The 144,179-nt window shown below is 30.6% G+C and overlaps 8 protein-coding genes and 2 long non-coding RNA genes across 11 annotated transcripts; 8 read left to right on the forward strand and 2 right to left on the reverse strand.

Annotated features, from left to right (window-relative positions):
* The first annotated feature begins 27,332 nt into the window (after positions 1–27,332).
* On the forward strand, positions 27,333–30,763 carry LOC112736907 (probable jasmonic acid carboxyl methyltransferase 2). The gene is made up of 5 exons (XM_025786581.3): positions 27,333–27,438; positions 28,185–28,306; positions 28,424–28,834; positions 29,426–29,683; positions 29,943–30,763. Exons 1-5 carry the CDS (start codon positions 27,405–27,407, stop codon positions 30,312–30,314), a joined length of 1,197 nt encoding a protein of 398 aa, XP_025642366.1. The 5' UTR covers positions 27,333–27,404; the 3' UTR covers positions 30,315–30,763.
* Positions 30,764–39,479: 8,716 nt separating this feature from the next.
* LOC112736908 (S-adenosyl-L-methionine:benzoic acid/salicylic acid carboxyl methyltransferase 1) lies at positions 39,480–42,537 on the forward strand. The gene is made up of 4 exons (XM_025786582.2): positions 39,480–39,595; positions 40,012–40,419; positions 41,457–41,696; positions 42,045–42,537. The coding sequence occupies exons 1-4, from the start codon at positions 39,521–39,523 to the stop codon at positions 42,417–42,419; spliced, it is 1,098 nt and encodes a 365-aa protein (XP_025642367.2). The 5' UTR covers positions 39,480–39,520; the 3' UTR covers positions 42,420–42,537.
* A 17,884-nt stretch (positions 42,538–60,421) lies between these two features.
* Positions 60,422–60,905, forward strand: LOC140178100 (uncharacterized). Its single transcript, XR_011870337.1, has 3 exons — positions 60,422–60,574; positions 60,671–60,725; positions 60,805–60,905. It is a non-coding gene; the product is annotated as an uncharacterized lncRNA (long non-coding RNA).
* A 7,702-nt stretch (positions 60,906–68,607) lies between these two features.
* On the forward strand, positions 68,608–70,906 carry LOC112732530 (probable caffeine synthase MTL2). The gene is made up of 4 exons (XM_029291166.2): positions 68,608–68,812; positions 68,896–69,300; positions 69,388–69,645; positions 70,439–70,906. Exons 1-4 carry the CDS (start codon positions 68,738–68,740, stop codon positions 70,793–70,795), a joined length of 1,095 nt encoding a protein of 364 aa, XP_029146999.2. The 5' UTR covers positions 68,608–68,737; the 3' UTR covers positions 70,796–70,906.
* A 2,500-nt stretch (positions 70,907–73,406) lies between these two features.
* LOC140177827 (probable jasmonic acid carboxyl methyltransferase 2) lies at positions 73,407–75,205 on the forward strand. Its single transcript, XM_072211128.1, has 4 exons — positions 73,407–73,592; positions 73,685–74,089; positions 74,264–74,524; positions 74,741–75,205. The coding sequence occupies exons 1-4, from the start codon at positions 73,518–73,520 to the stop codon at positions 75,113–75,115; spliced, it is 1,116 nt and encodes a 371-aa protein (XP_072067229.1). The 5' UTR covers positions 73,407–73,517; the 3' UTR covers positions 75,116–75,205.
* Positions 75,206–75,515: 310 nt separating this feature from the next.
* LOC112736912 (bifunctional dihydrofolate reductase-thymidylate synthase) lies at positions 75,516–80,382 on the reverse strand. Its single transcript, XM_025786588.3, has 11 exons — positions 80,087–80,382; positions 78,868–79,358; positions 78,388–78,787; positions 78,272–78,316; positions 78,045–78,110; positions 77,890–77,951; positions 77,734–77,808; positions 77,477–77,642; positions 77,267–77,390; positions 76,321–76,427; positions 75,516–76,164 (listed from the first exon to the last, which is right to left on the reverse strand). Exons 2-11 carry the CDS (start codon positions 79,305–79,307, stop codon positions 76,054–76,056), a joined length of 1,596 nt encoding a protein of 531 aa, XP_025642373.1. The 5' UTR covers positions 79,308–79,358; positions 80,087–80,382; the 3' UTR covers positions 75,516–76,053.
* Positions 80,383–83,679: 3,297 nt separating this feature from the next.
* Positions 83,680–86,022, forward strand: LOC140177826 (uncharacterized). Its single transcript, XR_011869313.1, has 3 exons — positions 83,680–83,989; positions 84,078–84,206; positions 85,709–86,022. It is a non-coding gene; the product is annotated as an uncharacterized lncRNA (long non-coding RNA).
* Positions 86,023–89,074: 3,052 nt separating this feature from the next.
* LOC112736911 (phosphatidylinositol/phosphatidylcholine transfer protein SFH3) lies at positions 89,075–94,017 on the forward strand. The gene is made up of 14 exons (XM_025786587.3): positions 89,075–89,262; positions 89,360–89,615; positions 90,510–90,609; positions 90,682–90,948; positions 91,029–91,106; positions 91,189–91,290; positions 92,135–92,184; positions 92,272–92,365; positions 92,467–92,559; positions 92,650–92,742; positions 92,873–92,987; positions 93,124–93,482; positions 93,579–93,650; positions 93,774–94,017. Exons 1-14 carry the CDS (start codon positions 89,211–89,213, stop codon positions 93,783–93,785), a joined length of 1,743 nt encoding a protein of 580 aa, XP_025642372.1. The 5' UTR covers positions 89,075–89,210; the 3' UTR covers positions 93,786–94,017.
* Positions 94,018–94,073: 56 nt separating this feature from the next.
* LOC112736910 (phosphatidylinositol/phosphatidylcholine transfer protein SFH8) lies at positions 94,074–99,440 on the reverse strand. Of its 2 annotated transcripts, none has more exons than XM_025786586.3 (14): positions 98,874–99,440; positions 98,191–98,494; positions 98,006–98,105; positions 97,616–97,882; positions 97,451–97,528; positions 97,206–97,307; positions 97,058–97,107; positions 96,800–96,899; positions 96,604–96,702; positions 96,339–96,452; positions 95,932–96,070; positions 95,028–95,428; positions 94,470–94,544; positions 94,074–94,354 (listed from the first exon to the last, which is right to left on the reverse strand). In XM_025786586.3, the coding sequence occupies exons 1-14, from the start codon at positions 98,905–98,907 to the stop codon at positions 94,334–94,336; spliced, it is 1,884 nt and encodes a 627-aa protein (XP_025642371.1). In that variant the 5' UTR covers positions 98,908–99,440; the 3' UTR covers positions 94,074–94,333. The 2 variants fall into 2 exon arrangements, with proteins under 2 accessions (XP_025642371.1, XP_025642370.1); XM_025786585.3 differs by having other exon boundaries at positions 94,074–94,357; positions 98,874–99,396.
* A 34,266-nt stretch (positions 99,441–133,706) lies between these two features.
* Positions 133,707–135,707, forward strand: LOC112736913 (bZIP transcription factor 44). Its single transcript, XM_025786589.3, has one exon. It carries the CDS (start codon positions 134,788–134,790, stop codon positions 135,280–135,282), a length of 495 nt encoding a protein of 164 aa, XP_025642374.1. The 5' UTR covers positions 133,707–134,787; the 3' UTR covers positions 135,283–135,707.
* Positions 135,708–144,179: the final 8,472 nt, after the last annotated feature.

Raw genomic sequence — 144,179 nt, forward strand, 5'->3', positions numbered from 1 at the left:
ATTCTAGAATAAAAATTTTGATTAGGAACCAAAAGAATGAAATTGAAATAAATCATACAGAATATGTTTGAAATGATTATTTTGTCCTCTTATTATTATCATTAATTTTTTACTGAGGATAATTTTAGTAATATTATAACTCATAAGAATAAAATTAAAAATCAGACCATAGATTTGATTTAAACTGAAATATGAGAATTAAATTCTAATTAGAATTGAATTTTGCATGATTTTTTACTAACAAATTATGGAAAAGAATTTTAACTCTTGATAAAATTGAAGACATAAAATTTTCAAACACACTCTAAATCTCTGAATCCTCTCTCCCTTTTGAGTGATTTTTGAGTGTGAACTTATAAACAAAAAGGGAGTCTCCATAAATCTATATTTTTTTAAAATCGGATTAGATGGACTTTTTCTCAATCATAATTAAAAAATAAGATTTTTTATTTTTAAAATTTATTAATTTTACACAAGATATTTTTGAAAATAACAAAAAATATTTTTAAAAAATCTAGAAATAAAATTTTAGTTTAAGCTATTTTTTAAAATATAAAAAAATATTTTTTTATATACTTGTTAAATAATTATTTAAATATTCTTATAAAATTTCGTATCAAATATACTAGTGATTTGTAAAAATATATAAATTATTTGTCACTTGTAAAAAATTATATTTTTTTATTACAGTTTAAAATATTCTAACTATTTTTTTGTTAGTAAGAAATTTAAAGAATGTTTTTGTCAATAATTAATAATTATTATTTAAAAAGATGTTCACGGGTGTCACTCTGGCTGTTTGTGTTAGTAGGTCTTCAACCTCAAGTTGGGCCACACAATTTTTAAAACAATAAATAAATAAATAAAATAAAAGAAAGTGGCTTTAAGCCACCGAGAGAGGGAGAGAGAGAATGTCAAGCCTCATTCATTTTTGAATGAGAGAAAAGGAAGCAGAACTTCGGCGTGAGGGAGAAGAAGAAATTGGAGAAAAATGACAAGGTCATTTTTTATCTGATTAAATTGGTAAATTTGCTTTATTTTTTATGAAATTTTAGTATGTTATTTCTGATATAAAGATGAATATTAGGATATAACTTGCTAGTTGTATTGCCTTCTCTTTTGTCTGATCTGAGATACCCACTTTGTGAAGGATTTATGTTGATTACATCAGTTTTGATGATGTATTTTGTTGATTGTTGAGATGCCCTAGTGCTACTAGAAAGACTGATTGTGTACCTATTATTCTGATAGTAGAAAATTTTTTTGGACTAGGTCTCGTGGGTTTTTTGTTCCTCTTTTTTGGAAATTTTCCTACGTTAAAATTCTGGTGTCTGGTTATTTAATTTCTGCCATTATATTTACTGCTTGGAGTATCTTTGGTATTGCCTATTTAATCGCACAAGTTGTGAAAAAAATATTTTTGGTGCTTCAGCTGTTAAACAGGTTCTTGTTTGAACCTTTGTTGAGTTTTTCCAACAAAGTGGTATCTAGAGCTCTGGTTGTTTATCTCTGTGTTGATTAAATAGAAGAAAATACTCATGAACCAAATATGGTCAAATTGAATTCCCAAAATTACTTGATTTAGAAGACCTTCATGGAAGATATGTTGTATAGCAAGGACTTGTATGATCATATGGAGGGGGGTAAATACAAAAATACCAAATACGATGCTGAATGGAAGAAGCTGAATCGGAAGGCAGTTGCTTTGATTGGGCAATGGCTTGATCGTAGCGTGTATCCACATGTTGACACTGAAACGAATGCCAAGAAGATGTGGAAGAAATTGAAGGAGTTATATGAGAGAAAGAATGTGCAAAACAAAGCATTCTTGATTAGAAAACTTGGCAATATGAAGTATATTGAAGGTAAATCGATGTCGGGGCACTTGAACATTTTTTAGGAGACGGTAAACTAACTGACAAATAATGAAATTACTTTAAATGATGAGTTGCAAGCCTTGTTGTTGTTGTTGAGCTCTTTGCCTGATAGTTGGGAAGTTCTGGTTGTAACACTGACTAACTCAGCTCCAAAAGGAAAGTTGACATTAGCAATGGTTAAAGAGAGCATGTTGAATGAAGAAGTCAGAAGAAGAGAGCAAGATTTGATTAATGCTTCCTCCCAATCAGAAGCACTTGTTTCAGAGTCACGGGAGAGAAGTCAAAGTAGAAAATCTCACAGTTCTGACAAGTCAGAGAGTCGAAGCAAGTCAAGAGGAAAGTACAAGCCAAGAAAGGAGTTTATTTGTCACCATTGTGGCAAGCGGGGGCATATCAAGAGGTATTGTAGGTTCTTGAAAAGAGAACAATCAAGGAGAAGAAACGAAGAGAAAGGTAAACATAGTGATAAAGAAACTGGTGCTATTGTTTATGAAGATGTTCTTATCACATATGATGAAAATTATGTGAATCTTGTCTGTGATGATTCCACTTGGATTATGGACTCTGGTGCCTCATGTCATGTCACTCTGAGGCGTGAATTTTTCACTTCTTATATTGCTGAAAATTTTGCTAAAATCAAATTGGGAGATAAAGGAGTGTGTGATATCATTGGTATGGGTGATATGTGGCTTGAAACCAACATGGGATGCAAGTTGCAGTTGAAGAATGTTAGACATGCGCCAGATATGCAGTTCAATCTTATTTCAGTGAAGGCATTGGATCAAGAGGGATATTGCACTTCCTTTGGTAGTAGAAAATGCAAGATTACCAAATGGGCTCTCATTATTGCTAGAGAAGACAATAGTCTCACTACTCTCTACCGGTTACAAGCAAAGTTGTGCAAAGAAGAGGTGAATGTAGCTGATGATTCCTCTTCTGATTTGTGGCATATACGTCTTGATCACTTGAGCGAGAAAGGACTAAGCGTCTTAGCCAAGAAGCACTCACTTCTCGTGAAAGGTACAATTTTAAATACTTGTACTCATTGTTTTGTTGGAAAGCATGCTAGAGTATCATTTCATAATTCTGGACCTCATAAGAGATCACATGTTCTAGATTTAGTTCACACTGATATTTACACTATGGATGCTAAGACACTAGGTGGTGCATCATATTTTGTTACTTTTATTGATGATTATTCTCGAAAAGTGTGAGCTTTTGTTTTGAAATCTAAAGACCAGGTGCTCGGTATTTTCAAACACTTTCATGCAAGTGTTGAAAGAGAAATAGGAAGAAAATTGAAATGTGTTCAAGCAGATAATGGTGGTGAATACAGGGGTCTGTTTGAAGAGTATTGTAAAGGACATGGGATCAAGCTTGAGAAGACGGTTCCTAAGACTCCTCAACATAATGGAGTTGCAGAGAGAATGAATCGCACTATCAATGATAGAGTCAGATGTATGCTCTCTCATGCAAAGTTGCCTAAATCTTTTTGGGGTGAAGCAATAAGGACTGTAGTAGATCTGATCAATCTTTCTCCTTTAGTTCCACTAAATGGTGATGTTCCAGAGAAAGTTTGGAGAGGGAAAGATGTCTCCTATAGTCACTTGTGAGTGTTCGGCTGCAGAGCTTTTGTTCACATTCCAAGAGATGAAAGGTCTAAACTTGATGGAAAGTCAAAGCAGTGTATCTTCATGGGTTATGGTTACGAAGACTTTGGTTGCAGATTATGGGATCCGGTGAATAAGAAGATAATTAGAAGCCGAGATGTGATTTTTCTTGAAGACCAAACTATTGAAGATCTTGAGAAGACAGATAAGCCAATAACTGTTAGACGTTCTGCTAATGATGAACCTGGTCCTTCCACTAGACCTCCTGTTGATGAGGGAGATGTACAAGTTGATAATGATGGTGATGATTTGCATGATGAACTTACACCTCAACCTGAGGTTCCAGATGCAGAAGTTCCACCAGATGTTGAAGTTCTACCTGAACCACCAGTTGAGCCTGAATTTAGAAGATCTACTAGAGAGCATCATCCTTTTTAGAAATACTCTCCTCATGAGTATGTGATGAACACTGAGATTGGGGAGCCAGAGAGCTACTAGGAAGCTATGTCTGATGAGCATAAAGAAGATTGGTTGAAGGCCATGCAAGAAGAAATGAAATCATTGCATGAGAATCATACGTTTGAATTGGTGAAGTTGCCGAAGGGTAAGAGAGCATTCAAGAATAAATGGGTGTTCAAATTGAAAGCGGATGAAAATGTCTCACGGCCAAGGTACAAAATTCGATTGGTTGTGAAAGGCTTTGAGCAAAAGAAAGGTATTGATTTTGAGGAGATTTTATCTCCAATTGTGAAGATGTTCTCTATTCAAGTTGTGCTTGGATTGGCGGCTAGCTTGAATTTAGAGGTTGAGCAGCTTGATGTGAAGACTGCATTCCTTCACGGTGACATAGATAAGGAATTGAAATTTATATGGAGTAACCAGAGGGTTTTGAGGTTAAAAGAAATGAGCACCTTGTATGCAAGTTGAAGAAGAGCTTATATGGGTTGAAGCAAGCGCCAAGGCAGTGGTACACGAAGTTTGATTCCTTTATGGAAGGTCATGGGTATAGTAAGACTTCTTCTGATCATTGTGTGTATGTTAAGAAATTCTCTGATGGTGATTTTATAATTCTCTTGCTTTATGTTGATGATATGTTGATTGTTGGTCATGACACTAAGAATATTGAAAGTCTCAATAAAGACTTGAATAGATCCTTTGCTATGAAGGATTTGGGTCCTGCAAAGAAAATCCTTGGCATGAGTATCACTCGTGACAGGAAGAATGGAAAGTTGTGGTTGTCGCAGCAGAAGTACATTGAGAAGGTTTTAGAGAGGTTTAGCATGAGTAATTCCAAACCTGTTAGTACTCCACTTGCTAGTCATTTCAAGATGAGTTCGCAGCAATGTCCTACAAGTGAGAAAGAGAAAACAGAAATGAAGAAGATTCCATATGCATCTGCAGTTGGCAGTTTGATGTATGCTATGGTTTGCACCAGGCCGGATATTGCTCATGTCGTTGGAGTTGTTAGTCGGTTTCTCTCTAATCCTGGTAAGGAACACTGGCAACCAGTGAGGTGGATTCTCAGATACCTTAATGGTACTTCCAAAGTTTGTTCATGCTTTGGGAGTGGCCAACTTGTGTTGGATGGTTACACAGATGCGGATATGGCTGGGGATCTTGATTTAAGGAAGTCTACTTCTGGTTATATAATGAATTTTGCAGGGGGAGCTGTGTCGTGACAATCTCGACTTCAGAAATGTGTTGCTTTGTCTACTACAGAGGCAGAATACATTACTGTTGTTGAAGCTTCTAAGGAACTCTTGTGGATGAAGAAATTTTTACAAGAGTTAGACATTAATCAAGAGAATTTTGTGTTATTTTGTGACAGTCAGAGTGCTATCCATCTCAGCAAGAATCCGATGTTTCATTCCAGATCGAAGCACATAGAGGTGAGGTATCATTGGATACGTCAAGCGCTTGAGATGAATTCATATGCACTTGAGAAGATCCATACTGATGATAATGGTTTAGATACGATGACTAAAAGTTTACCTATAGTGAAGTTTGATTCCTGCAAACAGAAAGCGGGTTTGATGGACCAGCCTATCCCCACTTGAGTTGGTAAAGGGGAGATTTGTTGGTGGATCCCCAACCTCAAGTGGGGCCTACACAACTTTTAAAACAAAAAGTAAATAAATAAAATAGAAGAAAGTGGCTTTAAGCCACCGAGAGAGGGAGAGAGAGAGAATGTCAAGCCTCATTCATTTTTGAATGAGAGAAAAGGAAGTAGAGCTTCGGATTGAGGGAGAAGAAGAAATTGGGGGAAAAGGGCAAGGTTATTTTTGATCCAATTGAACCAGTAAACTTACTCCATTTCTTATGAAATTTTAGTATGTTATTCTTAGTGTAGAGATGAACATTAGGATATAACTTGCTAGTTGTATTGCCCTCTCTTTTGTCTGATTTGAGATACCCACTTTGTGGAGGGTATATGTTGATTCCATCAGTTTTGATGATATATTTTGTTGATTGTTGAGATGTCCTAGTGTTACTAGGAAGACTGATTGTGTACCCATTATTCTGATAGTGGAAGATTTTTCTGGACTAGATCCTGTGGATTTTTTGTCCCTCTTTTTTTGAGGATTTTCTCACGTTAAAATTCTGGTGTCTGATTATTTAATTTTTGTCATTATATTTGCTGTTTGGAATATCTTTGATATTTCCTATTTAATCACACAAGTTGTGGAAAAATTATTTTTGGTACTTCAACTGTTAAAAGGTTCTTGTTTAAACCTTTGTTGAGTTTTTCCAACAGTTTAGAATATGATATTTTAATTTCTACAATCATTGGGATTTATATTAAATAATACATGTGCTTATGATTTGGTGAATAAAAATAGTGTACACATCAATTTTGGAAGGTGAATTATAAAATACGGAGATAAAACTTATACGTAACAAGCCAAATTACGATTGAATTTTTTAATATTGGTTGATATTTGGTATAATGCGTCATTGTGATATAACTGTGTATTTTACGGATATATTAGAGACATAAAAACAAATATTATCGGTAATTTGTAAAAAATTAGAAGAAGACCAAAAAAAAAGAAAAATGGAGATAGTGATTACTGCAAAAACGGAAAATATTTTTTTTAAAAAAGTATAAAATAGAGGGACAAGTTGACATATGATGGAGACGATTTTATACATGGTAGGGCGATTTATAAAAAGAATAAAAATTTAAATGTAAGCGAATATAAATAACAAGTTAGACGGCACTTTTTATGTTTTTATATTAGATTGACAATAATATTTTTTTTTTATTATAGACTGTTGGGGTATTAATTTTAAATGTGTCACCGTTTAATTTTGAATACATAAATTGAATCTTCTGATTTGTATATCTTCTATAATTAAAAAAAAAAACAAGTATAATATTTAAGTATATCACTCATCAATAGGTAGTGAAGTCGTAGTTTTTACCTCGACTCGTTAAGTTAACTCAAAATCGTAATTCGTTGAATTATAAGACGGAATGTAAATATGACTCGTAAAATATAAAAATTTAGAAAAATTTAATAGCAAAAACTGATTTTACAGATAATAAAATAAATCTCAAATAAGCTAAATTACCCATAGAATTATAACTAATATATATATATATATATATATATATATATATATATATACCATAACAAGTCAAAAGTCACAATTCAACACAAATTCACGAATCAAAACACAAATTCACAACTCATAAGTTCATACGACATTAAAATAAATTCAAGTGGCAAATAAACCAACCAAACTACTAGAATGAACAACTAATTAACTAAAATCTAAACAAGTTATTTAATAATCATTCTATTCTTCATCAGTCATAAAATCTTCACGAGTTTTACAAACTTCTGCATTACCATCTTCATCATTATCAGGAGCAGAAGGAAGAGGTCCTTGGAGAAGTTCTTCAAACTCATCATCATCAAGATAAGGAATTACCAAAGGATCCTTAGAGGCACCAACAACTCTATTACCACTTGCTCCATCATTTAAATCAGGATCTGGAATTAGAGCATCTAAATCTTCTTCTTCTCCATCTTCGTCAGCAACAATCCACTCATCATCAGAGTCCAACTCATCAAGACTATAGTCATAATCAAGACTTTTTCTAGTTTGTTTTTTCTTTGCTAATCTTGAGTTTGTCATCACAAACACAACATCATTCATGGTTTTAGCTTTCAAACGGTTTCTCCTTTTTGTGTGAACCTTTTAAAAGTAGATAAAAAATATTAGTCAAACAATAAGATAGAATTGAAGAATTAACAACCAAATTTATAAAAGTAAAATGCAACTTATATTTAATTACTAACCATCTCAAAAGCGCTCCAATTACGTTCACATCCAGATGAACTACATGTCAAATTCAAGACACGAATTACAAATTGCTGAAGCTCTGGATGTTGATCTCCATAAGAATCCCACCATTGAGCTGGAGTTTTAGTATAAATTGCATTTTGAGCTACTTTACTACCAAAAAACTCTTTTCAAGTCTTAAAATCTTCAAGTTGAACATCCATCTTAGTGATTAAATCTGGATTTTTTGTCATCCTTTCCATACAAGCATAAAACTGCTTCTTAAGCTCATAAGCAATTTTAAAACCAAAGCTATAATGAATTTGAGGATTCAAATAATAGCCTGCAGCATGCAATGGCCTATGAAATTGGTTGCCCCATCTTGCATCAATAATATCCCAAATAGGTATATAACTAAAATATAAAAAAAATTAATAAATTAGTTACAAAATAAACAATTTTTTCAGAATTGAAGTTAAAAATAAACAATAAATTAGTTACAAAGTAAACATTATGAACAACTCTTATGCATTAATTAAAAAAAATAATTAGACATTTTACCTTGTCTCAACTCCTTAAAATGTATCTCGTATTTTTTCCTTTGCACTTGTCATTTCTTCAAAAATAAATCCCGTTGCTGTCTTTTCTTCTGAATCCACCATACGAAGCACATGAAGAAGAGGGTAGGCAGCCCTCAAGCAAATTACCACTTCTTTCCAAAATACCTTATCTAACACCACACTTGCAATTATCTTTTCCTCTTTTGTCTTTGCAAATTTACTAGAAGTCCATTGATCAGAAAGAAACATTTTTATTAAGGAACCTTTGTTGTCATTGAGATATCCCAAATTAAGGTAAGAAGTTGTAAAATGGATCATACCTGGCCTCACCAAATCTTTCCCCTTAGTGTGGATGTGTAGTATTGCAATAAGAGCAGTTCTAGCATATATGTAAGTAGTAATCTTTCTACCTTTATAAATTGTGTCCATGTGAAGTGTTACTTTTTTTTTTCCAAATCTTCTAACATTAAATCAATGCAATGTGCTGCACAAGGCGTCCAAAACAACTTTTTCTTCTTTTTCATTAGCATTTCTCCTGCAGCTTTGTAGTTAGCCGCATTGTCGGTGACAACTTGGATGACATTTTCTTCACCAACCTCTTCAACCACATCATCTATCATTTTAAAGATTTTATCAGCTGTCTTAGTAATATGAGAGGCATCAACAGACTTTAAAAAAATAGTCCCTTTAGGACTATTAACCAAAAAATTTAGGATGGTCCGTCTTCTCTTATCTGTCCAACCATCAGTCATTATTGTGCAACCAACCTACTTCCAATATGCTCTATGTTCCTCTAGTGATTGTTGAATAAGCTCCACGTGTTTCTTCAAAAGAGGCACCCTTAATTCATGGTAGGATGGTGGCTTGAATCCTTGTCCATATCTTATAGTTTTCTCAAACATTCTACTGTATTCCTCGCTCTTTGAAACATTAAAGGGGATGCCATTGTTGTAAAAAAAGCACTAATCTCTAAACATACTTTCTCTCTCAAATTCTTCTTAAATATATTGTTGATTGTTGTTTGAGTACTAATGTGTGTTTTCTTGAATATGTTGCCATCTAGTTCTTTTCTCTTTCTTTTTTCACCGGTAATGTCAACTTCTTTAGTAGATTCACCTGAGCTTGCCCCACCCATGCTTGTTTTCTTCATCAAATTCACTTGCAACCCACTCACAATATCCTACATTTGCTTCTTAACTTCATCACTAACAGCTGTACAAGCCCCAACATCTTTTTGAGTTTCTGCTAAGTGGTGTTTCAATCTATAAAATCCTCCTGAAAAAATTTTATGACAGTATTTACATTGTATCTTCTTTCCATCTTCTCCAACAGATATCCCGTGCTCCCATCCTACATCAGTTCTACTTCCAAGAGCATTCTTAGAAACTTTTCTTTTACTAGCGATTCCAGCTGCACTTCCTGACTGAGAAGCTGGAATGTTAGTCGAATTTTCACTTGCATTAACTTGAGTCAATGTCATTCATGTTCAGAAAAAATGAAAACAGTAAATATTCAACAAATCAATTCAATATCATAGCAAAAATTCAACAATTTAACAAAAATTATAGAATTGTGTTCAATTTCAAGTACAACCATCTAAGTTCAATAACAAAAGTTTAACAATCCAATTTAAACAAAAAATACTAGCATAACAAAAATTAAGAATTATATTTAATGCCACAACAACAATTCAGAGATATAGATAGTTATAAAATTATTGGGATAATATAGGTGATAAATAACGAAGAATTGAAGTAGTGCTTATTGCTGCACAATTATTAGTACTGTCATAGTTGCTTATGATAAAGAATTGAAGATAGAACACATTACAATTACATTACAACATGCACATGTTTCAGGGTCTCGACTTCTGTAGTATGTTTAGCATTGATAATTGTAGTCTTCTGACACACATAATTTAATATCTTTTATTTATACAAACATATATACACTAAAATAAGAGAGATAAGAAATTCAAAAGTACAAGATAGTAAACAAGATTAATTAATGGTTATAAGGTTTGCTTATTCTATATATCATATTTGTTATAAGTCAGATACACAAAATGAAAATGTGTGCCTTAGCTTATGAGACTACTTTACCTGACCAATGACTATTGATAATAGATAATCAAGTGATTATGGCATCAGGATCTCATCCAGCATGCTATATATACATAGCCCTTGGAAAAGTATTTAACTGGATAAAGAAAGATGTGAAAACTTTGTAGAGTTTATTTAGATCAGAGTCTCAAGAGACTTAGGTACATCATTGGGATTTTGCTTGTGTTTGTGTGATTCTGTTAAGGGTTTGTGATATGATTGCGAATGGAAGGTTGCATGCGATAAATGATGTATGTAACTAAGAGTATGAATAAATATTGCTAATTTGATAACAAGAGAGAAATTGAGATAGAGGATAGCTTCTTTTCCTGTAAATAGAGAAGTTCATGTTGTTTACACATTCTACTAGGAGTGTACATGGGTCGGGCCATACCGGGTTTGGCTTAATCCAGATTCGGTCCGAAATATAGACCGAGTTTAATTTTTGGACCCTAACCCGATTCTAGACCCGATGAAACCTACGCACCTTCGGGCCGGGTGAAAATCGGATAAAAACCGGGTGAAAACCGGGTCTTTAGTATGTAAAAATCACCTAATCTCCAACCTTTATTTCACAATTCACATAGTAAAATTCACTTAAAAAAATATAACAAGAACCAACCCTTCTCTAAAATTATAACGTAACCATAATCAATACTAATATTGTCTAACACCAAATATTTAAATCAATACAAATAACACAATATTATGCATTTGTCTAAAGTCTTATGCATTTTAAACATAAAACATTAACTTATAATCTTATAAATGACTAATAACACAAAATATTAAGGTTTACAATATTTAAATTCTATATAAGAATAGCCATCATCCATTACTAATAACACAAAATATTAATTGTGTATGATGATCGGGCCACCGGGCCGAGTTCGGGTGACCCGAGCTATGACCCGGACCCGACCCGAAATAATGACCGGGTCTATCTTTAAGACCCTTACCCGGCCCTAGACCCGATGAAATCACACTAAATTAGCCCCTAAAGTGTTCGGGGCCGGATTGGATCTTCGGGCCGGGCCGAGCCATGTACACCCCTACATTCTACCACAGCTTTTTCTGAATTTATAATAAAGTTACTCATGTCTCAAGGTAGTTAAACTCATATATATAGCAGAGGAACACTTAGCTTAATTATAGTGTCAAGAATCAAGATAATTATTGTTCATAATTTGAGAACTACTATCTCAAATTCTCAATACATTTTGTGTTAAATATTATTGGGCATAATAAATTAACTCAGATTAAACTCAATCTTTTAGTTCATGATGGTTACCATGAATTAGTTAACGCTCTTGAACAAATGTTTGACACTACCATACCCTGTAATCAACTCTATCCCTATAACATCATTTACCTTTTCTTTCCTAATTAAAATATGATTGAAGAGGATAAAGATTAAAGAGGTCTTAACTCTTAACTTACCTGATGAACTAGCAGCAAAGGGGAGGGAAAGAGCAGCGACCAGCGATCCAAATTCCAAAGCCAGAGACAAAGAGGCAGAGCCAGAATTTGCGATGTTCATGGCCTCACGCAGTCCAACCACTACCATTCCGAGTCGATAACACTAGCGACAAACCTCACAGCGAGTCGGCGATGCTCCAAATTGGGGTTTTCGGTTGCGCAAAATTCAAATTTCAGATGGAAAGAGAAATAGAGTCCGAGATTGAGACTTGAGAGAGGTGAAAATTTAAAATTTTGGCCATAGAGAATTGGAGATAAACTGTAAAAGTGAGGGAGATTAAGAGATTGGAGACTGTTACTCTGCTAGGGCTCCTCTTCCATGGTCTTCTATTTAGATTGGGCCAATGGGTTAGATTGGGCTGCAATCAGGGGCTCAGGGCCAAGAATAATAACTTCTTCAACCTGAAACGCAACCACGCGGCAGAAGCGACGATTTCGACGACTCTGCGATTTTCAACGGCGATTTCACACGGAACAGCCTGGTTCTGGACGAGAAGCAAAAGCGCAACGGGAAGATGGAGTAGAAGCATATAATCGTGCGTTTCCACGAGTTTACACACGATTCTGACTACCTCACTTTCATAAAAAAAAAAATTAGTCTACAAATTTATGTTAATTTTGTAGATTCTCCCTCTGCTTTCTTTTTTATTCTCGTTTTTATGGTATTCTTTTTTTTTTTAAAGTTAATAAAAAAAATAATCTCTCTTTTTTATTTTCCTTTTTATGGTGTTTTTATATTTAAAAAAAATTAATAAAAAAAAGAATGAATGGTAAAATTATCTTAAACTAACTTAAAAAGAATAGGAGGAAGAATTGCAGAATAAACATAAATTTACATCTCCTAACTCGTTAATTATAATTCAGTCGCATTTAAAATTTTTATTTTCCCTTACAAATCATTCCCACCATGCATGAAATTGCTCCCATCATACGTCAACTCGCTTTAGGGGTAGTAATGGGTAGGATAAGATAGAGTTTAAACCCAATCCTAATCTTACGCGAGTTGAATTTGTTACTAAAATCCATCCTTACCCTACTCGCGTGTTAAGAACAATTCAACGCTAACCCTACCTGTGGTCAATCCGTAGTTCCGTACGTATCCAATCTTACTCGTGGATTTTCACAAATATGCAATATTATTATATAACTTAATAAATATGCAAATTTAAAATTTAATACAAACAACACAATCATTTCACAAACAACAAAATCATCGCATAAATTAAATAACATAACTATCACATAATTAAGTCTATATAAAAATCGAGACTTGCTACACATACAAGTCTTTTTGACTTACAAGTTTTACAAGTTGCTATTCATTAGGGTCTTTTAATGCGTTATTCAGTTTCCAAAGCACTACACTCACCGTGGATTATGAACGACTCCTCTTCCTCTTCCTCTTCCTCTTCCTCCTCTTCTTCTTCTTCTTCTTCTTCCTCTTCCTCTTCCTCCATGTATTTCTTCGTTATTCTCTTTGTCTTTTCATTAATTGCTTTACTTGCGTTTATTACTGGTATTCTTGCTTCCTTTTTTTTCGATTTTTATGGTTTCTGAAATCAAGCTTTGAAATCGTTTTGAAGATAATGGAACTTCAGAAATACACCCAAACGATTACAGAAATACACCCAAACGATTATAGAAATACACCCAAACGATATTTCTTCGTTATTCTCTTTGCCTTTTCATTAGTTGTTTTACTTGTGTTTATTACTGGTATTCTTGCTTCTTTTTTTTCGATTTTCATGTTTTCTGAAATCAAGCTTTGAAATCGTTTTGAAAATAATGGAACTTCAGAAATACACCCAAACGATTACAGAAATACACCCAAACGGTTACAGGAATTCACCCAAACGATATTTCTTTGTTATTCTCTTTGCCTTTTCATTAGTTGTTTTACTTGCGTTTATTACTGGTATTCTTGCTTCTTTTTTTTCGATTTTCATGGTTTCTAAAATTAAGTTTTGAAATCGTTTTGAAAATAATGGAACTTCAGAAATACACCCAAACGATTACAGAAATATACCCAAATGATTACAGAAATACACCCAAAGGACACCTTATGCATAATTCAGAACTCTTTCTCTTTCTCCTCCTCATCTTCTGCTGCTTCTTCTTCTTCAAAAACGATTTCAGAGCTTGATATCAAAAAATAATGGAAATCAAGAATAACAAAAAAAGAAAACAAAGAGAAAAGCACGTAAATGAAGAAGGAGAAAGAGAAGGCAAAAAACAAAAAAAAAGAAGAAGAAGAAGAGGAGGAGGAGGAAGAAGAATGTGCAGCAAGAAGAAGAAGAAGACGGTGCAGTGAAATTGTGCAGTAACGATTGAAGAAGGAGAAAGAGAAAGCAAGAAACGAAAGAAAAGAAGAAGAAGAGGAAGAGGAAGAAGAACGTACAGTAACGTTCAAGCGCGTTAATATAATAACTTGTAAAGACTTGTATAAAAAAATGCTTGTATGTGGAAAATTTCTCATAAAAATCTTTACTTAAATTAATAACACAAATATAAATAAAATGTAATGTAATATAATATTATATTTATATACCACTAAAATAAAATTAGTTTTTATATAAATAAAAATACTACATTATCAATTGATGATTACGACTCAATAATAAATTTCTTTTAAAATAGTTGAGTTCTGAAAATAGAATTTGAATTTTAAATTCGAAACCAAAAGAATATAATTATACATTTAATGTATTTAAAAAATTAGATAAAAATATTAAGATTAAATAGTTATCATAACGTGTGCGCGAGAGAGATAAGGTTTGATATAAAAATTTTGATGGTGGGAATTTGATAATATCTTATCTTATTATCAACAATAAAAGAAAGAAAGAGTGGGTCCTTTCTTGTTTGCAAATTGGGAGTTGCTATGGTGCTGAAGGACAAATTCTTCAGCAGGTGCTGATGCTGCGTGTCCCAAGATGGTGGGAATACGCGTCTACCTAAGAAAATACAGAAGCAATATGAAGTGACGCAGATGTGATGGGACGAGTAGGTACTATATCAGTAACGTACGTACGCTAAGTACACAACCTTTACTTCTTATAACTTATTTAACCATTTAGCACTCTAGTAATATAATTAAAGATATTGAGAAATTAACTCTACAAATAAATACATTTTATTCTCCAAATAAAATAAAAAAATATATCACACATCTAAAATAGGTTCTTTATAATTACCCGGTATTGATACAAAAAAAATGACCGTAAAACTAAAAAATATAGTGCTTAATTTTTTTATTGACACATATAAAATAAAATATTGACTAAAGGTATTTCACATATTATATGTTATTTGATATTTTTAACGGTTGTTTTATTCTTATGTATTACCAACATAAAGTACTTCAATATTAAACTTGGTTAGAAAATTTATTTGATTTAGTACTTGCACAGTAGCATGGCTCCATCGTTATTATTCATTATTAAGGTCAAACCTATATCATTTACTATTTAGCTATTGTTCAGTATCACTTTAGACAATTTCTAGTAGAAAATTCATCTCAATTTCTATTTATAACTCACTTGTATTAAAAAGTAATTTTAGATTAATTTTTGTATTATAAACAATAAATAAAAACATAACGTGTCTCTTTCTTTTTCATCAAGAGAAACTAATTTTAGCCCTTATTATGGTTCCACTTAATTAATTAAAATAATTAAAAGGAATATAATTGTATTAGTCCGGTTGTATTTATTTGATGTCTATTTTCAGCAGTTTTTACTACTGTATACAGTAATAATCCGACAGAATTAAGAAAAATTTAGCTCATATCGTGAATATATATTCTTTTTCACTAACATTTTAAACATAGTCAAATAGAAATTTTACTCAACAATTGATAATCTAGTTATTACTTAATAAGAATATAACATTTTAGTATTTTTTCATAAAAACACAGTTTTAATTTTATTTTTAAATTAAAATAAATATTTTTTTATTAACTAACTCATTAGTTTATATTCATTATATTATTATATACTACTTAATATGTATTTATCGAAAAATAATATTAATAAATATTATATAATCTTAAAAAAAATTATATTGTTATTTACTAAAATATTTAATTTTTTTATTGATACATATTTAATTATATTTATAATAATAATCATGACTAATAAAAAATATACTTAATTTAAATATAAGTGAGTCTAAAATTAAAATAATTAATAACAGAAATTATTATACATATTGATACAACATTTTTTTTATTTTCTTTATTTATTTATTTCACAACAATATATATAATTTAGTATAATTACATATATCAAGCAAATCTCAAATGATTAATTTAACGCACGAAAATGACAACTGCTATAATATCATTAAAAAAATTATTCATAATTTTATTCTCCACGTTTTTAAATTATTAAGATATTAAATAATTATTTTAATATTATTGTTTATTAAAGTCCAAAAATAATATATTATATTTTTTTTGTATAATATTAAAATCAACTATTTTAATCATTCATTTTTTAAATCCCATTTCATTATTTGAGTTTTAGGATAGCATTATCATCCCTTATTTTTTTTAATGTTTTTAATTAAAAAAAAGACAAACAAATTACAAATTGAAAGATTATCCTATCTTTTATTAAAAATCAAATTAAAAGACAAAAAATATCCCCTTAAACTTATCTAAACATTTCAAAACCTATAAAATTTAACACACAAGTTAACTTAAATTAATTCTACCATTGGACTCGGATAATAAAAGTAATGGGACATGCATCATGTATACCTATTATCAAATTTACTGTGTCCACCACATCTATACTACCACATCTACATGTCAACTACTAATCACTTTGGTTAGCCCAGCTTTACCAAACAAAAAAGGTTTTACAACCCCGTCCATTTCATATAAAATATTATTAATTACAATAATTATATTATCCTTAACTGCATTAATTATCATCTCTAAACCATTTGCTAAGTACCGACAATTTACAGTTTTACACAGATACTGTCAATTGAGGGGGCTACGATAATTTTTGTTGGCTTACACAGACACGCATCATCTTTGGACACGCGTTTGAGCGACATGCATCGTCAGCGGGTGGGGATGGATCTTCACTCAGCACAGGAGAATTTTCCTTGCAAATTTCATCTTTTGCTCTCGGATCTTTTTGCTTTTCTACGTGGCAACGTCAACCCTGAAAGAAAGTGTAAATCAAATCATTTTCATTCTATTTATACCTGATGATATAAAAGGACGTAAATTGAATTTATTTGTTTTGATTTATTAGAAAAGTTTTATTTTATTTAGTAAATTGAATTTATTTGTTTTGATTTAGTATAAAATATAAATTAAATTCAATTGATTTGATTTATATGTATTGATATAATTTGATTTACATAAATTATTTAAATAGACCTGTAATCGATTTGGATTTATAACATCTATATAATTTTAATTTCCAATCAATTTATTCAAATAAATTATTCTAAATTTTAATGGAACATAAATGATATAATAATAAGAACAAAATATATTAATCTATATATATTTATTAACGGGGACAAGTGTTTCGCTTTCTTCTCATTTAGATTTGTCTCTCGTTATATCTTTTATTTTAAATGTAAAACGATAATTAATTTAACACACGCATACATATAGATTAGGAAATTTTCTTTCATATGTCCAACTATTTTTTTAAATCTCCTTTTTATATTTAAAGGGGAAAAACTATATCTTTTATTTTAAATTGTAAAAAATAATTAATTTATCATATATATGTAGAATAGGAAATTTTCTTTTATATGTCCAACTATTTTTTTTTTAATCTCCTTTTTTATATTTAAAGAAAAAAGATATTCATTGCTAAAACTTGAACTCAACACTATTGGTATAACTTATCATCTTGATAATCTCATAGTATAATTTTTTTTAAAACAAAATTAAGGCATTAACAAAAACGCTATATACACAATAAAATTAAATCTGTTATTAATCAATAAATCATTATATACACGAAATTTGAATCTCCAATAATTATTTCAAATATAAATATCCATGTTCTTTATTTAAATTTGTTTGAACAATTAAAAAAAATAATTGACGAAAATAATATTAAATTGATATAAATTGAATTTATTTTATATTAACATTGAATTATTATATACTAATAATAAAAATAATTCAATATAAAATTATTATATTTTTATACTTTAATTAATATTTTTTATATTATATGATATTTATTTTTATATAAATATAAAATAATATTTATTAAATTTAATTTTAAAAAATATAATAATTTTATATTAAATTAATCGGTTTAATCTAATTTATTTCAAATATTTTTTGATCGGAACAAAACCGACCCATTAACTTTTCGGGCCTGCTACACATCCATGTAACCCCATGTAACCAAGTTGGCCCAAACCCAAAACAATTAACGCGCATCCCAATCTCATTAAATAAACGTGACTTCGACGCGCCCCATACAAACAAAACGACTACTTCATTCGCGCTTCATTATAAAAAAATGTTCCTTCTTCTTCAACACACACGAAAACGCTCTGTCTCTTCGAATCTCTCTCAAAATCACTCAAACTTCAATCACATTCTTTGCGGAAACCACTACTGAAAAGGAATCGGAAGAAGATTTCACAAGCAACAACCAAAAACAAACGAAAACAGTAACAAAGACTACCAAAGGTATGAGAAAACTACTGTTCATCTAAAATCTTGCAATGTAACGTTCCACTTAGTTGCATTTTAGTTTTACTGGTTTGATTTGGTTTCTTTAGTAGATTGAACTATTGTGAATGATTTTTACAGTATAACTAGGTCTTGGAATAAAATTTTTTGTTATTTGCATTCAATTCAGTGTAACTAGGGCTTTAAGATATACGAGCTTATTCTTATTGGTGTGGATATTTAACTAGAGCTTTGTTACTATCTTCAATACTTCTTTTGCATGGAAGAATACTATTCTTGTTGATTGAAAGTTGATCATCATTTATTAACCACTTGAACGTTTTTCAGTTCAGTGGCTTTTGTAATTTTGGTTCTATGCATGAATGAGTTTCGGTTCTGTAGGTTGTGGCATTTTAATTAACTTGATTAAGATATACATGCTTGTGATTGTTGGTATATTGAATAAGTTTTGTTTAGGACAATTAAAATTAGAAACAACTCTTTCACTTTGATAAGCCATTCTACTGTAAAATTGTCTCATTATATTGAATAGATTTCAGGACGAATGGTAGTTGACCTTGATACTTAAAGAAAGATATCAAGTTTCAGTAAGAGTTTTTAAAGAATCCAATCTGCAAATGTCATTTTCAAAGAACACCTAATTGATGAAATTTGAGAAACTTTTCTTTTGGAAGATGTTGATTTGATTAAGATATATATGCTTGTTCTTATTTGTGGGAATAGTTTAACTACAGCTTTGAAAATGATTGTTACTATCTTCAGTACTTCTTTTGCATGGAAGAATACTATTCTTGTTGATTGAAAGTTGATCATCATTTATTAACCACATGAACGTTTTTTGGTTCGGTACCCTTTGTGATTTTGGTTCTGTGCATGAACGATTTTCTATTCGGTGGGTTGTGGCATTTTAATTGACTTGATTAAGATATACATGCTTGTACTTGTTGATGTATTCAATGAAGTATTGACCAACATTTTTCATTACAGCAAAACACAACAAGAAAATGGCAACAATGAAGGAGAAAGCACATTATAATGTAAGGAGATTAAATATATTTATCCGCTTTCATTCAAATAATATCTATTTTATATTATAAATATATCCTCACATTTTGTTTCAAAACTTGCAGAAAACTCACTATTGCAGATGCCAAACAAAGGCAATATCAATAGTGTATAGGGAAATGAGTCAAAAAAAAGAAAGATATTGTGGAAGAAATGGGATTTGGTGCCCTGGCAAATGTTCCAGAAATAAATGTCTCTAATACACTGTTGAAAGAATTGCTTGATCGGTTTGATGAAGAGAAAGGATGCCTGAAAATTCTCTAGGAAAAAATATACATAACTTCTCGAAAAGTAGAAGTTGCCCTCGGCATAACCAATGGAGGTAATACATTTTTCACTTACTGCTTATTTTCAGTTCATTAGTGTCCAGAAAATTAAACTGACAATTTTTGACTGATTTTTGTAATTAAAATATTGTAGAAAATTATTTTTCTGAAAAGGTTGATTACAACAACGTGAATCCAGCAGACAAAGAATGTGCTAGACATGAGTGTAGAAGGGGAGAAGAACTGGAAAAAATTCAAGAGGACTTTTATTGTCTTCATACAAAAGTGCTTCTTGCTCCCCACAACGGTAAGTGTGGCCTCCCCTCCATAAGCCACCGATCTTTCATGTGGACAACATTCGGGAATGGGATTGGGCGAAGCATGTTCTCAACTTCTTGATGAAAGGAGCTAAAAACAAGAGAAAAGGGAAGAAACAGTCTGTTGATGGCTGTGTTTTTGTATTAATGTTGATATACTTCCACGAAACGAAGTTCCCCCGCCCGTTTGCACCTGATGCTCCCCCTGCACCATGGGTGGCCCATTGAACAAGGGAAATGATGATTGAACGGATTTTATCCGAAGCAACAGAACTATTGATAAATACTCTACTAAAATTCTCCAAAAAATTTGTTTTTAAATGCTTTTAAAATACTCTACTAACTAAATAAACATCTGTTTTAGGTTGTAATTAATTTAGTTGTCCTACTTACAATTGTTAGTTTTTTCATTTGAATGTTTCTGCATTAAGAAACATTTTTATTGATGATTAAATAGTTGTCATGTACTATTCACCATATGAACATTTTTCGGTTCGGTGGGATTGTTTCATTTAGTTCACCCGATTGTTAATGTGTTTTCTTGGTGATTAAATAATTGAGTCCTTATTTCTGTTTTAGGGACTTCTATATAGAAAGGAAAAAGGAAAGAAAAAACAAAAATAAGAAACTTGGACAAGAAAGAAAAAGGAAAGAAAATAAAAAAGAAAATTGTCCAGACGGATTCTTCTTCGGAAGAGAAAAGACATTCTGAATCTGAATCCGAAAGCCAGTAAGTTTAATTTTCATATTGATTTCATTTAACTTGTTTTTGCTTAAATGTTCTTATGCGCTTGTTGCAGAGAAGAAGAAATAAAAAACCGAAACAAAAAAAGAAAACAACCACCAAAGGTGGTTAAAAAACAAACCAAAAAAACAAAGCCTGTGCCGATAGATTCAGAGAGCACAAGCAAATCTGAAAGCGAGTAAGTATTACATAATTTCTGTGAGACATTTTGTTGATTGCATATATATCACTTTTTGTTCAGCAAATGATTTATTTTCGGTTCGATGGGCTTCTAATTTTTGTTTTAGCACTTTAATTTAGTTCGGTTCAGTGGTGTCTGTCAGTTTGGTTGACTTCATTGTTAGTGTCTTGTCTCTGGTATAAATTCGATGTGTTTATCTATTTTCCAGAGAAAAAACACCCGTAATAAAAAGAAAACAACCGGAAAGGGTGGCAAAAACACCAGCCCAACCTGACAAGGAGTAAGTTTCTCGAATCATAAATTATTTTATTAATACTTACGTTCTAGATTTCTTGATACTTATTTTGTGAACTTTCAGAACTGAACAAGCAAAAGACAATGCTGCGGAAAGAAGAAAACGAGCATTGGAAATAATAAGAGAAAAAAAAGATCAAAGAAAAGAAATGATGGAGCTCAGTCAGCAAACATTGCTCCAGATCAGTTTGACTCTCCAAAGGCACAAAATGAATTCTCTCAGATGTAAGATTCAGTTTATTATTCCCGAATTCTTTTTCTTTCTTTGCTTACTTTTGCTACAACCATTTCTAATTCCTCTAGATTCAATTACTAATATTTATTTATCTTCCTTAGAGTGCCAACTGTAAATCTGGATAGCGAGCAAATATTACAGACTCAAGAAAGCTCTACACCTTCTGTAAATGCCGCCAGCAATACCAGGTAACTTGGTTCACTGCATATTATACTTTCGATTTGGTGGTTGCCAAAAATAAATTTAATGTGTTTCTAGACCTCTGCTTTTAATTTTGGTTTCTAATTTTAATTTGTTATCTATTTTTTAGGAAAACAACCCCGGAAAGCACGGTAAAATATTTAAAAAAAAATAAAATCTTCCCAAAAAAGACTTTTAAAACTCCACCAGTGTAGGTTAAAAATATTTATGTTACTCTTATAGATTTAAGTAATAATTTTTGTTTAATTAATCACAAAGAAAATGTGTTTAAATGTCACTAGAGCTACACCTGATTCTAAGCTACAAATTGTTGAGTTTCAACAAGAAACTCCTTCTCAACCTTTGGAAGTGTGAGTTTTTCAATGTGTAAATTCCTATTTTTCAAAACAAATTCTAATTATTCAATATTAACTTTATCCTTGTTTACATTCTTTAGACCTCCTCTTGTATTGTCTCTTCCAAGTTCAGTTCAGGAAGAGTTGATCAAGGATGACTTCATCTATGTCCCTCCACAAAAAGAAACACAACAAACTTCTAATAATGAGTAAGTTAATAAATATTTATTCACCACATGAATCTTATTCAAATTTTACTGCTTATACATGGTTTAATTATGGTTCAGTTGAAACTATAAATGAATTCAATGTGTTCTTGTCTTTGGACCCTCTTCTGTTTATTACAGCTGTCCTCCAGAACCCGAAAAGCAGGGTGTTACAGTGTCTCTTACGAGTTCTGTAATTGAAGACTTATTCAAAGATGACTATGTGTATGGAGTTTCTAATGAAGATTAAGTTTTACATAAAAATTCTTTTTTTTAATTTTAATGGTATAGGATAATAATTATGGGTTGTTATTGAACTGTTTTCTATTTAATGCAGCAGACCTCTGGAACAGCAAGAACAGCCCTGTGAAGAACCAATAGCACAGCAATCCGAACAAGAAGCACCTGTTGATGTGTAAGTTTTACTGCTTATACATGGTTTAATTATGGTTCAGTTGAAACCAGAAATTAATTCAATGTGTTGTTGTCTTTGGACTCTCTTCTGTTTCTTATAGCTGCCCTCCAAGACCCAAAAAGCCGGATGTTACGGTGTCACTTACGAGTTCTATTATTGAAGAGTTCTTCAAAGATGATGATGTGTATGAAATTTCTGATGAAGAAGAACAGCAACAATCCCAAGAACCTCCGGTGGCATGAAAATCAGAACAACAAACTCTAATCTTGTCATCATTTGATAGGTATGTTACTTTCTTTTCTTTAATATCATTTCAGATCACTATAAATTTTGATTTAGGTTCATTATTTGTTTAAATTTTGGTTCACTACAATGATTAAATATCATTTTTGTTTAATATCTTTGTTAAATATCTATCATCTTGCAGTGCTATTCAACCTAGGAAAAGGGAAGATGAAAGGCCTTCCTTTAACCTTGGGATAAGTCCACCAGCATCTCAACCAAGTCAGCCCTCTCAACTGAGTATTTCACAACTTGAAATCCTGGAAGAGGCGGTGATAGATGCTGGAGTGACAGCAGCATTAAACTTTGCTGAAGCAACAACTTCAGAACCAACCTTACCAGCTTCTGAAGTTTACAAAACCCCAGAGAAAAAGAAAAAAAAAATCACAAATGAGTTGATTGAAAAGTGTTATCATTGGATGACACATGTGAAACATACAAAAGATAGTAGCAATGAATATGATCCAATATTTGTTTTGAAACACGAGGCACTTTACGAGGAATTAAGAGAATATTTCATGTCTCTAATGCCCAAAAAACAAGTGCATGCCACGGTAAATCTTTTGCCAATTGCATTAATGTTAATAATTTTTCTAAACAATCTTATATACTATATTTTCATAAATTTTCATCCTGTAGGTGGTTTGTATATACAGTATGATTCTCAACGAAATAAAAGTTCGGCGGTATCAAGAACTAATATACATTGTGCCGCTGGATATTGTGGTAAGCTAAATTTCTTATTCACTGCTAATTGCTGTTCGGTAGAGTGAAAATGTTAATATTGCGTCACCTGATTTTTATGCGTTTTGTTGAGTTCTTTTGCATAAAGAAAACTTTTCTCATGATAATTGAATGTTTTTCAAGTATTATTCAGCACATGAATTATTTTCGGTTCGGTGCATGAATTGTATTGGGTTCAGTACAAATGTGATTTAACTGATATTCTTTTTGCAGAATTTTATGTTGGGAACACATGGCGAGTCCTACATTGATAAAAGTACAAACAATGCCTACCGGTTCGATATTGAACAGTATGCCACCACCACCAGTTTCTTGACAAAAGAAAACTTGCATCCCATCCATTTGTAAGTTGTAATTTCTAAAAATTATTTGAGAATTCTCTTGTTTGCTATTGTTTTGACTGAAATATTTTATTATTTTTCCAAACTTCAGCTATTTGTGCCAATTTACAATGGAGCGCATTGGTGGTTGTGGATTGCCGATGTGAACAAAAAGAAATTCTATGTGCTTGACCCTATCAATAAGCTGCTAGAAAATATACCTGATTCAAGGAAGAAACTGAACAAATTTGTTGTAAGTTATTTTCTTGTAAATTATTCAAATTATTCAGTAAATGAAATGAATTCGGTTGAGTGTTGTTGATTTATTTTTTTCAACTTTTGCATACCTTTCAGGGATTAATAATTTCTCAGATGAGGGTTTATGCTGGGGGAACCATTAATGGATGATGGACTAGGAGTAGAAGCAGAGTATATTCTACTAAATCATCAACGTACAGAGTAAGAATCATTCTCTTCTATAGTGCTATTTTTAATATGTTTTATTTTGTACAATATTAATCGTATTATACTCAATTCTTGCTTAGCTATGATTGTGGGATATACGTCATGAAATGGCTTGAAAAAATTAATCCACAAAAGATCAGAAGCATAAAGAGATATAAATATAGAGTTTGGACACAAGTTAGTACTTTCTAAATTTATAAACTTTTTTCTTTTCTGATTTCAGTTGTGTTCATTTCTTATGTAACTAATTCCTTTCAATTGAAATGTAGGAAGAGATTGATAGCTTCAGGTACCAATATGGTCCGCACATTCTGTTGCATAAAATGAATAAAATTAGAGACCAAGTGATTTGGGAATCTGAAGCAATAAGACTCCCAAAGTCATCTGCTGCCCTCTCCAACCCTTATTGTAAATTCACATATGGGGATTTAGATAGAAAATAGCATATACTAGGATTGGCTGTTTGTAATTAACAATATTTTGTTTAAATTGTGTAAAAAGCAAAAAATTCTTACTTCAAATATATATATGTGAATATTAATCTAAATATTAATGTTAATATTTATATTTGGTTCAACATGGATTACTCATCTGAGATGTTAATTTATATATCTGTTGGAACTGTCTGGCTGCTGTTTTATTCCAGATTCTCAGTGATTGCAATCACTGTATTTACTAATATATTATAAACTCTAAAAGAATACAGTGACCAAAATTAATAAACTGGACGAACCGAAATATGGAAACACACTACATCCCTAAACCCTAAACACTAAAACCAGAACCATGAACACTAAACCCTGAACCGATAAACCCTAAACCCCTAAAATCCTAAACCCTGAACCCTAAACCCTAAAACCTAAACCCTAAACCCTGAACCCTAAACCCCTAAACCCCTAAAACCCTAACCCCTAAAACTCTAAACCCTGAACCCTGAACCCCTTAAACCTTAAACCCCTAACCCTAAACCCTAAACCCTAGACCCTAAATCCTCAACCCTGAACACGATGAACCGAAATTGATACACTTGGCGAATCGAAAGATTGAAACACACTGAACCCCTAAATCCTGAACCCTAAACCCTAAACTCTAAACCCTGAACCCTGAACCACTAAACCCTAAATACTAAACACTAAACCCAGAACCCTAAACCCTAAACCCTAAACACTAAACCCAGAACCCTGAAACCCCAAACCCCTAAAACCCTAAACCCTAAACCCTGAACCATAAACTCTAAACACTATATTCGTCTAATTATTTTTAGACTCATTTCTGCATACCGAACCAAACACATGCACATGGTGAATCAATTCTTTCGTAATTACCGAACCGAAAAGTTACTCACATTTGCTCACAGTTACTCACAGTTACTCACACTCACAGTTACTCACAGTTACATATTATCAATTCAATTCAATTAAATTCAGATATAGATCACCTCAGTCCATTCAATTCACTTCAAATAAAATTAGCAGTTTTATTCCATTATATTCGATTCAAAATTCAATAATCCAAACCTCATCAAATTGATGCGTTTCGAAAGAATTATCCAAATCGCACTCATCCAACTGATTTGAAGTTGATTCATTCATTGTTTCAATTTAGAAGTGCAGATAAAAAAAACGAAGAAAAAGATGAACGACGAAACTAATTACGTTGAAGTCGATCCAGATTCATAATGCAGAGAAGAAAAATGGGAATAGAGGAGAACAACGAATTTAATTAGGTTGAAGAAGAAGAAGGGAAACAGTAAGAAGAAGAAGAACAAGAACAAGAAGAAGAACGCGAAAAAGATTTACGTTATATGAAAAGGTTTACGTTGAGAAAGGTTGATCACGCAAAATAAGAATTAAGTTTATACGTTATATGAGACGCGTGTAAAATAAACAAGTGTGTGGATAGAAAAAAACGCGTAAATTAAAAGATACTTTGATACCATCCATGTAATATTTACATAAATGTAAAGTTTTTTCGTTAACTTTTTAGGTTGGTTTCGGATTTAATTAAACCGTATCCGTCCCCGCATATGAAAGAACAAAATTAAGAAGACAAATTGGCGGCATGGACAGTAACCTACTAACCTATTGCTACAGTTAAAAAAAACACGTGATTTTTGAATGTTGTTAGTTGTTACTGTACAAATGTTTTAGAAATAAAAGCTTAGCTATATATATTTTTATTAAAATTTGATTAATATTTAATTAATAAAAAAAGTAAATAATTTTATACTATTAAATATAATTTTATATTATTAAAAATATTAATAATAATTGATTAATTACAATCATAAAATCTACTAATTTTCTAGTACCCCTCTTTTAAAAACGCGTTAAAAGTTGCTGTACAAAACTACAAATATCAATTCAGACATCGCAACGCTGGTAGACCTTATTGGTTATTATATCATATCAATGAAAAAGTCTATGCATATTTTCAAAGAGTTTAATTTTAATTCAGCATATAATATTTTATATAATCTTTTATTTATATTTATATTTTTAAATGATTATTTATATATATAAAAAATAATTATTTTTATTTACATAAAATGACATAATTAAATATACATATAAAATTTTTTATGTGGATAGTGTGTTAAGTTCAATTAAAAACGGGCAACAATGTAAGTTTTAAGGACAAATAAAGGAGCCTCCATAAATAGATTGAGGAAGTTGCATTGCTTCATTCATCAGAGAATTCATAACACCAGCAAACACATAACAAATGAGCACCTTAATTATCTCGGGTTCAAGAGAACGTAAGTATAGTATATACATTGGATTGGATTATTTCTTCTTTTTTTTTTTTTTTTCTTTATTCAGTTGCTTTCCTCCTTCTTCCTTTTTTTTTTTATTTTATTTTCTTTTTTCTTCCTTTAATTTATCTTTCCCCCTATTTTTCATTATTCTTTTTCTTCTTCCCTCACAAATCTTTCATTTTTTCAGCCTTTAGATTTTTTATATGTATTTATTTATTTTTTTATATTTATATATTAAACAAGTATAGTGGATAACAGAGAAAAAAAAATTATGAGTAATTTTTAAAGAATTTCAAAATCATTAAGGGAAAAAACATACTTTATTAAATCTCGTTATACACCAAATAAGCATGGCTACTTGACTATTTTTGTTTTTGTTATTAGTTTATCTTAAAAATATATAATCCTCGTTATCTTTTCAGTGACCGTATTATTAAATTGTTTGTAACAATATTTTTGTTTCTCTTAATTTGTTATATTTCATACAAACTGCATCATAAATCATAAATTCGTAATGAGGAAGAATATATAAAATTAAAAGAATAAACAAATTATGCAAAATTCATATATTTTAACATTTTTAGATAAGAAATGGAAATTTAATAAGTAACCAGTTCTGAATTAGATTTACCATTTTTCTACCATAGATAATACCATGTGATGGTCTTCAAAATTTGACTGATTTATTTATTTATTATTATTATTATTATTATTATTATTATTATTATTATTATTATTATTATTAGGTACCAAGTGCGTTACTACAAAGGAAAGAGAAGAGATGGAAGTTGATATGTCAACCCAAAATATCCTCCACATGAATAGTGGTGTGGGAGACAAAAGCTATGCACATAACTCTTTCTTTCAAGTACTATACATACACTCTCCCCTACTCTTTATATATATAATTGTTTAATAATAATGATCTTATTATTTTTTTTTTCGAATCTTTTGTACTAATTAATTTGAGTGTTCTTCTAAGCAGAGAAAGGCAATCATCCAGGCAAAACCAATATTAGAAGAAAGTATCACAAGACTCTATTATAATGATATTTTTCCTAAGTGTTTGAAGGTAGCTGATTTAGGGTGTTCTTCAGGACCAAATGCTCTTGAAGTTGTATCAAATATCATCAACATTGTTGACACAACTAGCTCCAACTTGAATCTTAGTTCACCTAATTTCCAATTCTATTTGAATGATCTATTTGAAAATGATTTCAATACAATTTTCAAATCACTCCCTCAATACCAGAAGTCATTATTGGAAGAAAAGAAGGGACTCAAGATTGGTTCATGTTTCATTAATGCAACTCCAGGAACATTCTACAACAGACTCTTTCCGAGTTCTTCCATACACTTCTTTCATTCTTCCTATTGTCTACACTGGCTTTCTCAGGTGAACAATATAATGTTAAGGAAAAGTCTAGGGGGCCAGCAGTTTTGTTAAATTTTGGCCAGCATGTAGCCAGCAGAGAAAGGTGAGTCATTGGATGAAAACTCACATCAATCTCACACTATTAGATCATCATTGATGGCTATTTGATGGCTACCAATCACAAAAGTTGCTGGCTCCCTAGCATTGCTCTAATGTTAAACCCATTTTATCTAACAAATTTTATAGGATAAACTACGGTTTTTACTTTTAAGGTGTCACTAATATTAATTTCATTTAATTTTATTCGTAATATTTTTTATTGTGTAAAAATTATTATTGGGCATTAACTTCATCTAAAACATTTGACATGAAATTGAAATATCCAAATAACTGTCACAAATTGAAAATATTAAAGATAAAATTAAATAAATAAAAAATGATACATTTTTTAACTTATAAAAAAATAAATAATAGTACACTCTCTACTTTTTCCAAAAAATATTAACATTCGCTCATGTTAACAAATACAGAACAGTAATAGTGACAGTAGGAAGTAATGTTTTTCCTACAAATTAAATTAGATTAAAGACGATAAGAGTGCACAAATTTCAGGTTCCAGAGAAGTTGATTGAAGGAGAAGAAGCACTTAGATGGGACAACATATATTTAACAAGAACAAGTCCTGTGTCAATGCACAAAGCATATTTGGAACAATTCCAGAAGGACTTCAAACAGTTCCTGAAATCACGTTCAGAAGAATTGGTAACAGGTGGTGGCATGCTTTTGGCATTCATTGGAAGACAAGATACTTCAGAAATTAGAACTGCTTGGGAGCTAATTGACATGTCACTCAAGGACTTGCTCTTAGAGGTACACACCACACTACACACACAACTTTACATAACTTTAAATACAGTAATAAATCAGAAAATAAATAAAATTAAAGTATTTCTGATCATTTGAATCCGAATAATTTTCCAATTATATACGTACATAGATTAAGAAAATAATTTTAAAAAAATTTGTCTTAGATCATGGTTCTAAAAATCAGACCGAACCGACATACATCAATTCCATTAGATTAATTGGATAACATGTTAACATACCATATTTTGTGTGTTGTGTGAAGAAATTGATTGAAAAGGCAACTTTGGAATGCTTCAATATGCCAAATTATGACCCTTCAATGGAAGAAGTTAAACAAGTAATTGAGGAAGAAGGATCTTTCATTCTTCAGAAACTGGAAACGGTTCATCAGGATTGGGACCCCAACACGAATGGAGGAGCCAATGATAACAATAAGGTTGATGAAAATATGAGAGGGGAGATTGTAGCTAAATACATTAGAGCTATTACTGAACCCCTTTTAAAGGCACATTTTGGAGAATTGAGAATGGATGAGTTATTCCTTAGGTTGGAAAATAAGGCTGTCCAACTTATTAAGGAGAATAAAATATTCAAATTTCCTATCCTTGTAATATCCCTTATTAAAAATGCTTAATACAGGATCCCTTTATGTATGTACTATGATAATGTATGTTAGTGCTATTCATATTTTGTGAATAACATGTATGTTGTGGCAGAATTTGATTGAAAAGGCAACTATGAGTCTATGACTCGTCAATGGAAGGAAGTTAAATACATTAGAGCTGTTACTGAACCCCTTTTAAAGGCACATTTCGGAGAAAGGATCATGGATGCATGAGCTATTCCTTATGTTTAAAGATAAGGTTGCACAACTTGTTAGGGAGATTCAAATATTGGAATTTCCTAACTTTGTAGTATCTCTTGTTAAAAATGCTTAATATAAAATTATGTCGTTATCGGTCCACGTGTAACTTGAGATAATTGACTTAGAGAGTTGAACTTATTAGTTAGTTATTGCTGCAAAGATAAGTATGTAATGCAGAAATGAATGATGAATGGGTAACAACTTTTATCTTTGCCAAATTCCTTCTTTTTCATCTTTTCTGATTCTCTCTTTCTGCAAATCCCAATTCACTAACAGCTTCTTCATTTGTTCCTTCTTCTTCTATTTATCTCTCTCTTATTCCTTTTTTTAAGTTCTTCATCCTTCACCTTCGGACTCATTTGACAGAAATTTATGAGAGCCTAAATCTCTTTTATGGTGTAATTTCACAATCAAGTTACACACTTGTTAAGAAAAAGAGTTATGCTATGTATACACTAAAATTAGCCACCAAAGTCAGCCATCAGTATAAAATACACACTGAAATACAAATACACATTGAAATAAATAAATTAAACTACACATGTATTTATACACAAATACATTGGTGGCTGATTTTGGTGTAAAAATAGCATTATAGATTAAAGACTAATGTAGTACACTTTTATTAATTTTAGAGATGTAATTAGTGCAATTGAAATTTAAAAAAAAAATTAATATACAATATTAATGTCAAAGACCACTTTAAAACTTATAAAATAATATCACTTGTAATAAATTACCATCTATTATGTAAGTACATTTAACATCAAAAAATCTATTGTATATGTAGTTTGACTTTAAGTTAACATATAGATTGATCTAGGTAGGGTGTAGCTTTTAATTTTAATAAGTCTGACAAAAAAAAGTTAATATTTAATTTAATTTTAAAATTGTATATAAATTTTAATTTAGTTTATCACCTTTTAATTGTTTTTATTTAATTTCTAAACTTTATAAATATAACTTATATTAATTTCGATGATAATTTAGTTATTAATTACTAAACTAACTCAACTTAGTTGAGAATAAGACATTTTTTTTTGAAAACGAGAATAGGACATCTTAATAACATTATCTTTGGCATTTGCCACACTGAGAAAGACATTCTTTTCTTTGGGTAGTGGTGAGTGGTACTTGGTCTTACTCTAGCAGTTTTAAATTCAATTAAATAATAAAAATAAATAAATAAAAAATCGTACATGTAAATCATGAAAAATTAGAAAACATAAAAAAATATAAATTTTGACGCCAACAGAATAAACATAATTTTTGTAATTGTTTTTATATTTAAATTTTTTAAAATTTAATGATGCAATTATAACATTAGTTAATATTCCATTTAATTTAAATAATGATAAAATATATCGATTTTTATTTTTTAAATTAATCTAAATTAAATTATTAATATTTTTATTATTTTAAAAATTATATTTTTATATTTATAAACATATATGTCGTTTACCGTGTAAATAAATTAATTACGAATATATCTAGTTTACACAGTAAATTGAACAAAATACCTAATGACAACTTCTCACCCTTGAGATGAAGTTGTCATAATCAAAGTCATATTCAGAGCTTTCAAGATTGGATGCGTAATCAAGCCTGCGCGCATCTTGCGGAGAAAATGTCATTTCTACTTCGTTTAGATTAGTTGTAGCAGAAGTACTCATTGTTTCAATTTTCATTCTGTATAAAGGCAAATCATTATGATGTACCTCAATGATATTACTGCCACTAGTATTTGGACTCTCTTCATTTCCAGTTGTCTGATTTCTTTTGTTTTTGTTATCTTCAAAGCTGCAATTGAAATGGGCTTTGTCTCAGGCGAAGTGCTTTCTGTAAAAAATATAATTGACGTTTTGATATCTTCAGTTGACAGCTCATGATCATATGATCCATGATTAATGAAACAATTTTGATTATAATCAAATGCATTAATGTTAGAATTTTGATTATAAAGTGCTGAAGGAGTATTAACCTTATTTGTTGCATTTCTTCTGCTATATCTCATCATCTTAGCCGATGTGTTCTGAAATTGTGTGTCGATAGGTAATAATATGCAAAAATCTTTTACTCCTTGCTGTGTGGAAGTGTCATGACTATGGACAATGCTCATCATGTCACTTCTTTGGTTGATACATGCATTTGAATTCTGTCCACCTATAGAGTTTTCTTCTTTGGATTTCTTACTACTTCTTGATCTTGTGTTAGGTCCACGTATTAATGCTTCACTGAATCGTGGCCTCTGTTGGATAAGACTTAGTTGGGCGTTTTCTTCTTCCGGTCCCTCTTCTTGTTCGTCTTTTCTATTGGTTGTGCTTCAGGAGGATTGCTTTGCGATGGATCTTGTGCTTCTTTGTCGCAACTTGCTGTCCCTTCTGCTGTTGGAGTACATTCTTCGTATGATTTTTTTTCCTTATTACGATGGATCTTGTGCTTCTTTGTCACAACTTGCTGTCCCTTCTACTGTTGGAGTACATTCTTTGTATGATGTTTTTTTCCTTATATACTTCCTCTTGACAGGTTGATTATCTTCTGATTTCCCTTTCCTCTCGATGACTTTGATGCCTCTTTCATGGAAGTGACTATACCACAAGGAATACTTACATTTATACTGTCTCCAACTTCACTGTCTTTATCTGAGGTTGCATTTTCTGTGCCAGCAAATCCGTCAAATAAAGTCTTTTTACAAGATTTTTTTGTAGATTCTGGCGTTAAGTCTTTAATTGTTTGTTCTGCTGGAGTAGTAGGGGTCTTGTTTATTCCTTTTCTTCTCACATATTTTCTCTTGTCAGTTGAGTTCTCTTTGAGCTGAACATTCTTTTCTTCAGCTGGCTTTCGAGTTCGTTTTGGTTTGCCTTCTACAATGACCTTAGGACGGTGCTTTCTTCTCTTTTGTTTTGATTGTGGTGTGCTCTCTACCTGGATGGCATCCATCTTTATTGGTGTGCAAGCAACATCAAATTCTACCATAAGATTATTTTTTTTCCATATTCATTGACAACAATGCAATTTGTGAGCAACCAAAGAACGATGTGCCTGTGTGGCAAAAGATGATAAAAAAAAAATATATACAAGGTATCTAGTAATGCAAATAAATTTGTACTCATATGTATGCATCTGTACTCATGCAAATAAAAATTGACTTCGTACATAAAAAAAATCTAAAGAAGTATTCACCATAGAATCTACAGAATAAACACTAGTAAACTACTACATTTCACCGTTTTCAGCTGTATGCTTCCTTGGAAAACCTTTATTATGTGGGGATTGGCTAGGATCAATATGTCGTCCTCATATTTGTTTATTACACGTATGTTTTTAGTTAGGGGTCAATAACGTAACAAGTTTAAATGACATACTAATGTGATAAGACAGAATGAACAGTGGCTTGTAAAAATTATGTCTCACATCACAGAATATGTTTAATTTTCCTGAAATTGGATAAAAAAAAAAGATGATGTTACTATGGATTTGGTAAGTTTATCGCTCTCTTTCTCTTCAATCATTTTACAAGTGTTTGCCTATTTAATTATAAGCCCTCTTAAATGAAGAGTACAAAATTAGGTATATAAAATCAATAATACATTATAGAAAAGAGAAATATAAAAAATAATCGATGAGCTTCTTTGTCATTATTTGTTTTTACTTTTTTTAATTTTTTATTTATTTGTTATTGTTCTTATCCTATTTGTTATGTTGAGCTCTCTTGTTAAAAAAAAATGAGCGAATATCCAACCATAGTGCTCTATTGCTCACCAAACAATATATCCATAAAATAGCTCACCAGTATTTTTTGAATGGGCGCAACAAATACAACATGTATTACCTTAGGAGGAGACGACTTGAAGCGAAGGATAGATAATAGAGGAAGAACATAACGTGTTCACGTTATTCACCATTTCAATTTTTTTAACTTGAGAAATTGAGACATTGAAGCGTGACTGAATGAGTCATGATTATTATACTAATAGGAGATTATTGTTGATGACTATCCCACCGCCTACGTCATTTGGAAAGGACACCACGCCTGATGGGACAAGCAACTTCTTTAAGGTTTAATTTGGGGCAATTTTATTTTATGTTAATTTTTTACTTTTTCTTGCATATCTCTTTGGAAAGAACAATAACAAATTGACAATGATCATGAATTGGACACCACCGCAATGTTTTTTTTGTCCATCTTTTTAAATTTTTATGTATTTTTAATTTTTATTATCAATATTTTATCATTTATGGTCGATTTAAAAAAATATTTTCATAACAAAATTATTTTTTTAGAATAAATACTCTTGCTTTTTAAAAAATAAAAGTAAAAAATAAAAGAATTCAACAAATAAAAATTACTTTAGAGAGTATGTACTCAATATTGAATAAAATAAAAAAATTCAACAAATATATAAAAAAAAGTAGTAGAAGTTCTAATATTTATTCCGAAATAAAAAAGATTGTGCTTTGAATTGAAAACGTTTTTAAAAGTTAAAACTAAAAATACTAAAAACAAAGAAATATCAACAAAGAGAAGTAATTCATACTTGTTTTCGCTATCAAAATTAATATATTTTTCAAAAATAGGCTCGGCTATTTTGTTTCAGAGACATATATTTGCTTCCACTATCAAAAATGATTTTCAGGTCATAGTCACTAGTGCTAGACATACACAAAGTATCTGAGAGATCAGAAAATAATAGCCACCAAGATGTTTAGTGGAGAAAACATTGAAATTGTTAATATTGTCTTAAATTCAAGAGAAAAATAACGGAAAATTTTTATTTTTATTACATTAAAAAGTACTAATTTTAACTTTTATTATAATTCTTTATTATGATCGAAACAGCAGATAATCAGATATAATTTATCATAGTTGATTAAAGAATTATTGTTGTTGTTTTTCTTATTATTATTATTAGTTCTTTTAATCTATGAAACTCTGAAACAAGATTTTGCTCAAGTGAAAAATTAAACACATTGTATCATCATTGGAACATATTAAGCTTTGATAGTGATTAATTTATGAATTTTTGTATTCCAGCAACTTGAATGAGGATATCTTGCACGTAGTTTGTCTCTTTTGGTATTAACTTACCGAGATATATCTTACATTTTGTCATTTTGATAATAAAGAAAATCGACAATGATAACAAAATCATAAGTTTTACCATTAACGATTAACAAAGCTCAACACAAACGAACCAAATTCATTAACTGTGTCCCAAAAACAGGACCATCGTAACCTAAATACCTAGAGTATGACCAGCTTCACACAACCATTGATGAACCTGTAGTTAATATATATGATGTTCCAAAAACATAGCTACAAAGACTATAAATTGAAAGGACATTTTGAAACATAGTTGCAACTTAAAATTGAAAGACGACCTATAACTCGTTAGCCATTATTAATATTTTTAATGGTGTGAAATTACATCTAATAATATGTGATTACTCACTTTTTTTGCTGGTTAAGTGCTGGTCAAATTTTAATAAAAATATTGGCTCCCTAAACTTTCTTATATATATATTCCAGCAGCAAAGGGAAGAAAAAAACATTTATAATTTTTAATAAAGTACTTACTATGTACAGAAATGAAAAAAATGATAAATATTTGTATTTATGTAACTAGTGAAATAATAAATACTTAGTTAATCAAATGTTTCCAATGATACGGTAATATAAGATTAGATGTACGTGTAAAAATAATTTTGCTTTTTGCTTCCTAATATATAACACTGAATAACATATAAAAGGTGCATATATATGGTTTACCATGCACCTTTTATGTAAATTAAAAGAGTAAATAAAGGTGGCTTATTATATGAATAGATAGATTTAAGGATAAATTTCAAGTGTATCGAAAACACCAATATTTCAATTATTTTAATTGTTGATTTTAATTAATATATATTATATATAATTTTTTATAATTCAGATCAACGATTAAAACAACGGAAATAACAGGATACACTTAAAACTCTTCCTAGATTCAAACCCAAAGGATATATAGGAGATTAGGAGTGAGGAAGACATTTTTAATTTTCTGGATTGATTAGCCTCTACCCACTCTTTGCGGACTTAGTTGCTTGTTGTTGGGCTTGGGTTCCATAACGGGCTTTTTATTTTCCTTTGTTAACTAACATCCAAGGCCTCAATGTTGAATTTGAATATTTGCTACTTTGGGTGTTTGGTTAAATTTTTTAAATAAGTTCTTTTGAAAAATGAGTTTAAAATATAAGAACTTTTATTAATAATAATTTTTAAATAAGTTATTTTATATTTGAAAAGTTATTATAAAAATCTTTATTTTAAATTTGTGCATTAAATAGAAATAATAAAATAACTTTTGAAAATAGAAGAAATCACATTTTTTAACTTCTTCAAAAACTCTTAAATAACTTTTTAAAAAATTAAATATTTATTTAAAAAATTATACAAAATACTTTTAATATAATTTTTTATAAGTCAAAAACTGAAAAAAAAAAAAAGTAATTTTTGGAGTTCCAAACGCACCCTATTTCTATTATAACTTCAGGGTACACTCTCTTCCTTATTTTTCGCCAAATCATTGGTTAAAGGAACTTTGTCCCATTATTATATGTCAATTTTTTTTTGTGACTATTATATGTCAATTATGTGTACTCGTTGATACATTTATGACACTTAGATTAATGAAAGAAATAATTTTAATTTCATCAATAAAATTGATAACTGTGCCATAATTTAATTAGAGAATCTTGAAAAGAGACACTACAATGTGATGTATAATATTCCTTTCCAAAAAAAATTAATCGCATTATATATACACAAAAATAAGGTATAAATCACTTATTCATATAAAATATATATAAAAAACATATATTAAAAATATATAAAATAATAATATAAATATATCATGAATGATTTTTTGTGTACGTATTAATTTTTATAGAAAATTGTAGTAATTTGATAAACTATTAAAAATAAAAAGTTGGTTAGGTAACTTTATTGAACTAACCCAATCTTTAATGTATATCAAACTAGTTTATAGATCTCATAGTTTGAATTGATGTTTAAATATTTGACAATAAAAATGATAATGTTTTTCTTAATTTATTATTAATTAAAACATTTTTCTTTTATTTGAATTTTGTACTTAATATTGGAAAAAAACAAACTTCTTGCGACAATGAATGGAAATATAAATATTGGCCGCGGGTTCATTTCTCTCATCCATGATAGGGAGTAATGTACTAAAAATATCTTTGTATCTGAGGGTCAATTATTTATTTCTTAAACTCTTCTTTCTAAAAGCCAGCATGACAAGCAAGTAGGCCTAACCAACGTGCATGCATTAATTAATATGCAGCTGAGGATAGGAAAGTTTCTTAATTCAAAAATATTATTTATATACTAAAATTAACTAATAAAATTAGTCATTAATATATATATATATATATATATATATATATATAATTTAATTTATTTTTAATATATATTTTATATTAGTACTTATTTTTTTATTATTAATTTTAGTGTATACATAATTTAATCTTTCTTAATTTCATGTGGGAAAGGATATATTATATACTAGTATTTTTATTTGTAATAACATTACGGGAATATAATTTTTTTAAAATTACGGTCCACTTTATTCTGAGAGTATAAATGATTATGCATGGCACAAAAAATTTATAAAATCAAACTACTTTACAAAAAAAAAGTCGTAGGTTGACAAAAGTCTCTGGCTAAGAAGACCAAGGTCTCTGTAGATAAAAAATCAAATAACAAAATTCTTAGTTATTATTTTTTTTATGAAAAAATCTAATTTTTTATTTGAATTATATTATTTTGTTAATTTTGTTTTCTATAGAACAAAAAGGTAGAAAAAAAATAGAGAATGGGAGAAAAGAGAGAGAAAGATAAAGATGAAGAATGAGAGTGAGTGTGAGAGTTTGTTAATTTTAAAAAAAAAATTATTTTAATTGTAATAAAAAAATATGGGATGACATATATATTTTGATTTGTCAAATTACTAATATAAAATCTATATTATATATAGAGTGAAAATGGTAGAGAGAAATAGAAAAATGGAGAGAGGTAGATAGATGAGAGAATTTAGGAAGAGAGTTTATTAATTTTGGAAAAAAATATTTTCTTTCAATTTTAATAAGAGAGTGTTATGTGACACATTTGATTATTAAATTAGATAGTAATATATGATACATAATATAGGTATATTTTAATTTCAATTTTAATATTTTAATTTTAATTTTAATACAATTAAAGAATGTCATGTTGTATATTTTGATTGTCAAATTAGTAATTAGTCATTGATATTGATAATGATATATAAAATAGATAGAGTGGTTGAAGGAATGAGAGAGATAGAGAAAGGAAGAAAGAGGAGGGGAAAACTCTTTAATTTTGGAGGAAAATATTTGATTTCAATTGTAATAAGAAAGTGACATATGTCACATTTTGGTTGTAAAATTAGTATGGAGGAGGGAAGAATTCTCCTTAATTTTGGAGGGAAAGATTTAATTTCAATTACAATGAGGGAGTGACATGTGGCACATTTTGGTTGTAAAATTAGTAAGCAGTAAGAAGAATTCCTTAATTTTGGAGGAAAATATTTGATTTCAATTGCGAGGGAGTGATATGTGGCACATTTTGGTTGTAAAATTAGAAATATATAATAGATATGATCGTTTCTAGATTACTATTTTTTATTAATTGTATAAAAGTAATAGATAAAAAAAAGAGTAAATAAATGATGAATAATGATAATTTCATTTAGAAAATAAAAGAAATAAAATTGTGTAAAAAACATATTTAAATCAGTAATAATAATAAATGAATTAAGTGTATGTATAAAATTAAAATATTTATTTAAGTGTACAAATATCAAGAGAGGTGATGAAGCACCTGTATATATATAGATATAGATATAGAAGGGAGATTATCCACAGAAATAAGACATCACTTAAATAGAGGAATGGATGCCCAGCAAGTCCTCCACATGAACAATGGCAATGGAGAAACTAGCTACGCAAATAACTCTAAGTTTCAGGTACCTACAATATCTTTAATTCTCTCTCTGTAAATTTTTACTTATATATATTGTCCTTAGCATTTATTAATTTTTAAATTATCTTTAGTACTTAATTTAATTTAATTCAATTTTACAATATCTAAACTTGCTTACAATCGTTTATATTATATAATCATATTAAGTATATAAAAAGAATTAGTCATTATTATCAATTAATAGTATAAAAATATGTATTTAATATCTTATAAAAAATTATTGTACTACTGTAAAGGAATTTTTTATTATTAGTTTATTATGAATTTAGTTATTATGGTGGCTGATTATATATTTAGTGATTATATATTATAACTGATTTGGTAATTGGTTTTTGAATGTCGACATAGGACAATGTTCTATATTTATAAAAGTAATGAGTATAATTTAATTTTGAGCAGAAAAAGGTAATGGTGACAGCAAAACCCATTCTAGAAGAGAGTATTATGAGGTTATATAGTGTTACTCCTCATCCTTGCTGTTTGAAGGTGGCTGATTTAGGATGTTCTTCAGGACCAAATACACTTCAAGTGATATATGATATCATAAATATTGTTGATATCACTACTTGTAACTTGAATCCTAAGCTACCGGTTTTTCAGTTCTTCTTGAATGATCTGTTTGGAAACGATTTCAATACCCTTTTTCAATCACTTTCTCAATTCTTGAAAATTATAGAAGAGAAGAAGACACATAAATTTGGTCCATGTTTTGTTTATGCTGCTCCTGGAACATTTTACAGCAGGCTATTTCCCAACAATTTCTTACACTTGGTTCATTCCTCTTACAGTCTTCATTGGCTTTCTCAGGTAGAAGCTTTAGTTTTTATAAAAAAATTACTAATATTTTTGCAAACTAAAACGCACAGCTTAGTTGGCTTAACTCACTCTCACATAAAGTTATTGATTTTTAATTTTTAACATTAGTAACTTGATTTTTGAATTTGGGCTAAAAGCAGGTCACTGACTTTAATTTTAATGATGGAATTGGTTACAATAAAATCAGGTATTTTTTATCTATTTAATTTAATATTATTTTATATTTTATTATTTTTAATTTAATTTTTTATATTATACAAAAATATTAGAATATTCAATAAATATTAATATTATTGTATTTTTATAGATTGATAAAACAAATTTACAAATTACAACTTAAGAAGTTTTAATTTTTTTTAAGTTAAGTTCTGAGCCCAAGCAATTATACTTTTTAGCATTATATTTGTCAAATTGGATATATTTTTTTTTAACCAAAGATAGAGAGATTCGAACCCGCAACCTTTTAAGTGAGTATGAAGAGACTATGCCATTTGAATTATAACTCATTGGCAAATTGGATATTTTTTTATTCATTCAATTTAGTACTATTTTATGTTTGTTAGTTCCTCAATTGAATGTTTTTTTAATAAAAAAAAATTAATAAGTATTGGTTATTAATATTGAGAAAGAAATTATTAAAAAATTTAGTTCTTCTGAGTCAATTATTGAGAATTTTAAAACTCAAAAAATATCATTATAATTATTATAGAATATTTTATAATTTCTATTTATAAAATTATTTATTTATTACCGTATTAGTAACAAACTTAAAAAATAATTATATCTATAAATTTATTTTAATTTAAATACTATTATAATTTTATTAAATTTTTAATTAATTTTTAAAATTTAAAAACTTATAACTGAGATTTTATACTATATAAAAATTAATAAAATTTAATTATAAAATTTTATCTAATATAAATTTTTAATTATAAATTTTTAAATGATGAAAATTTAATAAAACTATCGTAGTAACCAACAGAATTATTAAACTTTCTTACTTTCACGTATGTTTTGAATAATAGGCACCAAAGGAGTTGGCTAATAAGGAAAATATACATCTAATAAGTACCAGTCCTCCAGAAATGCACAAAGCATATCGTGAAAAATTCCAAAAAGACTTTAAACTATTTCTTAAATTACGTTCACAAGAACTGGTACCTGGAGGTGCCATGTTTCTTACTTTACTTGGAAGGGACAAAACTCCTGTTATGAGAAAAGCTTGGGAGCTAATTAGCACAACACTAAATGACATGGTATTGGAGGTATGTATATAATAATTTTTTTTTCCTTTATATTTCTTGTTTTGTACTATATATATATATAGTTATGATATACCTCTTACTCAAACATATATATATAAATACCAAAAATCAGTTATTAATTAACCACAATATATAGAAATACATATTCTGTATCTTATAATAACTTTTTTATTATAATATTATAAACAAGTTTGATTATTTTGATAATTGATTATTTAATTAAAAAATATTTAAATCGATATATATTAATATCTAAATATATATATAGTACCTGATTTGGTGATTGATATTTATTGTATATATAATATTTTTGATAATCAGATGTTATAATAATGATATTTGTTGTAGAATTTGACTGAAGCCGTAAAATTGGAGTCCTTTAATTTACCACTGTATGACTCTACAATAGAGGAAGCTAAAGAAGTAATTGAAGAAGAAGGATCTTTCACTCTTCTAAGGTTGGAATCTGTCACACTGGATTGGGATGCACACATAAATGAAGATATTAATGATGACAATAATGAACTTGATCTAAATATGAGGGCAGAGTTTATAGCTAAATACCATAGAGCTGTTTTAGAGCCTCTTTTGAAAGCACAATTTGGAGAAGAACTCATGGACCAATTATTTCTTAGATTTAAGAATAAGGTTGTTCAATGGTTGATGGAGGTACAAGTATTAGAACTTTCTACTCTCGTAATATCACTCATAAAGAATGCTTGACGACTGAAATATATGCGTTATTTGATTATTGTTAGAGATATAATTAGTTTTCTATATATTAGTTTAAGTTGTTGGAACAACGATTTAATAATAATTTATTATATTTTGAGCCGTCTAATTACATGTTGCATGAATAAATAGTCACTCTAGCTTTAGTGTTTATAAAATATTTGTATTTCTTTAAATATAAGTTACTTTTAAATGATTTCTCTGTCATTTTAAATATTTTTTCTAATTTTTAAATTAAAAAAATAATTTAATATTTTAAATTTATTTTTTCCTCTAAATACTCCATTTCATTTCGAATGTCCAAATACACAATTTAACAAATGAGCCACTATAATGCCATTATTTTTTTCTTGATTTGCTAATATTTCTGTGTAAATATTAATCCCAACAAATTAAAATTTTGCACTGTATACAGTACAGTTACTTTTGAGTTGGGATGTGGTTAGGAGCCTTACATATATACAAGTTGATGAAACTAACTAGAGTTAGATTACTTACTAATCAAGCTAACCACAATTAACTAAATAACCGTATCCTTGCTCTAACTAACTCTGCCAGCTGTGATTGGTTGGATAGCTGTAATTTCCACTTTCCCTAACTTGGGACTAATAACTGATATGCAACTAACTTGCTGTTAGGCTTCCAGATTGGGGAATAGGGTGCGCCAGATTAGCGGTGTACATTCGGTGGCTAACCAGATTTGCAAAAATATATTAGTATGTTTAGTCTAATATAGATTTATCTTAAATGAATGGATCGGACTTTCATTTTCGAAATTTGTATAGATTATGATAAGAAGACAAAAAAATCAGCTAGAACTTATCTTATTTAATATTTATTAATTATTATAATAATTAATAAATACTAGATAAAATAAATTCTTACTATTTTTGGGTAATTTATTTTGGTTAATTACCAAATATTTTCGATATTTGATATATAATCGGTCTCCCCATTTAATACTCCTAGTTAACGATTTATTTTTAAAGGTTATTAAATAAATTAATATTAATTAGATTAAAGTTAAAAAATTAAGCTTATTTACATAAAAAATGCTTCACTCTATTTTTTTTTTCGGCGCTCCTCTTAACAAATATACAAAACAGAAATGGTGATAGCAGGAAATAATATTTTTCCTACGAATTAAATTAGATTAAAGATGATATAAGAGTGTACAATTTCAGGTTCCAAAGAAGTTGATTGAAGGAGAAGAGCCAATGTGGGACAACATATATTTAACAAGAACAAGTCCTGTGTCAATGCACAAAGCATATTTGGAGCAATTCCAGAAGAATTGGTACCAAGTGGTGGCATGCTTTTGACATTCATTGGAAGACAAGAAGATACTTCGGAAATGAGAACTTGTTGCGAGCTAATGGACATGTCACTCAAGGACTTGCTCTGATACCACAAGTTTATTTTGTGAGAAAATCAATTGTATTCTCTCTAGCTATTTTAACGTATATATACACATATATAGAAAAAATGTTTACTATTTTAGGCCCTATCGTTTAGCTACTAACCCTACAATTTAGTATTTTAATTTATAGCTTTCATATTTAAAAAAAGAGATCTCTAAAAATAAGTTATAGAATTTCTATAATTAAGCATAAGAAATCTCAACACTCCCCCTCAAGTTGGTGCATAGAAATCACATATGCCCAACTTGCTTAAGAATTTTGAAAAAACTTGACTTGAAACTGCTTTTGTGAGGATATCTGCCAATTGATCTTCTGATCGAATCTTAGGTAACTCTAGAATCTTCGCATCTAGTTTCTCCTTAATGAAAAATCTATCTACTTCCACATGCTTCAAACGATTATGTTGGATCGAATTATGAGCAATATCACATGCAGCCTTGTTGTCACAATACAATTGAATTGGTTGCTTGGGGGAAAAATCCAAATCCATCAAGAAGAGTCATAGCCATAGTATTTCGCATAGTCCAAGTGCCATTCCTCTAAATTCAGCCTCTGCACTTGAACGTGTTACAATATTCTGCTTCTTGCTTCTCTAGGAAACAAGATTACCTCCTACAAAGGTGAAATAACCAAAAGTTGAACATTGTTCATTTATTGTCCCAACCCAATCAACATCTGTATATGCATCCATATTTTGACAATCTACATTTTTAGTGAACAAGATTCCTTTTCCTGGAGAAGATTTCAGATATCTCAGAATACGTACCACTGCATTCATATGTTGTTATCCAGGATTATGCATAAACTGGCTCACAACACTCAATGCATATGCAAGATCTGGCCTTGTGTGTGCCAAGTACATTAACCTTCCAACCAATCTCTGGTATCGCCCTTTATCGACTGGCACTTGATTTGATTCAACTGATAACTTCAATCCTTCTTCCATTGGTGTATCAGCTGGCTGACAGGCTGACATGCCAGTTTCTTGTAACAAGTCTAAAGTATATTTTCTTTGAGATAGAAAAATATCTTTGATGGATCTAGACACTTCGATTCCAAGGAAGAATTTTAAAGGGTTGAGACCTTTCATTTCAAATTCTTTAAACAAGTAACTTTGTAATGCCTTTCTTTCTTCAGGATCATCTCCCATTACCACCATGTCATCTACGTAAACAATAAGTGCAGTTATCTTACCATGTTGTTTCTTCAAGAACAAAGTATGATCTGTATTGCTTTGATTGTAGTTGAAAGCCTTCATGAATTTGGTGAATCTTCCAACCCATGTCCTTGGAGATTGCTTAATCCCATACAACGATTTTTTTAATCTGCACATCTTTTGAGTGTGTTTTTCTAGTATCATGCATCCTGGTGGAAGGTCCATGTAGACTTCTTCAGACAACTCTCCATGTAGAAAGACATTCTTCACATCAAACTGTTGTAATGGCCAGTTCAAATTTGAAGCTAAAGACAACAAGACTCGAATTGTGTTGATTTTGGCTACAGGTGCAAATGTTTCTGTATAATCAATTCCATAGACCTGAGTGTGCCCTTTAATAACTAGTCTTGCTTTAAAGCGTTCGACTGTACCATTAGCAGTAGAGACAAATTTTTGTGAGAAAGGTTTAAGGGATGAAACCTGTCTAGAATCAAAGGTCATGTGATCCGAAGCACCAGAGTCAATTATCCATGTACTATTAGAAACAGGTGCGCAAATATTTAAAACTTTACCTCCATTACCTGCTGTTGCTACCAAAGCTGGGCCTTTTTCCTCAATATCTTGATCTACCTTTGATTCTACAACTGTAGAAGTGGAGTTCTTGTGTGAATTCTTCTTTCGTGGATCACGATTATGATCCCACTAGTCCGGATATCCCACAAGTTCAAAACAGTGACTTTTGGTATGGCCAGATTGATCACAATGGGCGCATCTATAAGTGGATTTGTTAGCACTATCAGTAGATTTAAAATGATTGGAGCCTGTTCGATCTTGCTGATTGGGATTGGATTTGTGTTGAGTGGATCGGCTCCGGCTAACAAGGGCTGAAGCTTCAGGCTTCTCAGGTTCTCCTTTCATTGTTGCAAGCCACACAAACTCACGACGAACCAGTGAGTAGCATTCTTCTAAATCAGGGATTGGATCTTTTCTCAAAATATCACCACGAATCTGATCGAACTCACAATCCAAACCAACAAGAAAGATATGCACCCTCTGTCTCTCAATGGATTTGCGATACAGTTCTACATCTTTCTCAGATTCCATACTCACCTTATTGTGATGATCCAACTCACCAAAAATTTCAATTAATTCACCATAATAGATAGAAAGTGTTCTGCCATCTTGTTTGGCAGAAAAAGCCCTCTGATTCAAGGTGAAAACTTGCAGTTCATCAGCCCATTATAGAAAGCTTTTTATAAAGCCTTCCAAATTTCACGAGCAGTAGGAAGACGAATATATCGCTTCATGATTTCCGGAGACATGGACATCAATAGCCATCTCTTAACTTTTTGGTTGTCTGTGTACCACTTGTCGTAACTTGCATCTTTTTCAGTCGGTGGTGCTGTTTTACCACGAATAAAGGAGAGTTTCTCCTTCTCAGCAATATGCATCTCCATCATCTAGTATCAAACATCATAGTTCGTTTCATTGAGGACAATTCTAGCATTGAAAGATGAATTTTCAGATTGAATAATGATAGGAGCAGTCTTAGTGCCAGAGGGTTCAGAGGGGTCAGACTCTGACTTGTCCATTGTACTAGACGTAACCTGGGCTCTGGTACCAAGTTTATTTTGTAAGAAGAAAATCAATTGTATTCTCTCTAACTATTTCAACGTATATGTACACATATATAGAAAAAATGTTTACTATTCTAGGCCTTATCGTTTAGCTACTGACCCTATAATTTAGTATCCTAATTTATAGCTTCCATATTTACAAAAAGAGATCCCTAAAAATAAGTTACAGAATTCCTATAATTAAGTATAAGAAATCTCAACAGTAGGTACACATTATACACACTTTTACATAATTTTAAATATAATAATTAATAAAATAATGAATAAAAGTATTTCTGTATTATAATTATCCAATTATAAATAGGTGGACTTTAGATGGTCGATGCTACAATAGTTATATATGTGTTGTTAAAATTAAAATTATATTTTTTATGTATTTTAGTAAGGATTTTTTTAGTAATATTTTTTAAAAGTATTGTTAAATAATAAAAAATTATTATTCTAATTTTAATAATATTTTTAAAAAAATATATTATAGATATTATAATTATCATAGCATAAACATACTAATATATACCTCATAATTATATACATTTATTAAGAAAATAATTTAAAACATCTCGTGTTAGATAAATTTAAGTGAGTATAAAAAGTTACTCTTTCTTTAATTATCATATTTTTATAGTTATTTCTTTTTCTCGTTTATTCTTAGCTTTCTTCTTAATTTAATAAAGTTATTGATAAGAAAAATTAGTAGATGTCATTGGTCTTTTTTTTAAATGAATAATTGTTTCTAACAAAATAAACTAAAATTTAAAAGTTGAAACAAAATAAAAATTTGCTCTAAGAGACAATAACAATACTTTATCTGTCCTTTAATGAACACTTCAGTATGTTATGCACAATAACATGTATGGTGAAAATACCATATTTTTGTGTGCAGAATCTGATTGAAAAGGCAATTTTGGAATGCTTCAATATGCCAAGTTATGACCCCTCAATGGAGGAAGTTAAACAAATAATTAAGGAAGAAGGATCTTTCGTTGTTCACAAACTGAAAACTATTCAACATGAATGGAGATGCTAACGATGACAATAAGGTTGATGAGAATATGAAAGGGCAAATTGTAGCTAAATACATTAGAGCTATTACTCAACCCCTTTTAAAGGCACATTTTGGAGAATTGACAATGGATGAGTTATTCCTTACGTTGGAAAATAAACTTGTTCAACTTATCAAGGTGATTAAAATATTCAAATTTCCTACCCTTGTAATATCCCTTATTAAAAATGCTTAGTGCATTATATATATATAACCAACACAGTTGAATGGTCAACTCACTCGTCCGCTTAAGCAAATGTCGGAGGTTCGAATTCTGTCTTGTGCATGCAGCAACCTATACTAGAGCTCCTATAGAACCTTTTTTGAAGTGATAACTCTCTAACTAGAGTTATACTTTATTCTTGTCTTTTGTTATAGTTTATGAATTTATTTGGTTAAAATATAATAAAAATATTTAAATTAATTTATTATTATTAACTAATATTGTAACACCCTACCATACAGAGTCTTATGCTTAAGTCATAATTCAGAGATGGCAAGGTATTACGACCTCTAAAACAAAAATTTAGTACGTATAGTATTATGAATGATTGATTATAACTAGGAGCCTTGTAGAAAAGGGGGTAAACAAAAACCGTAACTCGAACGCGCAACACTCTGATCGATAACGTAACGAGCAAAGAATAAGCTAGCGCAAGATCATATATATAAAGAGTGTGAAAAACGGGAATATCAAGACTCAAAACCCGGTTGCGAAGATAACCGGTCCGAGCATAGCAATATATACATATGATAAAATAAGAAAACCCCAAAGGAAACCCAAAGGGACACAAATACAGAAAACCTATTCTCCAAAAATTCCCTCTAGAAGGAGTCGTCACAGTTTGTATTATTTAATGGAGATAAAAGTATCTAAACAAGATATATAACCCAAAACAGAGTCCCGAGAACAAAGGATCTTCGCTAATCCAGAAGTCTCCAGCATGCTTCAGCGAGAAACCTCACGTCCTGCATCTGAAAACCACAAAATCCGCATGGGTGAGAACCAGATGTCCCCAGCACGGTAACAGCTTCCACATATATAATACATAATAATAGAGGAAAGCCGAAGGCAATCCTAGAACTTCCTCCAGATAATATCAAAGCTTATAAACAAGCTAAACCGTAAGTGGCAACTGGCTAAAGATTCTTCAGTCTAACTAATACTTCCCTTTCCAATTCCTTCAGACCTCCCAACCACCAGCAGGAGTATAATATAGCAAACACAGTTATATCAGACAAGAAATTTACAAATAGGAACAAATAAGGCATTTAGGCAATTAGCAAGTAATATGCAGTCAAATAGGCAATCTCAAACAATTCATGTAGTATGCTTATGATGCATGCCTGTCCCTAGTGGCTGATGATATCATCTGTCGGTTATAGAGCCAACCCGACAAGTCCTGGTAGCTAACCATTGGACTGTCCCTCTGTCGTGCATCCCCAACTCGAGTTATACTCATCATAAACTTGATCATAATCATGATCTATATCCATCACCCTCACTGGTGAATATTTATCCATCACCATCATTGGTGAATATTTACGGGGGCGAGCTCATCCGGGCCTTTCACAGTGCCCGGCCACACTTACGACATAGGGTCAAAAGAGCTTCGAGTCTCAACCTGGAGCACGTGGTGGCTAGCCACTGCTACTACCCAGGGAAACCCTCATCTCCAATGGTGGAAGTGCAAACATTCACAATTCAATCAACAGCATATATGCATTTATACTTGGCCATAAACATGGCTCCGCCGTAACACGGCAATAATCCAGCCATCCGGCTCACGGTTAAATCCATAACCAGCCAATTCATTAACAATTACGGCCTTTCGGCCCATGGCATAACAAGTACTTCCACCGCCATTCTCCGCATCTCACATAATCATCTTTGATCCTCAATGATCATTCATTTTTCCCTTGCTTCACTCGCAAGTTACCACATTCACTAGTCCTTTTTCTCATGCTAGGCATATCATAATGATTTAAGACATAAGTGGTGAGATCGGAGGCTTAGAAGTATGAAATTTGGCTTTTAAAACTCAAAAATCAACTTTGGGATGAAAACAGGGCCACGCGTACGCGCACTCCACGCGCACGCGTGGATGATGCTTTCTCGAAGAACGGCGCATACGCGCCAAGTGCGCCTACGCGCGAGGGGTCATTCTGCTAAAAATTTTCTAAGTTAAAAGCTGCAGAATTCACAGATTCAACCCCCAATCTTCCGACGGTCATAACTCTCTCATTTTAAATCATTTTTCACCCGTTCTTCGAACGGCATGGACATCCCGGATCCAATTTCATTTTTAAACAGAATTGGCACGAATCAAAGATCCGTAGTCCAAGTTATGTCCCGTCAAAGTATGCCCAAAAACCATATTTTCATTCAAAACCACAAAGTGCCATTTTCAAAACAAGCCACTTTCAACTCTTTTCAAAATCAATTAAAACATGCCAATTTCATCCCTTTTCTTTGAAATCAATCAAAGTGTACCAAATTCAACAACAAGCCATCCTCAACTCACGCATTGACATTTTACCAAAATTCTCAAAACTACCTCCAACCATTTTAACACTTCTCAATCAAAAGGCCAAAGGATAAACACAATATTATGTCATACATCCTTCTCATCCCAATTTCTAACAATATCAATTTCCAATCAACCATCATTATACATAATCATCATACTCACCAACAATATGGCACTACCCATCAATTCAACCTCAATCATTCATCAAGCATATATCACAACATGCATTTTCTCACATATCACACAATCAAGGCATCAATATTCATAATCACACATATGATCACATCATATATCTCAACCATTCCACAACATCATCAATTCAATGCCTATCTTAGGGCCTCTAGCCTAAGTATTTCCTACCACATTACATATTAGATACGGGAAACCGAAACCATACCTTAGCCAATTTCCCAAGCTCAACCGGAGCACTTCCAAACCACTTGTCCACAAGCTCTCAAGGCATCAACACCTCCAAGAACAGATTTTATCACACAAAACCCTCTTCCAAGCTTTCCAAAATCACCAATCAAGCTCCAATATTCACATATACACAACCACACCCAAGGTCAAAGGAGACAAGATTAACCTTCTCCTTCAAGAGAGTTGGGTCCTCAAGATTAATTGTATGGGTTTTTGAGAGCTCTTCGCGGTGAACACGTGGCCGCAAACGGAGCGGCAATCGGAGCTCTAGATCAAAAGTTATGGTGGTTTAAAGATCAAGTGAGAGATAGAACTTGAGAGAGTGTTCTTCCCTCCATGGCCTCTCTTTTTCAGCGTGTATTAGTGTTGTGTGAGGAGAGAGAGTGCTGAAAAATAGGGTTTTGGTTTAGTTATGTTGGGCCAAGGGCCCACTTTGGGTCCGGTTGGACCGGTTTGGCCCGTTCGGTCCAATCTTGGTCCGATTTCCATAAAATTGGTACCGAAATTCTCGTCTCAATTTCCTCTATCATATTAAGCCATAAAAATAACATTTTTGGCTTTCTAGAATAAATTCTCATTTATGGGTTAATTAGCCGTTAATTAACCGGATCTTACATTCTACCCACCTAATTGGGAATTTTGCCCACAAAATTCAAATTCAAATTCAATTACCTGAGAATAAGTGCGGATAATCCGTTCGCATCTCCGACTCAAGTTCCCAAGTGTGTTCCTCAACACCGCCTCGACTCCAAGCCACTTTGACTAATGAAACCTCTTTTCCACGCAACCGTTTGATACTAGTATCATCAATTCTGACTGGAGCCACTGGAAGCGTCAAATCTTCTCTTAACTGAACCGATTCGGGTTCTAACACATGGCTAGCATCAGGAGTGTACTTTCGAAGCTGCGACACGTGAAATACGTCGTGCAGGTTTGAAAGATGGGGTGGTAGAGCCACCCGATACGCCACCGGCCCAATCCTCTCCAAGATCTGAAATGGACCAATGTATCGAGAATTCAACTTCTTTGCTTTAATCGCTCTACCTACTCCTGTGGTCGGAGTAACTTTCAGGAAAACATGATCTCCTGCCTCAAATTCTAAGGGCTTCCGCCTTTGATCGGCGTAACTCTTTTGACGACTCTGTGCCGTAAGCATCCTATCTCGGATTTTCTTGACTTGTTCAGTGGTCTCAGCTATCATTTCCGGCCCCAACAAGCCTTTCTCTCCAGCTTCATACCAACATAGTGGAGATTGACATTTTCTCCCATACAAAGCCTCATACGGAGCCATTCCGATGCTCGCATGGTAACTATTATTGTATGCAAACTCTACTAACGGCATATACCGATCCCAACTCGCCGGTTGGTCCAAAACACAAGCTCTCAACATATCCTCTAGTGTTTGGATCGTCCTCTCGGATTGACCATCTGTTTGAGGATGGTACGCTGTACTCAAGCTTAATCGAGTTCCAAAAGCTTTCTGAAATGCACCCCAGAACCTCGAAGTGAAACGAGGATCTCTATCAGAGATTATAGTAGCAGGTACACCATGGAGTCTCACAATTTCCTTTATGTATAACCGAGCTAGCTCCTCAAGGGTGTAAGTCATCCGAACGGGTAAAAAGTGAGCTGACTTCGTCAGTCGGTCCACGATCACCCAGATAGCATCAAAACCAGTCCTAGTCCTTGGCAATCCCGACACAAAGTCCATTGCAATACTTTTCCACTTCCATTGCGGAACCTCTAAGGGTTGCAACATCCCGGAAGGTCTTTGATGTTCAATCTTTACCTTTTGACAAGTTAAGCACTTTGAAACATATTCCGCCACATCATTCTTCATACCCGGCCACCAAAACATCGCCTTTAAATCATGGTACATCTTAGTACTCCCCGGGTGAATGGAGAATCCGCTTTTGTGTGCCTCCTTTAAGATATCTTGCCTCAAAGTGCCAACATCCGGCACAATGATCCTACCCTTGAATCTCCATAACCCATCTTTTTCTTTCGACACTCTCCACTGTTTTCCTTGCTCGATAGCCGGTAACACCTTCCATAACGCTTCATCATTTTCATGAGCCTTTAGGAGTTCGGACTTAAAGTCACTCGAGATTTCTAATCGGCTCAAACACAAGGTTCCAGATACTTCTCGAGCACCAATTTTTAGACTCTCGAATCCCTTGAGCAACTTCTCCTCTTGAAGCATCATCCAAGACGCATATAACGACTTCCGACTTAACGCATCCGCTACTATATTTGCTTTTCCCGGATGGTAATTCAACTCAAAGTCGTAGTCCTTCAATAATTCCATCCACCTTCTCTGCCTCATATTAAGCTCTTTCTGATCAAAGAGGTATTTCAAGCTCTTGTGATCGGAGAAGACTTGGAACTTAACCCCATAGAGATAATGTCTCCACACCTTCAAGGCAAACACGACCACAGCGAGTTCCAAATCGTGCGTAGGGTAACTAACTTCGTGAGGTCTTAACTGTCGTGAGGCATACGCCACCACATTATGATGCTGCATCAGCACGCATCCTAGACCCTTTAGTGAGGCATCACAGTACACCTCAAATGGTTTGTTCGGCTCAGGTAACACTAACACAGGTGCAGTGGTCAACTTTTTCTTCAATGCCTGAAAGCTCTCCTCACACTCAAGAGTCCAAACAAACGGAGTGTCTTTGCGGGTTAACTTTGTCAACGGCAAAGCTAATTGCGAAAAGCCTTTGATGAACCTTCGGTAATAGCCAGCTAAACCCAGAAAACTCCTTATCTCAGTCACTGTGGTTGGTTGCCTCCAATCCATCACAGCTTCCACCTTAGTTGGATCTACGGCTATTCCCTTCTTACTCACCACGTGACCCAAAAACTTTACCTCACTCTTCCAAAACTCACACTTAGACAGTTTTGCATAGAGTTTCTTCTCCTTTAGAATCTGCAACACGGTCCTCAGGTGTTCCGCATGCTCTTCTTCAGTCTTGGAGTAAATTAGTATATCGTTAATGAAGACAACCACGAATTTATCCAGAAACGGACGGAACACTCTATTCATGTAATCCATGAATACTGCAGGAGCGTTCGTCAACCCAAAGGACATTACAGTGTACTCGTAATGACCATAACGAGTCCTGAAAGCGGTCTTAGGGATATCCTCACCCCTCACCCTTATCTGGTGATAATCGGATCGCAAATCGATCTTAGAGAAAACCCCAGCTCCTTGTAACTGATCCATGAGATCATCAATCCTCGGCAATGGGTACTTATTCTTTATGGTGACCTTGTTCAGCTGCCTGTAATCCACACAGAGTCGCATACTTCCATCTTTCTTATTTACCAGTAACACTGGAGCACCCCACGGGGAAACACTTGGTCGGATAAAGTTCTTACCCAATAATTCCTCTAACTAAGACTTTAGCTCGGCCATCTCTAACGGTGACATCCTATAAGGAGCACTTGAGATTGGTCCTGCCCCAGGCACCAATTCAATAGCAAACTCGACCTCTCGGTTAGGTGGAAATTCCTCAATATCATCGGGAAACACTTCCGGAAAATCACACAATACCGGAATCTGATCCAACTTTTGATCATCACCCGAAACACCAGCGGTTAACAACAGGATACCCTGACATTCGATTCCAGAACAGTTCACCATCATCGAATTCAAGTAATAATTATTCACCACGACCGGTCCTTCTGTATCTTCCAGCATAAAGTACACCGACTTTGTAGAACAATCAAGTAGGACATGATTCTCAGATAACCAGTCCAATCCCAAGATAAGATCAAGACCGATCATCGGTAAGCAGATTAAATTATGGACAAAATCACGCTGCTTGAACCTAAACGAAACTTTCGGGCATCCTAGCCTAGTTACCATGGCTTCATGGGTAGCATTATACACTTTTAAGTCATAACCTAAGGTTACGATCTTCAATCCTAACTCATGGGCTTTCTCAAATGCAATAAATGAATGCGATGCTCCCGAATCAAATAAAGCATTTAAAGTTTGACCAGCCATTTCACAGTTACCTCGAATGAGTGTCTCGGATCCCTCTGCACCCACAGCTGAGGTGGTGAACACCCGACCAGTCTGTTGTGCTTTCTCAGCACCTTACTTCTGCTTCTCCGGACAACTTGTGGCTTTATGCCCCGCCTTTCCACAATTGTAGCACAAACCCCATCCGGCCTTGCATGGTACACCCGGATGGTGACTTCCACACCTAGTACAAGATTGATCATTTTGAGGCTGCTTCCCAAACCTTTTTCCTTGGGAGTAGTTGTTGTTGGGCCTCCTAAAAGAACCTCCCCTTTTAAAAGGTGGACCTCTAGGTGCAAAGCTCTTCCCTCGGTTCTGTGTGAATGATCCTTTGTGACTTCCTTTCTCAGCAGCTGCCCTCTTCACACACTCTTCAGCAACCCTACACTTGTTCACCAATTCGGAGAAAGTCCTAATCTCCATTGGCCCCACCGAACCGAAAATATCGCTCCGGAGTCCTCCTTCGTACTTAACACACTTCCATTCCTCATATTCCACCGGAGTCCCTTGACACATACGAGAGAATCTGAACAGCTCCTCAAACTTGTCAGTATACTCAGATACAGACATAGTACCCTGCTTCAGCTGCAACAATTCAAGCTCCTTGGCCGTCCTAGCAGAAGTCGAAAAGTACTTCTTATAGAACTCCTCTTGGAAGACATCCCAAGTGATATAATCATCACCCTGCTGCAGGAGGCGTCGGATACCCTGCCACCAATGCGACGCTTCACCAGTGAGCAAATAGGTAGCGAACTCCACACGCTGCCCTTCAGGTACCACCTGCGCTTGCAGTGCTCGTTCCATAGCCTGAAACCATGTATCGGCTTCAGTCGGACTAGTAGTTCCCTTGAACTTCGGTGGATTAACCTTCAAAAAGTTCGCCAGTGTTATCGGGCCCTGAACTCCACCTCCATCATTACCATGGTTGTTCATCTGTTGACCAAGAGCCTCAGCAGTAGCTTGCATAGCAGCAGCCATATTCTCCAACGCAGTCATAAAGTTCACCGGGTCATTAGTGTTAGTCTCCGGCGCACGAGCATTAGTACGACCTCTCTAACGACCTCTACCGCGTCCACGAGGCACCATCTGGTTCCTATACACACCAAACAATCGAAATTAAGTTGATTAGTCTCAATATCGGAAGTTTAGTGCTTCAAAGTCCCAAATGCATGCTCAAGAACGTTTATGCCAATTATATCAAGCAGATATACTAGTAGCACATAACACACACACAGAGAATGCACAGAAGCATAGTCAGTCCATTCCTCAGGCTCTACAGGAACGAACTGCTCTGATACCATAATGTAACACCCTACCATACAGAGTCTTATGCTTAAGTCATAATTCAGAGATGGCAAGGTATTACGACCTCTAAAACAAAAATTTAGTACGTATAGTATTATGAATGATTGATTATAACTAGGAGCCTTGTAGAAAAGGGGGTAAACAAAAACCGTAACTCGAACGCGCAACACTCTGATCGATAACGTAACGAGCAAAGAATAAGCTAGCGCAAGATCATATATATAAAGAGTGTGAAAAACGGGAATATCAAGACTCAAAACCCGGTTGCGAAGATAACCGGTCCGAGCATAGCAATATATACATATGATAAAATAAGAAAACCCCAAAGGAAACCCAAAGGGACACAAATACAGAAAACCTATTCTCCAAAAATTCCCTCTAGAAGGAGTCGTCACAGTTTGTATTATTTAATGGAGATAAAAGTATCTAAACAAGATATATAACCCAAAACAGAGTCCCGAGAACAAAGGATCTTCGCTAATCCAGAAGTCTCCAGCATGCTTCAGCGAGAAACCTCACGTCCTGCATCTGAAAACCACAAAATCCGCATGGGTGAGAACCAGATGTCCCCAGCACGGTAACAGCTTCCACATATATAATACATAATAATAGAGGAAAGCCGAAGGCAATCCTAGAACTTCCTCCAGATAATATCAAAGCTTATAAACAAGCTAAACCGTAAGTGGCAACTGGCTAAAGATTCTTCAGTCTAACTAATACTTCCCTTTCCAATTCCTTCAGACCTCCCAACCACCAGCAGGAGTATAATATAGCAAACACAGTTATATCAGACAAGAAATTTACAAATAGGAACAAATAAGGCATTTAGGCAATTAGCAAGTAATATGCAGTCAAATAGGCAATCTCAAACAATTCATGTAGTATGCTTATGATGCATGCCTGTCCCTAGTGGCTGATGATATCATCTGTCGGTTATAGAGCCAACCCGACAAGTCCTGGTAGCTAACCATTGGACTGTCCCTCTGTCGTGCATCCCCAACTCGAGTTATACTCATCATAAACTTGATCATAATCATGATCTATATCCATCACCCTCACTGGTGAATATTTATCCATCACCATCATTGGTGAATATTTACGGGGGCGAGCTCATCCGGGCCTTTCACAGTGCCCGGCCACACTTACGACATAGGGTCAAAAGAGCTTCGAGTCTCAACCTGGAGCACGTGGTGGCTAGCCACTGCTACTACCCAGGGAAACCCTCATCTCCAATGGTGGAAGTGCAAACATTCACAATTCAATCAACAGCATATATGCATTTATACTTGGCCATAAACATGGCTCCGCCGTAACACGGCAATAATCCAGCCATCCGGCTCACGGTTAAATCCATAACCAGCCAATTCATTAACAATTACGGCCTTTCGGCCCATGGCATAACAAGTACTTCCACCGCCATTCTCCGCATCTCACATAATCATCTTTGATCCTCAATGATCATTCATTTTTCCCTTGCTTCACTCGCAAGTTACCACATTCACTAGTCCTTTTTCTCATGCTAGGCATATCATAATGATTTAAGACATAAGTGGTGAGATCGGAGGCTTAGAAGTATGAAATTTGGCTTTTAAAACTCAAAAATCAACTTTGGGATGAAAACAGGGCCACGCGTACGCGCACTCCACGCGCACGCGTGGATGATGCTTTCTCGAAGAACGGCGCATACGCGCCAAGTGCGCCTACGCGCGAGGGGTCATTCTGCTAAAAATTTTCTAAGTTAAAAGCTGCAGAATTCACAGATTCAACCCCCAATCTTCCGACGGTCATAACTCTCTCATTTTAAATCATTTTTCACCCGTTCTTCGAACGGCATGGACATCCCGGATCCAATTTCATTTTTAAACAGAATTGGCACGAATCAAAGATCCGTAGTCCAAGTTATGTCCCGTCAAAGTATGCCCAAAAACCATATTTTCATTCAAAACCACAAAGTGCCATTTTCAAAACAAGCCACTTTCAACTCTTTTCAAAATCAATTAAAACATGCCAATTTCATCCCTTTTCTTTGAAATCAATCAAAGTGTACCAAATTCAACAACAAGCCATCCTCAACTCACGCATTGACATTTTACCAAAATTCTCAAAACTACCTCCAACCATTTTAACACTTCTCAATCAAAAGGCCAAAGGATAAACACAATATTATGTCATACATCCTTCTCATCCCAATTTCTAACAATATCAATTTCCAATCAACCATCATTATACATAATCATCATACTCACCAACAATATGGCACTACCCATCAATTCAACCTCAATCATTCATCAAGCATATATCACAACATGCATTTTCTCACATATCACACAATCAAGGCATCAATATTCATAATCACACATATGATCACATCATATATCTCAACCATTCCACAACATCATCAATTCAATGCCTATCTTAGGGCCTCTAGCCTAAGTATTTCCTACCACATTACATATTAGATACGGGAAACCGAAACCATACCTTAGCCAATTTCCCAAGCTCAACCGGAGCACTTCCAAACCACTTGTCCACAAGCTCTCAAGGCATCAACACCTCCAAGAACAGATTTTATCACACAAAACCCTCTTCCAAGCTTTCCAAAATCACCAATCAAGCTCCAATATTCACATATACACAACCACACCCAAGGTCAAAGGAGACAAGATTAACCTTCTCCTTCAAGAGAGTTGGGTCCTCAAGATTAATTGTATGGGTTTTTGAGAGCTCTTCGCGGTGAACACGTGGCCGCAAACGGAGCGGCAATCGGAGCTCTAGATCAAAAGTTATGGTGGTTTAAAGATCAAGTGAGAGATAGAACTTGAGAGAGTGTTCTTCCCTCCATGGCCTCTCTTTTTCAGCGTGTATTAGTGTTGTGTGAGGAGAGAGAGTGCTGAAAAATAGGGTTTTGGTTTAGTTATGTTGGGCCAAGGGCCCACTTTGGGTCCGGTTGGACCGGTTTGGCCCGTTCGGTCCAATCTTGGTCCGATTTCCATAAAATTGGTACCGAAATTCTCGTCTCAATTTCCTCTATCATATTAAGCCATAAAAATAACATTTTTGGCTTTCTAGAATAAATTCTCATTTATGGGTTAATTAGCCGTTAATTAACCGGATCTTACAAATATTATTATATAAAGAATGATATTTGTATAATTTTTAGATTACATTAAAAGTAAAATCAATAAAAAAAAGCTTAAACATGCTAAAATTCAAATGCCAACTCATAGATATATATACTTAATTTTGGATTAGCAAGAGGCTAAAAAACATGCAGAAAATTAACAAAGACATATAGTTTAATTTCTATCAAATTATAACTATAATGTCATGAAAGTCAAGATAATCAAGTTGCCAAATGAAAATTACAATTAGATTTTGTAGAAATTTAAAGATTTTTAGCTGTCACAATCACATCTTCACCAAATCATGCTGTTAGGAGTTGAAATTGATTCATTTTTTACTCTACAAAAGGAGAGCTCACTTAGAGCTTCATAGAGAGAGTTTTTAGTGTGAATTCCACTCATAAATAGAAATACATTTTTTAGAAAAGATAATTAAAGAAGACTTCAATAATGTACACTTATCTCTCCTCCTTCATTTGAAATTTCTATTTTATTTGTGTCATTATGAACTAATCTTATTAGTTAGGCCAAAGATGTAGTCTTTATGTGAATTAGATACTTATAGGTCAATGTCATTCAATAATACTTGTTTTCAATCATGTATTTATAATCAATCTTAATGTTTGATCAACATTTAAATAATTTATTAATTTACAATACACTTGAAGAAAAAATTATAAATAAAACTACAATTGTAAATACCATGAATTGAATGAAAATTAGAAATAGGCAAACGCAGTTTATGTGATTGTTATACAAGTTTCACAAAATATAATTTTTTTATTCATATAAGTTGTAGTTAAGAGATTAGTACATTTATATGAATTTAAGAGAATTTTTTTATCTTAAAAAGGGCTAAAAACTAAATTAGAAAACTTAATCAATTTGAATTTGTAAGAATTGGAAATAATTAATCGATTAATTAACGTAAAATAATAATAATTTAATTATTTGGAATAGGTTTAAAATTGTAGAATATTAATTAGAAAATATAAATATGATATTTGGACTCACTAGATTTTTCTGAGTTGAAAAATGTAATTTTTTGCGAAAAATTACGTAAAAAGCGTACTGGTAAATTAACTGGCAGTACCGGCTTAAATCTGTCCGGTACCGAGCGAGAATAATAAAAACAGTAGAAAATCTTAGGAAAATATTTAGAATTGAAAATCGGGCATTAATTTTAAAGGTTTGTCTCGAAATTAGACCAAACGAGCAAAAAACGCTCACGAATTGGACCGGGTCCAAGTTAGGCCCAAGCCCAACCTATATAAGCACTTAAAGGCACCCACTTCAACTTATTAAACACATTCAAGGGAGGGAGAGCAGCTGAAGTGAGAAGAGAACGAGAGTTTCAAAGTTACTATTCACATACAACTTCAATCCATCATATCTCGAGCTACAGTGCTCCGATTTACGTGTCGTTAGCGGCTATGCGAAGCTCTCACTGAACCCGTTACTCTCATTTAACTTTTATAGGTAAAATTTCGAAATTTCTATTCCATCCTGCATCCTTAAGATATTCAAAATTTAAGATTTTGGTTTTGAGTAGATTTTGTGTTTTCAATTGATTAGGTAGTTTCTAAGGTTGGGCTATTGGTGGTTTGTTCCCCAAATACCATCGAAGAAGGTAAAAAAAACTCTTTGTCTTTGTGAATTTGTGATTTTGGTAATCATAGGTTGACTAGTGGTATTTGATATGATTTTAGTTTGAATTCTTGCAATTGTTGGCTAATTGGAAGCATTTGGATTGGAATTGGTGAAAGGGCACAAATTTTGGTGTATAGCACATATTAGAAATCGGCCAAGGTATGATTTTGATTTTTTCTATGTAATATATAATATTTCTAGACACTTAGACTAGTAGAAGGGATAGGATTGAATTGGTTGTTGATGATTGTTGATGTATGATGATTATGATGATTGTGATGATTTTAATGGATGATGATGTTGATTTTGATATGGGGTGGATAATGAAGAATTTGAGAATTGATAATGAATTTGAGGCTTGTGGATGTTGATAAATGTGAGGAAAGTAAAATAATGGTTTATGATGTTAAATTATTGAGCTTTGAATTTTATAAGTGGGATTTGGTGTATGAAATAAATGATAATATAGATTGCTAAGTTGTGAATTGATGAGGTGTATGTATATAAATTTGGTACATTAGAACTGTTTTGGATATGGAATAGGTGGTTTAAATTGAGAGTTTTGACAAAATTGAGTTTTTAATGTTTTTTGTAAAAATGGATTTTTGGCTAACTTTGATGGATCATATCTTGAGCTACATTTTTGAAATTGAATGAATTTTATATCAATTTAAAGAACTTTAAAATGGTATAGATTTTGTAGAAATCTAAATTTTGTAGAGAAAGATATGATCGTTGGAAATTGATGTCAGAAATCTGAATTCTGTGATGTTGCAGAATTTGTGATTTTTGGTTTGTGTGCGCACGCACACTGCTGTGTGCGTGCTCTGATCAGTGGCTACACTTTGACTTGTGCGTATGTACAGCCTTGTGCACACACACACCCTGTAAATTTTTGAAAACGTGCGTACGCACGCAATGGTGCGCACGCACACACAGAGATATGTCTTCTATTGAGGGCAATCGCACACTCTGGCACGCACACACACCTTGTGAAATTTACAAGTTGTGCATACGCACAACCTCGTGTGCATGCATACGCTGAAGGGTGCATTCTATTGAGGGCGTTCGCACGTATCTATGCATGTACGCAGAATGAAAACTTTTACTTACTGTGCGTACGCACACTTTTAGAAAACTCTTTGGGGAGTGCGTACGCACAACCCTATGCGTACGCACACTGACCTGTTTTTCAATAAAAATCTTATTTTTATCTGTTTTATCTTCCCAAAAAATTTATAAACTTCCGTGACACTTATCTAAGACTCTTTAGCTTGTTTTTAGGTGTCAAAACATAGAGAAAGTTCTAGGTGAAATCAATTAGGTATTTTCTTGCAAAAAGTTAGAAAATGAAGATTTAGGTTTCTGGAGTATTGAGGACGGGTTTGGTTGAGTGAGATGGCGGAGTATTGTATTGATGATTACTGAATACTGAAAAATAATTTTTTAAAAACCACTGAATTACTGTTTTATACTGATATTGTTGAGACGCTATGCGCCTGGCAGGGACAGCGGTTGAATTCCGCCTATTGAGGTCGTGGCGGCGGCGTAAAGGCGGTGGTTAATCCCGCTTACGTTGAGATGTGAGGTCTGTGGCAAGAGTATCCCGGTCGCATCCCTTCGAAATCACTATAGTGTGCAGGCACTGACATCCTGGACCGTGATCCGAGCACGATATCTCGGGGGTTCTCAATATGAGACCAAAGGGCGACATCTCCATGGAGATGTGTTGGGTTGGCAGTTGAACCGACAATGTGATATCAGAGCCAAATAGGACAGACATTCATTATGTGCATCTTCTATCTGTTTGTTTGCTTTGCCGACTTGATTTGCTTGCCTAATTGTATAACATGATTAATTGCTTCTTGAATTTCTTGATATACATGCTATACTTGTGTTTCACTTGCATTGTTATTACTTGTGTTTTCTACCGGGATTGAGGAGGTTCGGAAGGCGGTGGCGATGGGATCGTATGGCGGTTAGGCTGGTGAAGGCTGTGGGACAGCGGTAAATTGATAGTTAGAAATCCCTTAAGTTAGTTTACCCTATTTCATAAAGGTTTTAAAGTAATGGTTTTAAATATACTTATGTTTTAAGCTTGAATCTCATGATGGATATGAAACTCTAGGATTGCCTCTAACGTCCAAGAGTCTTATATCTTACATCACTGGGTACTGTTACCATATTGAGAACCTCCGGTTCTCATTCCATACTTTGTTGTTATTTTTCAAATGCAGGTCGCAACCCACCTCGGTGAGTTGCTTAAATGGTGACAGAGCAGAGGACGTTATTCCATTTTGTAGTTATTTTGGTTATTTTGACTAGTTCTCTCACTTTTGTATTCACTTTTGCCTTAGATGCTTACTTTGGGAGAGATATTTTGTATAAGTTGTTTTACTGTTAAAAATCTGTACGTCTGTATATACTAGTCAGCTTAAACTCTGCGGGCTGCGACTAGTTCTTTATGATTATTCTACTCTTATATTTTGCTATCTTATATCTTTATCTTGTGCCTTAAGTTTGTAGCTTCGTGAGAACGATTCGCGCTTTTGAAACTCTATTTTAAGGTTATTTTTTCATCGGGCTTCTATAACTATTAATCCTTTCTATATATATTTATGTATATGTCTTAGAATTATCGTAACCTTTGATTAACCTTTGCTTTACGGCTAGATGTAAAGCTTAGGATAATTAGGGTGTTCCAGAATTGATCACAACTAGAAAGTTGAGTGACATAATTATAAATATCTAATTTCATAATAAGATAAAATCAATTGTCTTAATATTTATTTTACTTATTTGAACTCACAATTCTAAATTCTTGTTTTTAATTGGAATAAGTACTATTTTGGTATCTAAGGTTTAGGGTCAAAATTGAATCGGTCCTTAATCTTATTTTTAATTTAAAATCATCCTCAATGTCAAAATTGTTCTTTTGACAATTTTACATTTGTCTCACAAATTCTATCCTCTCATCTCTCTTATCCCAATTCTATCTTCATTTTCATCAACCTAACTAGACTAACCATCACACACACATTTAGATGAAAAAAAAGGGGTAAATTAGAATTTGGTGTAAAAAGAAGAAGAAGAGAGGAGGAGAAGGGATGGCACCGACGGGTTGAGGGCCACCGTCACCATCAACACAATAGATAGAGAGAGTAGGAGCAACAACAACGGTAATTTCAGATCTTCTTTTTTTCCGCAATCTCCACCACTATCATCGGCTTTATCTCTACATTAAATGTAGGCAGATTCTTTATCTACCCAAACACATTCGTCTCTGCAATAGCCGGCAACAGAAGTTGTGACTTACTTTTGTTATCGTCGTAGTATAGTTTGAAGGCTGCACCTCCTTCACGATCGGCAATCATCGACATCGCTAGGGCCACCAAAAAAAGGAAGAGAAAGCAGACTCTCTCTTTCTACCTCACGTGGTCTCTCTGTGCCTCTCGTTCTCTTGTTTTTCTCTGGCAATGACTCTTCCGTAAGCTAATGTTGTGCTATCCTTCTCCTCCTCCTTTTTTCTTCTTCTTCTCTCCCATCACTTTATCTCTCTTCTCTTTGTCCTAATTTTTTGCTTCTTTTTTTTTCAAAAAAAAAATGAATGTTGCACGTTTTTTATTACTGAATTTGATATTGTTGTTGAATTTGAATGATGTGTTATTGTTAGTGATGGATGAAATTAATAATTGTTTAAATTTGAATACTAAATTATTGTTGTTGAATATTGTGTTCTTGAATTTAATTGTTGGTATTTGGTGGGAGTAAGGAGGTGGTGACAATGATAAAAGTGGTGGTGGTAGATGATGAGATTGGAGTCAAAACAAAAGCAAAGGTATTTTTGTCTGTAAAAAAATCAAAAGGACGATTTTAATACCAAATGAAACGTTGGTGACGATTTTGAATTAGAAAAAAGATTAGGGACAGATTCGATTTTGGCTCTAGGCTTTAGGAACTAAAATAGTATTTATCTCTTATTTTAACTTCTTTTGCATTTGAAAAATTTTATTTTTCAAATAATAGTTTAATTAAGTTCATTTGAGTAATTAACAATTTGTCGTAAAAATAATACTTTATTTATGGGTTAAGTACGATTTTGGTTCCTAAGGTAGGGGCTGAAAATTTTTTTCGTCCCCGACCTTTTTTTGCAACAAAATGGTTCCGAAGGTTTAACTTAGTTTTAAAATCGTCCTTCGGATGAAATACCCTTCTCCCTTATTCCCCAAATCAACCAGAAAGCAGAGGCAGATGCAGAGGTCGAAGGAGAAACAGAAGCAGAAGTAGAATCAACAACAACAATGGTGAATCAACAACATCAACAACAAAAGCAAAAACAGAAGCAGAATCAACAACAATAAAACAACAACAATAATGATAAATGGTGAATCAACAACAGCAACAATAGAAGCAGAAGTAGAAGCAGAAAGCAGAAATAGAAAGCAAAAGCAACAACAATGAAACACCAATGGATTTGCTGGCGTCCGGCAAGAAGCATTAACGACCGTCCAACCTCATGGATCTGCTGGCGTTGACGTGACCACATTCCAGCGGCGGCAACGGGACAGGCTCGATGGCGACCGACTACAGTGGTTCGCGATGAGGACGACGACAGGGCGTGGCTAGACGCGGTCTTCCTTAGCGCCTCCGTTCCTCTCTTCTCTTCCTCTCCGCTTCTCTTTCTCTCTCCCTCTGCTCTCTCCTCTCTGGCCATTAGTGTGAGTGAGATCTGGAACCCCTCTCCTCTCCCGTTAGTGTGACCGAACGACGAGGAGCGGCAACGGATGGCGGCGGCGAGGAGCAGCGGCGCTTCCCCACCTTCCCTGAAACAACCCCCCCCTTCAACGAAGCATGAGTCCCTTCCCCCTTAACTCATTTTTTTTATTTTCTTTTCTTTAGTTAGGGATATTTTTGGAATAAAAATTAAAATTTTGGTAAAAAAAAAAACAATTTTAAAATTAAGTTAAATCTCGGGACCATTTTGTAACAAAAAAAGGTCAGAAACGAAAAAATTTTCAACTCTTACCTTAGGAATCAAAATCTTATTTAACCTTTTATTTATCACTTTATTATTTAAAATGATTAGTGCACTCACTAAAAAAGTGTGTGTGTCTAGTCCACATCATTAAAGTACATTTAGAGAGGTCGTCAAGACTCAAGAATGAATTTTTTTTTCTCCGTTTCAAAAATAAGATTTTTTCAAGTGATCGTGGAGGTTGAAATATTAGATTTTCCTACTCTTGTAATATCACTTATTAAAAATGCTTGAAGGAATATCACTTATTAATTAACATAAATTATGAGAGTTGGGTTGTGGTGGGTAGCCTTATATTACTTACTAAGCAAGCTAACCGCAGTTTGTTAAATAACGGTATCCTTGCTCCAACCAACTTTGCTAGCAGTTATTGGTTGGATAGTCGTAACTTTTACTTGGGACTAATAACTCATATGCAACCAGCTTGTTGTCAAGTTTTTAGATTGGCCGGCTAAACCATATTTGTCATACTCTACATTTTAATTGAATCCAATCTTAGACTCGATGAACCCTCAATAATATTGGGTCACATTAAGACCGGTCAGGTCCAAATCGGGACATAAAAAAAAAAATGGAACAACAGAGGCAAGCCGCGGCAGAATAGCTCAGCCTTCAAGTATTAGTATTACTTTCTCTTAGTCTTGGTCAAATCCAGAGAAAATCCCCTTTTTTTTCTCATTCTAATATTCATTCATGCAGAAAAATGCTATACCCCGTACAAAACATATCATGGAAGTGTATAATCAAGTTGTATAGGACAACTTTACCAGTGTTTGAAAGTGGCGGATTTAGGGTGCTCATCAGGTCCAAATACTATTGTCAAAGTTGTTGATGCCCTGAGTCAAACCTTGAATCAAGACCAACCCATGTTCCAATTTTCCTTAATGTTCTATATGGCAATACCATGTTTTGTTTCTAGGCACCGTAAGTTTAAAAGTTTTTTATACCAACAACTAATCATATATTATCGCTCACAAAATACCTAAACTCATTGATATTTTTATCTAAAATATATAGTAAATAATAGGATAAAATACTGTTTTAGTATTTAATGTTTGAATTAAATTCTAATTTTATTCTTAAAATTTGAAATATGTTATTTTTATTACAAACTTTTTATTTTATTAAATTTGATTCAAAGAGATATAAAAATATTTTCATTGGTTATTTCACAACTACAAAAATTTACAAAATTTATATTAAAGACTCTAAAATTGTGATGAAAACAATTATGCATGTCACATTTTGTGAATCTAATGCCACTTTTAATATTTCTTTATATGATATTGCAGATAAAACAAAGGTAACAATCAGCTTTAGACAAAGTGCTATTATTGAAGTACAATCAAATTTTACAACTGTTACTGATAACGAAAATTTAAAAGATAAAATAGAATTATCTCCTATTTCTGTAAAAATCATTGTATCTGAAAAAACTCCAAAAAGTGTAGTACAAAATCGGCTTAAAATTCTTTTAAATTGAGAGGACGAAAACTCCTGTAGAATTATCTTAAACAATTTATTATTAGAGATCCAACACATAATTACCACAAAATCTTCTGCAAAGCTGGAACTAAATAATATTGCATTTATTTTAACAATTGAACTTTAAAATGTTGAAGAGTTACTTGTTGATCCATCTTGGGATTAAAGCGATGAAAGAACAGTTGAAGTAGGAGTTCGAAAAGACTAAGGTTTGGATTTTGGTTTCTAATAAAAAAGTCACTGAAACCAAATAGCTATTCAAAAACAAGTTTGAAAAAGATGACAAGATTGTTAGAAATAAATCAAAGCTTGAGGCTCAAGGATATGATCAAGAAAAAAAATAGACTTGGATGAATCATTTACTCTAATTGTTCAAATGGAAGCAATAAGCTAAGGTGGCTGCTCGTTTATGCTGCCTTCAAGGATTTAAGTTATACCAAATGAAAGTAAAGTGTGCTTTTTTTAATGGTATAATAAATAAATAGATATATCTGATTCAACCTCCTAATTTTAAAAATATTTTGTTTTCAATGTTTTTAAACATGCTAAAGTTGATTATGATTTGATACAAGTTCTTAGAGTCTGGTATGAAAAGTTTAGTTTGTTTTTTCTTTTAAATGATTTTCAAAGAGAAAACACAAATACTATTCTATTTATTAAAAGCTCTTTTGATCAAATTATTATTGTTTAATAAGTATATTTAGTTTAGATGATATTGTTTTTGGTTTGGTTAACAAGTCTTTTGAATGCAGATTTTGTAAAATTGATGCCTAATAATTTTGATACAAGTATGATGAGGGAATTAATTTTTTTTTTTTGGATTACAAATTAAACAAACTCCTCCGAACATCTTCTTATATAAAAGAATATGCAAAGGAGCTAGTAAAAGAGTTTAGAATAGAATATCCTAAATCTATAAGAATACCCATGCATCTAAACATAAAAAAGGAAAAAGATGAATAAAAAAAATGTGAATAAGATATACTACAAAAAAATTATTAAAATATTAATGTATTTGATTTTATCAAGATCTGACATCATTTGAAGTGTGAATCTTCACGTTTCAATCTCAACTTAAGAAATCCTACTTAGCTGTTGTCAAAAGAATCATTTAATATGTTCATACATAGAATAACTAATTATATTTTATGATATCCTAAAACTAATATTTTTAATCCAGTTGTCCTTAGTGATGCTAATTTTGTAGGTGATAGAGTAGACAGATAAAGCATCCGTAGAATATATTATTTTTAGACAAATATCTGAATGATTGATTTAGCAAAACGCAAGCAATTATTACTCTTTTGAAAACTGAGGTCGAATACATAGCTGACATTGCATCATGATCATCAACATTCAATTCACCACCCACTTGCCATTGCTTATGAATGCTAAACTACATAAGCCCATGCTTGTTAGGTACAACCCTGAAAATTATAAATTGTTCTCTTGACTCTTACATATGATCAACAATGGCAACTGAGCAAGTCCTTCACATGAATGGAGGTACCGGAGAAACAAGCTACGCCAACAACTCTACGTTTCAAGTATTACTTTCTCTTCCTCAAAATCCTTTAACTTAAATATATATAGAACTTTCTCCCACTTCTAATATTGTTCATTCATGCAGAAAAATGCAATACTCCGTACAAAACATATCATGGAAGAGTGTATAACCAAGTTGTATAGGACAACTTTACCAGAGTGTTTGAAAGTGGCGGATTTAGGGTGTTCATCAGGTCCAAATACACTTATGGTAGCATCTACCATTGTCAAAATTGTTGATGCCGTGAGTCAAACCTTGAATCAAGACCCACCCATGTTCCAGTTCTTCCTGAATGATCTATATGGCAATGATTTCAATACCATATTTAAGTCACTCCCTGATTTTTACAAGAGGATGGAAGACGAAATTGGTCACAAATTTGGACCATGTTTCATTAGTGGCACCCCTGGCACGTTTTATGGGAGACTCTTCCCCAACCATTCCATTCACTTCTTTCATTCTTCCAGCACCTTGCACTGGCTTTCTCAGGTGTAAAGTCGTTGATATTATTAACCAAAATATATAGTATATAATAATAATATGGCATTCTAATTTTGCTTTGGCAAGTGACATCAGATTCCGAAGGAGTTGAATAGTGAAGTAGAAGAGGCAATGAACAAAGGAGCAATATGTCCCACATCGGAGAGCCCTCCAGGAGTTCACAAAGCGTATAGTGAGCAATTTCAAAGAGACTTGAAGGTGTTCTTGCGATCACGTTCAGAAGAATTGATTCCTGGTGGTGCTATGGTCCTTGCTTTCATCATTTCAGACCAAAATCATAATATCAAAGGTTGGGAGGTATTTGGTGGTATATTCAACGACATGGTCTCAGAGGTAAGTAAATGCAACACCATATTAATATTAATAACTATGTTATGTGTATACAAAAAATCAGTTAGTGATATAAAATACAGGGCAAAGTACTAAATTGGTCTCCTATGTTTTGGTGAAATTCTGTTTTAGTCCTTAAGGTTTAAAGTGTTCTATTTGAATTCAAAAAAATTTCATATAGCATTAATTTAATGTCCTACATAACAACAGTACAAGAACAAAATCGATAATATGAAAAATAAGTACAAGATTTAGAGGCACAAAATCAACCGTTGATGCATCAATACATTTATTTATTATTTTTCTTAATATATAAATAAAATATTTTCTATAAAACTAAAGATAATGATAAATAAATGTATTGATGCATCAACGGTTGATTTTGTACCTCTGGAGCTTGTACTTGTTCTCCAGATTATCGATTTTATTCTTGTACTGTTGTTATGTAGGACATTCCGTTAATTATTTAACTTTGACCTCATTGTGGGACTAAATTGATACTAAATGAAACTTTTTTGGATTCAAATAGAACACTTTAAACCTTAAGGATCAAAACAGAATTACGCCTATGTAACATAGGGGACCAATCTAATACTTTACCCTAGAATATATTACTACCAAGGAATAGCTCTAATCTCCTCAGTCTTTATTGTGCCAAATTACATTGTATTAAGATTTAAGACCCATGCAATATTAGTGTCCGTGCTTCCTAATTTAAGACTTTTATCATGTGTGAATTTTAATCAGTTAAACTCATCTATTCATAACCTACATAATGGTACGATTTATGGTGCAGCATATGGTTGAGAAGAGAAAGTTAGACTCATTCAACATATCATCATACTTTCCTACGGCCGAAGAGGTTAGGCAAGTAATTGAGGAAGAAGGATCCTTTAATATTCAAAGGATGGAGAAGACAATATATGATACGATGGAGAGTGTAATGGAGATTGGTAATGAGGATGAAGACACGTTCGCAGAGAGGCTTACCAAGACCATGAGAGCCGCAACCGAACCCATTTTTAAGGCAGAATTTGGGGAAGAAATTATGGACGAATATTTCACAAGGTTGCAAAGCAAAATCATCCAACTCCACAGAGTAGAGAGATTTAAGGGTGCTAATCTAATCGTCCACATGACAAAAGATACTTGATAACTAGAGACAAAGGGGATAATAATATATCTTATGCTTGGTTGAACTGTACCCTCTTGTGTTTTATTATCCTAATACAGCTTTTAAATAAAGAAAAAGAATTTGAGTTCATCTTTTTAATTTACCAGTCTTTGTTTCAACCGATCATATATAAAGTAGCCTCACTTGTAAAAAGTTATTGCATATATAGTTTGAATTCATCGTATAGATTGATCTTGGTCTTTTGGAGGTCTATAACTTGACCTGTATTTAGTCTGACTTAAAATAAAATAAGTTTGGGTCCGGACTATTTTAAAAATTTAAATTTGTTATTAGATCTAGTTCATGTTCACAACTTAGTTTTATTGGCATGTGAAATATGTTAAAATATAAATAATTATATAAATACCTTTTATAATTAAAAGTTATTATATTTTTAAATTTGTTATATTTTATTATAAATATTTTGTATATTTTAAAAATTTAGATATTTCTGTAAACATTGATTTAATATATTACATATAAGTATTTTTATAAAAAATGTTTTTTAAAATCATACTTTTAAATTTTTTATTTTTGCAAAAAAAATGCCACACATTTTAATAGACTTTAGTTCAGGTCAAACTGAACAACATATCAGACTTAATATTTGAAAAAAAAAAAAAACAGTATGATTAACTACAGTATAAACTTGGCTTGTTAAGAATAAAGTCCATATTTTCACTAGTAAACTCAATATATAAGCAGTAAGTTCAATCCTTAGGATCACATGAGGAACAGAGGACGTGCGGTTTTTGAGTCTGTCTCAACTCTCAAAAGATTAATTGAAATATTTTTTCCCCCTAACAATTCAACAAATGAGCTATTACGCCATTGACCATTGGCATAAATTGAGAATACTAAACAATATTATGTCAAACTTGCAATGATGGGATGTTGTCATCGTGATCAATATTCAATTCACCATCCACTTGCCAGCTGATGATTGCTTAATTACATTAGCGGATTGATAAACTCTAATTTTATAGTTTATCTTATGTTTAATTTGGAGATTTTATCACATTTTTTCACATTTATTCAATGAAATAACATAGTTTTGCAATTCTCCCTTGATTTGTGTTTAAATGTGAAAACATATTTTTTATGCCTTAAAATAGCTAAATTTAATTCACTTTAATTCCATTCGATGCCTTGATATGTTTGTTGAGTGATTTTAGGTTCACAAAGCAAGTATTGGATGGAAGAAGTGAGGAGAAAAACATGCAAAGTGAGAGAACTCATGAAGAAATGAAGGAACTGTAAAGCTAACAGAGGTCCAAATGAGGCGGTTCTAATTGCGTTGGAAAGCTAACATCCGGGGTTTTAAAATAATATAAAATTTGCCATAATTGCCTGATGTCTAGGGGCGCGCACGCGCCATGTACGCGTGTGCGCCGATGGAGCACGTGGTTCAATAAAGTGAAATCGTGGCCAGCGATTTTGTAGCTCATTTTGGGCCAAATCCAACTCATTTCTGATGCTATTGAACCCAAGGATTGAAGGGAGAATGAACCAAGTAGTCATAGTTTAGTTTTCATCATGTTTTAGGGTAGAATTCTATAGAGAGGGGCTCTCTCCTCTCTCTAGATTTAGGATAGAAATTAAAGTAAAGTTAGGTTAATCACTCTCAAATTTCTCTCTTAATTCTTGTTTTGATTTCAATTCTCTTTATGTTTTAGTGTTCTATTGTCTTTGATCTTCTAGTTTCTCTTGTTAATTTCTTATTTTACTCTCTTGTATGTTGATGAATAATTGTTGGATCTTGATTTCTTCTAATGCAAATTTATATTTCCATGTCTCTTTTATGTTGATCTTGATTGTTATTGTTGATTTCTTGCTTGTGTTAGTTATGGGTCTTTTTTAATTCTTGCATTTTATGATGTTTACTTTCTTTGCACACTAGGTATTTGATAAAATGTTTCCTTTAGTTTTTGAGTAGTTTTCTTTGCTCTTGGCCTAGGCTAAGGGAATTGAGTGACCTTGAGTCATTGGGTCTCAATAAATTGGTAATTTGAGAACCCTTGGTGATCAATTTGATACTCATTGACGCCAACCCACTACTAATCTAATTAGTAGGTAGGTTGGGACTTATGGGTTGATGTGATCAAGCCTATTTGACGTACCTCAAGCTTAGGAGTAGATATTCCGTACTTAAAGTTTTGGAAGTAGACTTAATAGGTTGGCCTCTCATAATTATCAATATTTTGTTTATAGACAAGGATATTGATCTCAATTACCTATGTCTAGCCAAGAGTACTTTTCCTTTATTTTATTCGTTCTTGTCATTTTACTTTCTTGTCATTTAATTCTTGCCCCTTTACTTTCTTGCCCCTTATCAATCAAATCTCCCTTGCATCTTCATAGCCAATAATTGATCATTTCATTGCAATTCCTTGTGAGACGATCCAGAATCTAAATACTTCGGTTAATTCTTATTCGGGATTTGTTACTTGTGACAACCAAAATTTTTGCATGTGAGGATTCTTTGTCGATTTAGAATTATACTTGCAACGAGATTTCCTTTGTGAAATTCTAAACCGTACAAGAATTCGAACATCACGCATGCTTGTTAGGGACAAGCCTACAAATTAAGTTGTTCCCTTAACTTTTCCATATGATCAACGATGGCAACTGAGCAAGTCCTTCACATGAATGACAAGCCTACAAATTAAGTTGTTCCCTTGACTTTTCCATATGATCAACGATGGCAACTGAGCAAGTCCTTCACATGAATGGAGGTACCGGAGAAACAAGCTACGCTAACAACTCTACGTTTCAAGTATTACTTTCTCTTCCTCAAAATCGTTTAACTTGTACATAGAACTCCCCCCGCTCTTTCTCCCGTCTCACTTCTAATGTTCATTCATGCAGAAAAATGCTATACTCCGTACGAAAGACGTGATGGAAGAGTGCATAATCAAATTGTATCGATCAACTTCACCAGAATGTTTGAAAGTGGCGGATTTAGGGTGCTCATCGGGTCCAAATACACTTATGGTAGCATCTACTACTGTCAAAGTAGTTGATGCCATGAGTCAAACCTTGAATCAAGACCCACCCATGTACCAATTTTTCCTGAATGATCTATATGGCAATGATTTCAATAACATATTTAAGTCACTCCCTGATTTTTACAAGAGGATGGAAGAGGAAATTGGTCACGAATTTGGACCATGTTTCATTAGTGGCACCCCTGGCACATTTTATGGGAGACTCTTCCCCAACCATTCCATTCACTTCTTTCATTCTTCCAGCACCTTGCACTGGCTTTCTCAGGTTTAATTAATATAACAATGGATTTAGTTTCTAGGCACCATAAGTGTAAATTTTTTTTATACAAACAGCTAATTATCTATTACTGCATCACCTAAACTTAGTTATTATTTTTAACCAAAATATATAAGTATATAATAATGGTGTGGCATTTTAATTTTTGGCAAGTGACATCAGATTCCGAAGGAGTTGAATAGTGAAGTAGAAGAGCCAATGAACAAAGGAGCAATATGTCTCACAAAGGCAAGCCCTCCAGGAGTTCACAAAGCCTATAGTGAGCAATTTCAAAGAGACTTGAAGCTGTTCTTGCGATCACGTTCAGAAGAATTGATTCCGGGTGGTGCTATGGTCCTTGCTATGATCATTTTAGCCCAAAATCATAATACAATCAATGGTTGGGAGGTAATTGGTGCAATACTCAACAACATGGTCTCAGAGGTAAGTAAATGCAACATCGTATTAATATTAACTATTCTAGGTGTACACAAAATAACCAATGATATAGAATATATTGACCAAGGAATAGCTCTAATCTCCGTTTTTAGTGCGCCAAGTTTCACTGTATTAAGATTTAAGACTCTTATCATGTGTGAATTTTAATCAGTTAAACTCATCTACATCATAACCTACATAATGGTGTTATTTATGCCGCAGCACAAGGTTGAGAAGAGAAAGTTAGACTCATACAACATATCATCATACTTTCCTACGGCTGAAGAGGTTAGGCAAGTAATTGAAGAAGAAGGATCGTTTAACATTCAAAGGATGGAGAAGATAATATATGATATAGTGGAGAGCGTAATGGAGACTAGTAATGACGACTCTTTTATTCATGAGGATGAAGACGCAATTGGAGAGAGGCAAGCCAAGACCATAAGAGCCGTAAGTGAACCTATTTTGAAGGCAGAATTTGGGGAGGAAATTATGGATGAATTGTTCACAAGGTTCAAAAGCAAAATCATCCAACTCAACAGAGTAAAGAAATTGAAGGGTGCTACTCTAGTCGCCTACATGACAAAAGATACTTGACAATGAGACATGAGAAATAATATATCTTACGGTTGCTTGAACTTTACCCTCTTGTCTTTTATTATCCTAATAAAGTTTCCTTTGAAATAACTTGCCGTATGTGCCAAATATTGTTGAGTTTTGGTGGTAAGTCCCTATATCTATCCTCAATGACTCAATAGGTTTACGCCTGTATAGTCATTTACGAAGAGAGACTTTTACTATAAAAGTTTATTTGTAGATAAATTATTATCTATGCAACGGATGGGGTCTCTCCACCCAAATTCATCCAATTATATAATCCAATGAACAGAAAAGAAAGAAGAAAACTCACGTGGGATAAGTGATTTAACAAAATAACAACCAAAGTTTCCCTGTGAGAAGTAGGAGAAAGGACTAAAACAGGTAAACAAGAAACCGGTAATCATAAATGTCAAGTTACTGACCTTCATATAAGTATAACTTATTGTCTGCATTTGATAAAAACGAAATAACCTAAATCACCTTAGACCCACGACTAAAGGATTCTCAATGGCGACACACACAAAATATGAAGTGTGCCAAAGTAGTTCTTTATTTTCTCTATGAAACTAAACATAAACCTCCTATAGTATTAGCCTGAAACAATAAGAATATGCCTCAGTACAGTAGAGAGAGACCAGAATCCGGAATAAGTGCCTAAAGATGTAATGAAAAGAAATACCCTAATCTCAAAATAGGGCCTATGCTTTCACAGATTAAAATTCTCTGAAAAGCAGATACATCAACTTGTTATAATGGAGTGGTTTTCAAACTTATAATATTATTGTAGGTACTGTAATTTTGGAAACCCGGATTTTTCTTTTTACAGTTACCAACTTGAAACTAGCTCAACTGAATTAAGAGTTATTTTTTCTTACTTGCCTCGTTTCAGAAAAACCATAACAACTTGAAGAAAGGATTGAGATGCTAATAGATTCCTAAACAGCCATCTTCATTTCAATTTTTTGGTGAGGATCATAGCCTATGAGATTGAAATCAGCTGCCACAAAAGAATCTATATCCTTCTTCTTTGGGTTTATCTTCAAAATCTGCATGCAATTCAGGTAGTTAACTTGAGAAAATCCATAGCATTGCTCAAATGTGAACTGACTAAATTAAAGCAAAGGCTTTATCATACAAACTTCACATCTCATGTAAACTATAAAATAATATCTAATTGCTGTGAATATGCTAAAATTAAATACCGGAAAAGGTTTAGGATGGTTTTGGAGCTGTTCCTGCAAAGGTCTCACATGATTGCGGTAAACATGTGCATCCCCAATAACATGGATAAAATCACCTGGTACAAGATCTGAAAAAAAGAGGACATAATATACAGGTTGGTTAATCTAAGTTTATTTAATAAAACAACTAAATCAAGCTGCTAGTGGCAAAGTTCAATACATAGACTCGTCTGTTACTGGAATTTTAAATGGACCATAGGCTGCGTTTGATTTTTGAGAACATGACAAAACAAGATACTGTGAGAACAGGAGACAAAGGAGAGAGACATAAAAATTAGTGTTTTTATATTTTGTTTGTTGATAAATTGAATATAAAAGAGAACAAACAATAAAAAGTCCAATTTGCCTTAATTTTTTTCTTCACAGAAAATTTAGAATAAAAAATAAAATGATAAAAAAATATAATTATGAAAATTTGATAGTGATAATAAAAGAAAAAATAAAAAAAATAAGCCGTGTCTCCGCCCAATGTCTCTATGTCCTTCCTGTCGGACACAATACATGAATTTAGTGTCCCAGGACTCAATATCTCTGTCCATGTCTAACCTTCCAAACACGATTTTGTGTCTCTGTATAAATGTTTCAGCGGGTGCCCTTGTAAACAAACGCAGCCATACAGCCCTTTGTACACAAACTAACCAGAGCATAATGTTAAATTATTAACAATCACAACCTATTAATCAGCTTAAAAGCTTAGCCATTTACAACCAACCAAAGTGACAAAAATCTCTATTGAACCCATGAAAACCTCAACATTTAAGTTGTCACATTGCAAGATAGAGTGATTGAACAAGTATCTAGTCTAGCATAATTTGCAAGAGTAGATATTTGATCAGCATAGACGTTATTAACACATCCGTAATAATTTTCATTTAGCACAAAAAGTTCAGAAAAATAGATTGCATACCACAAACATGAGCAATCATGCATGTCAAGAGTGCATAAGATGCAATATTAAATGGCACACCCAGGCCCATATCAGCAGATCGCTGGTACATTTGACACGAGAGCTCCCCATTTGCTACATAAAACTGAAATGAAGGGGGGATAAAGTAGGTAAAACTTTGTGTGAGAGACATAGATTTCTTTAAAGAGAAATCCAAATATAAATGCAGACCTGCGCAAACATGTGGCAGGGTGGAAGAGCCATCAATTTAAGATCAGCTGGATTCCACGCTGAGAGAATGATCCGTCGATCATCAGGATTATGCTTTATCTTGTTAATAACATCTAAAAGCTGATCAAATCCTTGACCAGAGTAATCAGCATGCATGTCTGTATACCTATAAAAATATGAGATAGAAAGTGAAAACCCAGTAATCACAACAAATAATAACAAATTATGGTACAGAGGTAAAGTAACAATTCACCTACCTGGCACCAAAGTGCCTCCACTGAAACCCATAAACAGGTCCTAAGTCACCCTCCTCCCTGTCTGTCAAACTAATGCTGCAATATAAATTGTAAATCCAGTTAATGCAGCAACGGACAAGAAAAATTTGCAATCGATTTTTTTATTATCATGCTTGCCTATCAAGGTATTCTCTGGAAGCATTGCCATCCCATATATGAATGCCTTTATCTTGCAGAACCTGTCAATATGACGTGTTTGTTTTTAGGATAAAATTGATCAGTCATATCATGTGGGGAAAACCAGAAAAAGATGGGCCAAAATATATCATTACCTTAGCACTTGTTGAACCACTGATAAACCAAAGAAGCTCTTCAACAACCCCACGCCAAAATACTCTCTAGGGACAAAGAAAGAAATCATGTCAACCTACAATGGACGTTCCTCTTCCTAGATAAACATCCAAAATAACATACGAAAGTATTTCTACCAAAACTAATGAGAAAACAAATAAACTTGCAGAGTATATTGGACTCATTTTCAAACAAAACAGGTACATGCCTTAGTTGTCAGAAGAGGAAAGCTTCTGCGCAGATTGAACCTCATCTGAGAAATCATGGAGGATGGTCAGCATATAAATTACAGAAATTTTCACAACAAACCAATCAAAACATTACCTGGCAACCAAATTTGGACAAGGTACCAGTCCCTGTCCTATCATCCTTAGTTGTACCTTCAGAAATGATTTCTTGAACCAGTCTAAGGTACTTGTACTCTTCATGTCTCTCAAAAATCATTTTAGGAAGAAAAGAAAATTTCTGAACTTCAAACTTTCTAGAGTCTGAACTATTATCAAAATCTGAATGAGTATTCTGACTCAGGGACTCCAATGCAGAGTTTCTCACACGTACAAAAGTGGTGAAAGAATAGCGAATGTTGTCTTCCACCAAAGGAAAATATGAGTACCATGGCTGAAACATGGAGGTATCAATTTGAGGGATAAAAGTGTCGCACTCAATGCGTTCTTCAATTTCTGTAATATGCACAGCCTCACATCCAGGTGCATTAAGAGCCTCCCTGAACATAAAAATTATCAGGTACGGGCAACGAGAGAGAGAGAGAGAGCCTAATATGAAAGGGATGAATAAAATTTTCACCTAAATATCTCTCCACCTCCTGTAAGAAATACTTTCTCAATTGAAAGACAGTAAGGAGATGCAGCCAACAGTTCCATAGCAGAAGACAGACTTCCACATATAACAACATTCTCTGCTGTAGCTATATCGAAACTACCAGAGCGAGTCAGAACAACATTAAGTCGACCAGAAAGGGGCCTCTTCTCGGGAGGGATACTCTCCCATGTTTTTCTACCCATCACAACAGCATTCTTCTTCCCAGAATCAGATGTTGTTGTTGTGATCTCCTGAAAGAACTTGAGATCAGAAGGCAAGTTCCAGGGCATTTTCCCATCCTTGGAAATTCCCATATCTCGAGTCGCAGCCACTACTGCTTGGTAAGTCCTCCGCGGCAGATCAGGCTGTAGACCGACATTACTGTTGCCGTTGCCGTTGCCATTGCCATTGGGGATACTAGCCATACTAGAACTTAAAATCTAACCGCGTGAATCGCTTTGGAAATGCGATGGAATCTGAATTAAACAACGCAATGAATTAACACACAGATGAAACGGAATCAGACATGCAGTTTAGGATTATCATTAAGCAAAACAATCACGGAATGGAGAATTCGTATAACTAATGATCCATGCAAGTTACAGAACAGGCACAACACAGGCCTCATAAGAAAACAAAAATTAAATCCAAAGTGGAAAGAGCTATCACTCCTTTGGATAGTATACATGAGACCTCAGGTTTAAACCTCATTGAAATTGTTGTAAACAAAAACTATGAACTAGAAGACAAATAAATCAAATACACTGAAATAAGTTAAAGACTACGAACATCTCCAATTCTTAATCGGTCAAACTAGTAAAAAGAATAACTCAGAATTCAATTTCAACGATCTACTTACAGTGTTAAAACTAAATCAAAAGATAATGATAATACTACTGCATTATCAAATGAATCACGAAAGCCAGCAAATAAACGAGAAGAAATTGCGAAAATAAGAAGCAAAGAGTGTACTAATTCACACGAACATCGCGTTCGTCTGTGACTCCAAAAAACAACACATGCAACAAATTCACATTAACGAAAAACCAAATTAAGAAAAAAAAAAAAGAAACAAATAACATTTTTGAAAAAAAAATGCAGAATATTCAACAAACACACATTGAAGTCGCGGATCTTACATACACAAATTCAAAAAAATTAATAACAAATAAATAAATAGAGAGACTTTGGAAATGACGCTGACCTAAAAGTCTTCCGCAAAGTATATCTGCTCTTCAAAATCCAGAACAGATGAGAAAATTAAAATTGGAAAAAAAAAGAGCGATTTAAGAAAAGAAAAGAGTAGCTGAAAAGTGATCAACTAAGAGTGGAGTAAGACTGAAAGAGTTGAGAAAGAAGCGAAAATGCAAAAAACTGGTCGAGAATGTGTGAGGTTTTTATCCCTTTTCTTTCTTTCTTTCTTTTTTTTTTTTTTTTGCAGAAAAAAAGAGATGAAAGAAAGAGAAAGAGAAAAGGGAAAGAAAATCGAAAACCACGGTTGACGCTAAGTGCCGCCAAGTAGCGTATGTATAGCGTACAATACATTATCCGTAGAGACGTATTGTATACAGTATAGCGTACAGAGTGGGTGTGACTTGTGAGTTGTGAGCCCCTTTTTGCTCTCTTTTCCATCATTACCCCTTGCCCCTTTCGTCTTTTTCCCCAACTAAAATGTTGCTATTGGAAGGTTACGAGGGTATTTTGAGGATTACGTAATAATTAGTGAATAGTGTATGCGGTAGGTAGGTGACATTAATACAAGTAAGGCATAAGGCATTGGTGGGGCCCAGAGGATGTGAAGTTCTCCCTCAAGGGCGGGAAATTCAGAGCTACCCAATAATAAAGCGCCACCTGTCACTTTACATAGTACATTCCGCTTCACAACCTTCTGACACAACCTGTCAAAATCAATGCCATTTTGGTGTTTTTTTTTTTTTTCTTATAAGAATTGAATTTTAAAGCATTTCCAAACACTCAGTTAGTACATTGTATAATGCTTTTTATTTTTAAAATAACACGATTAGAAAATTTTTAATTTAGATAAAAAAGGAAGAATGAAGAATGATTTTAGGATGCAGATACGAAAAGTACGAGTGTTTTACGTAATTGTGGTGTTAAAAATTAAAATTTGATTATTCAATTTGTAAGTGGTATAGAAATTAGACCATTCGATTTGTATATTTTAAATTTTTTAAATATAAATCGGAGAATTTAATTTGTGTCTTTTAAATTTTTAAAATTTTTTAAACATAAATCAGAGGGTCTGATTTTTCTGATTTGTGTACATCACACAATTTTAAAAAATATTCAAAATTATAATATTAAGATATATTACATATCTTATTTTTATATCTAAATTTTTTTAGCCCACGATTAGTGTTTTTCATCAGTATTCGATACTCACCTGTTAAGTATTTTTTTTTTTTGTCATTAGCTCAAATCGCTAGTCACAATTTATTCTATTCCATATAAATGTATTACACTAATTTTACATGATATTACTGTATTACACCCTTCATTTTACAATATCTAAAAAAAATAAACCCATTGTATAACCATCGTATTTTTAGTAAAAATTATATTTGAAATATAATACAATTTCAATACTAATAATTACAATTATTTATTTTTGGAAATTTACTAAAACCATCTTAAAGACAATAGTAGAAATATGCTATAATATTTAAAATATGGATTTAATTTTTATAGTAAAAATAATTAATTTTTTAATTTAATATTTAAAAAATTATTTAAATTTATGAATTGAATTATATAATTATATAAAAAAAATTATTATTAATATATCAAAATTAAACTCTTAAATTAAATATGCATGAAAAATCATAAATCAGATATATTTTTGACAAACTTCAATTTTATAAAATAATAAATATATAAGAGGAAAAATATTGAAAAAATAAATATAATATAACTTAAAAATAAATGTTGCATATAATTAAAAATTGTTGGAATTAAAACATCAGACTGAAAATTTTGAAGACTGATATAAAATATTATTCATTTTTCTACTAAAATATTGACAGTTTTATCATTGTCTTCCATATAAAAATTCTGAAATTTTGAATTAATTATCCAATTCATCCATATGTTATCAATGGACAAAAAATTAACCACTGTATTTGAAAATAAATTTTCCAATTGTGGATAAAAAATATTCACATCACCCAAAAAAAATATCTTCTAACAAAAGTTTTATTCCTTCGTAAGTAAGCGACCATTTGAATCAACAATATTGACAATGGCATTTTGGTTCGCTGATTAATCATATTTTAAGGGTAATTAATTAATTAATTAATTAATTATTAACCATTTGCTTAGACGCTTTGCAGCTAACATTTCGGACAATGCATGGCTGATGTAATCTTGGCCGTCCATGTCATCATCAACATTATTTAAGAACCGAACTGTAATTCTCACATTAATTTCTGTTTCTTTTAAAACTTTCACAAATCACAATGATGTTTTTCTATCAAATCACTCTTTTTCAATCAAACCTCCCTTTTAGTGTTCCATTTTCTTAACCCTTTAATAACTTCAAACTCATTTATTCAAATTCACAATAGGTAATCCATCGCTGCTTTACAGTAACTAAGTTATTATTCAATAACTTGTTATTTAAGAATTATTTGTTTTAAATCATCATGAGTAACTGATTTTTTTAAATATTACTAATGTATGTTAACTTATTTTATATGTTACTTTGATGGTGAGTATGATAGAGAAACTCTTTTTAAATGGATGATATCTAAAATTAACATACATAATTTTGAACCATAAGATAATATTTGATAATCTCATTAAGTAACTAATAAAAAATTTAGCCAATAACAAGTTAACAAGTATTTTTGAATTGCACTCCATACTAATTAATTGTCACTAATTAATTAGTAATTATTTAAAATTTATTTTTAAAAGATACAAAATTAATAGTTATTAATTATAGTTATTTAAAATTAACTGGTGAGAATTGTTTAACTTAAAAGGTTAATTAAAGTTTAAGAAACGATGATATGCAGCCATGTCAAATGAAAGTAACATGACATCATTTCAAATAACGTTGCCATTAAAACAGGGAAGAACCTATGTACTCACAAGTAACCAAAATTCTTTTTATCACTTGGAACTTGCATGCTTATTGTTTTAATGGAAAAGCTTCACAAAAAGAATGACAAACTTAAAGGATAGTCCCCTTATTGTCATATCCTCATTCTTAAGATAGCGTTTGAAAAAACAGGGACTAAAACTGAGATGGGGGAGGAGGATTGGGTAAAAAAAAAAAAAAAAAGTAAAAAACTAAATTACAAGCAAGAACGAAAAAATTATCTTAATTGATGACCTACCATGCATATTAATTAATGTGGTATTATTTTAATGAAATAGATCAAATATTTATTTTGCTTTAAGAGGCTCGGAGCTAGCAACCAAGTCTTTTTTTTTAAGAATATCTATTTTTAATATATAAAAGTAGATACTAAATACATAAGTTTACCCATATTATTTTTAAGACATTTTTCTTCTCCTACTAATGTTATGTAAACTCCAGTTAAATTAGTAGATAATTAGTCAATAAATTAATTTTTAATAAGGAGGATTAGAAATGTGAATATTATATTAAATTAGGGTAGAGCTCATTGAAACGAGAATTTTGACACTAATTTTGAAGAAAACGGTCTAAAATTGGACCGAAAAAACCAAACCAATTGAACTGGACCCGAACCGGACTATCGGTCCAACCGGACCAGCCCATTAAAAAGAGCCACGGGCTCTTCTTTCCCTCATTTCCTCAGCGACACAACTGAGCTCCAGGGAGAGGAAAGGGATGCCGAACCCTTACGGCAAAGTTCCAAATCCTGTAACTCCTCCGTTTGAGCTCCAATCGCCGCACTGTTTGCGGCCACGCGTTCACCGCGTTGAGCTCTACATTTCTACCGGAACAATTTCTAACTTGCTATTCCACTTCAGCCTCTCATTTCCCCCAATTTTCGAGTTTTGAGAAGGGGTGTTGAATTTCTTTGATTTTTGATATTTTAGGATCCAATTAGTTTGAGGAAAACATTCACTCTTACTTATGTGAAGCTTTGATAAGGTGAGGATACGATAATTCTATTTTATTTTTATTGAATTTGAGCTTTGAGTATTAAATTGGATATATATGTGTTATGAATGTGTATTAGGTTGTGAATAAATAATTGGAGCTTGAAATTGTGAATACTGGAACTTGGAGGAAGCGGATTAGTTGAGTTTTGAGGGGCTGTCTTGGTTTTGAATAAATAGCTTTGGTCGTTACGTGGAAATCGGCCAAGGTATGGTTTAGGTTTCTTGCATTTAATATATAATGTTCTGTGAAAACTTAGGCTAGACGACCATAAGATAAGTTGAAATGCAGGTGTATGTTTAATGTTTAGTAATTTGTTGATGAATATATTTGGTTGAAGTTTATTGAATAATTAGTTATTAATTTTGGATGGTGAATGTTGTTATGTTAATTTGGAGAGAATTATGGTTGAATGTTATTGTTGATGAACATGGTTGGTTTGGTGCTTGTTGATTAACTAATGATTTGGTGAATTATTGATTTGAGGTATAACTATTGTGGAGGTTGTTGTGATAATGAGGTATTTTGTGTTAAAAGCCTAGGATTTGTGAACTATGATTCTTAGTTGAGTTTTAGGTTGTTGGATTTGAATATTGTATGAGTATAATTATTTATCTGAGGTAGATTTATTGTGGTGATTGTTATGATGATGAGGAAGGGTATGTTGAATTGAAAAGAAAGCAGGTTTGGACCCGAAAATGGTGGCAAAATTCGAGTTTTAGAGGAGATGCTGCCGAAATTTTATAAAAATTAGAGATTTTGTTTATATGATTATTTAAAAAGATTTAGATTCAAAGGTTATATGGTTTGATTTTGAGTTATTAAAAAAATGAGCATGTTTTAAGTTTGATTCATTTAGAAAAGAATGAATTATGTTTTGAATTGGAACTATTGATGGACGGAATGGGAGGTGTGATAATGAAAGAAAATGATTGAATATGATTGATGTATGATGATGAATGAGATACGATTGAGAATGATGTGGATGTTGATGAATTATAATTGAATTATTTACATGGCTTGAATAATTTAATGATCTGAGATACGAGGTTCCCTGGATTAAGTGCCGTGGCTTGCCACCACGTGTACCAGGTTGAAAACTCGATACTCTGTTGACCCTATGACGTAAGTGTGACCGGGCACTATATAAATTTCTGAGAATGTTACTCCATTGAGTAATATTGATTATTTGAGATAAAGTTATGCATAGACTCTTGGGGATGCACGTCGGGGGACAGTCTAAAGACAATTCAGACTTGTTGGGTTGGCTGGATAACCGACAGATGAGCCTCATCAGCCATAGGACAGGCATGCATCATCTGCATATTACTTGAATTACTTGCTTGTGCATTAGTTGGGTGTGCCTAACTGTATTTGCCATGTTAAATGTGTAATTGTTACCTGCTATATTTGTAACCTTCTTGTGCTTGCTTATATCTGCTTAACTGTCTGTGAAATACTGAAGAAAGTGGAGGTATGGAGGAATGACAATATGGGATTTAGATTTAAGGTTAAGTTAAGTCAAGTTTAGGTATTCTTAGAAAACCACCTTTTATGGCTTCTGATTTAATACTTTAAGCTCTATAATCTGAGTGTCGGCGTTCTAGGATTGCCTCTGGCATTCCCAAAACCTTATATATTATGTGTGTGGCACCTTTACCATACTGAGAACCTCCGGTTCTCATTCCATACTATGTTGTTATTTTTCAGATGCAGGTCAAGAGACATCTCGTTAGGCGTCTAGACTCTTGAAGCGGAGTGGTTACAGGGCTATTTTGTTATGCTATGATGTATATATATATGTACTCGGTTTTCTCTCCGCATATCTTGTTCTTTTGATCCTCCTAGAGGTCTATGGAGAGGCAGGATTATGTATATGTACTTTTGGGTTTTGGATATGTAAATATTCTCCGGCCAGTCTTGACTTCGCAGACTGAGTTAGGAGCTTGTTATTTTGTATCTTTGGCACTCTATTCCTACTTTTGTTATCATATGTTTAATAGTTATGGTTTTCTTAGCGTGCAGATTAACTCGTTCCTTGAGCGTTGCGCTTTTATTTTGCGATTTTTGCTTCCTCTATTCTTCAAGACTCCTAGCATATTACAATTCTTCTGCTATTATATGTACTCATTTTATTTTAGAGGTCGTAATACCACACCACCTCTGTTTTACGACTTAAGCGTAAAGCTTAGTGTGGTAGGGTGTTACATGCTATGTCAGTAATATTGCTTATTTGGCAAAATTTTAGAATCAATCACTTAATTTTTGTTAAATCATCTATTATTTTCAAATCAGCAAAATATATACATATATATAAAACAATACAATAATTACCAACGAAAATAATTAGAAATTAATAGCGTCTAACTAAATTTGTAACTTACAAAGACATTAAATTCATATTTCTATATTTATTATATCTTACTGTTGTAAACAATACAATAAATTTATAATTCTATTAATTAATTTATTAATTTCTATAAATAAATCATTCAATGTAATAAACATCCATATTACAAATGTCATAATAATATTATTAATCATAATAAATTTTACGTTACAAATATTCAAATTCCATACTATTTGAACTACTTATATAAATCTCTTATTACTATTCCTTCAAATAACATCAAATTTAGTACAAAAAATTTAAAAAATTTATTTTCAAACTACACACCATCTCAAACTTACTCAATGGAGATAATTATATTGAATGTGAAAAGTGTAAGAAGAAATGATATGAAAAAGGAGATAACTACATTTGTGGCACTGACACATGTAATCAAACACACACTATCCAACAATAAGGTAACTCTATATAATTTTCATAATCTCATCTATCAAATTATTAGTTACTAACTCAATACTTATTTTAGGTTCGAAATTCAATTAAAGGTTTCAGATCAAAGTGGTACAACAATTTTTGTACTATTTGATGACGAAGCAAAAAAAATTGTTGAGTACAACTATTTCAAATCTAATGGTACTCCATAAAAGTAATGACATTGAAACACCACCCAATTGAAAAATTTGTGCAACCTCACTTATATTTGAAGTCAATGTAAATTATTTTAATCTTAAAGAAAGTTCTAAACAATACACTCTTACCAAGATATTTATTCCAACAAAAAATACTAAACCTCAACGGCTCAACACTCATTACAACAAATAAAACAGGTAATACTAAAAAAATTACTTATTTTTGCTATTTTAGACATTATTTTATTTCTAATTTAAATTATTCATTGATTATAGGAACTAACTTCGCCAACACTAATATTATTATGAAGATCACATACCCATCAATAGATTAAGGAGAAAAAAACTATACAAATTCAAGGCATATAAAAAGTGCATATAACTCAACAATTCACAAAGAACATGTCTTCACAAGAATCTACACAAAAAGAAGAAAGTAACAACTCTAACAACAACCAATAAAAAAAAGGAGGACGAGCGCCACATAAGAAAACTAAGTTTATCGGCTAAAACAAATGCAAAAATCAAACCACCAAATAAAAATGTCATTTTGTACATACAATTCTAATATTCAAATCTTTTTTTACTATAAATTATTTTAAATAAAATACCTTTTAAATTTAACTTTAATTTACACATTTAATTTAATTCTATAAAATATAACAATTTTTAATATTTATTATATATTATTATTAAATATTAATTTACACCCGCGCGATGTCATTCTAGTTAATTAGAATAAGTAAATAAACAAATAAGGGGGAGAGAAGATTGACACTAATTAATCTATTAAAGGAGAACTAACAAGAGTGTTGAAAATGTCACTAGGGTTGAAATCATGACCACCATTCTCATAGTTGGCTCATAATTGGCAGCAGAGTCAATTGTTAAAGCTTCTAATCTTAGCATGCTTTGATTTTAGTCAAAGTCAATTCTTCTTTGGAATGAATTTTTTCATTTTAGTGGTAGCTGGACAGGAGGCATGCCTCTAATTAAAATTTAGTTTTCCAAATGTTTTAATCTCGAAATCTATACCTCATAATAAAGGTTATTAATTAATTTTAATCAATAAATTAAAAACCTCACTAGATTAATTGTTTAAATTAAGATTGTTATGTCATCATATTAGTCCATTAAAGGTGATTTAATATAGCAGTAATCCATCAAGGAAATTAAAACATGCATCTTTTTTTTTTTAAAATTAATATGTTCAATTATTTTTTAATTTTTTTTGGATATATATTAGATCTAATCATTTATTGCTTTTAATTATATTTTAAATCAAAATAATATAAATTAAGTAGGGTAGACCTAAAACATATATATAATTGATTATTTGGATAGCAGTCATAACTAATTTATGTCTTTCAGTAATTTAGTTAATTACTTAACCAAATAATATACGTTCAAGTAGACTATATTAAGCGATTTAGCTCCTAACTAACAAAGTATACATGTAACACTATCTAGTTAAAAAATACTGATGAATACTAAAAATAATAATCTATAACCCTAAAATAGAAAAAAATAATAGAACCCATTAAATGAAATTGTTGCTTCTTAGTGTAGCCAAAAAAAAAAAAAAAAAGAGATTATACTCGTCTAAACGAAGATCTATGAATAGAAGTATTAGAACAAAAAATAAAACAGCAAACACTAAAATTGAGTTGCGGTAACGTAGCTAACCCGTTTTGGTAACTCCATATCATGACCTCACTTCAAGAGATATATTCGGGTCATATATTTTGCATTTTTCTATTGTTTTTACAATTCTATCTCAAAGTTCACCCCAGGTATTGTTTTTGTATTCTTCTTCTTCTTCTTTGTTGTCAATATTCATAATAAACTTCACGAAATTCTTAAGGATTATTGTTTTTCTTTCTAGATTTAATATTTTTTTCTTCAACTAGAATGATTTGACATGCAAATTAAGTAGGTAATAAATTAAAACCAGTTTATTCTATGGCATTGCCACAATAATCATATATATATTCGTCCTTTTTTTTAATGCATGACAAATATGAAAAAATCTGGTGTAATTTTTCTTTTGCTTCTTCTAATAATTAACATTTTTTTTGTTATGGATAAAAGGTGCAAGTGCACGTGAGGATTCAGCTGGGGGCATTTGTTATATGTGATTTTGTTGATTCTCTTATGCCTTACAGCTATATGTGTTGATCATCGATCATTTCATCAGTTATAAGCTAATTAAGCCTACGAGATTCAATTAATCATGTGTGACACTTTGTCATCTTTATCTAATCCAGATCGACCTTATAAAGTTGGTAAGTCTAATTAATGATAATAAGTAATTATTATATATAGAGTTATAGTTATTCATCATCATCATATTTAATTTATATTGCAATGAATTATTATTAGGTGTTGAAATTGAATTAATGGAGGATGATGAAAAGAAGCCAAGGAGGCTTGGGTCATTGAAGAAGGTAGCAATGAATGCATCTTCAAAGTTTAGACATACATTAACAAAGAAAGGAAGGAAGCATAGTAGGGTTATGTCTATTATTGATGATCATCTTAATTCAGAAGACTTGCAAGCCGTTAACACTCTGCGCCAAGCACTTGTTCAGGATGATCTTTTACCCCCAAAATTTGATGATCACCATTTGATGCTAAGGTATATATAGATTTAGATAAAGAGAAAGTTCAGGAACAACGTTTTTTTAACAACCTAAACAATACCTTAAAAAAAAGTTAATTTTAATTTTAAAAATCAAATTTTGAATTAATTAGATATAATTCTTGTTTTGAATAGTTAGTGGGCCTGAAATGCAGCCCGTTGTTCACGTCATTCGCATCTTTCATTGTTCACTGAACCAGATTGATATATAAAATAGTGATAGAAATGGAAGAGTTTTAATCAACTTGGGTTAGTCAAGTAGTCAGTTCACTCGTTCGTTTAAACAAATATCAAGGATTTAAACAATGTGTAAACAATGTGAATTAATAGGGTTAAAAGAGTAAATTTAATTAGTAGCATTAAATTAGGGTGTAGTGTATTTTTATTTGATTAGTGGTTGTTTATGTTGTTCAAGATAGTCATTGTTTACCTAGCACTCCCCTTCTTGTTTTGAATAGTTTTTTGACCTAAAATGCAGCCGTTGTTCACGTTGTTCGTATTTTTCATTGTTCACTGAACAAGATTGATATATAAGATAGTGATAGAAATGGAAAAGTTTTAATCAACTTGAGTTAGTCAAGTAGTCAACTCGCTCGTTCGTTTAAACAAAGGTCAAGGGTTTAAATCTTGTTCTGTACATGCAGCAATTCAATGGCCAACGACAAACCCTTAAAAAAAAGCTTTGTTCATGATATGTTTTCATTATTGTAACCAATTTAGATTAGTTAAGTTGTTAGTTCATTCATCAACTTAAACAAATGTTTAAAATTCAAATCTTATATCGTATATGTAACAATTTATTGAGCAAGAAATTGTTAAATAGATTTCAGATCTGTTGCGACTTAATCCTTAACATGTTTTTGTTACTGTGTCTTATTCTTGTGTCTGTAGATTCTTGAAAGCAAGAAAATTCGACATTGAGAAAACAAAGCAAATGTGGGGAGATATGCTTGTGTGGAGAAAGGAGTTTGGTGCTGATACAATTATGGAGGTATTCATCATATAAAAATTGTTCCTATGAAATTAATTATAGATGATGCCTAATTATATTATTATTATGAAGGATTTTGAATTCAAGGAGATAGATGAAGTAATGAAATACTACCCACAAGGGCATCATGGAGTTGATAAAGAAGGAAGACCAGTGTACATTGAAAGAATAGGTCAAGTTGACTCCAACAAGCTAATGCAAGTCACAACAATGGACCGTTATCTTAAATATCATGTTAAAGAGTATGAGAGAACATTTTCACTTAAATTCCCTGCTTGCTCAATCGCTGCAAGAAAACACACTGATCAAAGCACTGCTATCTTGGATGTCGAAGGAGTGGTGCGTATTTATGAAAAGGCGACTACTCATACGAAGATATTTTCATGTGAAGATAATAACCGACTTCAATTTTTGTACAGGGTCTTAAAAGTTTTAACAAAGCTGCAAGGGACCTTGTCCAACGACTTCAAAAGATTGATGGTGATAACTATCCTGAGGTACCCTACTATATATTTATCTACATTCCTCGTATTCTTAATTTTGAATTTTCACTAATTGAACCCTTTCTTTTTCATCTAGACCTTGCATCGCATGTATATCATTAATGCCGGTTCTGGATTTAGATTGCTATGGAATACTGTTAAGTCATTCCTTGATCCCAAGACCACCGCAAAAATCAATGTAAGCATTTGCAAGATGCTTATTATTTTTAAGTGGATCCTACGTTTGGGTGTAATTCTGTTTTGATCCTTAAAGTTTAAAGTGTCATCTTTAAATCTAAAAAAGTTTTATTTAGTTTCAATGTAGTCTAACTGTGAGGTCAAAGTTAAATAATTAACAAAATGTCCTACTAACAACAAGATCGATAATCTGAAAAATAAGTACAAGTTCCAAAGGCACAAAATTAACTGTGGATGTATCAATACATTTATTTATCATTTTTCTTAATTCTATAGAAAATATTTCATTTAAATTGTAAGAAAAATGATAAATAAATGTATTGATACATTTACGGTTGATTTTGTGTCTCTGGAGCTTGTACTTATTCTCCAGATTATCGACCTTATTCTTGTATTGCTGTCATGTAGGGCATTTCGTTAATTATTTAACTTTGACCTCACGGTGAGACTATATTAAAACTAAATGAAACTTTTTTTTGATTCAAATAGGACATTCTAAACCTTAAGGACCAAAATAGGATTACATCCAAACGCAAGGACCAATTTAATACTTTACCCTTTCTATGTTTAAGGTTTAGAATTTAGAAGTTAGAATTTTTATGGACATATGACTTATTAAGGTTATAAATTTTTAAAAAAATATATAAAAAGTTTAATTTTTTTAATGTATTTGTTATATATTTATTAAAGTAAAAGATTTTAAAAATTTTACTAACAAAAGCATTAACATGTTTTAAAAAACTTAAAATTGATATATAACTTATAAAATACAGTTACTCATCTATAGAAATATTGTCACTCAGAAGCAGTGTTACTGAACAGATTAGTGATGATTTATTGATTAGGTCCTAGGTAACAAATACCAAAGCAAATTGCTTGAAGTCATTGATGCCAGGTCAGTATTTTTTTTCACTGAATTATGTTATCTCATTTAATTTATTAATTATAATTAATTACTCCTTGGTTTTTGTATATTTATCAGTGAACTTCCAGAATTCTTTGGTGGTACTTGCAATTGTGAAGGTGGTTGCATGCTTTCTGACAAGGGTCCATGGAAAAGCCAAGAAATCTTGAAGGTACTACTTACTTTATTGTAGCAAATATCATCAATTTAAGAATCATATGATAAATAGATAAAGAGAGTAACATATAACTTTTTTGCATGAAATCTAACTAGGTGGTTCAAAAAAATGAGGAAAAAAGAATCAACAAAACCTTATCTGAAATTAAGGAGAAAATAATCATTGAAGATGAGACATTATACCAAAAGGTTAGTTAGTTTCTTAAAAAGAATTGTTTGCTAATAAGCAGAATTTATTAACATCCTTTATTTATTTATTTATTTATTTTGTAACATAAGGAAAGTGATTCTCACAACAAAGAGTTAGTTAAGAAGGAAGTGCAATATGTGGTGCCAAAAGTGGAACATCCTGAAGCATCTCCAATTGCTGAAGTAAGTTTTGTAGAGTTCAATTTAGTTACTTGATGAAAAACAATACACAAATTATTGATTTCATAATATACTCTTTAGTCTATAATTAAATAGTTAACATGCTATAATTTCCCTATGTTATGTATTTCAGGTTGCAAAACAATGTAGTGCATATCAATATGATGCTTTTCTCCCAATGGTTGATAAGTCTATTAATGGATCTTGGAAGAAAACAGTAGAAAATGATCAATTTTCACTTTCTAAAGGTACCATAGCAATTTTATTTATTGTTTTTAGTTTATCAGCAATTTTTCACCTTAATTAGTTACCAATTTATACATGTTTAAGACCCTTGAAGAATTTGTTGGTTAAAATGCTAAAGAAAATTGTTTGTGTCTGAAGATTGTTACCCTGTCGATACTACTTCTTATGGTCGTTCAACTCAAGGTTTTGGTGGATTCATGGCCTTCATAATGGGAATCATTGCCATGATCCGCTTAACGAGGGCAATGCCGAAGAGAATCTGCCCCATGGCCGAGCATGATGATTGTAACCCGATTTATTATGACGGCACTGTGATGAAAGCACGTAACGTTTCCATGGAGGAGCAGATGGCGATGATGAGGCGCATGCTTGAACTAGAAGAGAAGGTGCAAGAACTCAGCAAGAGACCAGAAATGCCTCCAGAAAAAGAGTTGATTCTTAATAATGCTCTAAATAGAGTCAATATTCTTGAAGAAGAGTTAGACATGGCCAAAATGGTATAGTATAAGTTCCCACCATTTTACTATAACTTCAATTAATTTATGAAAATCATTATTTAAATGTTCAATCATTTATAATAAGATCTCTTTTAGGCACTTGAAGCTGCACATCTTCGACTAGTAGAACTCCAAGCCTACATTGACAAAAAGAAGAAAAAGACACTGGTAGGTCATCTGAACTATGACCACTGAATAATTTGAGATGCATATTAATACAAATTATACATTAGTTCACAAACTTTTTTCTTCTTCCTTTTAACATGCATAAGCTTTGATTTGTAATTGCAGTTCCACTGGTGAGGAAACAAGCGTATGTTTTACCTAACCTCAAGATTATTACTAGTTTGTGTTGATATGATTGGTGGCGTTCCCATCTTCAGCCCCATTAGATGTTATTTATTGAATTCACTTTGGTATAAATTTGATCAATGTATAATGCACTGTGTCATCCCTCCAATGTGTGTGTATTATGTATATATGCTGAATAAGTGAATATAACTGCTTGGTTTTTTTTGTATAACCAAGTTACCAACTAATTTTCTAATTTAATCTATGCAAAGAGAGATCCAGAGGAAAAAACGCTCTTCATTTTCCAACTGATAAAGGCAAATCACATTAAACACAACTATAAAAAAAAAGTGTGACACAGCAAACTTGTGTTTAATTCGGCAAAGCAGCCAGAATGGCTATACACACATTAGAAAATTTCCTTAGTTAAAGTCAAATCCATTATCAAGTATAAATCAATATTTAGAGTTTACATGTGCAAGGGGTCAGCATTCAGCAATCCTCAAAAACACCATGGTATGAAAAACTTGGTCGTGCAGATTCTCTTTCAGCAACAACACTCACCAGCAGAACTTCTTCTTCTGCTAAATAACATCATCAAAATGAAGGAAATAAGGAAATAGAACTATCAGAAATCATGTGGAAAGTGAAACTATATGATTTAACCGTGTTCTAAGAAGATTTTAGACAACTTACCCTTAGCCTAGCTTCTTCTTGGCTGTCAATGTAAGCAAGCAGTTCTTCTTGCCTCATTAGAGCTTCATACAGAGCCTAATACATAGTGCAAGAGCATTACTTAGGTGAGGAAACCAGGGGCCAAAAATGTAGTATTCATCACATCGACAACCATATCACTATGACATTTTCAAAATGCATACGAACATAAATAGCTAGATTACAAAAAAAAAAAAAACAAAATGATGACAATGAAATATTCGCATGAAGAGAACAAATGCACAATGGCGAGTATGCAATAAGCAATTCAGATAAGTCACCGTTTAAGTGACAGGAAATCAAAACCTAAAAAGAATGAAAGCTTTCGCAACATACTTGGCATTACTTGAATATTAGTATAACCACAAATAAATGTTCATCTAACAACATAGGACATGTATAAAAATGAAGCAACAAGACATGGAGAGTATTTTTCACCCTTTTAAAAATGCAACAGACATGCATGTAACAAGTATAAAAATGCATCATCGCTGCAGCTACTTCGAAAAAACAATGGAGATAAAACATATTGCACCCTACCTTTTTAGTTGCAATTAACTCAGCCTCCAAAGCATCTACTCGACAGACAGCAGCATTTAGCAACTCCTCTTTCTCATAAGGCATCTCAGATGGCTTTGATTGTAGCGTGTCAACCTTCTCTTCAAGCTCCCCTAACCTCTTCATCACAGAAGAAAGAAGATTTTCATCTGTGTTTGCTGGGGAGGGTGAAGAATGGCAATCTCCCTTGGTTGTTGTATTAGCAATTGGCTCTAATGTGCTCTGATCATCATTGCATGATACTGCAGGAAGTTTCTTGGACACACGCATTGGGATTTTCCGGAAGAAAGTGAATAGGCTCAAAAGAAGTACAGTCAGGGCTACCCAAATCCGAGCATGAATCTTTTCTGGTGCTTTAGGAGTTTCAGGAGGGGGAGACGTTCCTATAAAGGAAATTCCAAATGAAATTTTCCAAAGTAAGTTAGATCAAATAATTCAAATCAAGAAACCAGAGAAATCCAAGCTTTAGGCACAAAAGCCAGGCCTTCTGAGGTCTTTGTCTCCACTCCACACACACAAATAAAAATAAAAGATAACTCGGGTGGTTAAAACATCGATAAAGCACAAATAACCACATTATATCAGTTCATTTATTATCAAAAACCTCAGCCTTTATACTATGATATGCTGCAAATAATAGATTGATGCACAGGCATACTTTGTTTACACCCATCAATTGTCCTAGGATGATTAGGGCCTTAGGGGACAAGTTGGTGTCACTATGCTGAGGGGGAATCAGATTCTTGAGAGTTGGACCAGAAAGTTCGCAGAACATTAGTATTCAACATCATTTTTGAAGCATTTATATCCATTTCTGGTGAATAAGCACCCTACAATAATATAAAAAGGGCATATTTACTATGAACACTGGGTAAGAGTTACTAACCTTTAGACGTTTGAGACATCTGGAGTGAAGCTTGCTTCTTCCAGCCAGCATCAACAGCTTTGTCCACCATTGGAACATATTCATCATACCCAGATAAGTTACTAGTACCAGCATAGCTTGTCTTTCCAACTACCTTGGCCTGACAGAACACACAAAAATTGATTGAAAAGAAATGTTCGGGATAGAAATCTTAAGAACAGGCTACTTGACTACATATATTCCGATCATCTTGAAGGTATCTAAGGTATTTTCATTTAAATGATGCACAAGAACAATATACATGGAAAAGCAGATATTGCCGAAGTAAAATCCGAGGCTGTTCACAAAAGGCCTACAACCAACAAATCGAAATTTCCACTATTTAAGGAAAACAATGGCAGAAAACATATACTAAGGTCAACACTTACTTCCTCCCGGACAGGCGTCAATCTAAGGTGAGCGTAGCTTTTCATCGCTTTTGGAGAAGCCATATCTTCAGCTTCAGACCCTGATTCAGCTGTCGAAGTATCACTGCTTTTAACCTGCAAGAGGGTGTTTTTTTTTTTTTTTGGGGGGGGGGGGGGGGTGAAAGAATTCACAACATCAGACAACGGAGGGAGAGAAAAAAAACTCAGGCACAAAAGCTTAAAATTTCACTCCACTCAATTTAGGCAACGCTTAACTGTTAATTACCATTGGGAATCGCGGTTTAGCATATGCAATAACTTTGCCTTCACTGTTCAGAACCTTTACTATCTGCCTTGTGCCCCGTGTTTCACCGTTGAGAATCATCTGCAGAAAGTACACATGCAATGAACTGTTAAGCAATATTAATATTGTGGTACACACACTGAACCTATCAAATGGTATGTAACATCAGGTATATGACCTTCAATATTTCAGGGTTTTTCCAAGGCCCTTTATCAGATCTGAGGCAACCTCCCTGATCTGCGCATGTGCATGTACCTCCCAGAAATTCTGGCAACTCACTTCATTAAATGTAAAGTAAAAAAAAGGTTATTCAATTTGAAGGATGAAGCTAATCACCATAGATAATTTAAAATTAAGATACATTGGTCATAGAAAGAATCATAAAAAGAAAAAACCCTGAGTTCAGAGAAACAAAAAGTAAGCAACAGGCCCATACCTGACATCAATTATTTCAAGCAATTTGCTTTGGTACTTGTTTCCAAGAACCTGAGTAATGTTTTCCAAAGCAACATTGAGCAATGTCAGCTGCCAAAAATAATCATTTAAAGAGACCTAGGCAGCTATAATACAGAATTTTTACATACATGAATCTTGGAAGTTGTTTTGGGATCAAGGAAGGACTTGATAGTGTTCCAAAGCAATCTAAATCCAGGACCAGCATTTATGATAAACATTTGGCAAAGAGTCTGCATCATCAAAAAATGGGAAAATTAATCATTGATCACTGAGGTCCTAGTATCTGTTAATATTTAAAATTTTTCAGCAATTGATCAAATGAGAATAAGTAATATGATAAAATTCAGGGGAACTAAAATCTGAGATTACTTACTTCAGGATAATTGTCACTATCAATCTTCTGTAATCGCATAATGAGTTCTCGGGCAGTCTTGTTAAAGTTCTTAAGGCCCTAAAAGTTGACAATATAACATAAGTTTTTTCGTGTTTTACAGAAATTCGTAGACAATGCAACGAGTAGTAATTAATAGCAACATACCACGCCCTGTACATCTAAGATTGTGGTGTTTGAATCTATGTGCCTTTTGGCAGCGATTGTGCAAGCAGGAAACTTTATTGCAAAAGCTTTCTCAAACTCCTGTACATGATACTTTACATATCTGTCAAGAGTTGTAGCTTGCATGATTTTGTTTGGATCCACTTTTCCAAGCCTTTCAATGTAAACAGGTCTTCCCTCCTTATCGACACCGTGATAGCCATGCGGATAGTACTTTACAACTTCGTTGAACTCTTTGAACTCAAAATCCTGATGAAGAACATGAATATTTAACACAGAAGATCCAAGGGTAATGAAAACAAAAAATGGCGTCTATGTTAGCAAAAGCCAAGTGAAATAATGAATATAAATTGAGACTCTGTCCGCATCTACCTCCATTATAGTGTCAGCACCAAACTCCTTCCTCCATTGTAGCATATCAGCCCACATATGCTTTGCTTTGTCAATATCAAACTTCCTTGCTTTAAGAAACCTGTAAAATGAAACAAAAGGCGTAAGATCACTGACCACTTAATCAACAACCATCATAGAACTGATTCAACAGCAAGATAGAGCACCTTAACATCATATGGTAATCATCATGTTTCTCGGGAAGCAATTCGTCCATAATCAATGACTGCCTAAATGCATCTACAGCCCGTAGCTCCTCCACATCCCGAACATCCTCAATCGAAACCGAACTGACTCGTCCGTCACTTTTTCTTCTGCTACTCTTTTTCTTTAAAGAATGCTTGAATTTCGAAGATGCATTGAGCGCCTTCTTCTTCAGAGATCCAATTCTTGTCCTCCTCTCATCCTCAGAGTTCTCAAAATCAGATCTTCTTTCCTTTTTCTCATCACTGCCAGAGAACCCCTCAAAGCCTGGCAGAAACAAAACAAGTAAAAATATTGACCTCTGCAATTTCCCAGCATGTATTATCTTGTCAAAATTAGGGCAAGAAACATTCTTGTCACAAAAAACCAAACAATATCAAACAAATTTTCAGATCTTTCCTAGCGGAATAACTAAACCATTTCACCAAAAATCACCATTTTTTCAGGTAGAACAACCCAGATAGCGGCATTTACACATATATGAAAAATCCTAAACCCCAGTCCTTCTAAGCTGTCAAAGCTTAGCTGAATTTGCCTTGATCTAAAGTCCCACAAGCCCAAAGCTTTCACATTTGCCACTTCCCCCTTAAAAAAACCTAATTTTCAGTAGCATACAAATTCAAACACAGAAAAAGAGAGAACTTACATGGTCTGGCGAAACGATCGAGTGGTCCAGACATAGATGCAGTTATGAATTTATGCAGCGGAGATCAATGTCGCAGCAGGCAAAGCCACATTCACCGTTTTGCACAAACCCTAACAATTCAGGAAGAAGAACAAGAAAGAGAGAAAGAGGGGCTAACAGTAATCACTGTAGAACCAAAACAAAACCAGAGAAAAGGGAAAAGAGGGGAAGAGAATCCCTAATGCAATCGATGCAGCTGAAAAAACGAGTCAGAGAATGTTCCAGAAATCGAACACAACCCAAGATTTTAATGTCTCAAATTTTTTTCAGTCCAAAGACTTATCTCTCTCTTCTTCTCCTCTCTCTCGCTGCTGTTGCTACTTTTCCACGATCTGAGAGCAAAGAGGTGAAATGAATAAAGAAGAGGTTCATAAATAATAATAATAATAATAATAATCTTAATATTGATTCTTTGCACTAGTTAATTATATGTATATTATATTATGGGAGGTGGAATAATTGTTTGGTAACAATAATATTAGTTAGTAGCAAGTTACAGTAGGAGACAGCTATAGAGAAAAAGAGTGTAACTGACACGTGGCGGTGGAAGGGTGAAAATAATGAAGGATGCGCCGGCGGGGCTTTTTTTTTTTTTTTGGGGAAGCGTAATGAGTGGCTATAGCCTATAGGGAGTGGCCCAATGATTTGGTCAGCTACATGTGTATATAGCCTCTACCTTATTCCTTTTGACCACAAAATAAAATAAAATAATAATAATTAATAATATATTATTGCCTCTTGGTCAATTGAGGGGGGTTATGGACTTATGGTGTTATTGAACTTATTGTTAATCATTTCTCAAAATGGAATCACTACCAATAATAATTTTAAAATTCCAAATTTTGGGTCAATAGGTCAAAAAGATCTCTGGCAAAATTGGTATAAAAATGAAAACTAGAGTAACTTTTTATTAAAATAATATTTAATTTATAAATTTCTTATGAAAATTCTAAAATATGTTTGTTTTAATAAAATGAAATTTAGAAAATTATCTTAATTTTAATTTAAATGGATTTTTTAAATAAATTTAAATGAGTTTAGTATCGAACTATCAATCAATTTATTAATATTATAATATTTCTCTTCGTCTTCATGTTAATTCTATCAGCATTTTATTTTAAAGAATTATTATCTTTTAGTTTGTTTTTTTATTTTAAACATTATTTTTAACTGCATACATTGTATTTTATATATTTTTTTTAAAGTTAAGAGTGAAATTTAAATCTAAGGTTTTTAATTAAAAATAAAAAAATTATACCATTTAAACTATATGTAATTGTATTTTATATCTTGTAAAATTATTTCAATTGCTTTTGATCTTTTCATTGAATTATATAAACATCTATTTAAGAATATTATGAGCCTTCCAAATTATTAATGTTTTATATTTATGGTTTTGATATTTTCATTGAATTATATAGACATCCATTTTTTTTGTGTCTTTATATTAGGGGTGGCAAAACGGGTTGAACTCGTCGGGCTGACCCGTTAAATCCACTAAAAAGGGCGGGTCAGGCTAGGATTTGGAACCCGCTAAATTAAAAAAAATTCGTTAAATTGGGGGATTTTGGCGGGACGGGCGGGCCAGTCCGTCGGGCCGAAGATTTTTATTTTTCTTTTTTTTATTAAATAAAATAGTGATTACTATTATAAATTAATAATTATAAAATTTTCAAACACTTCTTTCTTTTAGTTATTAACTTTATTTATTTTATTTTACAATTTCGTATATTTGTTCGAATTATATGACTTGTTTTTTAAAATAAAGATAGTTCTATTGACAAATATTATTTTGAATAATTTTATTGAAGTTTAAAATTAGAAAAAAAAAGTAAAAATTTTATATTATAATTTGACTATTTTTTATTTGTATTTGATTTTTTAATTATTATTTTTTAGTTAATTTTAATAAATTTTATTTAAAAAAAAAGTCAAACGGATTAGTCCGCTGACCCGCCAATCTGCCATAAAACGAAACAAACTAACATTTTAAACCCATTTTAATTGATGAGACGGACCTGGACGGAACGAATTGGAGCGGGACGGCCGCTTTGCCACCCCCACTCCATATGGACATCCATTTAAGAATATTACGAGCATTCCAAATTATTAATGTTTTATATTTATGGTTTTGTTGAATAATTGAGAAAAGTTTATGATCAGTCAACGAAAGAAGCCGAACCTGGATCATCTTTCTCAAAAGAAGAGGAAACGAAAATTATATTTATAATTCACAAAATTCTAAAATAAAAGAAATTTTTGGGAAAAGAAAAATGAAGAAAGGGAAAAGAAGCTTGAAAATCGCCGAAAAGAGGTGCAAATTGAAATGCACCAATAATGAAGGTTTCAAAATTGGGCCCGCAAGGCCCCAATGTTGTATTTTTCAATTGCATGTGTTCCTTGAAGTTGATAACATTATTTATTTTATTATTATTTAACCAATTTGCCAAAGAAAAAAAATTCTTTACTCAGATGTCTCGAATCTGTCCGTCTATTATTCTATGATATTTCTATTATATATTATTAAAATCGAATTTTTCAATTACTAATATAATTGAGGTAGTATATTTTTAAAGATTTTTTATCAATTTTATTAATTTATTTAAATATGTTAATTAATTATTTATTTATTTAATTTAATTTAAATAAATATTAAATTATTTAATATTTTATTTGATTATATTAATTATAATTAATTAATTATATTACATTAACTATAATTAATCAATTATATTAATTATTTTTAATATAATAAATTAATTAATTTACTTTAATTTGTATTAATTTTTTGTTTTAAGTATTTTGAATAATAATTTTAACAATTATGTTACGTGTACACTAAAATCAACCACCAAAACCAGCTACTAGTAGGAGTGACAAACGGGCTAGCCCGCCTTGCCAAAAGTCGACGGCGGACTAGTTTGTCTCGCTCCGCTTAGTGAGGCGATCTCGAATTCCTCCTTCCGCCCCGCCTAACAGCAGGTTAGTGGGCTAAGCCTACCACTTTTCTCTATTTTTTAATTAATAAATCATTAGATATTAAACAATATATAATTTTACAACCATTTCAATAAATTTATCATTTTTAAAGATATACAAAATTATAATTTCTAAATTCACAAATATTAAAGTCTTTATAATTGTAAATAGGTAATAAACATAATCATCAACTAAGTTTTTTAAACAAAATAATAAAATTAATATTGTACAAAATAAAATAAATATTGTCCAAAACATATAATTAAATATCTTCAAGTCTCTAATCAATCAAATATAGAACATAATCCAAATTATAACTTAGAACGTCTTCAATTAAAAAAAAAAAACAAAACAAAAAAAAAACAATGGGCTCGCCAAGGAAGCTTGCCTCGTCCCGTCGAAACTCGTCAAAAGCCCAAAGATTATTAGGCAGTGCGGGTTAGACGAGCTTTTTAATTATAGCGGTTTTAAATTTTCAGTCTAACCCCCTTTTTTGGCGAGTTACACGAGTTTCAGCCCGTTTGCCACCCCTAGCCACTATTATAAAATACATGTTGGAATATAAAATACACATTAAAAATAAGCTAAATAGTATATATATTTATACACAAATAGTGACTTATTTTGGTAGCTAATTTTAGGGGCAATTTACTAAAATAAATCATTTACATTTCAATTTTACCAGATTACAACATTTAAAGATTGCATACACAAATGTAACTTTTACATTATTTTAGAAACCGCGATAATAGGTTCACAAGTAAACCCCTAGAGGGGTATAGCAATTTACGTTTAAACACAATAATAAAAAAGAAACCATGACACCCTCCAGCGGTTTACGTGTGAACCTAATCCGCTGATCCTCTATCGCAGTTTCTATAATAATGAGAAAGCTGCATTTGCGTATGTAAATTTTAAATGTTGTAATCCGATAAAATTGAAATGCAAATGATTTATTTTGGTAACTTACTCTAATTTTAGTGTACATATAATATTTTTATAATTTTAAAAGTGTTTTAATTAATTATTTATTTGATATAATTGAGATAAATATCAAATTATTTAATATTTTATTTGATCATATTAATTATAACTAATCAAATATTAATTATTTGATTTGATTGAAGTAAATAAATTAATTTTCTCTTAATTTATATTAAATTTTCGTCTCATATATTTTTATTAATAATTTTTTAAAATGTTATAATTTTTTATGATATATTTATAAGATCTTTTTTATTTATTTAACATATTTTATTGAAAAAAATCATTATAATTAATTCATCAATAATGTTAAAAATCACTCCAAATATTATAAGAATAGAAGTTTAATAATTATATTAAAATAAGCACTAAAATAAATTTTATGGTATTAAATTTATTTAAATTGTTAATATAATATTATAAATGCCAATTTTAAATACGGAAATTGTTAATAAAATTTTACCTATTTGATTTATGTATTTTATTTTATTCTGCTTTGCACAAAAAATTGTGACTTATCTTTTTTAATTAATTATTTAAAAAAGATAATAATATTATATGATATTTTAATTATGTAATATTTTTTATTTTTTACTCGAATAATAAAACATGATTATTGTTGCACTCATATAAAATAGTGCGATATAGTATTAAAAAAATTATTATGTGCTATCGGTATAAATTATAACTCTTACACTGATATATTAATTGAATGATACGTTATTATTAATGAGTGTTTATAACAAAGTTAATTTAGCATATCTAACATAAATTGATTTGAAAATGTAGATCATTTTATTTTTTTCTCAAAATACCTAATAATGGTTAATTTTTATTATTTTTATTTTATATTGAACTGATCTATTATAAAATATATAATTTAATAATTATATTACTCTTTTAAATTCAATAGTTATTCTCATTCATGTATAGGAATTCTAGTCAAATATTATTAGAACTTTTTAATTATCAAATTGTTAAACTTTTAATTATTGAAAATAAATTATCAAATTTAATTTTTAAAAAATATTTTTTTAAAAGTTGTAGCATCTATGTTTAATAAATTAAATTAAAAATAAATTATTTTTAATAAGCACAAGAAATAAAAATTTGATTTGGTAAAATATGTTTTAAAAATTTAAAAAATCATATCAGACATAAATATAAGAATAAATTTAAATTTTATTAATATATATATATATATATATAAGATTATATTAAATTTTTTAATTTTGATAAGTATAAATTAGTTTTAAAAAGTACTCTAAATTTTAAAAGTGTATAAGCACATACAAATATTTTTATTAAACTAAATTAATTATAATTTGTCAATATATCAGTTACTCAATTTGATTAGGATAAATATCAAAATATTTAAATTAATTTTTTAAAATTAATATAATAATTTGTAATATAGTTTATGTTGTTCAATTGAATCATTTATTTGTTATCATATTGAGAATAACATGGAGAATATAATGCCAATCAACTAAAACAATAATTATTAGATTTACTTCCTTTCGTAAAACCTTATGAAATTTTAATTTTTCACTTATATAAGAATGTATTTTATTTTGATCAAAAAATCAAATTAGTATACTTACACTCAGATAACTTTATAGCTCTCTTTAATGGTTTTCTCTTTGACCTTTTCTTGATGTCTTTTTTTTTTTTTTTTGGGTTCTTCTACCACAAATCACATTTGTAATAACCTACTCATATCGACAAAGTATATATACAAAACAAAACAACATTATTTGATAGATAATATTAATAGAAAGAGTACAGTTTTGTGAATAGTAAAGATCTTTTTTATAATAGAAAAAATTTACCAATAAAAACTTACTATGTGCTATGCATATGATCATTTAAATTTAGTAAAAAAAACTTCTCTTTTCACTTAATATGCTTTTGATTAAAGAAATTCCTTTATTTAACTTTGAACCTATAATGTGGAAAATTGAAGTTACAACAGAATAAAAAATAGAAATTCAAATATTATATTGTTTTACTTTTATATTCGATCAAAATACAAAAAAAAAAAAAAATTCTTTTTACCAATTTTAATACCTTATATAGCTCCCCCAAAAGAAATGTTATTATACCTTAATTTTTGCAGCTATATATATTTGCCTTAAATAGATTTAATATGCAATGATTTTCGTAATTCCATCTAAATTTTGGAAGAATCCTCCTAGTTGGTTCCCAATCGCTTTCCCTTATTACACAAGCAAATAAACAAGTAAATACTCATTTGAAAAAGAAATTTGGCTAAATGTGATAAAGTTATGTGTTTATATATAGATTAAGTATTAATTTATTACAAATTTAAATTTTATTTAAGAATTTATTATTGTTTAATAAATTATTATATATATAAAATAAAATTCAAACTTTAAATACTTACTTAAATATACGAGTTATTGGTGTGAAAATGTTATGCCTTAAGGACTTTTTTTCATGATAAATTAATACTTTAGGAAATATTTTAAGTGCACTGGAAAGTATCGGTACACCAGTTGTATTAAACGTTGATTTCAATTAATATATATTATATATATTTTTTATAATTCAGATTAACTATTAAAATAACTGGTGCACCGATACTCTCGAAACACTTGAAATGTTTCCAATACTTTAATGCATGCTAACAGCCAAGCAGCTTGCTACCCTTTTATTCTTTATTGTCATTTCCTTGTTTTCATACTTGGCAACCTCTTTTTAATATATTTAATGTCTTCTTAAATTATTATGCCAGTAAGTAATAATGCTTTTAAAAAAGCATCAATCAAATGCTACTCCCGCGTGAGATCATGCATGCCTCAAACTATCCCTTAACTCAGCATATCGTGTAGACTTTATAGTAATCGATAATAATTATGTTTATTTTATACAAGTGATTCGGTTTGATGCTGCTTTCTCGATGTTTAATTGTGTGCCACTTTAAACAATACTAATAATAGTAAATTTTGATCTCAAAATAAATGAACAAAAATAAGTTAAGATATTTATTTATATATAATGATTTGGAAATATATATTTTTCAAAGAGAATTTTTTTTTCCGAAATAAATATTGTCATTTCTTAATTGATAATAATATTCATTTATTATATGTTATTTTCATTTTTTTCAACCTCCCCTTGTGTAAACTTGGTTATTATCTATGTCCTTTTGGAAAATTTCCAGGCAATAGGGATTCGATTATGGTTGTTACTTGTTAGTGGTAAATATCTTTGATACTAAAAAAAAAAAAAGTTTATTTTATTCCACTTTGGTTTTCCTTAGAAGTTAGCACACATGGAAACGTTTTAATTTGATATCTCACATAATGAAGTACTAGTTCACCAACCGTGACCAAAACCGTGATAGAAGGAAACAATAAATAAACTTGAATCGAAAGTTGTCAAAACATTTATTCTTAAATTAGAGTGGCCAAAAAGCAACATGTCATTTTTTATCTCGTCGTTTAGTTAGATAGGTTAAGAACTAATTCGTTAGATTTGAATTTCATTTAATAATTTATTATTGACTGATAAATTACTGCATAAATAAAATAAAATTCAAAATTTTAATATTTATTTAAGTGGATGATTTATTTAAATAGATAAGTGAACATAGCATCTTAATTTTGCCAAATTACTACCAATTTAGATTATGAATCAGTAGTCAAAATAAAAAAATTACTGTCTATGCAGTATGCATCATGCATGTACAACACGGTACAAATTAGCGTGTGCAAAAAGCAACCTAGTTTGCATCTTTGGGGTCCATATGTATCCACCAAAATTTTCATTTATTTCAACTCTTATAATTGTTATTACAATATTATATGCTTGATAATAACATATGCTATGTCACGGTCAACTTTTCTATCCAAATTAATGATATAGTCTCTTTATATTTACCTAAGAGGTTGTGAGTTGGAGTCTTTCTATATTCAATAAAAAAACGCTTTATTATAATCAAAAGGAGACAACAAAAATTTTCTGTTCTCAATACTTGAGCTCCATGCCTCCATTTTAAAAGATCTATTAGCCAATAAATTGATTACTATATAAAATGAAATTCAAACTCCTAATAACTTTTTAAGTGGGCAAATAAACTCATTATTCAACCAACTTAACCTAGTCGTGAATTGGCATTTTTTTTTTAATTGGATTTAGGGTTTAGTGACTTTAGTCTAACATTATGTTTTTAACAGTTTTGATATACTTTTTGGGACATAACGGCTTTGGTCTATCATATACAAGTGTTTCTATCTTTTTGGATCAACAACTGTTTCTGTTTTTGTTCATGGATCCAACACCAGTTTCAAAACTATTAAGTATGGGCTTTAAATTGAAGTCCAAGAAAGTATGTAACAATATGAAAATAATCGTATCATGCAAAACAAAAAGGTCAACTCTAATATTCATTTCAAAAATCAAAACCAAGAAAAGAAAAAAGCATGATCCATTCGGAGACTTTACATAACTAAAAACATGGCCCATGAATAAATATGGGCCTGAATCTTAAAGACTAACACAACACAACACATTACTCATGAAGTCTTATTTTTTCTCTCCGGAGTAAGTGATGAAATTTTTCTAGCCAACTTTCTTTCCACTGAAAATATAATAATTTCTAAGGTTTCTAATACATTATATATTCTAATAATTGAACAGTAGTAACATGATAATAGTGATATATAAATATTTTATGTCCATAAACAGTAACGTTAAGGAAGAAAAAACAAATCTTATCTTATCTATACCTTAGCAAAGGTCATTAGAGGTTCACGTAACTAAACTCGCTTCCACATGAGAGCAAATGGAAACAAAACACGTTTTTAATCTTGTGTGTACTGCATACACACGTGTTCAGTATCAATTTGAATCTTCAACTGTTTCAAATCATTTCAACTTGTCGTATATAGCCGAAGGAAAAAATTGACATATATGGCGAATGTCAATGTATTTTAGAGAAATTAAGAAATGTAGTAAAGAAAGAAGAAAAAATAAAATACTGAATTTTAAATTATAAATTCTAAATTTTAAACAAAATTATTAATATAAAATAAATTTAAATTTATCGAGAAAATTTTTTTGAATTTCTTCATGATTTTTTTAAATTTAATAAATTTAAACATATATTAATTTGCTGCGAATTTGTACTTCAATTAAGTATGAACGTATATAAATGGTACGAAATTAAATTTAAATAGATTTGGACCTAATTCTAAAACAGGGTTTAATTTGTTATACATATTCATTCAAACATAAATATGATGGTACATGTTTATCATTTCATTCATAAAACACAACTTTTTTATGAACACAATAGCACATAAGGCACCGTTTGGTTATTGTTTATGTCCACAAGAGATATGCACACTCATTCATAAAACACAACTTTTTTATGAACACAATAGCACATAAGGCACCGTTTGGTTATTGTTTTTGTCCACAAGAGATATGCACACAGTAGTATATGTTCATTGTTTGTTTGTTGAGACAATCTTTTTAAGATATAATTACACATGGTTATTCACAAAAAATATGTATTTTGTGTCTTCTCAAAAGTAGTGTTTGTTTTGAGGTACTGAAATAGAGACCGAGAAACTGAGATTCAGTATCATGTTTGTTGGTTCAAAGACTGGTACTAAAATTTTTGTTTCTGTCTCCAAAATTTTAGTATTTCAGTACCTCAAAAAAGTGGAGACACAGAGGACTAAAATTTAAAGACATTGAGACTAAAATTTTAATAGCATTTTATACCTAAAATACCTTCATTTTAATTAATTAATTCCAATTTTACCCTTTGTACAAATTAAATTAGAATTTTATTCTTGTTTCATTTTCTGTCTTTCACTTTGCACCAAACAGAATACTGAGATTTATTTCAATCTATGTCTCTTAGTCTTTGTCTCTCAGTCTTAGTCTTTCTATCTCTGTCTCTCCACCAAACGCTACCAAAATGTTGAGACACGGATTTTTGGCTTGAGACACAGATTGAATTAAAGTGTTGGACAATTCTATCCTTATTATTTTTTAAAAATTTCATACTTATCCTATACTATTAACAATCTCTCTCTTTTTTTTAATCCCTTTTCTCTTCCCTCTTTCTGTTCTTCTTTCATCTTCTTCTTCATGCCCCATATAGCAGATTTAATCGTCATCATCATCTTTTTCTCTTCTCTCTTCTGTTCTTCTATCTTCTTTTACCCATCATCTTCTTTTTCACGCTCCAGAGGGCAGATCTGGTCTTCGTGTTGATGCTTCCCTCACTTCATCTCCAAATTTGTATATGCTCTTCTATCTGCCTCTTTCATGTGCTTCTGCTTTCATGTTTTTTAGATCGTGCTGCTTTCAGATCTGCCTATTCTTCAGCCGTGGCGACAATGAGTTTGGATGATGAAAAAAAGTTACACAAAATGAGCCACCACTTTTTCTTAAAAACTTGTATTTCATGATAATAGTAATGGAATACAAGAAAGTCCAATTACCGCCTCCTTCTCATCTTCTTTTCATTTTTTATTTTCTGTTTAATTTTTTTAATTATTGAATTACTTATGAATTAGAGACGTTGATGATAGTAATTTGGATTGTAGAAAAATCAATGATGGTGGTGGAAAGCAATGATGACAGTGGTAGATACAGTATAGGGACAAAAATAATATTTGATTTAGATAAGTGTGTCTTATACATTATGACCAAACATAATAACAAAATTTGTGTATTTTGTGTCTATGTATCTCTATGTATTTGTGTCTCTGCCTTTATGTCTAAAAGACACTAGCCAAACACTGCCAAAGAGCACATAAAATATGTGTTTTCAATATCTCTCTTTTAATTTGGGATACTAAGACACAATTTATAAGACATAAATTTTTTATTTTTATTCTTTTTTTTTTCAATTTTAATTTTGTCCCATATCTCTTATCCTCTCATCACACCCTTTCTCATATTCAATTTCTTCCAACACTCCAACGTCCTCCCTTCTTTTTTTCCCTTCCTTCATCCACCATCTTCGTCATTCCGCCGTTGTTATTGGCACCACCACCCTCCTTTCTTTCTTTTCTCTCACTCTTCACGACGTCTACCGCCTCTCTCCTTCTTTCTTTCCATGGCGTCTACCACCGCCTCTCTGCCACTCTTCTCTTTATCTATTGTGCCTTCTCTTTTGGTTTCACTTTTTTATTAAGATTTATACCATATTTTTTTCTGTCGATCGCCATTGCTCCTCCATGTCTGCTTATCCTTCTTTTCTCTTGAAAAACTCAAGCTTCGGGTCGTCATCCAGATCCGCCGCTATCTTTAATCTTTGACGACGTCTCCTTCCATTTTATTTTTGGCGACACTGTTTATTTTCTGTAAAAAAAAAAGTCTTTTTCGATCAGTTCATCCTTCTTCATCTATTTTTTTCCATTGAATTTTTTAATTAAAAACTTGAATATGTGTATCTTATTTTGTTTGAAATGCATCAAATTAATTTTTTTTGTTGATTTTATATATATTCATTTTAATTTGGATTAGAATACTATTATTTTTGAATTTGGTTGAAGGTGTCAGTGCCATTGATGACTGATAACAACTCTTCAGAGGGAAAAAGGGCAAAAATGTTGGTGGTAGAGGAATGTGAGGGTAAAATTAATATTTTAAGTTGTGTGTTTTATTGTGTCTAAATTATTAAATAAGATAAAAAAAATAAAATATCTTTTTGTATCTATATATTTTTATGTATTTATGTCTATGTCTTTATTATTTTGAGATATTAACCAATGCGGCTTAAAAGACCACCAAATCAATTTTGGATTCAATCCAAAAGTGACTCGAAATAAATAGAGTTAAACCGAAATTGACCTAATATAAAATTAGTATAAACAAATTTGTAAATTTTATATATTAAGTAACAAAATTTTAGGTTTAAAAATAAAATTTTACAAACGTTATATCATATTTATTCCAAAATAAATTATTTCAAAATAAAAATAATATTGGATAATATAAAAAATATTAATTAAAGTATAAAAATGTAATATAACATTAATAATTTTACTTTAAAATATATTTTTATGGTTTAAAAAAAATCGGGTCGGGTCAGGTGCCCCGGAGCATAATTCGAACCCCGATCCAAAAACAATGTCAGTAGAAATGGCAAATTAAATCCGGCAAAAATATACCTCAGATCTTGGGTCGAATTTCGGATCGGGATGGGTCTTGACTACTCTTATATTTAAGGGTTTGTTGTTGGTCAATAAATAATTGTATGCACAAGGCGATATTTGAATTCTTAATTCTTAGTTAAGCAGACAAGTAAGCAAACTGTTCGACCAACTTAAGTTGTTTTTTATTGAATAATTAATTTATTTATTTGCTAAAATAAGTGTTAGAATTCGAATATCATTTTTTACATGTAGTAACTTATTAACGAGTGTCAAATTATTAAATAAAATTTAGATTTATAACGAATTAATTTTGGTATTATTGAGGTGAAAAATATCCCGAGAAATCAAATTAAGTTATAAGTGTAACCATGAGTACCAGTTAGGGTAATATCACTTTGAATTGTCAACTTTCAATTTTATTTTTCTTTCCAAAGAAAATTTTCCTGGTGCTTCTTGTGCTAGCTATTTAAAATCTCAACATCTCTTTTTTATTAGAGGGTTGGAATGTGATTTGATTGTGAGATTCAATTATATATTTTGTGATTTTTTTCTTAGAATATATATATATATATAGAAAAATGGGAAGTAAAGTAAAAAACGAGACTTTGGGCGCGAAAGCAAAAGCTGTTACGTTGGAACATGTCCAAGATAAATATATGGTACGATAAAGACACAAAAGTTGCATCACAGAATTGGTTGTCTTTGTATTTTCGATGCACTAAATCAGTGAATCTTTTCTCAATCAATCTAGCCTAATTTGATCCAATATTAACAAAAATTTTACCACATGCTTAGATTGATTAAGGGGTCAATTCAATATAATTATTCATTTAAATAAATATTAAAAATTCGAATATTATATTATGTATAAAAAATTAATAAATTTTTAAATAAAATTTAAATTTTCAACAGATTTATACTAATATAGAATAGTAATTTAGAAAAATTAATGCACAAAATAATAATACTAAGTTTAACATGAAGAAAGAAACTACGTAATTAATATGAATGCATGAGAGTATATAACTTCAGTCTTTTATAAGAATAATATAGTTAACTTAGATTTAAAAAGAAAGTTCTTGAGACTGAAAAGTTATTAGTAGTAGCGAGGAATTTTCAATTTAATTTTTGGATTAATAATTAGATGCACAGTTTCTTTATCAAAATCAACAACTCACAAAGTATTGAAAGGTTGAAATGAATATTGTTCATTATATATCAGTCACGCTCCGATTGATCCAAAAAATTAGGTAAAAAAGAATTCAAGTAAAGATGATATGTAAGTATAACAAATTAATTGATTTTTAATATTTTTTAATTAAAAAAATGGGTATGGAATCAAATTGAATGAAATAATGATAAGAACATTAGAACAAGTGTGGGAGTGAGTGTCTGCGTGCATTTATGAATTCTCATATTTTTTTATGCGACATGTGTTTGCAATCTCTTCTATGTAATGTAGGGTTTTCGTTAATTTACATGTCATAATCAATTTTCACGATTAAAAGGAAAAGAAATTCCAACGCACACGTCAAAAACAAAAAATCCAACATAATTTACTTGTACAAGCTTCACTCTCATCTGAGATTTTTTTTTTAAAAAGAAAAGGATGTTATATTCGTGGATGTTGCTATCAAGATTTATAGCCATCTAACTAGTAACTTCTAGAAGATAACATACGATGAGTTTAGTAAAATAATTGGATATCAGTATTCATTTTTTAATTATTATTATAATTTCTCAATAAAAAAGGTTTATTTTTTATATTTTTTATATCCTAAATAAGTAATATATATTTCATTTTCTTACTGTTTTAGTAAAAAAATAATTAATCATTTGATTATTTTCAATTTTTAACAGTTGGTTTGCGACTTTTTAGACGTAACTAGTGCGCATAAAATTAAGATTCTAAAAATCGAACCGTTTTATTTATTGGTTTATTGGTTTAAACAATTTGATTGTGGTTCAACTGAAAAAATTATTTTATAATAAAATAATAAATAAAATATAAATAAACACAGTAAAACATAACTATAGTTTTACTATTCTCTTCATTAAACTTACTTTCCTTTTATTAGTTTTACTTTTTTGAATCTCTTTCAATAAGAGGAGTGCTACACATACAAGTTATTTGGTTTACAAGTCATACAAGTTGGGAGAAACTTAACAAAAAGCACGCTGACCCATATACGATTTTCATGGCGTGCTTCGCGTTTCTCTTTTTCCTCCTCCTCTTCCTTCTTCTTCTCCTTCTTCTTCTCCTACTCTTCTTCTTCTTCCTCCATGAAAACGAGTTTCTCGCCAAATTTGATCTCTTTGTGCGTTCTCTCTTTGCCTTTTCATTCGCTATTTTATCTGCGTTTATCATTGGTATTCTTGCTTCGTTTTTTTTTTTTTTTCGATTTTCATGGTTTCTGAAATCAAAATTTGAAATCGTTTTGAAGATAATGGAACTTCAGAAATATACCCAAACGGTTACAGAAATACACCCAAACGGTTACAGAAATACACCCAAAAGATTTAAAAAATACACCCAAAATTCGTTGAAGTACACCTTATGCATAATTCAGAACTTTTCCTCTTTCTCCTCCTCATCTTCTGCTGCTTCTTCTTCTTCATTTTCTTATTTCATATTCTCATAATTCTTTTTGGGAGGAAAAAATCAAACAAAGAAGAAAAAATACATAAGGTTGCAAAATCAAAAGAAGAACGAGGAGAAATACGACGATGAAGATGAAACACTTCAAAAACGAAGAAGAAGAGGCACGGAAAAAGAAGAAGAAGGAGAAGAAAAAGAGGAGGCATAGAGAAAAAAAAGAAGAAGAAATAAATGACTTGTATGACTTGTATGGGAAAACGCTTATATGTGGAGAATTTCTCTTTCAATAAACCTTTCATTTATTTTTCTACGTCATAAAGAACGTTAGAACACTTCTTTAATATCTCCACCCATCTTTGCCAAATGCTTTTTCATTCTATTAATTTTCTTTCCCCAAAGTACTCAGACAAAATAAGCATTAAAAATATGTTTTTTCATTTATATTTTGTAAAGCAACGTATCTCCGAGTATGATTAGTTTCTTTCCGAACATTTGAAGTTTGTGATTGACTATCGTTAGATCCATCAGGAGGAAGAGAAGTTTCATTCGAAACCGAATTATTCTCTGCATTATTATTTCTAGGTAGTTCTTGATTGATACTCTCATTTATACCTAAAAATTATCGGTAATTCAATAACAATACAATCCACAACAACCCACACATTAACTAAAAACGATTATTCAACACAATAACAACAACAAAGTTCACAGATTAATTAAAAACAATTATTGAACCTAGTAATTCACAGATTAATTAACAATTATTCAACTCATAACAAATTTAACAGAGCAATAGGCAATACTGTTTGAATTATGGCAGGCTTTTATCACAAAGTTGAATATTTGTGAATAATCAACATCTTCTTGTTGATGACATCCCTTGACAACCAAACATTTCTTATGTTTTAATATATTATTATATGAAGCTCTCTTGATGGCAAAAATTCACCTGCTACCAATCACAGTAGCATTTGATGAAGATGAACAGTTGTCAAATATTTTGTTTAATTAGAGCATTAAATTTTTCTCTCATTGCCTGAATTGGCCAATAGGGATAGTAAGTTCCTGTTTAACCATGGTAAGAGTGTTTTGCACAAGATCAATAGTTGTAATAGAGACATTGAGGACCTTAGACTTAGAGTAACTCATGTTTTATCAGGTACCCATTAGATGTGTGTTAGTGGAAGAAGAAATTTGAGATGAAAGAGGTAATTGAGCTTCAATACCAAAAATGGACATGATGTTTGAAGGGTGAGTGGTCTCATGAAGATCAGTAACATTAGTATTATGTAACAACTCTTCTACCAGCAAAACCACGATTAAACTATGTAGAATTTTAAGAAAAAAGATTGAGTATAGATTACCCATGCTACACTAAGATTAGTGGTTTGCTTAAATTTCTCCAGCATTTCTTCACGTGAGATGAGCAAAGCTTCTATTTTTTCAATTGTGTACATTTTAGGTTTTGCACGAACTATAGTGATCACTGAGAAATACTCCTCAAGTAATCAAAGCAGATAACTTCCATATGATCTTCATAACTGATGGTATGACTTTTGGCAGAAAAAGATGAAGGATTATCATGTGTTCATAATACGCAGTGGAAGAAAAGCAAATAATCCTAAAAATCTATTTTGTGCTTAAATTTTATTCGAATAATATATATATCATATCTAAATACCTCATGACGCTTTAGTAAAAATTTTATTTTTTGATTGTACGAAAACTCTATGTGTATCTACACCAAGACGAATCTTTGCTATCAACTCTTTGACCAATAGACATCTGATCTAAATTGAGAAATCTCTTGCAACTCTTTGTATGTCATAAAATTCTTCTCTAAGAACTAGACTCACATACATTTATATGTGTAGAGGTGAAGGAATAAAACTCTTGTGTGTTGGTTAGTTCCTTTACTCTTTGCATACATATATATAGTATGGGATTTGTTACTGATTTTAAATCTGAATCTCATTTCAAGTTTAAATCATATATTATTATTTCAAACTTGAATCTTTCACATTTATGAATTATATCATAACTCAATTTGAAACAGAATCAGTTAGAATCTCGTCCAAATTTAGAATTCAAATTTAGAAGTAGAATAACTAATTATTCTTAATTATCATATTATTATATTCTTGGTACTAGCAAAGAATATAATAATATTTCATATGAATTAATACAATTATTTATTTGATCAAATCAAAATTATAATTAAATAATTCTTTAGCAAAGATTAGAATAATCGTTAGTGTGTGACCCCATAGCTTATTTAGAATAAACTCATTTCTTCATTTATTCAATTCTATTGACCAAGGTTTTATTTATGTCAGTCATTATAATCATAAGGCTCAAAATCTTTACCGAGAGTTGACGGATTCTTTATTGACTAATCATTAATTTTACATTATTTAAATCATATCCAGTATCCATTCAACTAGTACCCTAGGGTATTAGGTGTACGGAATCAAAGTATAATAAATATATTATTAATTACTACGATAGATGCAAGTCAAAGGAACTCTAGTATCATGTTCATCTTGAAAATATCCTATTGACAAATATGCGGTAATTATAACCATTATGAATTCTCAAAGTAAGTCGGTTCAATGGTCATATCTCTATATACACCATCTATATATATAATTTAGTAAATAAGATCTATTAATTTTTATTCAATGAAGACCATTATATATATTAATCTTTTCGGATTATGAATGTCCTTTTAATAATTATATAACAAAAATAATTTAGATTAAATTATAAAAAAATATTTCTCAGTATTATGATCACTATCACAATGATAAATTTCTAAATTTAATTAACGACTTTATTATATTAATATTTTAATATAATAACAATAACAACTTTTTTGACATATGATTAGTTGGATTGTGGTCATACTACTTATTTCCAACAAGATAATCGGTCAATTTCTTCACCTTGACAAAATAATCTATAGCTGACAGATTTATCTTTTTGACATTTTTTAACTGTGTCTTGAATTTTCGTCCTGATTTTGTTTGAAGAGATGAAATAATGTTGTAATCAATCCCAAATTTGATAAGTAAAGGTACAATGTACCATTCGATTTTGATGTAGAGGATAACAATTAAGAACAGAGATTATAATTTTGAATAAGTCATTCTTAATGTTTGACTGTCAGTATCAGTATCAAATTCTGGAGGTTATTTGTTGAAAAGAAGGTGATTTTGATACATTTGACTATAAATTGTGAAAAGAGTTAACTATTACCAAGTAATAAAATTGTTGTTCATTGAGCTTGTCAGGAATCAGATAGAGGAGATTCATGAGGTGAATGTGTGAGGTCATTATTAACTCAGATAATAGATGAAATTAAAGACTAAAAAAAAAGGGAAAAAAAGTTGAATTAAGATCGAGGAATTAAGATTGTGATTCTTAATACCATAATGAAATAATTGGAAAGTGATGAAATGAATATGAGAATTGAGATGATAGAATGCAAAAAAATAGGATTGTAATAGAATGAATTATGAATTTTCATGGTAAGTTAGAGAAATGAATCATTACATTATATAAAGAGTATAAGTTATAAGAGAATCAAGATTAATAAAACACGAGTGATTTAGAAAACAAAACATAGTTCTAATATATATAATAGAATTGATGTCTTAATTCTGTTATGTGATTTAAGTTTGTTATTATTGATGGAACTGCTAGAACTTGAGAAGAGGGGGTTGAATCAAATTAGCTCAAAACTGAACTTCTTTAGTTTTGTTTTTACGGAAGCTAAATATGTATGAGATTTTTTCGTTTTGTCTCATACACAGAAATAAAACAGAGAAAAAAAGAAGAGATAGAGGCCAGCATGTATCCTGGTTTAGTTTCTATGTGCCATGAAATCTACAACCAGTCCCCACTACAACCATTATGGAATTTTTTTTATAATCAACAGATTACATTTACCAATACTATTGAATTATAACCTAATTCAATTAGTATCTACTAGTAAGCTTCACCAAAGCTTAGCTTCCCAAGTGCTGTCCCAACTTGGAAGGAGAACCTAAACAGATTCAAACTCACCAAGTGCTATCCCAACTTGGCAAGGAAAACTAATCCTAGTTCAATAACTCAATTTCACAGATTTTTCAGTGGCTCTTTCATGCATCTTTCTTGCCTTTTCTCTCATGACTTTTTCACTCACATAATCAGCCTTTATTTTCTCAATACAAAAGATGACATAAGATAGCCATAACAAATAAAATAAAAAATGAAGCACTAGTAGAAGAAAAAGAATTTAGGTCAAATATGTTGAGATGATACTCCTCTGCTTTCTCTCTTTTTCTTGATCTCAAAATGTTGAAGTGAGGTCTGTTTTATATCATCCGCTTGCTCTCCAATTTGCCTCTTCCAATTCCTTGTCTCTTCAACCTATTGGAGCTGTCTCTGATGGCATGCAGTCTTTTTTTCATCTTGCTCCACTAACTCTGCTGGTTGAGGAACCATTTCACCACCTTTGCTGTCCTTAGATTTGCTTTCTTTCTTAGCATGCATTTCTTTCTTCCCTCTGCTCAATTACCTCTGCTATATGGAGAGCTGCTCAACTATTTCTGCATTTTTGTAAGTTTGTGTTTTGCTCTCTCATATTTTGAATGTTGTTTTACTGATGTCCTTGGAATAGTGAAATTGTCCTTGTGTCTTGTTGCTTTACTAGAGTCATAGTTGTCCTTATTGTGTTGTTAATTCCTTTTTGTTCAAGCGGCCCTCCTTTCTCCATAATAGAGACAAATGCCCTTTTTTTACTTAGTAAATGAACGGTGCTTGTTAAATGCCTTGGACTTGTGCATTGATTTAAAGCATTAAAAGAATACTCAAGCAACGTGTTGGGTTGAAAATTAAATAATATACCTGCATCACTAATACACACATTAAATAATATTAGGTTTTTAACCCAAATAATATTTGTCATAATATATGAGCCCAAAATTATACTTAGCTCAACAACTATATTCTTTATATGATAAATAATTAACTTTTAAAAGAATAACATCGAAAAAGAATGAAAAAAAAAACAAAAAAACAAAAAAACTCAAAAGGAGTGTGGATTGGAATTGAACCACCTTCGTCGTATTGTTAAAGTATCACAATATAAATGAAATAATTTAAAACTCTCATTTGTTTTGAATATCGAAAAATTTTATTTATAACAAAATATCTGAAAATACTTAAGAGGTGAGACATTATTTTCGCTCTTATGTGTCATTCCAAAAACATTTTCAGCAAAAATATTTTTAATAAAATAAAATCAACATATTTTCAATTTTTTTTAATTTTTATTTTAAATAAAAATGAAAATAGACAAATCAGTCGCACCATAATATAATTCATTTGTGTTTTCTTTGTAATAACTAATCATTCATTCATTTAAACCCACTTAAAATGAATAAAGCTTAACTCATCAATTACTTACACGCACAAGCAACAATTATTTTCAGAAAAAGTAATATTAAAATAAACATGCACAATCTTGTATTAGTGTATTTTATGATGAGGATAGTTTCATATTGTACACTAATCTTTGTATATAATATATAAGAATTCTTTTTTTTTTTTTTTTACGAGTGCGATATGAATTTTGAAAAAATAAAACTTAAAAAGTAAATAAAATACCACTATGTATATAATATATATTAAGACACGTAAAAGATGAATCTTATTAAAACTAAATATTATATTTCTTTACATAAAATAAGACAACTTTCAAATAATTAAATTTAGATTTATGCAGCTTATTAATATTAGATCATAAGAATAATATTTTTTTTTAAATGAGCTTGCTAAGTGGTGGGGAAAAAAAAGCAAACAACTCATATTAACTTTTTTTTTTTTACATAAGAACAAATATCTCATTCATAAAATGGTTAGATACATTTATTCTCCCCTTTTAGCCCTCTTAACTATTCGTTGTTTTATTTGATGACAATAGTTAGGTACATTCTTTTTTTGGTTACATCACCAACTCACCAGCGATTTTGATATCACTTATTGGGAATAAACTTGAGAGATTAACTTTAATAGCATAATGATGAATGTGATTGAAAATCTTAAATCAACTTTTTTTTTATATATTACGAGAAAATGACATTTCTTTAATGACTTTTTTTTTCTGTTCTATTTATAAATTGGGGATTGCTTTCATACTTTAAGATTTATGAGAGAATTTATATTCTATATATATAGATCAATATAATACAAACACATGATATCATTAATCTCAATAAACTAATAATTAAATAATTTAAAAATTAAAATTTTATATATTTTAAAAGTATATTAAATATTATTTGTATACAAATACTAATACGTATATACTATTTACTATACATGATTAATCTTGATTAAATGTTATATTTTATTAAAATTAATATAAAATAAAAAAATCTTTCTTCTCCTTTGTCTTACTCTACTCTGACTCCTGGTCCTCAAATACTAAAGATTCTCAACTTAGATAAATACTTCATTCTCAGATCTGAACTTTTGCTGATAGCTCTTCTATCACTGCTGTTCACCACCACTCACCAACACCGCCATATTCTTTCTGTCTTTCACTCTTTCATCTATCTCCATCACTGTTTATCGCGTTCTTGGCCTCCGTGATCCTGATTCTACCGTCTCTAGGTCCGCTTCCTCCACCAACGCCGTCGCGTCTCGCCACCATCTCTCACATCCTGAGCTTCCGTGACCCCTGTGTGTCCGCCTCCTCCGATCCACCAGAGTTGTCGCGTTTCCATCACTGTGACAGACTCTGGTGGATCGGAGGAGGCGGACACACAGGGGTCACGGAAGCTCTGGATGTGAGAGATGGTGGCGAGACGCAACGGCGCTGGTGGAGGAAGCGAACCCAAGGATGGTGGAATCAGGATCACAAAGGCCAAAGACGCGATAGACAACGATGGAGATAGACGAATGAGTGAAAGATAGAAGGAATGTGGTGGTGTTGGTGAGCGGTAGTGAACGGCAGTAATGAAAGAGTTATCGACGAAAGTTCAGATCGGAGGGTGAAGTGTTTCTCTGAGTTGAGAATTTTTAGTGTTTGAGGGCTAGGAATGGTGAGGAAAAGAGAAAAATAATTTTTTTATTTTGTATTAATTTTAATAAAATATAATATTTAATCATGATTAATTATGTATGGTTAATAGTATATACATATTGGTATTTGTATATAAATAATATTTAATGTTCTTTTAAAATATATTAAATTTTATTTTTTTTAAATTATTTAATTATTAGCTAGTTGGAACTAATGAAAATATATTTCTATATTATATTGGTTTACATACACAGAATATAAATTCTCTCATAAATTTTAGGTAAGAGAACAATCACCTTATAAATTATACACTCTTTTAATATGCATGATTAAAATAATAATAATATATACACTTGAATCTATTTTATCAAAATACTTATCAATAATAATTATTATAATTATATATAAATTTATATTAATTATTTGGTTGATTTAAATATCATTACTATATTATTATTATTGTAATAGAATTTATTTATTTTAACATTTTAATTATCACACATAATGCAAAATATTTTAATTTGTTACAAAGATATTTACTTTACAATTATTTTATATATTTTATAATTGATGATAAAATATTAAAAATAAATAAAATTTATTATATTAATAATAAATAAAAATTATAACATTAAAAAAATCATTTAAAAATCTCACGTAAAAGAAAAGTGTCATTTTCTGTTATATATATTTTCACCTTCTCCATCTTATTAGCTGGTGTGAACTTTGCACCCTCATACATATAGTATGCAGTAGTAGACGACCCTGTACCAGTGAACTAAATTTGATTTGATTTGGATAGATTCAAACTGAAGAAGTTGGACTTAAATTCAAAGATATAATGTATACAACTACTATTTTACTAGCTAGGTGCATGCATGCTATTAGTACAAGTCGCATTCGCACTCACTCAGCTTGCTAGCTATATATGGTCCTACATTATTCTTTAGTTTTCTGTACCAAAAAGTCAACATTTGACTTTTTTTAATTTCATTACATAGGCTGCATTTAAAAAGAGACAGAAATTAACAGATTGAGACGGAAAAGCAAAACTTAAATTAAACTTTTGAATTATGTTTAATATAAAATATAATAAATTGAGTTATACTTTAATATTATATTTAATTTATAATAAATATAAAAATTAAAGAGTCAATTTAAAATTTAAAAAAATAAATAAAAATATTTTTAAAAAAATATTATTAAAATTTTAGTTTTTATTTTTAAATATTTTAATTTTTTGTTTTTATTTTTTAAAAATACTGATAAAAAAATTAAAATTTTAAGTCTTAGATCAAGACTGAAATTTTAGTTTTAATATCTAATTATTAAATTTAATATTAAATCTCAATTTTCTAATGTCAGCTCCAATATCAAAAGAAACGCTATCATATAAAACACATAATAAGCTAATTTCTCACTAGGTCATAAGCAGCAACTACCTTGAAACTTCGTCCATATATGCATGGTTGCGTCTAGATTTCAATTTCGTTTCTTAAGCTCCATTAATGCTTTGATTTGAAGCAAGATTTCTTGCTGATCCTGTGCTTCCATTTTCTCAATTTGCTTGCTCCTGTTTTGCTTTTTCTTCCACCACTTGAACATTTGATAGATCACAAGATCAACTTTATAAGCTAAGTCAGACTTTGAAAAAAAAAAAGAAAAAGAAAAATATTTATGTCTTTGTTTAAGGTATTCTTTATTCCTGCACATTGTTATGAAACTAATATTCTTCCCAAGCTTCCTTCTTAGGATAGAAAGTTGTGTTATATGATTGATAGACTAAAAAAAACTTAGGAGTTTAACTATTTATTGTTTTATTAATTTTTTAATTAAATTCTTTCTGTTTAAGAATTTGTATTTGAATAATCTCTATACTAGATAAAAATTAGTAATCAAGTGTTTACTAGTTATTATTCTTTTAAAAAATACATAGTTTTAGAATATATTTTTTTATAATATTTCATAATTCATTTTACATCAAACACAAAAATAAATATTAAAAAAATTAAATTTTGAACAAAAAATTGTTAAAAAATATCTAATTGAAGATTTGTATTTAAAAAAAAAAAAACTCAATTATAAACTTTTAAATATAAAAAACCTAATTAAAAATTTGATAAAATTACAAAAATGTATAAAATAATTAGGAGTATGTCTATTAATACATCAAAAAGTAATAAAATGGGTCTTATTTATTAACACGGTATAAGTGTCCAAAAGAAAGATTAAAATGTATGGCAACATAAAAACATACATGAGTTAGGTGTTAAAAAAAATGGTTTAATTACTCTGTTGGTCCCTATAATTTTGTGAAATTTTTAATTAGGTCCCATACTTTTTTTTTTTAATTGGATTCCTACACCAATTTTTTTTAATTAAGTCCCTTTTAGTAGTAATTGGCTTAATTTTATAGGGACCCAACTAAAAAAAAAAGAATTGGTATATGGACCTAAATAAAAGGAAAAAAAGTATAGGGACCAAATTAAAAAAAAATTTGGTGCAAGGACTCAATTAAAAGAAAAAATAAAATATAGGGACCTAATTAAAAATTTTGTAAAACTATAGGACCAGCAGAGTAATTAAACAAAAAAAATTATCCTTTTTTGCATAATGACATAATCAATATCTTGGTCTTCTTGACAATTGTCTTCTCTACATTTGAACTACGGTTTTCTCCTTCAAAACTCATTTATTATTAATGTTGTTGTTGCTGCTGCTGCACACAACTCTTAATTTATTGGTGTTAAGTGGGACTTAAGCTTTATTTATACACATTCCTTACAAGGATGATGTAATAACAGTCTCAAATTAAATGACATTTTACTATGGTGACTCTATACCCATCTTCTTCTATATGTGTTCGTTCTTTTACATTAGCAGTTCTAGAAGTCATTCATCTCGGGACTATTATTCTTTTTATTTAAGAGTTCAATCAAAGAATTATTATTTTGGTTATATTAACTATTTTTAATTTTAAAATTCAATTTCAAATCCTAAATTCTAATCTTAAATCATGAAAAAATAAAGTTAAAAAATTAATTTTATAATAAAAATTAATTCCATATACTTCTCCTTTATTTAATTAAATCATGACTAATCATTCATGATTAAGCCCTAAATGACAGAATTTTTTTGCCTACTCAGATCCCATTTTGTTAAAGATTATGTATACATATAGTAATTAAAAATTTATAATGGGAAAAGTGGAGCTTGGTAGTTGGTATAGAGTTTTTTTTTTTTTTTTAAACTAAACTAACTATTATATTGAGCTTCTAAAATAGTGAGATTGATGTGAAATAAACTGTATATGCACCACACAAAAAAATTTGAAATATTTATCAATTTGGTGAATGAAACAGATCGAATGCTAATAAAGTAATAAGCCTTAGTTGGATAAAAGTTTTTTAAAAAGATTCTTGTGATTTTGAAAAGATTACATACTTGTATAATTATTTAGGCTTGGTTTATTAGTAAATAAAAAGGATTAGGTGTTTGTATTTGTCATTTTTAATTTAAAAGTTATGGATACTTTTAAAAGATAAATATTATTTCTACGTCAAATATTTTTTACACTTGTATAAAAATATAGTTTTTATTAATTAATTATGTATTTAAACTATTTTTTAATTAACAAATCAAAGAGAACACATGTTTGACTATTAAAAAAATATTAGTGTCAAAATACTATTTATTAAAAACAATGCAGACATAATGAAAGTGTTTTTAAGAATACTTAAAAACGAGTTTTTTACAGTTGATTTATACTTTTTAAAATTAAAATGTCTAATATAATTCTGTATATTAAAAAATATTTGAATTTATTCTCATATTAATATCTATTATGAGTTTTTTAATTTAAAAACTATTTTATTAAATATAATTATTACTACTTTTGTTTATTAAAAATATTTTTTATTTAGTTTATTAAATATAAATAGAATTTAATTTTGATGCACTGTTAGTATAAAATAGTTTTATACGTATATTCAATTACGTAATGCCACATCAATAAAAATAACTAATTTTTACATTGACCGCATGAATAATTATCCAAAAAAATAGATCTAATTATACAACAATATAAAATACTTTACATTATCAGTATGTTAAATTTAAACTCATATAAATATTATAGTTTTTTATAAAATTAATTTTTAAAAGTCAATTTTAAAGTTAAAGTTTTATAGAAGCACTACAAGAAAAGAGAGCTATTTTAACATAATTTTTTTTACAGTCATAGTTAAATGTAAAAATTAATATATATTTTTGATAAATATCACAAATGTTAAATTTTCTATGTTTTTTATTTATAATTTGATTGTAGAAAATTATTCCTCAATTTTGACACTCATTTGTTTTCAACATACTCTATTATTTCTTTTTTTCGTTGAGCTCCGTCAATTTTGACATCACACTGCTCTCCGTTTGGGATCATACTACTCATTCTTCATCTTCAAGATCTCAGTTTATTTTTCAGTTTCAAGATCTCATCTCATTATTTGTTAAAAATTTTTTGTTGAGAATTTTTTATGGTCAATAAGTGTCAAAATAAATAGTATTTTTGACGGTTAATAAGTACCACAAAAAATATATTTTCAAATTTTTCTAACAAATTATTTTTGATGACTAATATTTATCAAAATAAAATTTAAATATTTTTTACAATTACTTATATGTTAAAAATACTATTTTTGACAAAACTTTTATTAATATATTTTTATAGTTAAAATAATATTAAAATTTAATTTTTTGATGAATTTAAATTTTTTTGACACATAATAATTCTTAAAAATAGTCTATATTATTATAGTGAAGCAAGCCTAAGTGCCTATACCATTTTTTTTTATCGTGCACACTCGGGAGTGGAGCCTCATATATTTGACGGAGGCAATGCCCCCAATTTAAAAATTTTTATGTATATAGTCCTTTCATTTTTACATTAACCTTTTTTTTTTCTTCCAAAGTTATATTTTTTATATTAGCCATTCCAATAATTATTCCGCCCCTGCACAGCACACTTTTTTTTTTTCATGTGGGTGAAGGTATAATAAATTGTCGTTTTCCAGGAGGAAAATATTATTGTTGTTATTAATACGTAATGCAATGCACCACCAAATCCAAACACAGACAAATTTTCAACAAAGTGACAAATTATATGCTGTTGCAATGATGATGATGATTTAATTTGTGGTCACTCTCCGTTGTGCTCCATCTTATGGAAGCGAATTTAATTTTCGGTCTTCCAAAATTTCATGAAAATATATACCTTCTTTTTTCGTTTTAATTTCATAGTCAATTCTTCTTATCTTTGTTCCCTTTGAAGTTCTCGTAATAAGTAAATTGAACGTGAAAATTAAAATTGGTAACATTATAGCTCTCTTTTTTCACCCAAAAAAATAACTTGTTTTGAATGGTCGGATAATTTCTGCTATGTTTCACCAAAATGAATAATCAAAACTTAAAGGTTGTTTTGTCATTGCTTTTCAAAGCTCTGTAATACTTTAAAAAATGGACAATAGTTAGATTGAATTGTTTCTCGATCTCTTTTTCCCCCTTAATATCAAACTTTTTCTACAATTAAAAGAAACGTATTAAATAGTTGTTTCATGGTTTGAAAAATTACGTAAATGTTGTAATTTATTAGATAATTTTGTCTAGCATTCTAGGTAATTTTGTCTAATTAATTCAAATTTTGACAAATATCAAATTAGTTTATTTATTTTATTGTTATAATTAACAGTGTTTAGATTTTTTATAATATAAAAAATTCAAATATTTCAAATGCATTATATTCTAATGATTTTAGCCGTTAATTTTAAAACATTGAAATACTAGTATTTATGAAATATTCGACAATTTTTTTATGGTATATATTTCCCTTAGGTAGCGTTTGGTGGAGAGACAGAGACGGAAAAATTGAGACTGAGAGACAGAGACAAAGAGACAGAAATTGAAATAAATTTTAGTATTCTGTTTGGTGCAAAATGGGAGATAGAAATTGAAACAAGAATGAAACTTTAATTTAATTTGTACAAAAGGTAAAAATGGAATAAATTAATTGAAATGAGGATATTTTAGGTATAAAATGTTATTAAAGTTTCGGTCTCCATCTCTAAAAATTTTAATTCCCTGTGTCTGATCTCCACTTTTGGAGATACTGAAATACTGAAATTTTAGAGACAGAGACCAAAATTTTAATACCAGTCTCTAAACCAACAAATATGATATTGAGTCTCAATCTCTCCGTCTCTATCTTAATACCTCAAAATAAACGCTATCTTAAAGATCAATATCGGGAATGCACTAGAAGCTCCCACAATGGTTAATTTATGGAGTCCCTCAATCTTTGGCATGCATGCGTTGGAGAATCTCTGGCTTCAGTCCCAAAAATCTGTGCAAGGAAGTAGGGCCACTCTAAAGAGGAGGGACTCAAAATAAAAAAAAATGATTTAATTAAATAATAGTATAAAATAATTTACAATATTAATTTATTAAAATCAAACTCTATTTTAATTATTATTTAAAAAAATAAAAATCAATTCAGCTAAGTATGTAATTAATATTTATAGAGTAAAAAAATGTTTAGTTTTATCAAGTGTATGTGACATAATTTAGTCACAAAAAAAAAAAAAGTGTCAAATATCATAATGTGCATTGTCAAATATATTATTAAAGAATTTGGATTCTCTAAATTTTATTAAACTATATTTTTATTTATATTAAGTAATGTTGTTATTAATTAGTTAAAACTAAAATTATATATTAATTTTTATTGATGTTGTTAAAATATATGAAGTTATTAAGCTTATTTTCTCGTATATTATTAATTTTTAGTTTTTAATTATGAATTATTTTTAATATATAAATTTTAAAAATAATATTTAAAAAATAAATTTGATTTTTTTTTGTCTAAACTAAACTTCGAATAACATATTATAAAAACCTCAGTAATTATATTTATTATTTTAATTTTAATTATTTAAATAATTGATACTACAATAGAAATTGATCTTGTCTGTTAGAAAAGAAAAACACCTTTGATCTGTATTTATTATTTATTATTTATGACAAGCAGCCATAAAAAGAAATCTAGCGGAGAGAATTCCTGTGCTCTAATGGAGTGTCTCAACTCTTCTGAAGTTTCAAGTGAACTCAATGATGAAGGCCCAATATGCTGGGGCCCCAATTTCTAAAAGCGATATTTATTTGGTAGGCTACATCAAATCCCACCTCCAAAGACGACAACAACAAAAATAAAATTTAAAAAACTTTATGTGAATATTAAAAATTAATTATTATATATTTATGTGTATGAATATATATTTTATTTTTTATTTTAAAAAATATATTTTTAATTATCTCAGTATATATTTCATGAGTGTCTGATTTAATATAATTTATAATGTATATATAATACTTGAGAAATGATAATATTATTTTTTTATAAATTTATATAAAATATAATATTAAAAATTACATAAAGAGTAATATTATTAAAATTTATTTTAAATAATATTATAAAAAAAGAATGATATTATCTTTGTATAAGACTATTGAAAAATGATAAAATATATATTTTTTATTTTGTTAAAAATTTTAAAAATATTTTTAAATTTAATTTAATTTTATTTTAATTTTGTTTTAAATTTTTTTAAATTATATCAAATATATCTCTAACAGCTAATTTTTTTAAATCTTAAGATTAATTCAACAATAATTTTATAAACACAACCTTTAATATAAATATATTAGACATAATTGTAATGTATTATTACTAGTTGGTCCTAAATTTTTAAAAATTTAGCTGTTAAAAATATTTTTTATGCAAATAGATAATTTTAAGGACAAAATAAAAGTTAGAAATATTTTTAAAATTTGTTGACAAATTTAAAAAAAAATATTTTATTAAAAAAAAACAATAAATTTAATTTAATTTTGTAAACTCCAACAGCCAACAAGTGACTCGTGTCACAACGTTACTGACCCTAAATTTCCATCTCACTTCTCGAGCGTTCAGGCCACTTGCTACACTAGCACCGTAGGTGACATCACGCGCTTCCTATCGCAAGTGGGAGACAGCGACGCATTGATGCCAGATTCGCCACTATATATGACCACGGAGAGCAGTGTCGGAACCGCCACGCGCAGCTTTCTGAACCCTGACTCGCAGATCTTGCGTGCGGGGTTGGCGCGTGTTCATACGCGCCATTGGATTCCGTGGGTTTTGCGGTCTCCCACTTGCAGATGCAACGGTGAAACGAACGAGCAACGTGCGGCACTGCTGATTGCAGCCTTTGGTTCCGTACAGTGTATTGAAAGCTGGAAGGGGAAAAAAAATCTCATTGGTTTTGGAAAAGTTTTATTAAACAATTTTTTTTTCTTTTTCTAACGAATAACTTTGTTATAATAAAAAATAAAAAAAAATGTTCATAGAGCACTTGTTTACAGTTTCATGCATTATTATTAAAATTCAAAATATTAATTTTTATAAAATACTTTTATATTCTTGTATTCTTAATTTGGATGAATAAAAAGGAGTAAAATATAAATAAGTTGATAATTTTTTTTTTGAGGAACACATAACTTTTAAGTAAAATAATTAATTGCTTATCAATTTTTAATTTGATTATTGATTGATGGAGATATTTATGCCTTTAAAGAAAAGGATTTTTGTCTTAGGTTTTCAATGGTCAAGAATCTATAAGTAATTAATTTTAATTAAGAATTTCTATTTTTATTTAAAAAATGTTCTAGAATTTATTTGTCTTTTAATTTTATTAAATAAATTAGCCAAAAATAATTTGAACTTATTTTATTTAATATTTATTAATTATTATAATAATTAATAAATACTAAATAAACAAATTTTTACTTTTTTATTTTTATAGCATTACCGTTTGTATTAATACGTACTTTTTATTATAACTAGTTTCAATAAAATTTTTATTAAAAAATAATAAAATTATGATATATATTACACATTCTTGTTAGAAAATTATACGAAGTTAGCCCCTTAAGAATTCCATTCCATCGCATAATTAGTGTTGCTGCATCGTCTATTCCCAAATGATTCTAAGCTCTCATTGAACCATATACATGCTTCCAATTTTGCATTTCAATTAGCACATTAATTACCCTCCCTAGCCAAACATAAGGTATATGGAATATGAAGTATGAACCACCAAATGTTACTTTAATATTGACTACCCCATATCAATTTCAGGCAGACAACAAAGATTTTATTTATATGGAGATCAAAAAAGTTTTAAATAATTATTCTATTATATGCGTTATCACATATATCAAAGTTTTGTTTTATAATAGGTAAAATTACAGAATTATTTTAGTGATAATTAATGAATAAAAAATATTTTGTATACTAAAATAAGTTACTATATATTTTTGCCAATGAGTTATAGCTCAATTGGCATAGTCTCTCCATATTCAATTAAAAAGTTGCAGGTTCGAGTCTCCTATCTTTGGTAAAAAAAAAAGTTACTATATATCTTTATAATATATATAGATTAATTTATGTTTAATATATATTTTATATTTTAATAAATATTATATACTAATAACTAATTTTAATAATTAATTTTAATGTATATTTAATATAATTAAAATTTTTATTATTTAAATTTATTTTTGTTACCTCCCAAATATTATTGTTATTTTTTTATCTAAATTTACAAAATTCTTTTACATCTACATTCAGTTAAATGATACAACGAGACACCAAAAAAAAATGATACTACACTGACATATTTTGTTTGTAATTGAAAATTTGGGAAATAGGGTATAGAAATTAAGGGGTAAAAACACATATACAACTGCATTTTTTAATTTAGATATGAAAATGAGAATGATGTAGGATGCACACATAGATACAGAAATTTATGGTGTTTTATGTAATTGTGGTGTTAGGATTAAATTAATCGGATGGTTCAAATTTAAGTACAGTAATTAGACGATCTAACTTTAGATACAGTAATCGAACTGTCTGATTTGTGTTACACCGATCATGTATCGCATATGTGTGATAGCCCATTACAGTGACACTCTCTCTCTCTCGTGCAAAACACTCCACTTGTGAAACCCCATTCTCTCTTTCTCTCTGGAGTCTTTTTTTTTTTCAAATTCTAACCACCATTTTATCTCTTCTTCACCAACATAAACCTTCTTCCAAGTGTCATTAAAAAACACTTAGAATGCCAAAGAAGTAAAAATTTAACGATGTAGATCGTCCTAAACTTCATATTATCAATTATCTCTGCTATCTGATTATATAATTAAACTCCAAATGAGTCCCATCTACCTGGATCACTAGCTTACAATGTCTGAATATTCTAATGCAAGGATAATAACTTAAGAAGACTCGATGTAATACCCGAATATTAGTTACTAAGTCATCGTCTTGATATGCAGGCATAGTTTTAAAATGGACGACTACTGAGGGCTTTTTATGACACATGGCCTCAAACCATATGGACAAAGTTTTGTACGATATTTTTCAATCTCTGAATATTTTTTTCATTGACTTTTGCTTAGCCAACCATGCTTTGCGATGGCTGATGGTGTAATTGAATTTCGACTGTACTTCCGCAATAACTGATTTCACCTTTATAGAGGGGTCAGCCTCTACCAACAGCTTTATTACTTTTGCAATTGTGTTTGAATACAGATTCGAATGATTCTAAGAAATGGTGGCTCTGGTACAAGTGTGACTATCATTATACCTCTTTATAACCCAACAGTACTTTCTGCGAATCATACTAACCCTAATCAGCCAATTACAACCTGACTCATAATATGTACACTTGGCATAAAATATCAATGGTTCCGATTCATACACCCGATAGTCTATATCTCTGCAGATGGTATAATCTTTCATCGTCATAATGACAGTTTTTTTGAAATTGAATTTTATTTCCACGACAAATTCACCATCCACTACAATAAAAATTTCTACTACAACAACACTATGCGATAAATATTTAATAAGTGAAATTAAAAGTAAAATCTACCTATAAATTATAAATTATAAATAAATTATTTTAAAGTTTATATTAAAGTTATAGATAAATATTCCCATAAAAAATATTCACATCAAGATATTAATATTAATATAAAAATATCAAGTATACCTACATAAATGCTAATTATATTTATCCAAAAAAAATAAATATAATAAATATTTCCATAAAAAATACTCACATCAAGTAATTAATATTAATATAATAAGTATTCATATCAAACAAATCAACATTCATTATATTAATATTAATATTTATATTAATACTAATATAAATAAATATTCGTATAAAAAATAAAATTCACTATATCAATATTAATATAAATAAAATTCACGTCAAGTAATTAGTTCATTTTTAATTAAATAAAAACATAAACACATAAATAAATACTAATTAATATTTAAATAAATAAATAAATAAAATTATTATCTTAAGTTTAATTAAATAAAGACATAAACAAATGCTAATTAATTATATTTTTACATGTCATACATGTAACTAATTAATCGATCGACAATATAAATTATAACAAAATTTTAATCCTTCGTATAAATATAAGTAATTATGTATCTGCATACATATATTCAGGAAATTTCAGAACATGCATGACTTCCAAATCTAAAGCGCGTATGAAACATAGCTCCTCAAACGGATGTCAATTTGCTAGTGTATTTGTCACTTCTGCCACATTTGCCTCCATAGTGTCGTCAGCTTGATTTTCCGTCTCCATCTGAACTAACGACTTCGTAATTGCTTTTAAACTCTTCCTCACTTTCACTATTATAATATTTCCGTTCAATATTTCGGTCGGCTTCAAATTGTTCGAATTCAACATACAACTCAATGAACGACATTTGAGAGCGACTTTCAATATACATTGAAAACATCTCTTCCATGCTCGCTTTATCAGTTACATATTTGGTTTGAAATTGAACGAATCCACGCTAAATACTGGTATAGGATATCTGTATAAAATACACGATATTCTCCTTGACATTTCAGAATCTATCTTCTCACAAATCACACATTTTAGTTCTTCAAATGAGATTGTGAGTGGAATAACAATATCTAATGAATTTTCACAAATAAATTTCACTCTTTTAGATGTTTTTAACAAAATGTGATCAAAATAATATACTTTTAATACGACTTTATCATCCTTTTTTTCCCTCACATAAATATGAACTTCACTGTCGTAAATTTTTTTCAAGCACAAACAAAAAAGATAGTTCTGGAAGAAGAGAGATCTATCAAGTCGGATACGAATTGCACATATATATATAACAAATCGATTAGTCCGATTTTTATTGACACATTAAAAAATAATTTCCAATAAACAAATAGAACGATCAGATTATCTAAATGCAAATTTAAATTTTTTTTTCACATAAATCAGACCGTATAATTTATGTATCTACTTTTACTAACAAAAAAATTAGACGATCCAATTTTTTTTCCTACATTTCAAAAAAGCAGCCACCATATTCAGGTCTAGCACTCCTAATCTAAATAACAAGACACAACACATACAATATGCATATCCAAAAAATGAGCCTGCATAATTCAATGTCATGCAAATTAGAATAGTTACAAATAACATTTATTATGCATAGAAAAAAATCTGGTTTATAATTCTGATGAGAACCAGATTTATTAAAAAAGAAAAATTAATTGTTTGATCTGGCCATGGGGTCATATTCATATGAAAGACACAGAGACTTTTCAATTTATGTGATTGTGGGGGACAAGTGAAAAAGATGGAGCAAATTACTTAGCCCTCTAAACCTGCTATGCTATGAAGAGTGCTATGCAGAAACAGTTTCTGTGAGAGTGAGAGTGTGATGCTGCTTTTGGAAGTATTTTCAAATTTAATTTGATCATACATTTCTCTATGATTGTTGGTTCCCAGCTGTATATGGACCCCTTTATTCTTCTGTCTTCTCTCTTAGTCCCATTCTTCAATTCTCCTATGTTCTTATTATTTTCATTTTTTCTTTTTATGTATGTCTACACACCCTTAATTCCCATCCTTTTCCTACCACCTTTCCTTCAACCAATGTCTCCTCACATCTCCTTATAAAATAATAATAAAAGTCCTATTTTTGTTTTGTTCTTCTTATTATTATTTTCCTTATTGGAATTGTTGTTTGTGAATGTTGTTCCCACTATATTATTATTAATTAACATTATATCTCTAAATATCATAATTATATTCAACTATATGCCAGATAGTAAATAAAATTAACTAAATGAAAAAATAAAATATTTTTCCCTAAAGTAAAATGGAGACTACTTTGGTTTGATTCTTTGTTTTCTGTCTATTGGATTTGATATAAATAAAAGAAAATAATTATTATTGTTTATTATTTTACTGCAAGTTGTTAACTTTTTAAGTTCTATAAATTCCTGAGACGAAACACACATACTCCCCTTCCACTTTCTTCTCCTCTCTTCTCATCTCTTCATTCATTCACACCTTTCTAGATATTTTTCTTTTGTTCTCCATAATAATAACAACAATAATAATATAATCATATATTCATATATGGTCCCTCATATCTCTTCTTCTTCTTCTTCTTTACCAACCCTTTCTTAGCTTCCACATGCTCTTGAGCTGCTTCCTTCTTCTTCATCAAACAGAGTTTGAAACCCCTTAGATTTCTTCTTGTTTTGAAGGGAATTTTGAAACGGATTTTAAATGTCCAACATCTTGTTGTTGATGTTTGATATTCATGTATCCGATTCTCAGTGAGATCTTCCTTTCCGGGTGTATGATCAATTCCACTGTTAGGCGCAGGACCCATCTTGTTCAATCTTTCTCCGTTGCTTTCCTCTACTGGCTCTACTACGTTTCATGATTCTTAATTAACCTTCTTCACCTATTTTAATTTCCCACTACATATTATAATAAAATAACAAAATCTCTTCAATAAAAATTTATAAATTTTCCGTTTTTGTTTCTGGGTCCTGCCGTCGTTCGTTCGTGTTCTGTGTCCGTGTCAGTGTCCGTGTTTTAGAGTCTTTCTTGATAACATAACCAATATATATTACTTCTATGGCGTCTTCAAGTGGAACATCTTCAGGTTCATCAACTCTTGTGCTTCAGAACTCGGGTTCTGAGGAGGAGTTGCAGGCTTTGATGGATCAAAGGAAGAGGAAGAGGATGATATCAAACCGCGAATCGGCGAGGAGGTCGAGGATGAGGAAGCAGAAGCACCTTGACGATCTTGTTTCTCAGGTGGCAACGTTAAGGAAGGAGAATCAACAGATCCTCACAAGCGTCAACATCACTACGCAGCAATATCTGAATGTTGAGTCGGAGAATTCAGTTCTTAGGGCTCAGGTTGAGGAACTTAGTCACAGGTTGGACTCACTCAATGAGATCATTGACTTCTTGAATGCCAATAACACTAGCAATGGTGTTTATGGTTCTTCTTCTTCAGGAGGGTCATTCATGGAGCCAGTTAATAGCTTCTTCAACAACTCTTTGAACATGGCCTTTCTCAACCAACCCATTATGGCCTCAGCATCCGACATGTTACAATACTGAGGCCGGTTTGGTAATTGTCTCAAGACAGAAAATACAGAGATACTGAAACATACATAAATAGAGACTTAACTTTTTCGTCTTGTCTCTAGTTTAATATCTCTCTATTTTTCTTATCTTGAGATCTGGATTTTGGGAGTCTATAGATGAATTGAGGGGTATTATTGGTTTTTCAATTTAAGGTTCTTGAGTCTGTTGTTGAGAAATTGTAATCACTCTATCAATGGTGATAGTGATGATAAGTTTATTTCTCTAAGGAATAATGAATGAAATGTGTATCATAAAAAAAAGGTGAGGGTTGTTAGGTGCTGTTCCTGGTTCTGTAAAAAAATGAGGCACTATTATTATTATTATTGTTGTTGGTGTTGTCATCTTCCTCTGTTATATATTAATTATGAATTTATTATGATGATGGTAATTAATGTTGACCAAGTTCTCTATATATATTTCACCCGTTCATTTTTATTTATTTTTTAATGAATTGTGTGTTTTGATCCTTATATAGTTTAATTTGTAGTGATTAATATGCTGAAATCATGTGTTTGTTTGACTAAAAGACAATTTTTGCAATTTGCATTTGAATGTTTGTGAAAGTGGACAAGCATGAATTGAACTTTTAATAATATCAATTCTCTTTGGACGTGTGCGCACATTGTATATATGATGTATAAATGAATATATCCAAGTATACGTCTCTGTTCTCTCTGTATTGTATTATTTTGACTACTTTCTAATGTATTTTTCAAGTTTTTAATTAAAACAAATTAGACCCATTTAACAAATTTAACTGTTTTAATTGATTTTATCGATTTACTATTGATTTTTGCAATATTTTTTTTATTTGACCCGAATTAATTAAGCAATTAATTTGCGAATAATTAAATAGTAAAATAACAAATAAATTTTTGAGAATTTACACTTTAAATAAATTAATTCTTAAAAAAATACCAATAAAATTTTTTAAGATAATAAATAGATACACTATTTTTATATTAATTTTTGTAATTAGAATAAAAATTTAATTTAAATTAATTTATCTATATTTATTATTTTAAATTATTTTATTAATATTTTTTTAAAATTAATTTATTCAAAATTTAAATTTTTAATTTAAATTAAATCGGCTAGTTTGATTTGATTGTTAGTACCAGAAATTTTTTTATATAAACTTATTTTTTATTTGATCGTCATACTGATAGGTGCTAGAAACTAGTGAGTATAGTAGTTGATGTGGTTGTTAGTTTAATTAGATCATAATTAAAAAGCTATGATTAATAGTAAAGCACATAGAAACATAGATTTAAGAATGGAAGATATCTATGAAAGATATATTTGTACTTGTATTGTCTAGAGAAATGATGGAGTAGCCAAGACATACGTATCTTAATTGGAGAGAAAATCCAAAAAGGGCCAGAAAACTAGAAAAGGACAAGTGGTCAAGTGGAGAGAAGTGTAGGCCATTGCATTGCACACCCCATTTGCTGCTTTTTCTCTTCATCATTAAACTGCTTGCCAACTACAAATTTTATTTAGTGCAAATTTATATTAGTCCGTATATATATTATTTTAGAATAAAGTATATTTTTATTTTAAATTTTAATAAAAAATTTTAAAATATTTTTAAATTTTATTTTGTAATAATTTTTTTAAAATTTTTAATTTATATTAAATATATTTTTAATAATTAAATTTTTACAAAATTTAGAACCAATCTAATAATAATGTTCAACAACTATCTTTGGTTTATTTGATGTAATTCAAAAGTTTTTTGAATAAAATTAAAATAAAATAAAAATTATGAATATTTTTTAATTATAAACAAACTTTAAAAATAAAAAATATATTTTATTTTATATTTTATTACTATATTCAAATTTTTTAATATTAGTTTATAAAAATAAACTAATAACTAAATATTTGCTAAAAAAAAAATTTATGCTTAACTTTGTAACACTGTTATTTTATTTATTCAGTATTTTTTATTAATTTGAAAATTATAATTATCAGTCAAGGAAAAGAGATTATCTGTTTTATTATTACATTTTTATTCATATGATACTAATAAAAACTGAACATGTGTTATTTAACTTTTTATTTATTATTAATTTAATGATTTTTTAAAATAATTTTTAATATATGCGTTTAATTCTTATTGGTGATACAATACGAACACCATAGTGGAATATGTGATCTTAATCTTTAGTCAATATATACATCACTTTTATAACCAAAGCCTACCATCTGGTTAACAAAAATTTTAGAACACTCGTTTATTTTTTGTTATCGACATATTTGTAAATTTCGTTTTGTATTCTGGAAGTATCACATGTTTTTTAGTTTCTCTTTTTTTGAATTTATTCTTAGTTCTCTTAGTTATTTTTTTGCCTTGAATTTATATCCTCAGATCACGGTATTTATCTCTTTCAAGTTAAGTATGCTTCTGATCTTCTTACTTGAGACGGAATTATAAATAGTCGCATTGAGTCTACTTCTCTTGAACTTAATGTTCGGTTTACTCCTATAGATGATGTTGTTTTAGATAATCCTACTCTTTATTGAAAGTTAGTTGGATGTCTCGTCTACTTGATTGTCACAAGACTAGACATCGCCTATCCAGTTCATGTTCTTAGCCAATTTTTGTCAGTTCCTCGTACTACTCATTATGCGGCAATTCTTTGCATCCTTCGCTACATTAAAGACATTCTGTTTCATGGCCTTTATTTTTCTGCCCATTCATTTTTAACCCTTCAAGCGTACTCAGATGCTGATTGGGCTGATGATCCCACTGATCGTCGTTCTACTACTGATATATTGTTTGTTTCTTGGTGACTCTCTCATTTTCTGGCGAGCTAAGAAGCAAACATTTCATTGCTCGATCAAGCACCGAAGATGAATATCGTGCTCTCGTTAACACCACTACTGAAGTTGTCTCGATTCATTGGCTTCTCAAATACTTGGGTGCTCTTTAGTCGTCCTCAACAGATACTTTTGTGACAACCGCAGTGTTATTCAAATTACTCATAATGATATTTTTTATGAACATACCAAACACATTAAGATTGATTGTCACATTGTCCGACAACGTCTCTTTATTGATGTTGTTCGTCTCATAGCTATTTGGACTTTAGATCAGACAGTTGATATCTTCACGAAATTTCATCATCCTACTCCTTTTCGGACTCTAGTATCCAAACTCAAGATGATATCTTTAGCTCTCTTTTGAGTTTGAGAGAAGATGTTCATAATTAGGATCAATAAAAATCAGTTAACATCTATTATATTTATTTAGCATATACGTATATTTATTGTAGAATATTACGTTTTTATTATTTTAATTCTTCTAACATCTATATATACTCTTGTACATTCTATCATTCACAATACACTAAAATAATACACCACACTTTCTTCAATTTAATCTGTTGCTTTTAACAGTAATAAATCCTACAAGTCTGTGGGTCGTTAAAGTTGCTATGCAAAGTTCTTGGAAAGGTTATGAAGATACTTGTTTTGATAAAAATAAATTCATAAATAAATAAATTTAAAAGAGAAAAAAAAAAGGTGAGGGAGTCAGAGATATGGTGCAATCTTCACGTGCAATGAACAAAGTTCTCAGAGCAACTGAGCAAGTGCCTTATATACATGTATAAATTGAAAGGTCAAGAACAAATCATGGTTTGCATTAAGCTTTTAATCTCCATGACTTAGCTTTTACCTTATGAATGCCATTAAAATAATAGAGAGTGACATGGAGAAGCATGTGAGAAGATACTATACATGCACAACAAAAGGTTTTGGCATGAGTAATAATGTATTTTTCTATATATAAATTAATTCCCACAAATATACCTACACAAGTTTAAGTTAATTGAAGAAAAGACTACATTGAAGTTTATGCTATTAGAAATGAAAGGAAATAAATTATATTAAGGGAAGTAAAAATATAAATGAAAAATTATTAACTATAATAAAAGATGGAGAATGATGACAATAGACATTTTTTATATATAGATAAAATGAGATAAAATTTTAGAACAAACTAATAAATCCTAATCAATCTTGTCATAATTAATATTTTCCAATAGATGTGACTATTCTTCCTAATTTAAAATTGGATATTAATAATTTACAAAAATATCTTATAAATATAAAAATTAATCATCAACTCATTCACAGATATTTGTATATATTTTTGTAGTATAGTAATTAAATATTTTCAATAATAAATTTTTTGTAAATACCAAAAATAACCATTGCATTTGTATAGTTTTATTTGTATTTTAGTTACAAATGTGAATCCAACTTGATTGTAAATATAAATATGAAATCATTTTGTATGGCTTCATGAGTGATTGATCTGGTGTATGTTAATATAACATGATAATGAATAATACAAACAAAAATATTATATAAACAGAAAAAATTATCCACTAAATTAGCTGATATGTATTTGTGTAAAAATATATTTATTATTTAATTTATTATTAAATATGTATTTTATATTTTAACATATATTTTATATAAATGACTGATAAATAATATGGTTGACAATAATAATATAATTATATAGAGTGAGAGACTCATTTAATAAATATATATGAAAAAAACAATGCTACATAATTAACAAAATTTATTATTCTTTGATTAATATTTGGCCAATAAAAATATTATTATACTAACTTCTAAATAAATCCTAAAATCTAAATCTTAATAGTATAAAAATATAATTTATGGCCAAAAATGTTGGCTAAAATATTGATAAAAAAGTATTAGTCTCTATTATTTCTATGAAAAATGACTATAAATTTGTTAATAATGAATAAATAGATTTTAGGGTAATTTACTTGTATAAATGATTTAGAAAACAATACTATATCTGATTGTCCTAAAACCAATTTAAATACAATTTTATCCTTTTATCTTTTATGTAAATAGTGAGTTTTATAGATGATTAATATTTGTTCATAAAACACATGCAAAACCAACGATTAATCATGATGTGTACATACAAGTAAATCATGAGTTTTATGAGTGTATTAGAAAAAAGCAATAAAAAGTGTAAATTACAGTTAGATGGTCATATTTATCTACCACTTATTTAAAATTACATGTAAAGAAAATCAACGATCAATTTATTTTTTTTCTTATTGTTTTTTCGTTTTTATTTCTCTTTATTTATTGACACCCACACAGTAAATCGTTGACTCTTTTTCTATTTTATTTCTTAGCTTTTTGGCCATGTAATAAATCGTGATATGTTCTCATCATATTTTACATTTTCTATTATTTTTTCAATACACTTATAAAACCCACAGTTTACTCGTAAGTATATATACGTATCATGATAAATCATTGGTTTTGCATGTGTTTTATAAACAAATATAAATTATCTACAAAATCTACGATTTACATAAAAAATGAAAGGACAAAATTAGATTGAAATTAGTTTTTGGACGATTAGGTACTATTGTTTTTCTAAATATTTTTATTTACTTATAATTAACTAATTCTTATTGTTGTTTCCTAATCTGTTCTCTTTCTAAGGAAATCTTGACATTTTGCATATGAGACAATAAATAAGATATCAACCCTAAAGTAGGTGTGTGATTCTATGGCCGTGTGAGATCTAATTTAAACAGTTTATCTCAAAACAGCCTTTGATTCTCTGATAATGTCCGATTTGATATTCTCCTTTTTAGAAATGTTTGGTAACAAAAAAAAATCAGCAAAAAACAGCCATAATTTATCTTATTTAGCATTCATTAATTGTTGCGACAATTAATTAATGCTAAATAAGGCAAGTTCTGGCTGATTTTTTTGTCTACCTAGCATTACTCTTCTCTTTTTATGTAAAGAAGCTTTTCTACTCAACACATACACAAAATAAATAAATAAATAAATAACAACTAAAATGCTTCCACAAGGCGGAAGCATACGGAATAATCAATCTAATCAACATTATGAATTTTAACTCTAGCTTATTGGATAAATCGTTTGTATTATTGGCCTGGTCATTATTTTTCTCAAGGGAAAAAAAAAATGAAGTTATCTACAAAAGCATTCTTGTACCGTACGTGACTTAAAAGTAGTCCATAAAATTAAAAGACAAATAAAAATGACTTTTTAGTTATTAAATTGCTGGAATGATTCAATACCAAAAGGCTGCTAAGTGATTAAAACTGATGTCTAACAAAGAAAAAGTAAGCACGCCATCTTCTAGTTACGACGTCGTTTTAGTTCGGACCATATAAGCTAAGACCGGTTTAATTATGGCAGCCGAAAATTATATCAAATATAGACAAAAGTTTCTCGTTCTTGATGAACTTTTCTACAAGCAAATTGATCCTCATTTTCACACTGAATTACAAAAACATCATTTTTTTAATCGAGAGATTTTAAATTAACAATAAATTTTGTATTTCTATAAAAAAAGGTCTAAAATAAATATATATATTAGGAAACTCAAATTATTATTTGAAATGACTTAACCTAGAAAATTCTTTTAGGAATCACTACCAAATAAATTCATAATATTTTTACAGTGACTACAACTATATTTAAGGGCAAGGCTTAATTATTTTTTAGCTATATATATATATATATATATATATATATATAACTTTCAACTGGATTGTGATATTAGTGGAAGATAGTCCATATGCATGCACCAAATCTATAAAGAAAATAAGATTTGTCGTTGTAAGTGTGGGAGGTTAAATCAATAAAATCACTATTTATGACGAGTTACTTTTTAAAATTAAGTTTGACCTACTAAATTCTAGTTATTAATAGTCGTTTTTAAGTATTTTATCTAATACTTGTAAAAATGTAGGTAGCACTACTTTTATTATTTTTATTTAAAATAAATATTATTTAATTTTATGTTACTATAAGTTTTTTTTTTCAAAGACAGAGAAACTCAAACTTATTATTTTTAAGTGAGTATGAGAATATTATACTATTTGAGTTATAGCTCGTTGATTTATGTTACTATAAGTTTATTTTTAAGGAACATGGCAAAATTATGCAATAAATTGAGAAATTGAGGCTCTATATAGTCTATAGTTCTCTCAAGATTCCCACATCTTATATTCGCTTCTATTGGATAATGAAGACAAACTAAACACAATAATTAAGTGATTCTTTTATAAATTTTCTATCTCTAAGTTTGTCTTTGAACGCCTCATTTTTCTCCCGCAAAAGCCAAAAAGATTATTGTAATAAAGGGGTATAATCAAATAATGCCCAAGTCACATACCATGTAGTATATAGATATTTTCTTAAAAAAAAAATTATATTTGTATATACAGTTTTGTGGCAACTTACGCAACTTAAGTCTCTTTTAATTAATCCTCTTTTGAAGAAGAGTAGTAACCATTAAAGATTGTTGATTGTTATGTCAACCCACAACTTTGCAATATAATAGACAAGAGCAGCACCACAAAAGCATGTCTTTATTTGAAATTGAAATGCCTAATATGTTTTTTTTTTTAAATAGTATCTTTTAGTCTGATGGATAAATGATTAATTTACTATAAATTTAAATTATTTAAAAATTTATTACTGACAAAAAATTAGAATAAATTAGAATGCAACAAATTAAACAAGAACAATACATTAGAATGCTCAAAATAATATTAATAAAAAAGGTTTAGATAATTATATTGAAATAAATGGTAAAGTAGGTATGGTCGCGGTGGTGATTAGTTATATTAGTAAAATATCAAAGCATTCAAATTAAAAGAGGTTGCCACAATGCAAAAATAGTGAGTGCATGCAAGAGCAGGATCTGACATTAATTAACCATTATTCTGTGAGTATAGTGCTACTATAAAGTAATTAATTAAGGGATGCAGCTTTAAAAAGTGGTTAAATCTAAACAGCATTGACAAAAAATTAAAGCATACATTGAGTTTGATGCCTATTGGTGATAAATTTTAAATGAATAATATTCGATAAGGAACACATACATATATACATGATATATATGGCATGAAGATAGCATGTTTATATGTCTAACTGTCTAAATCTTAAACCGGATAACCTCATCAACTAAAATTGAAAAAAAAATATTAAAGACTCATCAAGTGCAGCTAAATTTGACTATAATTAAAAATTATTAGATAAAAATTTAGTCTAATTTTTTAAATTAATTTTTAACTATTAAATTTACATAAAATTAACTGTATTTAAATTTAAAAAAAAATTAATAATTGGAAGTAGCCTCAAATTGACTTTCACGTTAGGGTATATATGACTACTGAGTGGCGGCCAAATTAAAGTAATGTAACAATAAATTCTTATTATATTAGGATAATTCCACCACGGCTCTATATACATTTACTCAAATTCACAATAAAAACGGCTATTATTATTATTATTATTATTATTATTATTATTATTATTATTATTATTATTATTATTATTATTATTATTTATGCCTCTCATAATTTCAATTGTAAGTGTGTAAAGGTACAATAAAAAGTGGTAGAATAATTTAAATAAAATTAAAAATAAAATATTATTTTTATCTCAATATTTAAGATAAATCTTAAAATTATTTTTAATATTTAAATTATTTTATTTAAGTTCATAATATTTTAAAATTATTCTAATGTTATCCTGTCGTTCAGTGATCTATTAACAGAATTGACGATAGGACAAAATTAAGACGATTTTAAAACGTTAGAAATGTAAATAGCATGAAAATATTAGCGACTAAAACGATACATTACTTTTAAAAAATGACCAAATAGCATAGTCTTTCCATACTTAAAAAAAATATGTTGTTTTTGTCCTCAATGTTGTCGTCCTATTTAAGTCCCTAACGTTTTAAAATATCTCAATTTTATCCACTGTCAATTCTATTAACAGATCACTAATAACAAAACAACATTGAG

The sequence above is a fragment of the Arachis hypogaea genome, chromosome 13 (assembly GCF_003086295.3).
Source record: "Arachis hypogaea cultivar Tifrunner chromosome 13, arahy.Tifrunner.gnm2.J5K5, whole genome shotgun sequence".
Taxonomy (NCBI): domain Eukaryota; kingdom Viridiplantae; phylum Streptophyta; class Magnoliopsida; order Fabales; family Fabaceae; genus Arachis; species Arachis hypogaea.

Excerpts from the sequence above, each read along its gene's own strand:
- LOC112736907 (XM_025786581.3), top strand. The coding sequence starts at position 27,405 with ATGAGCACCTTAATTATCTCGGGTTCAAGAGAAC. Across the intron at positions 28,835-29,425 it reads GTCTACACTGGCTTTCTCAG|GTTCCAGAGAAGTTGATTGA; the intron begins GTGAACAATATA and ends CACAAATTTCAG. Across the intron at positions 29,684-29,942 it reads TCAAGGACTTGCTCTTAGAG|AAATTGATTGAAAAGGCAAC; the intron begins GTACACACCACA and ends TGTTGTGTGAAG.
- LOC112736908 (XM_025786582.2), top strand. The coding sequence starts at position 39,521 with ATGGATGCCCAGCAAGTCCTCCACATGAACAATGGCAATGGAGAAACT. Across the intron at positions 39,596-40,011 it reads CAAATAACTCTAAGTTTCAG|AAAAAGGTAATGGTGACAGC; the intron begins GTACCTACAATA and ends AATTTTGAGCAG. Across the intron at positions 41,697-42,044 it reads TAAATGACATGGTATTGGAG|AATTTGACTGAAGCCGTAAA; the intron begins GTATGTATATAA and ends TATTTGTTGTAG.
- LOC112732530 (XM_029291166.2), top strand. The coding sequence starts at position 68,738 with ATGGCAACTGAGCAAGTCCTTCACATGAATGGAGGTACCGGAGAAACA. Across the intron at positions 68,813-68,895 it reads CCAACAACTCTACGTTTCAA|AAAAATGCAATACTCCGTAC; the intron begins GTATTACTTTCT and ends TCATTCATGCAG. Across the intron at positions 69,301-69,387 it reads CCTTGCACTGGCTTTCTCAG|ATTCCGAAGGAGTTGAATAG; the intron begins GTGTAAAGTCGT and ends AAGTGACATCAG.
- LOC140177827 (XM_072211128.1), top strand. The coding sequence starts at position 73,518 with ATGGCAACTGAGCAAGTCCTTCACATGAATGGAGGTACCGGAGAAACA. Across the intron at positions 73,593-73,684 it reads CTAACAACTCTACGTTTCAA|AAAAATGCTATACTCCGTAC; the intron begins GTATTACTTTCT and ends TCATTCATGCAG. Across the intron at positions 74,525-74,740 it reads TCAACAACATGGTCTCAGAG|CACAAGGTTGAGAAGAGAAA; the intron begins GTAAGTAAATGC and ends TTTATGCCGCAG.
- LOC112736912 (XM_025786588.3), bottom strand. The coding sequence starts at position 79,307 with ATGGCTAGTATCCCCAATGGCAATGGCAACGGCAACGGCAACAGTAAT. Across the intron at positions 78,111-78,271 it reads TTCCTCTTCTGACAACTAAG|AGAGTATTTTGGCGTGGGGT; the intron begins GCATGTACCTGT and ends CTTTGTCCCTAG. Across the intron at positions 77,643-77,733 it reads TGGAGGCACTTTGGTGCCAG|GTATACAGACATGCATGCTG; the intron begins GTAGGTGAATTG and ends ATATTTTTATAG.
- LOC112736911 (XM_025786587.3), top strand. The coding sequence starts at position 89,211 with ATGTGTGACACTTTGTCATCTTTATCTAATCCAGATCGACCTTATAAA. Across the intron at positions 90,610-90,681 it reads GTGCTGATACAATTATGGAG|GATTTTGAATTCAAGGAGAT; the intron begins GTATTCATCATA and ends ATTATTATGAAG. Across the intron at positions 93,483-93,578 it reads AGTTAGACATGGCCAAAATG|GCACTTGAAGCTGCACATCT; the intron begins GTATAGTATAAG and ends GATCTCTTTTAG.
- LOC112736910 (XM_025786585.3), bottom strand. The coding sequence starts at position 98,907 with ATGTCTGGACCACTCGATCGTTTCGCCAGACCAT. Across the intron at positions 95,429-95,931 it reads GATGTCTCAAACGTCTAAAG|GAACGTCTCCCCCTCCTGAA; the intron begins GTTAGTAACTCT and ends TTTCCTTTATAG. Across the intron at positions 94,358-94,469 it reads AAGAAGAAGCTAGGCTAAGG|CAGAAGAAGAAGTTCTGCTG; the intron begins GTAAGTTGTCTA and ends GATGTTATTTAG.
- LOC112736913 (XM_025786589.3), top strand. The coding sequence starts at position 134,788 with ATGGCGTCTTCAAGTGGAACATCTTCAGGTTCATCAACTCTTGTGCTT.